The following is a 124,466-nucleotide window of genomic DNA, read 5'->3' as shown; positions in this document are numbered from 1 at the left end:
TTTCCAGTTTTATAGATTTTGCGTATCAATCTTCACACGACGACGAACACATCTTTGGAAAATTTGGGGATTTTATTTTTTGTTCTTCTACTGCACATGTGATGTTGCCCCTAGATTTTCCTACATCTATATGGTGGCCTGATTACTAAACTACTATATGCATACGACATAACTATCCCACTAGATGAAGAAATCATAAAACTAGATAAATTTAATAACATTAATAGCAACTGATCCGAACTCCACCTGTACCTGAACTAAAAACACTTATACCATCTTTATCTTCTGGTTCCACCTGTAGTCCTCCTCCTACTAGTCCCTTTGAGGTGAGACCTCTAATGGATCTAATACCATCTTTATCTTCTGGTTTCGTAATAGTCCGATTGGATCATATTGAGCTTAGTCAAGATCAAATTTTGATTGAGATGCAGTAGATTCATCAATGTCTTGACACTTTTGATACATATTTTTATTTTTTATTTAGATATTCTGGATTACCACTACTTGAGCAGCTTGTGTATCTCTCCTTTTTGTTAATGACAAAAAGGCAAGAAGTAGTTTTTACTTTTTGATAACGTGGTAACTATGTATGATGTTTTAACTTATGATGATGATGATGATGTTATTTGATTATGCATATGATTTGTGTAATGATTATTTTGATATATGATTTGTGTAAATTATTATTATTATGATGTTTTAATTAAAATTATGCATATGACTTTTGCAATGATTATTATTGAAAGTCACTAAGATTGTTTCGACTTAAAATTATGCATATGACTTTTAAAAGTTACTAAGATTTATTATTAAAATTATTTCAACTTAAATTTAAAGACTAGTACTAAAAAGTTATTATTTTTTGAATTTAAAGTTCATTATATTTCAAAATGACATATAAACAAGGGGAGCCTGGTTAAAATCCATCATTAATTGATTGTCATAATAAAAAATAGAGAAATTATTAAATATCATATTTTGATGATAAAATCAATTAATGAGTTTATAGACTAATCTGCTTTTGAGATAAGTGATGTAGGAAACACATCGATCAAGGACTCGAACTATTAAGGAAAAATTATCGAAATAGGAGATTAGATATTGTGTCAAGAAAAGTATTATCTTGGAAATTGGACGTCGAGCCGAAAGATTAGTCGACGCGTCGAAAAATGGACTTCGTGTTATAAGTTTATGCATCATGTCAGAAGGATTGAGTATTATGCCAAAAGATCGGGTATCGTGAGAAAGTCGACATGTCGATAGATAAAGCGATATATCGAAGGAAAGGACGATGCGCTAGATATTCGAACGAAGTGTTGAAAGATCAGATGATATGTCAAAATGATGTATAATGTGTTGAAAGCTTCGTAATTATGCCAAATATGTAGTTGGACTGTTAAAGTTTTGATCGAAATTTTTATGAGTCAAATTGTGTTGGTATTAAGTCGAAACCATACCAACTTGTTGAGAAAGCCAAATTAAACTCGTTAGTAGGTTAAAATAGTTGTATGGAGCGTGGTAGTACTATCAGGCTCAAACGGGAGTATTATTTAAGTCAATCGACAAGTATAAATATACTTGTCAACACTGTTAGTGGTATCATTCACAATTCAAAATTTACGATACTGTTCAAAAGTCTGAAATTACGGTGCAACGACATGAATGATAATATTTCAGATATTTTCCCAAAACACCCATTACATTGCCACTCCCATCGTACCGAGTCAACGGAAACCAAACATATCAGGCATCTAACCTGGTACGGTCTATTACAAGGTTTTGGATTCCTCTATTTAAGCCCTTTACAGTGTCGTGACAACGTACTACACGTGTTGTACAGCCCCATCAATTAATTCGGTACACCAATATTTTACCGATCCACAATTTCCTTCTCCTGTGACTTGAGAACGATGGCCTCGCAGGTGGGTCCCGTTGCTATATGCAATCACAGGGCGTGTAGGTGATCGGGTAGCCGCCGAGGGTACTGTTGCTCTCGAAGTACTACACGGTGGTACTGCGTGGATGAGTTGGGAAAGGGCGTTAGTACGCAGTACACACTCCTATTGCCACTCACATGGTTTGCGGGTCATGGTGATGACTTCCGCTACAGGCTGCTACGATTCCGAGCACAAATCAATTGCAAGACGCAAGTGCTCCGTGATTCCCCGTGAAGCAGTACATATAAGCAGCGCAGGGGCGGGAGGTTGATACCGAGGACCTGGATCGAAGGCATCATTGAGTGCAGCGTTGATGAGAATCCAGTTTCCCTGATGATTAGGAACATGGGGGCTTTCACCAACGCTGCATCCAATAATGCCTTCGACGTCTTGGAAGAAGATCGAAGCAGACATGGATGATGCTGCTCATGCAACGAGGAGGAGGTAGTGACAGGCTCCCGCTTCCTACCTCTCTGGTTACTACGACTAGATCTTTGCTTCCCGTTCCTCTTGCTGCTCTAGTTAGTCATTTGCTCCTCAAGCAAATGCTTTTGTTCTTGTTGCTTCGAGGCCTCCTGTTTATGCTCCTTATTATTCCATCATCTACTGATATGGGTTATACTCGAATACATTTGGCCGAGTTGTCCTATGCAAGTAGAGGGACATGAGCTACCTGCGGATCTGGTCTTTGAATTGGTTTGCTTACACGAGCAGTCTTCCGGAGCAGATGAATAAATTTCGTAATCTTCGGCAGAGTTGAGGTACGGATTCCCAATCACCTCCCACTGTGATATCAGCTCTTCTTGTTCAGCTTCTGTTCGAATGGGAACAAGGTTCGACAGATTCATCTTCCAAACTCTCACCTAGAAAACATGTCGATGCTATCGTAATTCTCTCGATCTAGATTTGTAGAGATTTATGGTTGGATGGTGCTGGAGGAGGAGATTATGATGTAAATTGAATCTGATACTAAATACTGAAATGAATAGAGAGAGTGATAAAATTATAACACAAAAGAATAAGCATAAAGAAAGTCTCTGATGGGCACATGAGGGTTATACATTGTCCATAGATAGATATATTCAAATTTAATATTTTTAATATGAATCTCTTTTCTCCAAGAACTAATACATTTTATATAAAATTTTCTCTAAAAATTAATAGTTAATTTGATTCATTCTCTCCAAGTACATTTAATGTACTTCACCTGTTAGATACAATGATGCCAGTCAGGAGGTGCTAAAAGTATGGTGATTTGTTGATGGTGTTTTAGGTTTCGGCATTGAGATTGTGCTTTTGCAATTCAGATCTTTACTAGTTAAGCTAATTGATACCTTCATTTATTGTCAACTTTAGATTTTAATACTTTCATCAATAATTAATATATTAATTGAGGACCCAAGCCATGGCTTCATATCTTTAGTTATTATTTTACGAAAATATGTGAGAATTCGAAAATTCTAATAATTTATCAGCCACCTACTATTTTTCACTGTCGCAATATGTATAAATCTCTTATTACTATGAATCGCCACCAATAGGAGGGAATCGTGAAGGATAACACTTTGGTTGAATTTATAATCTAAGTGTAACTATTTGACAATGAGTATGCATTACTTACAAACAATTATATTTCTTTCTCAAATAAGCTAAATATTTGAACTACTAAGAAAAAGAAACCGAGATAGAAATAATAATAAATCTAATTTTTCAAAAATACCTACATGACCTTCAACTTTGAATCCAGACTTAAGCCCTCTAGGCTTAAATTGTTTTAGATTTGGATGCCCTCTAGGCTTGAATAATTTAGATTTGGATGATACTGTGTGTATTTATAGGTGTAGAAAGGAGATATTATTTCATCTCATCTAATATTTTTTATTTAAATTAATTAAAATACTATCTAATGAAAACTTACTTACAATTTTATCTTATATATAAGATAAAACTTTTAATTTTTTTTAAAAGATAATACCTTAGAATTTCACGAATCAGTTGCATGATCAAGAACTCCCAAGTTACCATCATTGCTGCTGACTGCTCCATGGAAATGATAGGGCCCTAAGCAAGTTATGTGCATGACTTTCTTGGAGGCTCTCAAATAAGCACACTTTTTTCCCTAAAAATATATAATTACTTACTCAAATGACTGCAAAAGCTTAAGGGCCAATCCTTTCTGCCAAAGGATGGTGAGCGAGCGTGTGTATTTGTTATCTTCAATATTAATTATAGGTTGTCAGTTGATAGTCATCAGAGAGCTAATGTAAAGGATAATAGAACATTCATCTAACATGAGAGAGGGTTGGGCTGGTGGTCAACACCTTCTCGATCATTACCCATACGTCATGCTATAGGAGCTCGGACAGATCGACCTGTGTTGTTGGGAGTTATACGGGTTGATCGTCGATGTGAATGTGTTGTAGGAGGTACAGATGACCTTTACTGCCATGGTTCTCTCCCACCAGCTCCATTGGTATAAAAATCAATCTTGGGCACCTGAAGGAGGATCGATCTCAGAAAATCTCATCTAACATAAATCCAATTCTCTTCGACTAACTTAAGCTTCGAAGGGATCGAGTTGAGAATCTCATTTGATATTGACCTATCACGCAGGGCCCGATGGAGATCGAATCTACTCTAGCCTCATCTTGAGATAATCTCGAAATCGCCCTCGCTAACTCTAGTCTAGTCTCAACTACACTATCTCTTCCCCGTGAAGACTCACTTGGACGATCTCATGCCCTCGGGATAAGACCCGAGTCATCACATCAAATTATTAACACCTTGATGCATGTGTAATCTTAAAATAAAAAAAATCAAAATTAATGACTCAAATTGCAAACGTATACAATTAACTATTTATACGATGGAGGAAAGTTTGTGTTATGGTGACGATTTTGATAGAGTTAGATTCTTTAGCTCTCATACCATTTATTAATCATCACCGGAGCCTCCAGACATTTTAAAAATGTTATTCAAAATATTTTGAATGTCTTGATTTTATTTGAGAAATTTAAAGTGATACATATATTTAGGAAGGAGAACATACATTTAGGTTAGGAAGGAGAACATATATTTATTAGTAAATTATGCTAAGATTCATAAGATGGATGACTTTGAGGGAGGATCTCCTGATTTTGCTATTTTGCTGCCTCGGGCAATGATTATAATCACTTTCTAAAATAATGTATCTTCTATTTGAAAAAAAAAATCAAAACAGTGAAAAATATCCATGATCTAAATTGATCAAGGAGGTTGAGCTATATATATCTTGTCTAAGGGCTTCAACCAAAAGCTAGACATTAGGTTCCTTATGAATCTTGTCAATTCCTTGTTGAACAGTCAATCCATGATAGTCTTGGCTTTGCAATACCGCACAGTGCAGTTTCCATTAAAGAAGTAAAACAAGCACCTCATGATAGAAGTACAAAAACTTATGAGTACATGATAAGATTAATTTAAATAAATTAAGATTAGATAAAATAAAATATAAAAATTAAAATTAAAATAAATAGATGAGGATGAAATAATTTATTGGCATATGATAGATTTTTTTTATTGCTTAAAAAATTTTATACTTTTTTCTTTTGACTAATATAAATAAATACTTTTGAATAACACTACATATTGGAAGTATCTATAGTTTTTTCTACTATTTTCTTCTCTTTCTTCTTAGAGTCCTATAGAAAACTAATAAGTATGGTGTCAGAGCCTGTTTTGAAAAAGATCAATAGAAATACATCGATTAAGAAAGAAGGGATGACCAGTAAATCTAGAAAAAAAAAGAAGAACATGGTAAACATTATAAGGGTTTATAATCAACTTATTCCTATCTTAAAAGGTGAAAATTATTAATTTTGGACCATTAAAATGAAAATTCTATTTATTTCACAAGGATTATAGAATTTGATAAAGAATGATTTTGTTGAGTATGATGTACAGGATCATAATATTACCAAAAATTAAAAAAATATAATAAATAGGAATATATAGAAAGATGCAAAAACCCTCTACATGCTACAATAAACAATAGACAAGTCCCCTTTTTTTTTAATAATGATAGTATCAACATCAATATAAGCTTAAAAAATATTTAAAAATATGTTTAAAAGCGTAAAACTTCTAAACCTTCAAATTTTTCGACATGAATTAAAAACTCTTATAATGAAAGATTCTAAATTTATAGTTGGTTTTTTCTCAAAGTCTTTTCTATTGTAAATTGAGATCTTATGGTGAAAATATAAAAGATCAAACTATAGTAGAAAATATTTTACAAAGTTTATCTTTGAAATTTGATATGATTCTTATTACTATAAAAGAAGTTAAAGATACAAGTATATTATTCATTAATGAGTTAATGGGCTCTCTTTTAATTCATAAACAAAAAGTGAATAGATCTTTAGATGAAACTTCAAAATATACTCTTTAAATAAAGATAAATCAAAATAAGGATAAAAAAATTTTAAAAATTAAATCTCAAGAAAGAGATCAAAATGATAAAGGTGGTAGACAATCTAGTGCTCAAGGTAAGGGACGAGACTGATCAAATGAGAGATAGGGGAACTCTAATGAAAGTAAAAATAAACTCATAAATATTTTTATTAAAAAAATAGACATATTGAAAATGATTATTGGTTAAAAAATAAAAATTTAAATGTTTCTCTTTGCTTTCATTGTAAAAAAAAAATGACCATCTTGAAAAATATTATTAGAATAAAAATCAAGTAAATTACCATAAAGAAAATAATAGTGAAAAAAAGGATGAAAAATATATTTTTTTATAGTATCTGATGAAGAATATTCTTGATCTGTTTAGTTTTTGGATAATGGATACAATAATCATATGATAAAAGACAAAAAATTTATTTCAAATACTTAATAATTCAATCAAATCTATAATACAGATGAAAATGGTAATAAGGTTCACGTGAAAAGAAAAGGAGTTAACGTGAACACTAAATCTAATAAAAAAATTTATTAATGATGTAATGTTTATTCCTAGTTTAAAACAAAATCTTATTAATATAAGTCAGCTTATGAGAAAATGATATTATACTATTTTTATGATGAAAAATATTTAATTTATAATAAGAAAATTGATAAATTGATAGCAACTATGAGGATGATAAAAAATAAAGTATTTTTTATTATTTTTAAATTTCTCCTTATATGCACTCACTACCGATTAAGTGATATTATGACTTGAATCAAGCACCTGAGAGCATGGTATAGCCAAATTCACAAATACTTTCTTCAATATAATTTTCAAAAAAATTGAATTGAACCAACTTTATATATAAGAGCCCAATGTATTAAAAAAAATTTATTTGTTTATATGTGGATAATATAATTTATATTGAAAATTCATGGGATATGCTTGTTAAATTAAAAAAAATACAATGTTAGAATTTGAAATGACTGATCTAGGGCTTTTACATTATTTCTTAGGAATGAAAATGATTCAAGATGCAAATGAAATTTTTTTGTGCCAAGAAAAATATGCTAAATATTTGTTAAAAAATGTTAATATGACAATTTGTAAGCCAATGAATACAAATAATAAACTTATGTTAGATGATGGAGTTAAAAAAAAGAGATGAGTAATAATATAGAAGTTTAATTAGAGGGTTAATTAAACTCACACGTTCAAGGTCGGATATTATGTTTATAGTTGGTTTATTATCCAAATTCATGCATAGCCCTAGCAAGTATCATTTTGGAGCAGCTAAAAGAGTTCTTAGATACATCAAGGGAACTCTCAATTATGACAACATCTATTACGATCAAGTAAAAGATTTTAAGTTGTATTTTTATATTGATAGTGATTAGGCTAGTTGTGTAGATGATAGAAAAAATACTTTATGATATGTGCTAAGGGCTTAGGTGTGATTTCTTAGACAATAGAAAAAAAAAAAGAATGTGTTACTCAGATTATGTTACGATTATAAGTACAGCATATCAAATAGTTTAACTTCGAAGAATTCTAGTAGATCTCTAACAAAAACAAGGTGGATTAACTAAAATCTATTATGATAATAAATCTACTATTACAATGACGAAAAATCTTACCTTCCATAAGCATACTAAACACATCAAAGTTCGATATTATTTCATTCGTGAACTAGTTAATAAAGGAGAAATTTAGATAAACTATTGTAGCACCGAAGATCAGCTAGTTGATATCCTTACAAAAACTTTGATGAAAGTAAAATTTTATTTTATTTTCTGATATAACTTCAAGTTACAATTATTTTGAATTAAGAGATGTAATAAGGTTAATTTAAATCAATTAGGATTAGATGAAATAAAATATAAAAAAAATTAGATTAAAATAAATAGATGAGGGTGAAAAGATTTATTGGGATATAATAATTTTTTTCATCGCTTAAAAAAATTTATACTTTATCTTTTGATTAATATAAATAGATGCTTTTAAATGAATCCTAGTTCTTTCTATTATTTTCTTTCTCTTCTCCTCGTGAAGTGAACCAACTTTGAAAATACTCAATAGTTTCTTCTATTATTTTTCTTCTTCTTCCTGAAGTTACCTAGAAAATCGATCTCGTCTCATTTTGAAGTTATAAACTATATACGGAGGGGCTTCACGATCTCTCCTTATGTACATTTTACATTTTGCTTGCAGGACTCAGGTGCTACAGTGTGAATTGGTGCAGCCAATTTGAACGTATCAGTCCGCAGGACTCTTTAAGCCGTAGTTCTGACTTTGCTCCTCTTATTGTAAAATGTCCTGTAATTAACAAACAGTTATACAAGTCTCTTCTTATTAAAAAGTAAACAACTCATCATCCTCATATTGCTTGACATTACTTCCAATAAATATCTTGTTTATGTTAAAAATATAAGGAGGTTTTTTTTGTTTGCGTGAATAAAATATTCATTTCACTACATCTTATATTTTCTTCTTTCATATCTCTCTATGTATAAAGTATTTGAGCCTTCCAATACAGCATCAGAATTATTTTCCAATTGCATCACCGCTATCACATTTTGATATGTTGTCAGAGCCATTGTTTTCAGGTTCAAATTTATTTTTATTAAAAAATATTTACGTGTAAAAAAATTAAAAATTAATCTTACATTGATAAACATTAAGAGTCGGATAATATATATTTGAGTCTAACCCATAATTTAATAGCTTAATTTTTTAGATTAAATTAATATTTAACTCAATATATATTAATCTTTTTTTTATCACGATGTGAAAATAAAATAAAGTTTGACTCGCTATTGTTAGTTTGGTCACTGAGGTGAAAATAAAATGGAGAAAGGAGATCTTTTCAATAGGAACTGATTACAAACACATTTAACAATGACCCACTGAATGGCTCTACAAAGGATAATAAAAAAAAAAGAAAAAAAGAAAGAAAGAAAGAAGTGAAAACATGACTTTCATTCACATTTTGTACACATTCTTCTTCTTCTACTTCTTTTCCTTCCGCACGATCTGTATGATCTTCGTCTCTCTCTTCGTAATTGGCTCTTGATCTCCTCTTGTTCCTCTTTCACACATCTGCCTTTTCTACATGTAGTCACTTACATCCAACAGATCCGGAATTTGAAAATCGTAGATATCCATGCAGGAGCTGTCCCTTTCGTCCTCGGTGTTGCTGTTCATGTATGTCGATGGGGGGGAGCTGATCATATTGTCTGAACTTGAAGCAGGTGTTGATAAGATAGATGCCAGATTGTAGTTCTGGCTGTTGTTCCCACTAATGCAGAAGCTATCCGAGACCAAACCGGGAATAGAAGCCTCCAAGTTGTTATTGTCAACCCCCGTCACGTTCATGAGATGAGTGTCTGAGATGACAATGTCATGCCACAAGTTGGTGTCAGCAGCTTCCTGGAATTGGCCTCCATCCGGGAATGGAGCGTTTAGCAATGTTTGATTCTGAAGCTGTTGGTTTTGGAAGAGCTCCAAATGCTGTTGAGCTTGTGCATCATGCGGCAAGTACTGTTGCCCTTGGATGCTTTGGGTAACAAGGCTTGAGCTTTGACACTGAGATGCCAAGAGGTTTGTGGCTATCCTCATGAGCTCGGTCTTGATCAGAGGATGAAGACCAAGTAATCCACACAGGTTCAGTAGTGTAGGATTACACAAGGAGGCGTTCAAAAGAGAGGTGTGGGTGACGGGATCAATCCCCATTCTGATAAGCCTTTTCTTGATGTGACTGTTCCAGTAGTTCTTGATCTCGTTGTCGGTTCTTCCGGGCAGCCGAGCAGCGATCGCCGACCACCTAATGAGTTGATGAAATCACAAAGTCTTAATGACTAGAGCGATGTTTTGGTTGAGGACAAGTAGAAAAAGATAGATTGCAGTAGATATTACTTGTTCCCCAATATGCTATGTAATTGAATTATCGTCTCCTCCTCTTCGAATGAGAACCTTCCCCTTTTAATGTCGGGCCTTAGATAGTTCGTCCATCTGAGCCTGCAGCTCTTCCCACACCTCGCAAGACCTATATATTCACAAAACTTCATGTGGATTAGTTAAACCATTCATATTCACGCACAAAAGTAATATTTACATGAGAGAGAGAGAGAGAGAGAGAGAGAGAGAGAGAGAGAGAGAGAGAGCGTCGATTACCAGCATTCTTCGGAAGAGTTCGCCAGCTCCCATGTCCATGCTTCTGTATGTAGTCGATGAGCTTCTGGTCCTCTTCAGGTGTCCATGGCCCCTTCTTCAACCCACTCTTATCACAGCAAGGTGTTCGTCCCATGCCGTAGATGCACAGATTACCCTCTCAATTCGAACAACTCGATCGGCGTTGCCAACTTATGTTGATGGAGCAGATGGCAGGTTAAGTAGAAGACCGAACCAGTTCGAATAGGAACACTGACATCTCCTATGATTTATACAGAGATGAGGGACTAAGAGCCATTACCATCATAAACAAAGTCGAGAGGATTCGGCGCCGTCCTCTGTGTCACAGTGGCGACGTGTCTCCCTTTTTATATATATTTTAAAGCTGTTTCTAGGCTCTCAGTATGGACGGAGATCCATGCATGCATGGAAGACGGAGCTTCCCCTCATCCTTTCTCCAATCATTCTGGTGTTTTGACCCGGTGGTGATCCACGTAGCCCGGTGATGCAAAGGTTGATGGATACGTTGCATTTGGCGTGCTATTTTTATTTGCATGACTCAATCTGCCTCGTTCATCACCACAACCCTCATGAATCGTGTCGTCTCCACATGAAAACCAGTCATCTCTGTCAAATGGATCCATGGCCTCAGATGACCGTCCTATCCTACATATACATAATAAAAATATATCATATTGTTCAACGCCGTTGAAAAGTGCATGCAGTGAGTCCCGTCCACTACATTATCAATTGGTGGTCAAACATACATATAAATAAATCACATGCTCGGCATGCATAACTAAGTTTGATGGGGGAGAGCAGACGAAGTGCTCTTTTTCCTCTCTCTCTCTCTCTTTGGAGATGTTCCTTTTCAACGCTTATTTACTTTTAGAAACATGCACGAAAAAGATAATATTTTCTCGAAGAGTGACATAAGGGTGGGTGAAGAAGTTGCTAAATCAGCTAAGCAACACCATGAAAACGAGGACAAGACTTTTTGCAGGCGAGAGACGGGGATGACTTGGAGTGCATTTTGGTAGAACTCGAAACAAAAAGATTACTGCTTGCGGGAATGCGTGTTAAATGGATTTGGTAGTCAATCGTAAAGCGTTTTGAAGGCACAAAGCTCGATCGAAAGGAACATGTCCCGGGTGTTGTGGTTGAAGCCTTTTCTTGTAAGAAACCTCTTGCATTCATCATCGTTGTATGATGAAGGTTCTTTTCAAATGTGTACCTATCAGGATCACATCAAATCTAATCATTCAATACCTATCATCTGCATAAGATAAATATTTACTGTCATTTTCAGAATGACATATTATATACAATTGATTTCTACTCGATTATATTACGCATGAGTATGCTATTGAGTACGCAATCGAGTGACAAGTAATTTTGTTCACAGCTTATCTGGAATGATGCTGTTCTATGATAAATCAAAGACGACTCTAATTGTGATGGACGTTCGAAGTAAGTCATGTGGTGGAAATAATACGAAACCGTGTTGGCCATATCATATTGTCTATGGATTGGCTCTACATAATTGGACTTATATGTATACACACACATACGATGAGATCACAGCAATCTATCGTAGAGCTGTTTTCTGTGGTCAGAAGGCGGCCACTGCTTGCTGTGCAGTTGAAGTTTCAGGAGGAGTTGCCATTTCACAACACTGTAGGTTCGCCAAACAGGACTCCTACTTTGGTGGCCAACCAAGTTGCCTGACGCCTGCCTGCGGGGCTTCCACGTCCACTCCTTTTGTATTTTTATTCTCTCGAGCATCAGCTTGTTGTTGACACTCGATGGTCTTCTTGGCCTTGTGGAAGGCACACAGTGAGAACAAATTGCAGGTAATTGTTTGGATACCTTAATTTAAATTATATTTACTTACAGGAAAATCGAAACACAATCAACTTTTTCGGAGAAAGATTTTGCTCCGTTGACCAAGAATTTAAGTTTAGAAAGAATATTATTTTTTATGAGAATATATTCTATAAATTAATTATGCTGGATGTAAGTTTTCTTCAAAATTTATATGGGAGGACTTTGGATTGGGTTTGGGTGAGTTCTCTTTCTTTTATCTTATTATTCTCACATTTTTTTTTTACATAAGTAAGAGTATTAAATCATATAAATCTAGGATAATTACATATAATCCCCTATAGTTAACTATGATTAGCATCTCGGTTTATATATTTTAAAAAATAATATTGGAATATCTTTACTTACAAAGGTGAAATATTTAATCCAAATTCTTTTTACATCGTTAATTTTGTCGGCGGAAAAAATCACACGTATTGTCACATACATAAAAAAATCACAAATTGAAAAGATAAAAAAATATAATTTTATTATTTTTTAAATTATTAATTTTATATAAACTTTACTGATTTTCTCTTCTCCTCTTTCTAAATTACTTATCTACAGCCTGTCATACCTTCCTGTTCGCCACTCACCCGTTAGTGAACAACGGGTACATCGCGATAGCACTCTTGCATAGGAGAGTTACAAAGTAGCACTTTTGCAAAAGTGGAGACACATTTGGCATACAAAAGCAATAAACTTCTCTAACGATGTTGAAGTCATCATCAGTTAGGGCGGGGATGACGGGACTACGAGTGAGCATGTTGGAAAGAGAGGTAGTAAGCGAGCAGGTGCAGTTGGTAGGGTTGGAACGGGTGAGCGGTCGACGAGTAGGTGCGGTGGGCGAGCAAGAAGGCACAGCAAGTTGCGACCGAGCAATTTGGAAAGATAATGAAATTACGTTTATATCATTTTATTCAATTTCTTTTACATGTGCGAATTTTTTTTACGAAATAAATAAATTGAGGTTAAATGTTTTACCTTTGTAAGTGTAGGAACCTCAATGCCACATTTTAAAGTATGTGGATCGAAATGCTAATCATAGTTAACTATAAGGGATAATATGTAATTACCCCCATAAATCTTATACATGTAATTTATATCTTTTTTTATTAATTATTTATATTATTATTTTAATACCATTGTCTTATTACCCCTACAAAATAGTATCAAATCTCAAGCAATGTGGTGTGTGTTAGCACGTGTGAAGTTATGCATCCGTCCGTTTGTACGTTGGTGCGTATATATGCATGTCCGTATGTGTTTGTGTTTGCATGCTCTCATGGATGCGCACGTGTGCATGTGCATGCGTGTGCGTGTCTGCATGCTAAAATGCAAATTTTAGATGACATGAATATTCCTTTTGTAAGCCAAACGTGAATCAAAATAACCAATTATTGGGCTTGCAAATATAATTCCTCGAAACTCAGAATTGTAATAACCAATATGGAACAAATCTAACACTAATTGGGCTTGCAAAATCTTCGATAATGTGAGTGATGGATCCCAACATTCGATCAACGACACACCTCGGATGACATATAGGCGTCTTCGTGTTCGTATTGTTTAACTATATTCAAATCATGTTTGGCATTTCAACGAGAACCAATCTTAACCAATGTATGGGGATTCCAACTTTTCATGACCTTCCCTTCTGATTCCACTCGACAACCTGTCTATCTTGCCCTTGTAAATTTTTCCTCAATAATTGACGTGAGAGTAAATTGGTAATATTGCATATTTAGCATCCAAAACTCTATTATGAGTTTAATATGTCTATATTTTTATTTAAGATTTAGAGAAATCATAAACTTCTTAAAGTAATATATAAGACCCAATTATTTTTCAAAATAACAAATATTAGAATACATATTTACAATTAAACATACAGCTAATGACACGTAGAATGAATGTTATATAATAAAATAACTGCTATGATCATACCATATTCCTGTCATAAGATTAAGAATCATATTTAAATATTGTAGATAATATATTTATCCTGATATCCACAAAAACAATTTTAGTTTGTTAACAAATCTAAATACTTAATTATTATTGATATAGTTCAAATCATAGTCACATTAACCAAACTTAATAGTATAAAGAATAAACTAATGGTTTGAACAATTCTTAGACCTCATTACTTAGAAACTAATGGTTTTACAAATAGAGGCAAAATATAACATTTAGCACTCATAGTAACAGAATATTTCTCAATGTAAGAAAAGGTTTCGTAAAGCAACAAATACTTCAAATTGCTTATAAATTATATAATATATATATATATTATTAATTTAAAAATAAACGGTTGAATCTCGGGTTTTGATGATGAAATCAATTGATGAAGTTATGATTTAATGTGCGTTTGAGTAACACAGGACTAACTTCGATCATGAAAAGATAACAGGCCAAAGTGGAACATGTTAGAAGATTGGACATTAAGCTAGAAGACTTGATTGATGTGCCAGAAGAACTTCATGCCATGAGTTCAAGCATCGGGCCAATGGATCGAATATTACGCCAAAAGAGATTGAATGTTACGAAAGGTCAACATGCTGATTGGGCAATACGTCGACGGAGAGGATGATGCGCTGAAGGATCAAACGAAGCGTCGGATGATCCAATGGCATGTCGTATAACATATGGTTCACACTTGTAATCATGTGTATCTAGATCAAAATAGTCTAGGTCTAATTGAGTTAGTTTTGGGTGTAATTATGCTAATGCAATTAGGAGCCCCATTGGGCTTGATTTGGAGCTGAGTTGGGCTCATTGAGTGGCTCATTCAGTGACCTGGAGCCAAGTTAGGCGATGGCACCACTAGGGCTGGCGGTGAAACTATTTGAGGCTCGGCCTCCCAAGTAGTGTATGGGCAATGGTACCGCCTAATGTCAGACGGTGGTATTGCCCTGACAGGTGGTGATACCGCTAAAGCCCTATCTTCAAGGTTGTCAGGTGATCGTACTGCTCAAACTGGCGATAATACTGCCAATGGTTAGGGGTGCAGGTAGTAGTACCTTCAATACCCTTGAAACTAGGGATGTGATACTTTTTGGCTCCATTTTCTAAGCCATGTGGGGTCTATAAATACCTCACTCTTTCATGTTTGAGGTAGTAAGAAATTAAATAGAAAGGGGAAAGAATACTTGAGTGAAAGAGTATTGTAATCTCTTTTAAAGTTTAGAGTCTCTTCTTTCTAAAATTAGATGTCTTTGTAAGGGAAGAGTAAGGTCTAGTATAAAAGAGAAGTAGTAAAGGTTCTCACTTAAGTTTGTCAAAAGGAGAAAGAGTTGTAAGAGAATAGTTGATCTTCGTCTATTGAAAGAAGATCGATAGTGAACGTCGGTGGCCTAAACGAGGAATTGTGAGTGGACGTTGGTCGAGACAACCGAACCACTATAAAGTTGGTTTGCATTTATTTTATGTTTTTCATTCTTATTACAAACTGATTTACTTGTTCACTATGCTTACGAACACTTTCAAGTTAAACATATTTCCGATACCGACTTTTATCAAACGAAAAATTTTCAACTGAAAATTTTATATAGCTTGTATTTGACTAGATGATGCATCTTATACTTGTATTTGACTATATAGCTTCAATATAAATAAGGGTGATTTTCCTTAAAAAAACCTTTCTTTATGTTTTCAAAAGACATTCTTGTCGATGCAAATAATATCCAAAACAATCGCTTATCAACCCTAATGATAATTTTCTTGCTAATTTTGGATCATTACAATATTTTCATTTAACTCATCTATAGTGTTTTTTAATAGCATTACAGTGTTTTTATTAAGGTACCGAAAACACTATAAAGTTATTAAAAAATACTAACTGTTTGGTTGAAGTTAGAAATCCATTCGAATCATTTACAATATTTAAAAATAGGCTTTAGGGTTTATAGTATTTTTTTATGATGGCCAAAACACTATAACAAGTCAATTTTTTATCTCTATTTGAACAATGTTATTTTTAAACTATTATAAATATCTATTTAAATCTTAATATAACATATTAAATATTTCTAGCGTACTTTAGTTTTATTTGACTTACCTATAATATTTTTATTGAGGTATTAAAAATATTATAAAAATATAAAAATATCATAAATAACATCATATTATATCTCTTTATTTGTCATTGTTCATGTATTATTATGATACCAAATTTATATCATTTCTATTGTTTCTAGGTATACTTTATATTATTTTTATTGTGATGATCAAAATACCATAATAAACCAAAACATTGTAATTAGTGACAAAAGCATCATGGGTTAATGAAGGGTATTTTAGATATTATTCGAACAGAAAAATCATTTGAAAAAATAAAAATAGGAAATATCTTTGAAAATAATAAAAAAAGAAAGAATTTTTCAAGAAGATCGCCATATAAATAAATAATCCAAACACGAAGTAAGGGAGCCTAAAGGGTGAGTTCGCGCACGTGTTTGTTTTCTAAGAAGTGAGAGAACTCCTGAAACATTTCGCGGGTGATTCACCTCTCCTGCAGAACTTCCTGTCTTTCGTCCGGCCCCACTCCACTTTGTCGTGTATCTTTCTGATGGGTAGACGACAAAGCCTGACTTGTCTGATTAGCCCTAAGCGAAGTGAGGATTTCCTGTTTGAACCCAGACATGAACCAGAAATCCCCGCCCACAAAACAACAGGGCTGGCGGTTGAGGCCACATTTCTGAGCGAGAAATTGCGAACCCTGCTTCGAGACACCCAGCGTGGCCTCGTTTAGCTTTGAGGCTGCCACGCTATGACACAGCTTAAAGCATTCGGCGCTACCACAGTCAAGCTTTAAAAGCTGTCTCGCATACGGCTCCCAAAACAAGGGTACAATAATTCAGTGAGTAGGAACCGATGAATCGGTCGATTTAATTCTATTCGAATCCAAACTCGATTGAAATCTTAGGTATTTCAAACTAGGCTGGATATTCATCAAGCGGATCTGATTACCCAAAAAAATTCCGATCTTATTTCATTTAAAATTCAATGATATAATAAAGCAGAACGAGTTTCTTCAATTTGCTTCTTAATTGGGTTTAGCATAGCTTTGAAGGACAGCAATACCTTCGGATATAGCAAACGCAAGCATTTACACACCGCTACTACAAGCTTTCTTGTTCATCTAACGAGCTCAGGCACAAGTACTGCAGAAGGAACAACTTACCGACGAAGCTTGGATCATACGGTGCAGCCACAGCAGAGGAAGAAGAAGCACAGCATGGTCACCAAGGCGACCGACTCGAACGCCGTGACCAGGGACCAGAGGACGTCGTCCACCACCGAGAAGTCGAGGCCCGGCCACCGGAGTCCTGCCCACCGCCAACTCGGGATGAGACCCGAGAAGTCCAAGAAGCTGCCGGTGAGGTTGGCGAGCCCAAGTTCCGGCCATCGGAACATGGATAAGGGAGCCGACAGCAGAGTCCTCCCCATCCGTCCTCCGCCCCCAATCTGCTCAGCTGCCCGTCTCGGCGACACAGTCAATGCTATATGTTGGGCGCGACGTGGGTGGAGGAGGAACTTTTGGTGCCCTAAATAATGTTGGGAGTAGCTGGGTCCCACCTTGACTTTTATACCACGATATTTTTCTTCATGAGCAAGGTTCTCACAAGTCACCAGTCAAGTCACACACACACACACACAATATAAATATATATATATATATATATATATATATAGGAAAAATATTTATTTCAATAAAAACTCGACATGGATTTAATCTAATAAATTAATCATTAAGTAAGATTAATATTAGATTAAGCAATAATGATTGAGTAGATGATCCCTCACTCCTTCCATCGAGATTGGAGGGCGATGTGGTAGATGATCACGCATCATATCAGTTTCCAATAGGATTTGTTAGGTAATTTTAATACGAATTTTAAATATGTCAAACTATTTGACACATTTAAATTTGATTATTAACATGGCATGACTAAATTAATCCGACATGGTTCATTTTCATTTTCAAATGTCATTTTCTAAAATAAAAAAAAGGAGAATATATGAAATATGGTTCGAGAGTCACAATTTAGTTGATGGATATATCTCCTAAAGTAAGAACAAGTATACATCACTCTTGGATTCATTCACTAGGGTGTACTTACAAAATATCCTTGGTGATCAATTTAATATTTATTTATTATGGACGTAAAAGATCATAAGAAGCATAAGCTATCTGTCTTAGTTTAGGAGGTTCGAGATTAGAACGTACTTAAGAGAAATCTTTTCTTGTTAATGTCCCTCAATAATATTTATGGGTATTGACAGTCATATGGTTATGGTATCCAATAAATTAAAAGGTCATCTTATGGCCGCTACGTGTACCCTAAGCCATTTAGATACGTTAGTTCATATGGGGTTCGTCGATTGGCTTCTTTGCCATTTGATGGGTTCTTCATGTCATTTCTTATGTGAAAACAGGGATAGATTCGTAGCCTACACAGAATCCAAATTAGTCCCAATCGACAATGAATTCCATTTCTAACAATCCCCAATCCTTTTTTCCTTTGCTTTGAAGCTATTAAACACAGAGGCAAAGAAACAACCAAGGCTGACAAAGTTAAGACCTAAGACGCTGGGAATGGCCAGTAAAAGTAAAACCTACATGGATTTCCTCATGAGTGCAATCTTCGATTTGTCTTAATTGATCAAAATAATGGAAATGATGAGACATCAAACAGGTCCTCATTGATACACCATTTATTACAATTCAATCCGATAAAATAACTCTGCTCAGTTTCTCTCCAAATTGAGGTATGTGACCAATTCAACTAATATTTTCAATATGCCTCTATATGTTTAATGTGGAGTCAACCTATGTTAAGACCAATATCGTGTGGAGTTACCAACATGATATCTTTAACGCTCAACTTAGATTTTCAAAATGAATTAAATACATGTGAGAATGAGAATAATCATACCACGATAACTGTGTCCAATTTGCTTTTTATATTTGTTCCCCTATCTATTAGGTATGGCTATTATCGAAGGCTTTTATCTTCTTCTACGTATCGAGATGGATTAAAAATAAATATTTTTCTATCATGTGTATGTTAGATTATATGATCATATTTAATTAGATAGGATGTGTTATAGTTTTGATTGATATCTAATATTGATCATTGACCAATATGAATGAAGTCTATTTATGATAGAAATCCTTAGAAGATAACATTGATGGAAGTGACTCTCATAATTACTTATCATAGATAAAATCTTCTAGAAACTCAATATGATAATATACGATAATAAACATAAGATTATATATCTACTTTCATCTCCCTCTAGTCCATATTCTATTGCTCATAGTGATTCTTTGAAAGATTGGAAGGTTACTATCAGACTATGTTAATGGGCTTCCATAGATGGCTTACTATCCATGACAATCCAATGTAGGATTAAAAGATATGTCGTCAATGCTATCATGGATGGAAACTTGTTACTGATGGTGATGCAACAAGTGGTCGATGGCCTATTATGGTCCTTGGCTTTGTTAGGATACAATGTCACTATTGCATGTGATGAAGACATCGTTGTTGTTGTCTATAGGAGCTCGGGCAAAGCGCGATGGACTATTATAGTCATTGGCCCTATTATGAGCCGCAATGTTGCTACGTGCAATGGTGCTATGATGGGAAACAACTTACTTTGGTTGTTGGTCGAGCTGGTGTGTGATGGCCTTGCTGTGGGTGATTGCTATTGTCGGTAGTAGCTTGGGCATCATGGAAGTGAGTCATAGTGAAATGGAGAAAGCTTCATGGTGGTGAGGCACGATGTGCATCTCGATCACATGTATTGTCGCGACTGGTGCTATTAGATTCACCGTCAATCATGTAGCTTTCATGTGATGTTGGTTGTGGTGAGGGTTTGACGGATAGCGATGTTGCATTATTGATTGCAGAAAAAAACTGCATCGCATGATTGGGAGACAATGGTGATCCATAGGTTATGCTATGTCGGCATTAAGGGCATAGCCACACCGTGGTGAAGAGGTCATATATCGTGAAGATAACATAATGGAAGGAGCCCATGGAGAGTCGATCATGCACAATGGAGGCCATCGCTTCATAGCATGGTAAGTGGTAGACATGCTATGCACTATAGTGATCGTAGGTAGTGCATGGCGATGGGATACACCAGGGGCAACGGTGGTGCTACTCCAGGTGACAAGCGACGATGGTAGATGGTGGTGGAAATGCCACCGTGAGATGCGTTGTCGATGAGGACTTGCACGGCTAGGTATTGGTGTAAGCATATTGTGATGCGACCAATTTAGGGTGAAGGTTTTAGGGCATCCGCCCTACTAAAGGTCAATTTTGCCTTTATAAAAGCTATTAATTCCCATCGATATCCCTTGGCAACTTTTTTATCCTTCAAATTTTCATCGAAAACTATTAATTATTTCTGACTTATGCCCTTAGTTATAAAATTCATATTTTATCCTCATGAAATTGATTATTTTTGGTCGATATAAAAAATTATGAAATAAGATTTATTTCTCACATAAAGTTATGATTTACATTTTATCATGATTATAGTCATCAAATGAGTCTTCTTTTATACTAATTAATATTTAATAATTATTATAATTAATAATATATTAATAAAAAAAAATATTTTGGAAGATTTAGACTTCATTGATTTTGATGTTTGTTTTGATTGCATTAAAAGAAACCAAACTAAGCGTATAAGGAAAAATACCATAAGAAATAAAGTTTTTAAGATTATTCATACTGATATCTATAGATTACTCTATATTTTTCATCTTAGTGAAGAAAGATATTTCATCACATTTATTGATAACTGGTCAAGATATGACTATATATATCTAATATATAAAAAGTCTCATGTTATTAACATTTTTGATATATATACAAATAAAATTAAGAAATAATTAGATTGTTAAAGTTAAAATTGTCAGATTTGATATGAGTGATGAATTTTATGATAGGTATGATAAGTTAAGTTAAAATTCTAGTTCTTTTACTAAATTTTTAGAAAGATGATGTATTTATGCTTAGTATACCTTACTAACTGTATTGTAGTAGAATAATATTGCTAAAATATGAAACAATAATCTTATGGATATGATTATGAGTATAATGAGCTATTTCTCTATATTTTAGTCGATGTTAGGTAAAGCTCTTATGATAGCTATATATATATATCATGAATATGGTTCTTATAAGTCAGTTTATCAACTCTATTTGAGTTATGAACTGGTACGAAACATAGTTTGAGATATTTACATATTCAAAATTATCATATAAAGATAAGAGTATTTAATCCATATAAAAAAAATTGGATCCAAGAATTATTTTTATATATTTAATTAGTTATCTCAAAAAATTTAAGAGATATAGATTTTATTAGCCTAATTATTCGTACGAGATAATAGAATTTAGTAATGTAATATTTTTAAAAAATAATAAAATCAGTGGAGTGAAAAATCTTAAAAAATTTATTTTGATATAAAAGAAATAAGTTAATGCTCTATTATGATTTTCTATTTGAGAGGTTTTTGTTTCTCAAAATACTAAACAAATTGATAAGAATAAATAATAAAATAAATATTGATAAACTCCTATATAATGTTGATCTTGTAGAACAACCACAATCAATAGTCTTAAGAAGATTTCAAAGGAAAATGAGATCTATCATTTCTAATAATCAAAAGAGACCCTTTATTATTCTCATAAACCATATAAAGTAGTAATTTTAAAAGGTGATATGATATAACGAAAGAAGAATTAAAATTTATGGACCAAAATAATATCTAGAAACTCATTGTATTGTCCAATAACTATAGAATAGTCGATTGTAAATAGTTCTTTAAAATAAAATATGATTTAAGAGATAATATTGAATAATATAAAACTAAATCTATGGTCATAGGTTTTCTCATCAAGAATACATTAACTATAACAAGATATTCTTTATAATTTTTAAAAAGAACTCATCGAGAATCATTATGATATTAGTAGCTCATGATAACTTTGAGATATATAATGTGAAAATAGTTTTTTTTTAATAGAGATCTAGATGAGAAAATCTATATAGAACAATCAAAATGATTGAGAGAGAGAGAGAGAGAAGGAAAATGAAAATTAGGCTTACAAAAATAAAAAAATATTTATGATTATAAACAAGCTTTCAAATAATGATATATAAAGTTTCATGACATCATTTTTTTTAGATTTAAAAAATATTATTAATCAATGTGTATATCTAAAGGTTAGTGAGTACAAGTTTATTGCATTAGTCATATATGTGGATGATATTTTTTTTACCAACAATGATCTTGATTTATTTAATAAAATTAAGATATTTTTCACTAAGAATTTTAAGATGATTGATATGAATGAGATAGCTTACATTATTAGCATTAAGATATTCAGATATAAATTACAAAGATTATTAGTATTATATCAAAAAGGATATATTGATTAAGTTTTAGAGATATTTAGTTTATAGCTTTATTCATACACCTATTACTAGAGATAAAAATTTTAATCAAGACTAGTGGTATAAGAATGACTTAAAAATGAATCAAGTGATTGATATTCCTTATATATACATAATTATAAGTCTATTATATACTCAAACCTATACGAGACTATATAATAATTTTATAGTTAGAATACTATATAAATACTAAAGTAACTTAAGAATGAAACATTAAAAAACTGTAAAGAAAGTGATGAGATTTTTGTACAGGATAAAAGTTTACGTTCTTATATATAATAGATCAGTTCAACTTGAAGTGATGGGATATTCAGATATTACTATTATAAATTACTTTGATAGTAGAAAGTTCATTTCAAAATTCATATTTATGTTAGCCAGAAGGATATTTTTTTAAAAAAGATATAAAATAATTATTTATTATATCATCAATAATGGATGTTGAATCTGTGACTTATTTTGAGGTCACAAATCAAACATTATAATTGTAAAATTTTATTTTAAGATTTGGTGTGATTGACTCAATTATCAAGCGACTGAAGATATTTTGTTATAACACAATAGTTTTTTTTTTTTTTCTAAGAATGATATTTTAGTGGTTTCAAGCATATCGAGATAAAATACTTAGTAGTTAGAGAAAGAGTCCAAAAATAACAAATATTAATTGGATACTTGAGTACCACTTTGATAATTGCTTATCTATTAATTAAAGTTTCATAGTCTAAAGTATTTAAAGAATATAGCTTCTAAGTTACTCATAAAAGATATGGTGATACATATTTAAGTAGATACTATTATTGATAATTTTGCTTGCCTAATTAATTAAAGTTATTTTTTTTTCTGTTATCCTATTTATATTTATGCATAAGCATATTATAGTTGAATGGAATAATAAAATTATTTTAATAAAATAAATTACAAAGTTTATCATAGACTATATTAGGAAAGATTAATAGTATTACAGAATATAGAAAAATGTATGACATTGATGACATACAATTGTTATGACTCACATTAAAAATTAAACTTAATAAAATATTTTTATACTCATTGAACTTATTGATTTGTCTTAAAATACATGATCATATATAAAATACTTTTTAAAATTTTTAGAATCTAATCAAAAAATATTTTTAAATAAAACATTATTTATTTATTTTTATTTTAAATTATTTTTATATCTTACCAATTAATAATAGACCAAGTATAAAAAAATCAGAATATGTGGTCCTATTTAATTGGATAAGATATATTATAGTTTTAAATGGATTTTGATTATAGCCATCGACAAATAGGACCGAAGTTCACTTATTACAGGATTTCTCATGATATAACCTTAACGGAGGGACACTCATATTTGCATATCCTACACTCTGCTATTGTCTATTAATAGATAGGAACTCCCAGAGACTCAATACGATAATATACAATAACATACACGAGATTATAGATCTATTCCATCTCCGTTTAGTCTCTATTCCATCGTTCATAGTGATCATGTGAAATATAGGAAAAGAGGATAAGGTGAACCTAGTTCATTTTATAAATCAGTATTTCTACGTCCTACTTATTGAACCACGAAGGCATTCTATAATTTAAATAAAGATATTGTGAATGATATAAAAAAAATATGTACATCTAATTTTTAATATTAAATTTTAAATATATGCATCTTTAATATTTAATTTTAAATTTATTCATTAAATTTATTTTACATTATAGTATAATTATAATTTTAGCTTATAATATCATCAAATCAACTTTAGACATGCAGAGCCAAAATGGATCATCACCTCGATTGATGAGAGCTTAAGATGCACAAGTATCTACTTTCACTGCATCAAGATGATTCAGCAACTCCAAACCCAATCTGCAAATGATTTGACTTTAAAGTCCCACTCTGCTGTGAATTTAATTCCAATGATAAAACTTGGCAGGAAGAATCTTCCAAGCGGCAGACGTCCAAGCGACAAAGGAGGAACAATCACAATCAACTACTTAATTCTCGCAGACACCACGAGGCAGAAGTTCCAGCACGGTCCTTTCTTGACTTCAGGGCCCACCTCAAGTTCTCATGTGATCAAAAGTACTCGTTTTTCACTTTTGTTTCCTGTTGTTTACTACATCTTTTAGTTTTGTGAATTTAGAGGTGCTAAGAAATTATTATGATCTGGTGAGGAGCTATTATTGATCAGTTTACATTGCAACAGTATGCATCAAGTGCGCGAACATGGCAGTCCAGTCTTGGGACCATTCTGACACTGCAGAGCATGGCAACAAATATGGCCTTGTCCACGGTGTCATGAAGAATATAATATAGCTGGCCATCGAGAGACCGTGAAGAAGTGATAAGATGCCCAACCCAAGTTGGAACGGAACACACTAGCAATCAGTTCTATCTCACAGATACTGCACAATAATTTTCCTTGTCGACAAAGGCTAATCATAAGCACTACTCTTCTCATCAAACCAATTACAGATCACTTGCATCACCAAAGAAAGCTGCTCCGAGTCATCATAATGTAAGGAAGAGAAAGCGATTGCAGGAAGAAAAGAAAAGAAAAAGGAAAATAAAGCTGATGTTTAGACTTTGGTCAGGATGAACAAATGATTGATTTTATGAGCTCCAGATTCTTGTCAATATACTCCGAAATCTGTTACCGGATAGCTTCTTAACAATCTTTTTTGCATCTGTTACATCAGTCTCCGCGAGTTTTTGCAGATATTTCATGCACCCAGAAGCAATGATCTTTCGTCGAACACCATCGTTGTCTGTCAGGGACAACACTGCGGAGAGCAGAAACTTTTTTGCCACTGGTTTCTCCTCTTCGGGATTGAGGAGCTGCAGAATTCGATTCACGTTTTGGTCCTCTTGGATGAATCTTCTCCGGTTTCTTTGGATGGACATCATGCCGCAGAGCGCCTCGGCTGCCACCTCCCGCACCTGAAACGATTTAGCCTCCAGTAATTTCACGAGTTCCGGCATGAATCCGGCGTCGCCCATCACTTTCTTGCTCCTCTCGGACAGCCCGCAGAGGCGAGACACTGCGTTGAGTGCTGATTCCTGTATGCATATCTCACCGTTTCTCAGGAGGAGGAGAACACGGTCGAGGAAGCCAGAGCTCAGCAGCTGATTCATGGAACTCGGAGATGAGAAACACAGGCTCTCGATAGCCCTGAGGGCAACCTGTCTCGCCTTGGATGTGTGAGCAGAACTTGGATCGAGGACCTGAACGAGCGACCCAACCACTTCTTGGTTCACCACCTCGTGCTTCATGTCATCATCAGAAGCCAGAATCGTTAGGAACTCGATTGCTTTGATCTTGGACGATTCTTCCTTCGATCCTGAGAGCTTCACGAAGACGGAGACCGCCCCTTCTTCCACCATGAACCTCTTGATCTCGTCAACACTGCTAAGGCTCTTCAGTATGTCGCAGGCTGACCGAATCAGCTCTCCGCTGCTGTGGGCATCGCTGCATATCTTTAGCAGCGTCGAGACTCCACCTTGAGCGGAAACTGACCATGCGTTCTCGGAGTTCTCCGTCAGCTTCTTCAGAGCTCGAGCTGCTCTCGCTCTTGCGAGTTGGCTACCCGTAGTCTCCAAAACTCGAATCAGCTGCGCAATGACTCCGGCCACGACGAGAGCTCCTCTGTAGGATTCGAACCCTGCGATTACAGAGATTCCCTCGGCTGCCTCCTCTTGAACGCCTGTCTCACCTTGTTCAAGGAGTTTCACGAGGAGACTGACACCATCGGACATCTCTACCGCCATGATCCTCGCATACTTCTCGTCCTCATGAAGGACATCGTTAAGGGCGCACAATGCCCGAATTCTCATCTGTGAATCACTAATCTTCAGCCTCGAAATAAGATCTCTCAAATAGATCTTCATGTCCTCCCTGCTTGCGCCCACTTCTGGTTTCGACAGGATGATAGCTAGGGAGTGCGCCACAGCCCCAGAAACATACATGTCAGACAGGATTGTGAATTGAACCTCGACCTTGGAGCTCAATATCTCAAGATCGCTCTTCAGGAGCAGCTTCCCGCCGCCGTAAGACTCATCACTGGACTTGTTTGCGAGAACCCGCGCCTCCTTCAAAGTCGAAGTCACGGCTTCCAGTAGCTCCATAAGCTCCGAATTGTTGGTGGAATCGCCGCGGTCAGCTGCTGCCAACAAGCCAGAGTGGAGCTGGTCGAGCTTGCCGCGGATCAGTTGCCATTTCAGAGGGAAGGATCTGACGCAGTATGTGGAGGAAATCAACGCAGTGATGAGCTCCGATGCTCGTCCGAGCGATATCTCTTCAGACTGAGGTGGATTGTGGCCGCAACCTTCGCTCTCTTCGCTCATCTCTGAATCCATGAATTCTGGGACATACTTTCGCAACTCAGTTGTTGAGGAATTGAAGGGAGATTTGGTTTGAGGACTCGAAGACTAAGAAGAACTTTGGTTTCCACTGTGAACTCTTTTTATTTCTTGGGTGCTCATCCATCTACTCCCATCAAACACTTTTGTGCCACACAATATTCCACAAGGTACTGAATGAATATTAAAATCGTTAATGTTCCTTTCACTAACTAGAGGAATTGATGACAAGGTAGTTTGGTCCTCTGGAAGATTGAGGGTAGTTTGGCCTGTTGGAGATTCTGCAAAAGAGTGGAAACCAATGATGATATGTTTGCTGGAAACATTGGAATGAAAGTTAAGTGCTTACTGTATTTGATGATGATGCTAAGTGGCTATCATAGAGTGGAACAGAAGGGATGATATCTATGAGGAATCAAGCATAAGCATTTGGATAAGAATAAAGTTTATTCTGGAAATGATAGGACATATTAATGGATGGGAGCTCATTTTTTAATGAGCTTTTTCTTTTCCTTTTGTGAGGAATAAAGTATCTAGGGTATCTTTAGACTCAATCATAAAATAATTTTCTCCTGATGAAAACATCTCCTTGCTCACCAGTTCCAATGAAAATGTTTAGACACCAGCAGGATTGCAATATAATGATGTACTGAAGGTGTTTAGGTACCTTTTTTGTTTGTTTGTTTTGTTTTATTTCTTGTCATTTCTTGTCCTCTATTCCCTTTTCTGCTGTTTTTATTTCCATCTTTTTATTTTTCATTTTCTTCTATATTTTTTATACCTTTGCATTCTTTTCTTTCTCTTCTAAAATGGAATTTATGTGATTGATGTAGTAAAATATCTTAGAGTGGATCTTGATAAAATGTTATGATTCTTCTTCTATGATTTATCAAAAATATTATCTTTAAATATGAAGATAAAATTATATATGATGGCCTTATCCCACATTGATACAACTCTTGTGCACTGATCTGATCAGATAGATATTATTGGTGAAAATATATTTTGATTTTATGGTTGAATTATTTGTACCTTGCATGATTCATGCAGGTAGACATCTTGCTTTTTGATAGGTGTCTTTAGCTAGCTTTGGCTGTATTAGTGCTCCATATGTGAGAATAATTTAAATATAAAAAATATTTTATTATTTAATTAATTTAAATCCAATCCTAAAGTCTTTTATATACTTTCTCATATATATTCTGAATTTTTTTTTCTCATACCAAACTGATATCTTGTTATATGTAAGACATTTAAAGTGTAATCAACCCTTAATGCATAATGATTTATTTTTCTTCAAGGAGAATTCTTTAGGTTTTAAATTAACTTGACATGGAAGTAAACATTTTTTTCATTAAAAATTAAAAAAGAAATATTTATCAAGCCCAAGAATTCCATATGATGAGTTTATCACAAAGCAACCTAAAAAAATAAAAATAAATAAGAAATCCCATAACCATCCAACACATATCTATCATCTGCCATTGATCCGCCTAGAGATCCAAGATGATGGATTGTATGGTGATGAGCGATTAAGTTCTTTGCCTGTGGAGAAAGACCCTACATATGTGCCACCATTATTACTTTGAAGGACCGTCCTTTCTTGTGGCCTGCTGGTCCAAAGTTCAGAGAGAAAAAGGCGATAGAGAGAGAATCATGGCTGTTGAGTTACTGTGATTCTGTGAAGAAAGAGGACCAGCTCTGTTCATGGACCACTTCTCTCTTCCTCGGGTGACAATAATGTGACATTTCCAACATCCTCAGCAACTGGGCAGTCATTGCCCTGCTCATGTGAAGCCCTTTCTTTGTTTGGATTCATTAACCTGAGCCCGTGATATCACATCTCAAAGCAGAGACCGACTTCTCCGCATGCCTTTAAGCATGGAGGATAAAGCAGAGAGATAGAAAGAAGAACTGCACGATCAGCACCAGAAGAAAGCACAGAAAGGCTGTATTATTCCACCAAAACAAAGAGGGAAACCTTTTGGGGGAGGAACTCAAGTTAAGTATGCATAATTATAATATCATCAAAGCAATGATTTCTGCGAGAACTGCCAAGAAGGCTCAAAGTGAATCGATATTTCTATTCAATGGTGCCCATTTTTAAGGTACTCTCTTCCAAGAGGAAGCTTGGATTCATCTGCTAAATTAACCTATATAATGATGGCAAAGGCTGTCTCAATTATCCTAACAATCATCAAGAGTTCATCTTTTGGCTGGCTTTGAAACCTATTTAGCCTTCAATATATTCATGCTTTACACACATGGAATTATAATACTTGGGATACCCAATCATTGATCGCTAAAGCAAGAACAGGCTTTTGCTAAAGTAATGCGATTAAGAATCTGACAGAGTAGTTATGATCTGTTTACAGATATAATGATCCATAGCAACAGATGAATTCCATCATTGCATCCTAATGGATAAATGTGAGATTAAGACAATAACCACAAGAGATTACAATTTACAATTTTATTCTAAAATTATTATTTCATAAATAAAATATAAATATCTCTTTCTTCTCCCATTTTCATCTCGTGCAAAGATAATATCAAGGGAGCAATGAGTAAAGTTGGGGCTAACGGAGAGTGAGATGAGGGACAATGATAGACAACAATGAGTGCGAGCTAAGGGGTGACAATCGACGATTGGAAAGCAAGTTAGGGGTAATGATCGGTAACGAGTGCTAAGTTAAGGGCGGCGATAAGCGACAAGCACGAGCTAAGGGGTGGGTTGGGGGGCAACAAGTAGTATTACGGAGATTGCATGTGAGGAAGGGAAAAAAAAGAATAAAAGGTTAAAATCAAAATTGGAGTGGTTATAAATGATAAAATATTATTATTAAGGATATTACTATTTAAAATCTTTTTTTAATATCTTAAAAATTATCTTTTCATAAATGGATATAAATACCCTCATCTTCTTCTTCCTCCTCCTCCTCTTCTTCTTCTTTCTCTTCCTCTTTATTAAAGGACAGTATCCAGGAGATGATAAGTTAGAGTGTAATTTTGAGGAGTGTAAGATAGGGGGCAATAAATGGGGTGGTGACAGGAAACGTTGAGGAGTGTCGATAGTATTGGAAAATCTTATCAGAGAAGAACAAAAAACAAAAAACCATATTCCCAAAGAAAAACATCTTGTCACCATAAAACGATTGGTATATAAAAAATTGTAAAATCGAAAAACTCTACATATCATGTAAGATATATTACCTAGGGAAATTATATATCCATGAAAGTTCCTAGATATATAGGAGATGATGAAGGAGGTCACGTGTCCTTCTCTTTAGTGATGATCTATATGGCGGATATAGCGATGACACTCCTCAAATTGTAGCACGATCTTCCTCTCCACGAGTATCATAAGATTGCATTACCTTCAAGAAGGGGCCGACCCTTCTTGTTGTCCACATGCCCCAAACAAGGGTTGTTGATTGAGGAGGAGAGGAAAGAGAGGAGAATGAGAGGGGCGGCCACAAAGATCTCTAACATATGAGCATTGTAGTCCCTTCTTATTTATAGAGGTGCATGACAACTTAACTCTAATAGATCATACTCTATTAGGTATTAGATCTCTATCTAATTACCTAACCCTCTTAAATTAGTGGATCTCTATCCAATATTCTCTTACTAGCTCTTATTGGATATCATCCGTTGGATTCAATAATATATGAGCTTATTAGATATCCAATAAAACAAGAGTTCCGTAGATATCTTATATCTACACCTCTACTCATCGTAACATCTACCATATGTGTGTGACTCTCTAGGCTCAATACCAAGTTGGCTGTGAGTCATACCTATCAGAATTTTTTCTAACTCAGTGAATTATTATCTCCATAATAATTCACTTGACACATCGACTATGGATATACTAGGCCACTACATCATAATCCCTAGATGATACAAGAGGATCCAATCCATTGAAAATGTCTACCCTTAGTTACCATGTATCTATAATTCCTTATCCATATAATATCTCATAGACCGTATACTGGGCATAGTGCTATCAAGCACATACGAAATCTATTCGAGTCTCGCTCTAATCAGATTCTTTCGGAGAACTCCTTTCTCTCTCGATCTGAATGACTATGGCCAGGGATTTACTTAAGCGAAAACACATAGGATATTTTTCTCATGACACCGAGAGTAGATTATCCTCTATCGATACTCAATTGCCCTCATAAGGTTGGCGAACACTCTCGATGACCAGTTGTGCTAGATCTAGAACTTCCAGACCTATAAGTTTGGTATCAAAGAGTGGAGTACTCATATAGGGTATCATTAATGTCTCAAGTCTAAGGACCAAACATACAATTGAGACCATGGAATTACTATCCAACGATGAGGTATTATTAATTATATAGTATTCCGTGAGCAGATCAATTAGTGAACTTATTCTCTAATGAGCACTCGTACTATATCCTTAGTGTCCCCACACAAGCAGCTATAAGACCAGCCGCCTCTATTATTTGGATGGGTATACAACACACTAATATGTCCGGTTATCTCGATGTCTCTCTAGAGTAACCTATGACTAGGATTATTTAAGGTCTGTGTTTAAAGATAAATTTATCTCATTATCGTGATATCATCACGATCTGATTCTCATTATACAGATCCGTGGACATCACAATATATGCAACATACAACATAAAATAAGAAAATATCAATAATAATAAAAATAATAAACAAAGAGATTGTGTAGCATGTCACATGTGCCATCATTCACGTGATTGGTTTGCAGGGCACATATGATTAGCAATCTCCCACTTGGCCTAAAGCTAATCACTTACGTGCTTGATCACCATTAGTCCCTTGTGACGCTTAAAGATAATATAAGACAATAACTTTGTTAATGGATCTACGATGTTATCTTCAAATGAAATTCTTTCCACTACTACATCACCACAAGCTATGATCTCTTTAATCAGGTGGAACCTCCTTAGAATATGCTTGGACTTCTAATGAGACTTGGGTTCCTTCACTTGAGCAATCACCTCATTATTATTGTAATATAAAAAAATTGGCTCATCGCTACCTAGCACGACTCCTAGATATCTGATGAACTTCTTCATCCAAACTCTGTCTGTTGTTGTTTCTGCGCAATAGTGTACTCCGCCTTTGTGGTCGAGTCAACAATAGTATCTTACTTGGAATTCTTCCAGCATACTACTATTATCGACATCAGACTAGAAACTCGAGTCTGTGTAGCCCTCACTCTGAGACCACTTCCTCCATATACTAGTAAAATATTCTTAGTCTTTTTTAAGCACTTAAAAATACACTTTACTATCTTTCAATGTTCCAAACTTGGATCTGCTTGATATATGCTCGTAACACTTAGAGCATGCGTTATATCAGACCTGGTATATAATATAGCATAAATGATAGATCCTATCGCTAAGACATAGGGTAGCCTATCCATGTTTGCCCTTTCTTTAGGAGTCTTTGGGAATATACTCTTAGAAAGTGATTTCATGCCTCATCAATATGAGACATCTCTTAGAATTTTTCATGTCAAACCTTTTTACAATAATATCTATGTATCTGGACTAGGAAAAGCCAAGTATCTTTTGAATCTATCTCTATAAATCCGAATCCCCAAGACATAGGATATTTCCCTTAAGTTCTTCATTGAGAAATATCTAGATAGCCAAGCATTTACTATGAAAAGTATTCGTACATCATTCCTAATGATCAAGATGTCATCCATATATAGCACCACGAAGGTGATAGCACTCTCACTTACTTTTTTGTATACACAAGGCTCATCTTCATTCTTAACAAAATCATAAGATCTAATCGTCTCATCATATGTTATGTTCTAACTTTAGAAAGTTTATTTTAGTCCATATAAAGATCTAAGTAATCTACACACCTTATTTGGACTCTCCTTAGACACGAATCCCTTAGGTTGTATCATATATGCTTCCTCCTCGAGGTTGCTATTGAAGAATATGATTTTCACGTCCATTTGTCAAATCTTATAGTCATAGTGTGCTACAATTGCTAACAGAATTCAGATGAAGTTCAACATAACTACGGGTGAGAATGTTTCATTATAGTCAACTCCTTGTCTTTGAGGATACTCTGTAGCCACTAGTCTTGCTTTATAGGTCTTCACCTTTCCATCTACTTTAATCTTCTTCTTGAAGATCTACTTTTAACCAATGGGTATGATACCCTCAGGTGCTTCAATTAGATTCCAAACCATATTGGAATGCATAAAATCCATCTCAAAATTCATAGCTTATTACCACTTCCCGAAGTCTATACTCGTAATAGCCTTTTCGTAAGTTTGAGGATCATTATCCTCGACATTCTTTCCTTTGATATGTCCCACATATCTCTTTGGAGGATGAGATACTATGTCGGACTTATGGAAAGTTGGAACTTGTGTGCTAGGTACATAAACATACTCGGGTTACGGAATGGTGCTTGAGCTAGGTCCTCCAACCTTATTCAACTCTATCACACTCCCACTGTTTCCACCAATAATATGTTCATTCTCAAGAAATATCACTCTCTTGGCTACAAAAACCTTTTGGTCCTCGAGATGATAGAAATAATACATACAAGTTTTTTTGGGGTATCCCATGAATTTGTATTGTTCCGTCCTTGATTCCAACTTGTCGATGTTGTGTCTTCCTAACATGGGCAGTGCAGTCTCAAATCTTAACAACATTAAGATCGGGTTTCTTCCCTTTCTATATTTCATATGGTATAGATACTACCGACTTAGTTGAAACTCTATTCAGAAGGTAAGATATGGACTCCAGGGTATATCCCCATAATAAGATGGGTAGGTCAGCGAAACTTATCATGGACCACACCAGCATGTGATTTCTCCTTTCCGATATATCATTGAGCTGAGGTGTATAAAGAGGGGTACATTGTGATAGGATTCCTTTGTTTTTGAGGAATTGAGTGAACTTTGTACTCAAGTATTCACCTTCTTGATCTGATTGAAGAGTCTTGAGACTCTTTCAAGTCTAGTTTTCTACCTCATTCTTATATTTTATGAATTTTTCAAAGGCTTCGGACTTATACTTCATTAAGTACATGTGTCCATACCTAGAGAAATCATCAGTGAAAGTGATAAAATAGGAGTAACCTCCTATGGCTTGAGTTGACATAGGACTATATACATCACTATATGTGAGTTCCAACAACTCAGTGGCTTTCTCTCCGGTTCCATTAAATGGAGAATTGGTCAATTTTCTACGAAGGCAATGCTCGCAAGTTATATATGACTTATAGTCGAATGGATCTATGTATCCATCCTTGAGCAACTTTTGGATTCTTCCTTCATGTATATGACATAGCCTACAATATCATAGGTATGCATTATTCACCTCATCTTGTTTTCTCTTAGACACACATATATTCATGATATATGGAGCAATATCTAGCATAAATAAATCATTATGCAATATTCATCTAGTGATGATCTTATCATCCAATATTATTGAATAACTATTGTTCCCAAAAACTAATTTATATCCATTAACTGTCAAACATAAAATGAAAATAATATTTTTGATAATAGAAGGAATGAAATAACATGCATCCAATGCAATTGCAGCTCAATTAGGCAAATGTAGGGTGACCTCGCCAATAGTTACTGTAACAACTTTTGCTCCATTGCCCATCTTCAGATCTATCTCACCTCTCGCCAATCTCCTAGGATTTACCAGAACTTACAATGAATTATAGATGTGCTAAATACTATCAGTATCCAATACCTATGTGTTATCATAAAAATATGATAAATAGAGACTGATCATGAATGTACCTGAAGCTTCTTCAAGCTTCTATTTTTCCTTCTCTGTAATGTACTCTTTGTAATTTCTCTTTCAGTGCTCGTCTTTACCATAGTGGGGAAGTACTGACATTTGTCTTTTGTCGGATCCTTCTTAGCAAACTTTACTTTGCCCGATTTGCCCTTTCCCTTCTTAAGGAACTTCTCTGTATTCATTTTTTTTCTAGACTCACCAGAATAGAGAACTGGCTTCTCTTTCTTGATTGTACTCTCAGCCTCCCTTAATATATTGAGGAGCGCAAGGAGAGTCACCTCAAGCTTGTTCATACTGAAATTCATAATGAATTGAGAAAAAGAATCTAGTAGGGACTGAAGCACAAGATCCACACAGAAGTTATCCTCTAGGATCATTCATAAACCCGTGAGCTTCTCTATCCACTCAATCATCTTAAGGATATGGTTCTGAACCAATGTCCCCTTAGTTATCTTGGCACGGAAGAGACTCTTTGATATCTCATATCACTGAGTCCTTTTATGTTCCTCAAATAATTTACGGAGATATAGGAGAATGAATCTAACATCCATCTTTTCATGTTGTCTCTACAACTCGAGAGTCATGGAGCCCAACATGTGACACTGAGCAAGAGTGGAGTCGTATAAATACTTCACGTAGCGAGTGATCTTATCATTACTTGCCCCTTCCTCGGGCGTGAGCATCATTGTATCAAGGACATATACGATTTTCTCTACTGTGAGAATGATTCTCAAGTTGCGGAGCCAATCCGTATAGTTTGGACCAGTGAGGTAGTTGACATCAAGTATGTCACGTAAGAGATTTGCAAGCGACATGTTTCTGATAAACAAAGATATAATAACAAAAAATAATATATATATTTTACAAAAATAAACAATCAAGATATGAACTTTTATCTTAACCTGCTCCTATTATTTTCTCACGAAACACACAACTTCATTTCGTATGTGAATCAGAGATCCCCGACGGATCTCTAGTGAGGATCAGGATGTAATTAGCATTTTAGTATAACTTTGAGGGACTCGACTAATCCCATTAAGCCTGGAAAGGTAGACAACTCTTGTCAATCACAACTCATTGTGATTCCCATCCTGTTTGGCTTTTGAACTATGATGGCCTCGATCAACCATGATATTTGGTTAAGTCATCACCATCATTATAAGATGAGTCTAATTCGATGCTATGCCCTCGAGGGACTCAACTAAGCATACTATGTCCTTAGGTCACTTGTGACATCTCTTTATCGTAGACAAGATCTTGAATCAAAATATATGTGAGTCTCGAGGGACTCGACCAACTCAATCTACGTTAGGAATTGATTTCTCCCTATAACGATGTAAGGCTACGTGAGTCAATCTAATTGTCTCACACTTACTGACTTAATATTATTGTGAGAAGGGATTTTTGATTTGGTCTCCTAATATAACGTGTCACACGCACACAATATATATATATATATATATATATATATATATATATATATATATATATATATATATATATATATATATATATATATATATATATATATATATATATATATATTCATCACATATAAATATATATACGTATCTAGTAGATGTATAAGCAATCATATATCACATATGAGCAATCACATCGGATAATCATGGACCATAACATAATGTGATCAGGTCTAAGCTAGTAGGCCCAATCACCCACATCACAATCTATTTGTACATTGACGTATCTCCATTCCCTGTGATTGTCAATCTTGTCTGCATCAGTTTTGTCGGCATCTTGGCGCATCTCTATGTGTCATGATCATCCGTTTCGATCTCGTGGATTCCGTTGTTACCTCCATGCTCCCGTCGCATCTTCTCGTGTGATTATAATATAATCACAGGCACGTAGGCCCAATAAAAAAAAAAAATAAAGGCTCGCAGGACTCAATAATAATAATAATCACATCACATACATCACATCACATGTTTGATGATCATCTATCTATATCATACATCATATGTACACATCGTCATATAGGACTACTAGATAATAATAATAATAATAATAATAATAATAATAATAATAATAATAATAATAATAATAATAATTAAACTAATTAATTAATTATATATAATATTTTTGGGAACCCTACCATAGGGTGCCCCTTATATGGTAGGAAGCCCCTTATGTTGTTAGGAAACTCTACCCATTAGGGAGGTGCCTACGGCTAGGGCAACCTTGGGTGACCAAGAAAGCTTGGCCCCAAGGTGTCCCTTGCGACCAGGACTCCTAGCCGCAAGTTACCATGGGCGGCCAGGAAATCCGGGTCACTAAGCTGCCCCTTACGGATAGGAATCCCTGGTCATAGGGTCACCTCCTACAATCAGGAAACCCTAGCGACCATGACTCCTTGGTCGTATGGGGTGTTATTGTTTGGCCAAGAACAGCATGGCTGCTCTCAATCTACTATAGGTGGCCAGGCCGAGAGCCTCTTCTAAGGCTCTTGGCCAAGGCTACAAGCAATCTTTGGTCAATCCATAGGGCAACAATAGTTACTATCACTTTCTCCCTCTTTTGCATCAATAATTTTAATGTCAAAATGCCTCTCTATAGCACCTCTCAATAGCGAGAAAAGGTGTTGTCCAAATATGAAAACTATGACAAAATTCACAACAATAATGCATAAAATTATTCTACGTGATCAACACACTTAATTCAAAAATAATTATTGCACGAACCAACCTGGCTCTGATACTACTATTGAAAAATCTGATTAGAGCATCACATACATAGGGGAAGAATAGAAAATAAAAAACTAGATTCCTAAAGAAAAATATCTTATCATCATACAACGATTGGTGCATAAAAAACTGTAAAATCAAAAAATTTACATGTATCATATGAGATGTGTTACTTAGGGAGATTATATATCCTTAAAGGATCCCAAATCTATAGGAGAGAATAAATGAGGTCACATGTCCTCCTCTCTAGTGGTGATCCACACAGTGGATGCAGCAACGACGCTCCTTAAATCGCAGCACGATCTTCCTCTCCATACGCACCACAAGATTACATTATCTTCAAGAAGAGGTCGACCCTTCTTCTTATCCACATGCCCGAAATAAGGGTTGTCGGCCGAGGAGGAGAGGAGTAGGAGGGGCGGCCATAGAGATCTCTAGCCTATTAGCATTATGGTCCCTTCCTATTTATAGAGGTGCGTGCTAACTTAACCATAATGGATTCTGTCATATTGGGTATTGGATCTTTATTCAATTACCCAAGCCTCTTAGATTAGTAGATCTCTATTCATTAATCTCTTAGTAACTCTTATTAGATCTCATCCATAGGAACTAATAATATAGGGGCTTGTTAGATATCTAATAAAACATGGGTTTCATAGATATCTCATATTTGTACCTTTACTCATCGTAATATTTACCATATGTGTGTGACCCTCTAGGCCTAATACTGAGTTGGCTGTGAGTTGTACCTGTCAAAACTCCTTCTGACTCAATGAATTATTATCTCAATAATAATTCACTCAGCTTATCGACTACGGACGTACTATGTCACTACACCATAGTTCCCAAACGATACAATAAGATTCAATCCATTGGACTTGTTTACCATCAGTTACTGTATATCTATAATCTCTTATCTATCTAATATCCCAAAGACTGTATATCAGGCATGGTATTGTCAAACCTATACGAAATCTATTTGAGTCTCGCTCGAATCGGATTCTCTTAGAGAACTCCTTTCTCAACCCCAATGACCCTAGCTAGGGATTTACCTAAGCGAGAACGTATAAGATATTCCTCTCATGACACTAAGAGTAGATGATCATCTTTTAACACTCATTTGTCCTCGTAAGATTGACTACCACTCCCGATGACCGATTGTGCTAGATCTAAAACTTCCAAGTCTATAAATATGGTATCAAAGAGTAGAGTACTCATACAGGACATCCTTGATGTCTCAAGTTTAAGGACCAAACATATAATTGAGACCACAAAACTACTGTCTGACAATGAGGTATTATTAATCATCCAGTATTTCGTGAGCGGATCAATTAGTGAACTCATTTTCCACTGAGCACTTGCACTATATCCCTTATATCTCTATACGAGTAGTTATGAGATTAGTCGCCTCCATCATATGGACGAGTATATAACACACTAGTCTATCCGATTATCTCAATATCTCTCTCGAGTAACATATAACTGGGATTATTTAAGGTCTGTGTTTAAAGATGAATCGATCTCATTATCGTGAGAAAATATTAATAATAATCATGGACATCATAGTAAATGTTATATGTAATATAAAATAAAAAAATTAATAATAATAATAAGCAAAGAGATTGTGTAGCGTGACATATGTTATCTTAGCATCTATGACTAACAGATAGTGACAAAATGCTTAGACGACGATTGTAGATGATGTAAAGAAAGAAAAATAAAATAAAATCAAAATTAAAAGGATTATAAATAATATAATATTAATTTATTAATTTTTTAAGAGATTATGAATAGTAAAGAAAATTATCAATTTTTATAGTAAAAATAAAGTTTTAATAGTAAACTCCTTTTATTAATTTCTTAAAAGAGTATCCTGATGCTACGTCTCATAGTACTTCCGATGAAACCTTCCAAAGTAAATGTTTCAAATGTTGCAACTTAATTCTGACCAGTTGACACGTAGAGAGATATGAGATTGCTACCTTCTACAAATACGTAAAACAACGTCGTATAATAAAAGCATGAAACATTTTTTGTTTCCGGAATTTCACACAACTTAAGTTACAACTCGAAAATGTGACGCACATCTAGAGGCACGCCACTCCTGTCCACGTCCTTCGGTTGCGTCTTAAGTCTGCTCGTGAAGTAGCTAACGGTCTTGATATAATCGGATTTGTGTACTTACCCTCCGATCTCAAATCTCAACCGTGCATTGTGTAAGGTGAGATGGACAGAGAGGACCCACCTCGAGCAGGTGCGGCCCACCGACAATTCAACGGCTGATATGGATGGGAGGGATGGGCGGTGTATGTGGCAAAATTGGATCGGGAAATGAAACCGTACGAACGAAAGCGGCAGCCTTACTCATGTGATGTGTCTTTTCGCCTACTTATCACAGTTTATTTCCCTTACAAATTTTAATATTAGTAAATTCATTCATAAAATCAATATACAAAATATAAAAATATTCAAGATTAAGGATAAGAAAAATATATGTAGTTCGAAATTAAAAACAAATACATAGAGCAGTTAATTTAGAAGGGAAGATGACGTGTAAATGTACTTTTTACCATTTTTTAATTAATACGTTAGTACTCCGAAAAAGTAAAAAGTAAACACACAAAAGATGACGTGAAAGCGTTTCACGTCGCTTTCGTGCGTTCTGTTACCCGGAGGGGAAACCTTCCGTTCCGGATGGTCCCCACACAGTACCTTTTAAAAACTACGAATTGAGTGACGACCTACCGATCAAGCCTACACGGACTCTCCCCACACTCGCCACGTCACCTTATACCCCTCCAATTGTCGTGGCGCTAGTCGTCCAAAAGCACTCCGGAATGCTCTTCTTCGGCTCGCCCTAACTCTCGCTTCTTTTACCGCTCCACTAATTACTAATTGCTGCCACCCTGCAATCCTGTTACCCGATCTCCCCTATTTTAACCCCATTCGTTCTCTTCTCTTCCCCATTCCCCTGGCCTGCCTTCCACCAGATCCTATTACGTCCCTCCCCTCCGGTTTTCCTAGCCAGGTTTCTTTCTCTCACTCGCTCTGTGCGCTGATCACTGGTTTTTGTTTGTTTTATTCTTTCATTCATTGGATCATTTTGCCTTCGACACTGGGACTTCCATGTGAGATGGCAATCTACTCCGTCAAAGGAATCAGAATTGTTAAATCATGTGGAGATTATAGTAAGTGGATCTTTCTGTTGTCAATGGGGGGTGGGAAATGGGAGTAAGGGTACTAAAGGAACTACCTTGTGAGTGATACATCAATATAAGTTAGGATTTGATGAGCGATGTTCAATATAGGACACTGTTGTGAAGTCATATTTACCCTAGGTTTTGCCTGGTGAGCCATCACGTCGCCTTCCACTCAGTTGATGGATGCGATATACGTAGTTCTTGATCATGGTAAGCTTCGCTGTGAGCAAGCTAGTACCTTAGGGAAAGCAATATATGATTGAACGGTAAAATGTTTCTGAATGGATACCCAGGAATTTTGTTGGTGAAACAAAATGCAAAAATTAGTAACGGGATGTCCGGAATCTAAAACCCAAAAACAATTGCTAGTAATCATCAAATATATTTCTGGAATTTTACATGACCACTTTACATGTTTGATCATGACACCACCAGTATTAAAAGTATTATTATAGAGACTCATAGCAGATCAGAAGATAAGTTGGTTTGAAATGGGATTTGGAGATCAATGTCAAGAGTCAAGACTACAGGCTTGCTGGCCAGCAAATGCGCACCTCAAAAATTTTCATTGCTTTTGTGAGGCTACCATTTTGCATGTTCTCTGTCAAACAAAGCATGGGCTTGCATTTATATCCGACAGGATCCTTCTACAGTCGTTGCTGAAAGCTGCATGCCCAGGTTGAGTTCCTACTGTCTTACTGGTCACAAGGTTACCTACTTTGTTTGCAGAAGGTATGAATATAACGAGGGTGGTTACTGTGCCAACAACTTTCCAGCCCTTTGTTAAAACTTTTGCATCTGATTCATGTGCATGAGGTTAAGATCATAGCACAAATCCTCCTTTTGTAAGGCTCCCATGATACTTGAACACTAACTGAATTAACAACTGGTTGATACTTTTAACAGTTTTTTTATTCCTTAATTGTTTGTGGATTTTCTTTTCCATGATTCCTGATGGTCTTGCACTGGTGTAAAATGTACTGAATTTTAATTTTTTTAAAAAAATCAACTAAGAGGCAACTCCTCCTCAATACCCAGATTATAAAGAGTTGTCCAGCTTTTTCTTCAGTTGTATCTGCATCTAAGTTTTGGAAAAAAATGTGCATGCAAACTAATAATGATCTCAGGAATTTGAGATTAGAATGTGGGTATCTGACATGTCTTCTTGTGTGTTTGACCTAGTTATCTTGCATAAACTTTTGCATGAATATTGTGGATCATACCTTTGAAACTGTTGAATGGTCATTTAAATTGTTTTACAAGATTACCAACTGTAGAGTAAGGGAATTTAGTCACTATTTTTTATACTTATGGCTGAAGAAGCTTGTTATATTACAATTTTGATGTCCATGGAAGAACTGGTGTACTCATATCTCTTTTATCTGGACTTGTGCAGATTGCTTATTCCAGTTTGGTTTAGTCTACATAATATTACACTGATATAATTGTGATATCAGTCATGAAACACATGCATCTTATTGTGGAGTATCAGCAGTTGCTGAACAATCTTATGGTGGCCTCTGTAATTTGAGGACAATTGAGTCTATGCATGTTACACTGAGTAAGCAGGAGATCTGTCAATAAGATATGGGATGTGAATGGTGAATCTTTGAACTGAAACCAGAAACAGATGGAGTCTTGTGGGCCTTTCATTTTGGGGAACCCCCCGAGACATCACCCGCTGACTCCATTGAGGGCATTTAGAGGTGTATTGTGTTTAGTAATACTTCTCTTGACTGCTTTTATGATGGTTGTTTATTGCGCCCCTGTGACCACTATCTTGCTGCGGCTCTTCAGCGTTCATTACAGCAGGAAAGCAACTTCTCTTTTCTTTGCTACATGGTTATCCCTGTGGCCCTTTCTGTTTGAGAAAATCAACAAGACCAAGGTGATTTTTTCTGGTGAAACTTTGCCCATGAGAGAGCGAGTTCTGCTTTTTGCTAACCACAGAACTGAAGTTGACTGGATGTACATATGGGATCTTGCATGGAGGAAGGGTCGCTTGGGATATTTGAAATATATCCTCAAGGGCAGCTTGATGAAATTACCGATATTTGGTTGGGCATTTCAGATTTTGGAGTTCATTGCAGTGGAGAGAAAATGGGAAATTGATGAATCAATTATGCGTAAGAAGCTTTCAAGTTTTGAAGATCCTCAAGATCCTCTTTGGCTTGTTATTTTTCCCGAGGGAACCGACTTCAAGTAACATTCGTTTATCTTTCACCTAATATCCTTTTAGATTTTGGAAATGTGTGAAGCATCAATATTTTCTTGCTCTTAGAAGTATCACTTGTCTTGGTACATACCAGACATTTTTATAATTGATTTACCTTGTGTGGTATTTTAACTGCAATTAGTCACTGTGAAAAAGATCTTGCTACCGGTTTTTTACTACATTTGTTCTAGTATTGAACATGAAAAGGGCTTTAAAGCTGGTAATAATAATGCCTCCGTTGGTGTCCCAGTGAGAAGAAGTGCATCAAAAGTCAACAGTTTGCAGCTGAAAATGGTTTGCCGATTCTCAGAAATCTGCTTATTCCGAAAACAAAGGGGTTCTTTGCATGTTTGGAAGTTTTAAGAAACTCCTTGGATGCAGGTAGGTTGTCTTTACGTATCTATCCTGAGCTTTAAAAAAGACCTTCGATTCAGGTAGGTTGCCTTTGTATTTCTATTATCAGTCTTTCTTTATTTACTATGTTACGCTGGAGGCATTTAATTTATTCGATTATGTCCTCAAAAGTATAACTTCTATAGTTTATTGAGTATAGAATGTTGCTAAAATCCTGACAATTCAGCAACACAGAGGCAGCACCAACTCATATATATTTGATTTGTAACATAGGAAAATGAGGGAAGTCATTTCCAAGATTATCTATCAACTAAATTTCAATTTTATTTTATCGAATTAAGATGAATTACAGTCAGCTCCTTAAGTAAACTAACTTATGTAAATCACCCTTTTTAGTTGTTCCAAGCAATCATTTACCTGAATTACTTAAAGTTGCCATGAATTATGGAAATGCTACAAAATGCAACGTGGAAAGGTCACTATGAATCTCAGTTTCAAGCATGGATGTTTCACCCCTTTCTTATGATGTAAGTCTCCTTATCAAACTGTTCTTCGAGAAGACATTCTTATGTCGATCAAACTTTGTTGTCCCTACCATTTTTTGTACTGGAGGTTGAGTTCTACTTTATTTATTTATACTTGTTTTCCTCTAATTATTCTTGAGCTGGAATTTTGTTACTGTTAATGAACTCTTGTGGGCCTTTTACCTTTCGATCACAGAAAATCACAGAAAAAAAGAAGTATTTGCAACTTTATAGTGGCAACCAACATGTCACAATCTTGCTTTCAACTGCATCTGATTCTTCCTGTGTTTATTCATTCATTACATGTAGATTTTGTACAATTTGCAATGTTACCTTGGCTACAAGTACTCCTGTTCAGCTGTGTTGTAGATACTGTCTTCTGCTTCTGTGGTCCTTCCTTTGTTCATATGTTCATGATATTTCTTGTTGATTTTATGCAGTTTATGATGTCACTATTGGCTACAAGCATCGCTGCCCAACTCTTATTGATAATATCTTTGGTGTGGATCCTTCTGAAGTCCATATTCATGCCCAACGGATTCTTCTCTGTGAGATCCCAACATCTGAAAATGAGGCAGCTAAGTGGCTGATAGCGAGGTTCAGGGTCAAGGATGAACTCCTAGCTGATTTTACCACTCTTGGATATTTTCCTAATCCAGGAACCGAAGGAGATCTTTCTACATTGGCCTGCCTAGCAAAATGCTCCTTGGTAATGGTTCTAACTGGCACTTTCATGTACTTGACGCTTTTCTCATCTATTTGGTTCAAGATTTATGTAGCATTCAGCTGTGCTTCTCTTTCGTTTGCAACCTACTTCAACGTACTACCCTCACCGCTACATGATTGTACCAAGGCATTGTTCTACGGCAAGATGAAAACTATGTAGATTTTGTCATGTAAGCCTTATGATTTATCTTATTCGACTGCAGAATATTAATGGTATTACTTTAGGCTGCTAACTTCTATTTCCTTTTGCCAATGCTATTATGACTTGTGCTTCATATTTTTCTCATTGTTGTTATAGATTTTTTTATTGACAGCTTATTAATGATGCTGTAGAATATTTCAGAAGATTCCTGAACTTTGTCTTTGCTTATGAGAAGAGTAGTGAATCAAACAGTTAAATTTACATTAGCCATCTTGATCACCAAAAATAATCATGTATGACAGAGTAGGTCTAATGGCAATTTTTTTTTTTACTGATATACCTGCAGTCACAAACTAAACATGAAAGGACCGCTGAATAAATTGAATTTATAGGTTTAGGATCATTAGTTGCCTTTCCGGTAGTTCTATGATATCTTTTCGATTGGCAATAGATGTTACCTAATTTATGGATGATCAAGGATTACAAAGTTGGAAATTAGAAGGGCCTTCTAACTAGTTAGTAAGACCAGTCGACCAGCTGAAAACCTATTTGGACTTTATTATTGGTCCTTTACTTCATAAGATAATTTGCTATTAGTAGTAATGTTATATATATATATATATATATATATATATATATATATATTATATATATATATATATTATATATATTATATATATATATATATATATATATATATAATATTGACTTTATTATTGGTCCTTTACTTAATAAAGTAACTTGCTATAAGTTGTAAACCTAATGATTCAATTTTCTGACGCAACAGAAGTTTTCAGATACGAATTCTATACCTTAATGCTAAGCTCTAAAATGAAATGATACATTCCGTACCTTAATTTATAAGATGATACTGGTGGAAAGATTACTTAGTTATTCTCTCATATCAACAGAAATTCTTCTTTTTTCTTTCTCAGTCTCTTGGGTTCAATGTGGTAAAAAAGAAGATGAAAACCATTAATCTTAAGATCAATAATTACAAAGATGGCAAGCATGCGCATGAGATTTCTTGAGATTTGTAACATATATTTTTAAGTAGTGAATACAGGATTAATCAACCTTCAAAATTCATGTGATGAAGTTTAGAATCCTAAACCTAATATGAATGCAGCAGCTATTGCATTATAATGTAAAATGCAACAGCACATCCTCTCAGTTTCATACAGCAAAACACATCCTCTCAGTTTCATACGTCCCCAAGTTTAAAAGGACTACTAGGATTGGAGTAGAAGCGGCCACGGAGTTTGGTATTGGGGGCTCCTCCTCTAACGGCGGTCGCGGTTGATCATCTCCATGTAATGCTTCATCGACTCCTGCCGCTGCAGCCGCATCTCCTCATTAAACTTCTTGATGAACGCCTCCACCCGCCGGTTCAGCTCGTCCTGCCCCAGAGACGCCTCCCTCCTCAGCCTCCCGCCCGACGATCCCCCGCTCTTGGGCGACGCCGCCGCCCCCCTCTCGTTGAAAGTCTCCGACTTTCGCATCACCGCCGCCTTCGCCGCCGCCTCCTCCTCGCCACCGCTGCCGCGGGTGTCCCACGTATCGGACTTCTTGAGGTGGCGTGCGAGCGGCACGGCCCGGCCCTCCGTGATGGTCCGCCATGTGGTCTCCAGCGTCTCGTTCCGCCTCGGCCGCCTTGCCACACCGAGCGCCTTCCCTGAAATTACCATTTTGTTCTCTGAGCCTCATCATCTTTCCGTAACCATAGGATATCGTCACCGCTCACTCGCTCACCGCCACTTTTCGGTGAAAAAAATTTGAATCTAATGTACGAATATCCTGAAGGGGAGGTGCGAGTAACTACCTTCAGGGCTGGGCTTGACGGCCTTCCGGTGGCTGAACCGGGTGGAAACCAGCGGTTTCTCCGCCGCGGCGACCGAATACTCCGTCGGAATCTCCTCCATAGGTCCCCTACTCCGCCGCTTCGGTGACCAGCTGGACCTCGATATCACGAATTCCTCCTCCACCTCTTCGTCCTCGGCTTCCGCCTTCGCCCTGCCGTAGACCTCCGCGGCAGGCGCATCGTCCGCGAGCTTCGCATCGTACTCCACCGGGTCCTGAACAACCGCCACGGGGTCCATCGTCGCGAGGTGCGGCAGCGGCGCGAGGTCCGCGGTGGACGTCGAGGGCTGCTTCTGGAAGCGGGAAGAGGCGGCGATGGAGATGATGATGCCGTTGATGACAAGGTAGAGGTAGGGCGGTCGGAGCCAGGCGAGAGCAGAATCGTATGCCCGGGGGACCTCGGCGGCCAGGAACCAGACGACAGGCGGGCCTGCCAGGCGGATCGCCATGGCCGCCGTCACCACTCCGGCTGAGGCGATCGCCACCTTAAGTGCCATCGAGACCCACGCGCCACCACCGCCATTCCTGCTCCGGGAACCCATCCCTGCTGGTAAGCGATTGCAGCCGTCTCCCTCTCTCTCTCTCTCTCTCTCTCTCTCTCTCGCGTCGAAGCTTCAAAGGGAAATAGAGCAAACAGGAGGAGCTGGGGTTTCACTTTTAAAAAGATCAAGAGGTCGTATGAGCGTGATGGGTAGTGATGGACGGCGATGATGGAACACGGGCCGTCGGATGAGGGGTCGTCCTTGTCGCCGAGCCTGCCCCCAAAAGGACAAATAAAACAACTCCAAACGGCAAATCTCGAGGGTGTGATATTACAGGTAGTGGACGACCAGGATTTGCTGATCAAAGTATTGCATTTGATTGACACTAGGAGGATGTTGGGATTCGTTGGATTGGATTTCTTTTCATAAATGAAAGAGGATAAATATATTTAATAAGCACTGAAATGCGGAGGGCAGTGCGACTCCAACGGTCAAAAATTGGACCGTTATCTACGGAGTGGGGAAGGTGGGGCGGCAGGTGTTGCGACCTTTTCTAAGAATAGCAGCCTGCCACCACATGTACATTATTATAGTCCTCATTCTCATCCAACAAGCCCGTCACATCACTCATATATATATATATATATTCCAAATCCGATTCATGATGTATTCTAAATTGATTTAAGGGGATCAAGTAGGCTGCTTCATATCTAAAAGAAATCGACATTTTACCATCCAGGAAGCCGTCCGCAAATGTCGCAATATTTACATAGTTGGTCGATCTGGCTGGCAAGTACACGTCCATGGAAACGAAGTCAGTGACTTGTCATCACTTGTCAATCCCATGGTTCTTATTGCAGGAGTGATTCGAGATTATATTTGCACTCATCGAGTACGACATAAACAAGATGGACGGAGTTGAAGACCACCGTACCGAGGATCGACCGACCATGTTAGGAGAATTCCCGTTAGGTGCACACGCTTCTTCACGAAAGCATCCATCGCCATCCACAACTGTGAATCTTTCACGTCCCTCGACAGTGACAACTCTCGCTTCAAGGATATCTAAACACTATTCGGGATGGTCATTGTGCTCAGCGACAACCGGTTGTGTTCTGTGTAAAATAATGATTTTATTGGCCGTAAATTTACGTCATAATTTGACTGATTTCTCATAATAAATAACAGGACAGAATTGATGCACAGCAAGCATACTAAGTTCATTGAAAGCCCAGGATGTTGTCCCTTGATCTCAGATCATCAACAACAAGGTTTATGGATGTTGTATGCCCCGTTAGATGGATCACACCTACCCCTTTCTTGACATTTTGTCGATCGGTGCAAGTGTAAGTGCACATGAAGAACGGAGCCTTTCTGATGATGCTGAGATCTTTACGTTCTTCTTGCGCACGTTACACATGAATTCTCTACGGTCTTTCTCTCTTTTAGAAAGTTCATGAATTCTATCCATCATAATAAATTCTCTTTGCGCCACCGCCAGAAGAATGGCTGATCGCCGCGTGTGGCGAGGAGCTTCAGAATCAATATAACTATGCGATGGGTAGAGAAACTGTGAGATGCGCGTGCACAGGGCCTCTGTTTGATGCCAATGAGACCCGATGCTCGATCTCATCCTCACTCACGCCTCCTCTACTTGAAGCCATGGTGATGGATCGAATCTGACCCGATTCGAGATGGGATCTGATCCGACCCGAACGCGGGCCACAAAAGGCAACTCTTGTATCCTAATTGAACTGGAGAGTTCTTATCCACTTCTGTGATCGACCCATTCTCGATTAGCGCCATTGTTAGAGACATGATTCCTTTATTTCTCTTTTGAACCCTCGCAACCAAGGTTTTGAGGATACTGAAGAAAGGAGAATCTATGAAATCATTATCCGGTTCAGAAAGTATCGAGTGCAGATTTCAACTATGGATGGCAATCTGAGCGCATACATACATATCTTGCATAGGATTAGAAAAGTACATGCAAAGCATCGGTTTTTAGTAGCAACAGCAGAAAAGGGTCTTGGATTTAATGTTCGCTTAGAATGGCCCATAGGCTGAAGCGAAACTAATTAGACCCCAATCTGCAGTAACTGAAGGGTATTGGATTCAATGACCTATGGGCTGAAGCGAAACTAATCAGGCCCAAAGTGCGATGCCCGATTCGATGACTCCGTAAAGACGAATACGAGCCTTCCAGACGTCGCAGGGCGGGCATACCGACTCGGGGAAATTGAGCGCAACTCAGCTTCTATAAATATCCGTGCCGTCCAACCTTCGCCGTGGCCGTTCCACTATCCATCGATAGCGCGGTTCCCATGAAATCGAAGCCCTGTGGGTGGAGGAGCCTTTGGGAGGACGCTTCAACATCGACGGAGGAAGCGACTGCGTGTTAGCCGGAGAAGACGACCTCGCCCAAAGGTATGTAGGTGGCGTTTCGGCCATCTCAACCGCTGTTAGCGTCTTTTTGTTCGGCTTTGGTGCAGAAAAGAATAAACCAAAAAATAACGGAGTAAAAAGGTAGAGAAGGGACGCATCCTCTAGTTGGTCGCCGGCGGAAGCTGGCCGCGAGCGCGGTCGACGGTCAGGGAGGAGGTCGGGTGCCGGGGTGGTACATGGTGGTGGCGTAGGTCGGTCGGGGATGGGTTGCTTGGGAGGAAAGAAAAGAATAGCGGACTCGGGTCGGATTTTATTGGATCCGCTTGCTAATAGTTTTCGGATCCTTTCTAATTTTCCAACCGATCCGATTATGGTTGGTCCGCTCCAGTGTGAAGGAGAATTTTGGATCAGATGTTCTCATTCCAATCGACGGTTCGGATTGAGAATTGGAGGGTTCTATTTTTCTATAATGGAACCAATTGATGTCATATATCCATGACTGTCTATTGTATGTATTCAAATGAGGCACTAGATTTTCTTTGGTGTGCGTGTTGTTTGTGTTCTCTTTTTATGATTTGAATAACTATTACTGAATACGCTGAGTTCTCTTCATTGTTATGATATCTGACGACTAATTGATTTTTTTGTGTTACCATGTCTTATTGCTCTACATCTGTCATGTTTATATCAAAGAATTACACTGACCATTGAGAAGTGGATCAGACAATGCGTACAAAATGACAACAACGCATATGAAACTGGCAAAAAATCAGTACTTGTTGATTAATTAGTATATTAGATCAATATGTTATAGATATAGATATTGAGATGTGATTAGTGTTTATTTATATGTTAGATCTATTCTTCTCTCACTTTAAAATGTCTTTCTAGTTAGACTATGGTCATTGGGCATAAGTGCGAGCCATTGGTTATCAACTTATGGTCACTGGGAACAACTATGTCCCATGGTGAGGAAGGACTAATTGGATATTGACTCATGATCTCCATGTAGAATCATGAGTTTGGTGTTTACCAAGTGTTTTTGTTTATATATGACTATATCTGTTTTATTCTTTTACTAAATGTTGATCATTGGATGTGCTTTTTTGTCTTTTCTAATATTTTTTTTCAAATTCTTATCATGAATGTTATTTTCCAATGATTCCTTGCTAAGTTATTATGATTTTGTAGTATTGGTCACTGAAAATGACATGATTGTAAGATCATGTATCCTAGAATTATCTTACATGATATGTAATATGTTTTTGGTTAAGAGGTGGCAAAAACTCATCCTTGTTTCTGGGGCATCATGTGGTGTTCTCATGGATTGTAATGTCCTTAACTTATCCATGATCCTAGTAAATTCAACCCTCTAGCTTTACACCTTTTAGCTTCTCTTTTCCTTCTAGAAAAGATTTTTGCTAAAATCAACATCTCAAGTGCAATTGTTCATGATAGGATTATTCTTTTAAATTTGATGGTTCTGTTTGACTTGTGCCTGGGGATTTCAATTGCACTTTGACAATTCAGGCAACTCTAAAGGGCAACACGTTTCAGTTTATTTTTTTTGGTTAAAAAGCTTTTTAGCTGTCAATGATTCTGTCAAAAATATAAGCAATCTAATACATATCAAAATAAAAGCACAAGTGGAACTATATTGATGCAAAGTTCCTGTTCAAATTTCTAAATTGTGGTCTTATGATCTTTTTATTCTTGATGATGCCTAACATTGTCATGAGTTCATGTTTTATCGATTTACAACCAGATATGTCTGTATATGTATATGTACATATACAGCTAATGTAAAATCTGTGTATGCTGTGTAGCAAAATACAGATATATCTTCACCTAATGCAAAATCATATACATATACAGCTAATGTGAAATCTGTATATGCTATGTACTTGTGTAGCAAAATACAGATATACCTTCACCTAATGCAAAATCAATATGATTATGACATCTTAATTTGAACTAAAAGTATGATGTCAGTCCTGTATATGTTGTGTTGCAAATCACCTGGTGTCATGAGTTGATTAGGAATAAGTAGATCTCTTGTTTCATATCAGTACAACAAGTGCAATTCTGTCCAGAACTCTAATTTATTTTTATAGTTTTCTTTAACCTATTTCTTTGTAGGTTCCTGGAACAATATGATTCTAAACGGAATCACTGCTTCTCGGTGCCTAGACATAAAATTCAGACCTTGCTATTTGAAGCATTGTTCTTCTCTCAGATATGCCCCTCTTTGTGTTTCTGCAACATCTCCTAAATTTAGAAGCCTTTCTATAGCTGATGAAGGAAGGAATGTTCTTCCTTTTAGCGGTATGTTAATATTCTTGTTATATTTAGATATTTCTTTTTGCTTACACGAAACTTTTATGAATTTGACTGGCATATACTAGAAAGTTTTTTTTTTCAAAGAATATGTGCAAATTTTAAACAGACTTTAAAGTTAGCTTGGCTTAGGATCAAAAGATCATACTTTATTCTGTTAACCATTAAGTACTAGAAGTGGACGATTTTTAGTAAGTTCTTGGGTTCCAAATGAAGCTGCAGAAGTTTTTTATTTTTATTTTTATTTTGATATATACCACAATTAATTTTAAATATTTTCCGGACTTTTTATGGTAATTCCCTCTTGTTGCTGGTTCTACATTTAATTTTAGTTTTATATATGTCAATATGCCAGTACTCCAAATGTTGTTATGCTGTTTGCTTTGCTAGAGTTAGGAATAATAATATCACCACTAGGTTGTCAACACAGTTTTTCATATATCGAGTGACCTTCATTTATGGCAAAAGTGATCGAGGAATGGTTCAAGCTGACTAAGGCTTTTGATTATTGGAAAACCCTCAAGGTTGGGGATTACCAGCAGCACAGTCTTCTTTAATTTTCCTGGCAGATTTTTAACTGAACCAACATTTGTGCCTTTTGTTTGGCTATACATTCTGGGATTACCAAAGGTCTGTCCAAGCTAAGACTTCCAAATTCAGGCAGCATTTTTGCCTAGGGGTAGTGTTTCAGGGATCTCATTCCTGATTAAAGGTTCAAAAATGGTTTTGGAGTGTCCACAAATTGAACCTTATGGATTGAACTAACAAGCTATTTTTGCCTAGCTTAAGTATTAAAACTGATCAGTGAAGTGCCTCTCGAAATAAACCACAGAATAGATAGAATTTGTAGTGGATTGACAGAAATCACTTCCATTGAATTTTTAATGGTATTTTTCAGTTTATTCATTTTGTTCTGTCGAAATGGTAACAGGTTCTCTGCAATTATCTCGGTCATCTAGCTCCTTCCTATGCTGGGAACATCATGGTAATGCACTTAGGATGCCTTTGTTGGCCAGAAGTAATAAGGTGAGGTGCAGAAGCCCAGTAATCTCTGGAGCATCAAAGAGTTACTTCACTTACCCTCCGATGACCAGTAAGCCCAAATGGTGGTGGAGGACCCTAGCCTGCACTCCGTATCTCCTGCCTCTTCACTTGATGTGGATGCATGCCGACTCAGCATACCATCTCCACCCACTCCTGCAGGATTGGGACTTTCTAGTGAACCCCTTCCTCGATACGATAGCATTAATGCCAAGCTGGATCCTGATGGTTCTCATGTTTTCTGCCTATTATTTTGTAGTGAGGAGAAAAGAATGGCCTCATTTCCTGCGTTTTCACATCATCATGGCTATGCTCCTGGAGAACGCATACCAGGCAATAGCAATTGCATGCACTTGGTTCCCGAAGACTCTCTACCGTGGCGAGCTGGGGATGCATTTCTGGCTTGCTGTTACGTTCGTGCAGTTGTATACGGTGGTGGAATGTATGAGATGTGCACTCTGCGGCAAGTATGCAGATGTCCCTTTCGTCTCTGATACAGCATATATTCATTCGGATCCAAAGATTTTCTAGGGTTTTCTATTTTGTTTGTTTTGTCTGAATTAGTTAACAATGTGTGTATGGCTTGTAAGAAAAGACTCCTAGTATCACACAGTTCTGTTATGCTGTGACATTTTACGGATAAGTTTTCGTTCAATCTAGGTTTTTGTTCTCTATTGATACTTCCATCAAATAAAGTGATTACTGGACAATTGAGAATTATGGAAGTGCTGGTAATGTTGTCCATGTTGTGTAGACTGCAAGGTTTTGATGCCCTTTCCTTTCCATATTAATGTCTTGCTGGCTGTACCATCTGTTGTTTACCTGTGCTCACTAATCAAGTTTTCTTTTTCTTGCACCCACTGATCTTGATCTACCCAGTCCACTGAACCAGTTGATTTATTAGTCTCCTTTAAGTTAGGTTCGTGGTTTATAAACTGGATTGTCTTGATCAAAGATTTTGGTATACTTGAGAGCTTTAGCTGTTCTTTCCTGAGTAGGTGATCCTTTGAAAGAACATCTCCCTAGGATTTGCAGCAAATTAATTTAGATGGCAATATGTTCATTCCTGGCAAGATAATGATCAATTAACTTGGTTAACTTAAATCATTAATCCAAAATATTTAATCCCAATCCGATATTTAAAGATTCATATTCTTTAATCTAACTCAATTATCCTTCCGCATCCGATCTAGCACTTTACTGAAATTTCAATTCTCCAATTGTATACATTTGTAGCTTGTGCAACAGACCTGCACGTATATGTGAACCCATAGCTATATATGTGGTGTGAAGAATTATAGAATTTGTGAGGAAGAGGAGCGATTTTATTTATTGAGGAGATTCATTTTATGTCTACTTCTATCATGATTTTTTATCATACGTTATGATTCTATTATAATCTTTTATCATGTCCTCGTAAGAATGTGCTTCCGTCAAAAATGTCAATCTTGAAACGATATAATTGAAATGTTGACATTATTGACATGATATAATTGAAATGTTCTACCTGCTAGTGGTTTTGTAAGGAAGTTTATTAGTTGGTTTGAAGTATGAATGTGATAAATATGTTATTAATATTTAACTACTTGATCTTTAATAAAGTAAAAATTGATGATAATGTGTTTCATACGTGAGTGGAACATCGAATAGACCCATAAATAGGTGGCATCGACATTATTGTAGTATATTATAGAAGTGGGTTGAGAGGTGATGCCAAATTCATGTAATAGATTGGTGACCTAATTGAGTTCTACAATGATGATGGTAATAACTTGATATTCAACTTCAGTAGATCTTATAATTATATTCTATTTCTTGGAACTCCAACTGATTATATTTATTCCAAGAAAGACAATGTAGGCTGACGTAGACATTTTTTCATCAATGTTGCTTGCCCAATCAACATGAGTGAATGCATGAAGATGAAGTGATGAGTGTTTACGAAGAAGAAGTCTATGATTAAAAGTCCATTTGAGATATCGTAGGATACAATTTAGTACAGATTAATGTATAATGAAGGGTTGATGTATAAATTATGATAATTTATTAACTGCAAATGAGATGTCTTAACATGTAAGAGATAAATACTATAAAGAACTAAATACTTATTAGTACTATGTGGGATCCGTAGTAGGGTTGTCATCATATAATTTGAGTGATTCAGTAGTCGAGAGTGGAGTGACAACTTCTTTGACATTCTGTATATTCATCTTTTGATAATAAATCTTGAATGTACTTTTTTTTTTAATGGGAAAAGTCCAAAAAATGTGAATATTGCTTCTACTATTAGAAAATAACTCAACGTTCATAGATCCTTAATAAAAAATTAATTTATCAATTGCTTAAGGAATTACTTTATCTTTATGGGATTATTACCGGTGATGATAATATTATCTACATAAACCAGTAGATATATAGTACTTTTCTTTTATTGTTATAGAAATAAAGAGGTGTCAGATTTAGAGTTGACAAAACTAACTGATGCCAAAAATAAGCTAAGTTCGGTATACTAGGCTCTTGGAGCTTGTCGAAGTCCATAAATAGTTTTTTGTAGCTTACCAATATGGCTTAGATATTGAGGATAGATAAAGCCAGGAAGTTACTACATAAAAACATTTTTAGTTAAGGTTCCCTATAAGAATGTATTGTTAATATCTAGTTGGTGTATATACTAACCTTTAATGATAACCAAACTTAGGATGAGTTGGATTATTATCAGTTTTACAATATAACTAAATGTTTCTACGAAATCAATACTTGACCGTTAGTGAAACATTTTGGCCACTAGACGTATTTTATATATGATAATGGATCTATATAAGTTTCACTTAATTCAAAAGATCCATTTACACCTGATGATATTTTATATATAATGAAATAGTACAAGGGTTCATGTGGTATTATGGAGTAGGGCATTTATATTCTTCACATATGGCTTTGTGCCAATGTGGAGAGTTTTAGGCTTGGGTGATGGTTATGGGTTCAATAAGTTTATGTGGAGAGCTTATGGTAGCATGAAGTTCAAGGATTGAGAAGATTTCATTTTTGGAGCATGTTGTCATGTAATATTTAAGCTTGATGGTATTATTGGGTCATGTTAGAAGTATGAGAATTGGTGGAGTTATTGACACGTACCTAATCTGGTTAATACACTTCAATGTCACTTGGCCAAGAAGAGGACAAAGATATCATTTGTGGTGATGAGAGTGTTTCTTCATCGAACATTACAATGATACACTTCAATGTCACTAGGCCAAGGAGAGGACAAAGATATCATTTGTGGTGATGAGATTGTTGCTTCATCGAACATTGCAGTGTGAGTTAGTGGAGAAGTAGATAGACTAGTTGTAGAGAGGGTGAGGTGCTGCTGAACTAGAGTGAAAAGAGAGTCAGGTCTAGAGGAGAATTGCTAGTTGATATACTGATGTAGCGATTTCGTGATCTTAGTTGTGCATCTGACCCTTAAACTTGAGATACCAAGGATGTTGTATGAGTAGTCTACTCTTTGATATCGAACTTATAAGTTTGAAGGTTTTAAATCTAACACAACCGGTCATCGAGGGTGATAGCCAACCTTACGAGAGCAATTAAGTGTCGATAGAGGATCATCTACTCTCAGTGTTATGAGAGAAATATCTTGTGTGTTCTTGCTAAGTAAATCTCTTTCGATTAAAGCAAGACTTGAGTAGATTTAGTATGGGCCTAACAGCACCATACCCGATATATGGTCTTTGTGATATTAGATGGATGAGGGATTATAAATACATGATAATTGAGGGCAAATAGGTCCAATGGATTAGATCCCTCTGTATCGTTTGGGGACTATGGCGTAGTGGCCTAGTATATCCAAAGTCGATGAATTGAGTGAATTATCACAAGATGATAATTCATTGAATTAGAAGGAGTTCTGACAAGTGTAACTCATGACCAGCTCAGTAGTGGGCCGAGAGGGTCACACATATGATGAATGACGCGATGAATAAAAGATTAGATATATGATATCCAATAAGCTCCTATTTTATTAGATCTATTGGGTGAGACTTAATAAAAGCTTCGAGTAGATAATTGGATAAAGATTCAATTTTCATTAAGTTATAGATAATTGAATAGAGATCTAGTATCTAATATACTAGGAAAATTGGATAGAGATCCAATACCCAATGGGGCAGGATCCATTAGGGTTAGCAATATGACCTCTCTATAAAAAGGGATATGGGACTAAAAGGGTTATAAAGCTGGACCCTTTAGCCACCATCTCTTTAACTCCTCCCCCTACTCCTTCCCCCTTGTCGTGTTGGTAGTGGTGCACGAAAGCGAGGAAAGAATGCATCACGAGAGAAGGTGTGTCATTACTTTATCCATTATGTGGATCACTACTAGAGATGAGAACACGATATCTCCTTCATCCATGGATTAGAATCTGCAGATCATGGATATACGAGTTCCCTTATGTGAGATTTTCTCATGTCTTACGTAGTTTTCGAATTTGAGAAGTTTTTCACTTCCAATCGTCGCACACGATTTGATATAAATCTATTTTTTGGGATATTGATTTCTATTTTATTTTTTCACTACGCATGTAATACTCTCCCGGGTTTCCCAACATACTTGAGGCCAATTGGATGTAGTAGTAAGCTTGAGTCGACCAACAAACTTTTACTATGTGTCCAATTTTATCATAGAGCTGGTAGATGACTTTATGTTCATTGTTGGTGTTGGGATGTCAAAACTATTCATAGTTATAGTTGAAGTTATTTTTTGAATTGTCTAGATTAAAGTTGTCACCATGGTTGTGGGGCTGATAGTATGATAAAGGATGATGACTATGTATTACAGAGGCATATTGTTCAATCCTTTGTTGAAGCTCATATCACTTTGATTGATCTTTTTTTTGGATTTTTGATTGAATTAAGATGTGATTGTTGGTCCTATCATCCTTTTTTCTCATTTTAGATATGTTTTATAATCAATCAACCTATCATATAATTCGTCAAATGATATTGGTGATTCTCGTGCTCAAGCTATTATTGTTAGTTTCTTATATTCGCCTCCTAGGCTATTAAAAATATGGACAATGACTTCTTTATCACTCAAAGGATGACCTATTAAAGCTAAGTCATCAACAATAGTACTTCTCTTTTATATTATTTTTATCTGAGTAGATAAAAGACTTAGCATGCGAATGCGAGAACAATTGACGATGATAGTTTGTAACTTTAACCATGCTTCTGCTATAGTACTGTATGAAGAGATCAGTGGTGCTATGGATCTAGCAATTGAGGCTTGAATTACTTGTAGAATAAGACAATCATATCATAGTCATAACCTATAATTAGGATTTATTGTTAGGCTGGGTTCTCTTGATATTTGGATCTTTTCTATTGGACAATTGAGAAAATCGTTCATATAGCACAATAGATTATATTTAAATAAGAGATTAGAGAATTATGATTACTAACATGTATAGTTACTAAATAATTTGAAGGAGATTAGAGTTATTGTATTGATTGATATGTCTTATATGTTGAGATAAACTATTATTTCATTTCATGGGGTAACAATAATTGGGACACCAGATGAGAAAGAGAATATGATGTAAAGTTCATAACCAATTGATGACATGACAGTCGATAGACAGTAGAGATTTGATCTGATTTGTTGGAAGGGATCAGAGGAAGGACTTGAACCAGTGAAGGAGAGGTCTGTGCTAGTGATGACTGAGCCTTCGCCACTCGCCTCGTTTGTAGATGTGCGATAGGGGCAAATCACCTACTGTGATGTGAGAGGTAGTTTTGGCGATGCTACAGAGATGTCCGTCGAAGGAGAGCTTGCGTGAGTGGTTTCTCTTCCTTGGTTATAGATTTGATCACCGAGCTTGGCTATAGATCTGATCATCAATCAAAAGGAAGGGTTGCTATCCGAGGAGGAGTCGGAGGAGGCACCGGTGAGGACGATGGTGCTAAGGAGGAAGTCGTCTGTGAGGACACTGATGATGGAGATTACGAAAGGAGAAAGTGGGGCTGGAGTTATCACTGGCGAGGAGAATCGCTGCTGTTCCTTATCAATGAAGGAGAGGAGTTATTATCGTTGAACAACTAGGAAGGAAAAATTTTATTGGAGGTAAAAAAAAGTTCTGATACCATAAAAATTTATAGAACTTGTTATGAAAACAAATAATTTTATTCATTAAGATGATGCATATTCATACAAGATTTTAAGAAGAGATTTTCCTCAATCATAAATGCAAATTACTCACTCAAATCAGTAATTGATCCTCAAATTATATTGAGAATGTAAGAAATATAAAGATGTCATTTCACGTCTATATCTATTTCTATAATGATCTTTTATCAGATGTCATTCCATATCTGTTTTTACATAAATGTAGCCTATGAACTCCAAAAAAATCTATTATCTTCCCTGTTTTTAGTTTCATGAAAGAAAGGGTGAATAAAGGATGCAACGACAGAAGGATCTGCAACATATTTGTTCAAAATATGAGCACATACTACATCTGTTCTATTCAAAGAGTTATATTATAATCTCAACTTCCAGAAGACAAAATGGGAACGAAGCACAAAAGCAACGAAATAATATAAGATGGGGACTTATGTATCTTTGCTTTTGGAACATCATTACTCGTTCTTCTTGTCAGATATGGACTTTCTTGCATCAACTCCTGTATAAGGAGCAACATTATAAGCATACTGCTGGAGGACAGAGAAAACCACCATTTCCAAAAGCACCAAGACATTTTGTATGGCTTCCTCGATATGCTCTACATCCAGCCAGAAATGATGTGATCGAATAACTCCTGCCGTAGCTAACACATCGAGTGCAACTCCCTGCAGCAAATCCAGATTGAGATGTGAAATTGCCATCTCTATACCTAAAGAAACACTAAAATCTGGCACTATATCGTAAAGGTCTCTAACAAGGATTAACGAGAAACATATGATGTATCTAACCATGTTTACTACTACGATGGAATTTTCAACCACCAGAAGCTGACATTGGAAAATTTTACTCTTAAAACATGATAATTATGTAACATTTGATTCATCATAAAACTGAAAATAGAAATGAGAACTGGAATTAGGATCCACTGAGATCAAAACTGAAATAGAGAATCCAACTTAAGCCCAATAGGGGTGCCAGTAATTATATTTACTTTATTAGCAATTTATGTATTTAATCATATTCTCATTCATGTTGTTATTTATCATTGTGTTATTCTTAATTTATCTAAACAAATTTTAATTAAATTGCATCACTAGTTCACCAAAATTTGCTGTACTTTATCGACGATATTTTTACTGAATATGATGTGAACTATTATTAGAGTGCAATGATATGTAATTCGTGAACTATCATCAATAATTTAAAAAATACCACAGAACATTTTATTAGTAATTTAAATTACTTAAAATCATACAATCAGAATTATGACTAAATATTATTTTAAACACTTAATGTTTAATTATGTGATCATCAATACAGTATGACATTAATACGACCAATGACATAATATAAACTATAACAATAAATATCATACATGAGTAAACATAGTGATATTCAAATATGAAAAATATGTATAAACAGAACCAAATATAAATAATAGACTTAATTGTAATTATGACTGATAGGAAGAATAGGAAGAAGAATAAACGGTAGCAATACCAGGTAGATAGGGTAGTACATTTCATTATCGGTCTACTAACCACCTGGTAAGCTTGATATAGTAAGATCATTGAATGGTAAGCCTGGTTTCAAACTAAACTAAACAAAATCATCTGGTCCATGTACTGATAAGTCACCAGACCAATTAATATCAGTCCATACTGACCAATACAGCTGAAATTTAATTCCATAGTTGAGATCAATATTATAGCTTTACAAAGTTAAGGAACATCAACCTTAGATGCCATGAGAGCCATGATATGGAACCAGAATGTAAACTAAAAACGAAAACCAGATGTTTTCCGAATAAATCAGATGATTCACACATTATTTAGTAACAAAGTTCTGCATGCTGACGTAGCTATCAAATTAAAGGACTAGACAAAAGAATGACAGAAAAAAGTACCTGCCAGAAGCAAAAAAAGACTATTCCTTTGATGCACATGAATTTCGTTAGAGGCTTATGTGGTGCCAGTTCCTTAGCAAACACATGGTAGAAAATCACCAACGCATACAATGCCATGGAAACTGAAATGTTCAGTATGATGGTGAAAGTCCAGCTGATCCAAGTGGTGTACAGCCCAAGAAGTTGTAATGCAATCATTAGAATGGAGCAGATAGGCCGAATTACAACAAATTGCCATGTCCAGTACTTTAGAAGCATCAATGTATGGTGCTCTAACCGGATAGTGTGAGGCTGCATTTCCAAACAAGCACATCAACCATTTTGTTGCTTCGAAAGCATAAACTTAATATAATTCTGGTACAGACAATAAGCAGTTGTCATAACAGTCCCATTACCACAAGTCAGATGCTTACAGTTATTGTCATTGAGTATGCATTTGAAACCATATACTTCCAGCATGCAAGATACAGTTGTCATGAAGTAAAATTTGAAGCCAGAAAGGATAACAAGAAAATTGTCACTAGCAGTGCAGTCGACACTTTTTATCGATAAACATAGTTATTTTGCCTTAAATAAAAATCAATTTAGTTGCTAAGCATTATTAGAGTCGAAGCCTAGTGCACCCATTCAATAAACAATGTAGTTATTTTGCCTCAAAGAATAATCAATGCAGTTACTGAGCATTAAATTAGGGAAGGCATAGTGCACAAAGTTCCTGTTAGGTATCTTGAGAGGGTGACAACTATGCAGCCTTTTCCCCACATACGAATTTTCTAACTAGCAAATTTTTGCAATACTAGAAAATTTTCTAACACAACCAGAATTAGTAGATAATCTCAGAGAAAGATCAGGAGGTTCTGTGTTTTTTTAAGGATCAGGAGGTTCTTATTACATTAAAGTAGCAGACTGGTCATAACCACCCCTAGATGTAGCCAGTAATAATTAGTTCCATCCCAGTTGTTCACTCTTTGTATCTAACATGCTTAAGTACTGTAAGAATACATTTCATCTCAGTTTTAATCAGGTTTTTCAGTATCTCAATTTGATCCATTGCAAACTACATATTTTACTGAAACTTGTTTAATAACTATTTCTTAATTTTATACAAGGAAAATTAAAGTCTTTCCTCTTTGGTGACTGCTTTCATTGGAATCGAAATCCTTAACCAACAGTAAGGCAAAAAGCAACTAGTATGGAAACAATCCGGGTTACATGTTGATACATGAATAGTGATAAAATAACATTATGGTTTTTTTTATAAATCATACCAGAAAAAGAGATACAGGGAAAGAATGATGGATCTCCCTTCCTTTAATTTCGTCTGGCACAATGTTCTTACTGAGAGAAATGTTCAAGTAACTATACATCAAAGCCATGAACTTGGCAATCACCTGCAATAAGACCACAACTTGTGTTATGAGTTTTGCTGGAAAAAAAAAATTCCATGACAATGAACATGAAAGTAAATTTCTGGGTTTAAGCATAGGGACTTACGAGAGCTTCATAACATTCCTTAATAGAGTCCAGAAAAGTGAAAAAGGCTTTGCTGCCCTGAATATCTACCAAACCAACGAAGGAGTCTATAGCATACAAAGGAGCCATAAGGATAATAACTATTATAGCCTTCTGTTCCTTTGGATTTTTCCAATAGAAAAGATGTTGCGATAGTAACTGTATGGTGAAATGCATGGTCAGAATCACACAGCATGCTGCCCCTAGTAAAGTGAGTGTTCCAGGGTCCATCTTCGTCAGATCCATTTGTGGAAACATTGCTTCTGGAGATAGAACACGACCAGGAAATTATTATTTAGGCCTGCTACTTTCATGAAGATAAAAGCAACACAACTCTTGCAATGCCGAACAACTAATTACTTATGGAGTTCTATCATAACGTAGTAGCAGTAGCTACAGCAATGTCAAATTGGAATTATATCCACAAGTAGAACCCTACCAACTAGAACTAGAACTAACAAAAACAACCAAAAAGGGATGTGAAGAACTGAACAGAAAACGTGCCAGAAGGAGGATAATTCCAAACAAAATAAGCTCATATAACTGCAGAAAAAAATGGTTTTATAAGTTCATAGTTTTTCAACATTTCTGAGCATGAATGACTGTACAAATAAATGAGTTCTTCCCGATGTCTGCTAAAAGCTACTATATTTATTTCAACAGATTTCATAAACATTTTTCTGAGCATTGATGAAAGCTATGCACTCGAGGTTGTATGTGAATCGCAGCTATTTGCGACAACACACTATAATTCCAACATACACAAGAGTGTTCTTTCACATGGTTTACAACCAAGTCTTCGTCTTCATCTTTTTCTTCCTCATATAGCCCAAATCCCTTTTGTTAAAAGGTAATTTTATCACACTATTTGTGTTGCAATCAAACTCAAACCAGAATGTCAGAAGAACCATACATGTGATTTGATCTTATATATAAGTCTGCATCCACCACAGACATGGATAATGCTTCATTCAATTATCAAATAACTTGCCCACACTGTGTAAACTCTCATCCCAAACAACTCTCAACTCGGTGCACATCATGTTGACTGGCATATACAATTTCTTCAGGAAAACTGTGGTGCCTGCGGTTTGCAACCTCACCATCAAGTATCAATGAGATTTCAAGAGCCATACCCCCAGCGTCTTGAAATCAGCAGCAGGAAAAAATATAAAAAAACAAATATTGGTCAAGTTTTCAACATCTGTTCTGTTTCTCACAGCAATTTGGAGATGTCTGTTTTCTTTTAAGCTCTGAAAATGTTTTTAGATAATACTGACCGTAAAAGAACAAAAAAGCTCTCAGCTTTTTCTGTGTTCTCGAAGCTGTTAATGAATGGGGACTCACTCTACTGTCGACCCCCACGGCAGCAATGGGCAAAGCGGAACTAGGTTGGGACGATATGCGGTGCGCTCAAATGTGCGATGTGCCTCGGATGAGGCCCTCTGTCCCGGCTCCTCTGAAGAGCGGCGACCACCATTGTCAGTCACTTCCCGAGATGTACACTCGGCCACACGCCTACAGCGCTTCTCTCATCGAGTGGAGGGGCCCGCCCGTGCTCCACCCACAAGCTCTCCTCCAAGGGGATGCGACGCAGCTGCGCCACCGATGAAGTGCAAGATTGGACAGCTTCACCGACTATAACGCCCTAATCCGTGCCAATTCGATTACCTCTCTCTCGAAATGATGGATTTGAAATATAATTCCGATTCTTAAAATCACAAGCAATTGATTCCCTCACGCAATTTTGAAGTGGAATCGATTCCTTAACGGGTACCAATTCAACTCAGCGCAGCAAGCTCACTAGAGAATTCTAGACTTTCTCAAGATACCGATTCTTTTCAAGGACTGATGATTGTTTCGACAGATATAATGGAATAAAAGTGATCATCCAATTCACAATCGTCCACAACATCGAAGAAGAATCGATCTGAGATAACATTAAAACGAAACCGATTGAGAAATCCAACACAAGCGACGCTCAGGCGGAAAGATACGACCGAGGAGAAACGAAGAGAAAGAAAGAGAGATCGGAGAGAGTCAACGAGGACTTACCCCGTATAGATGGATCTCGCTTCTTCCAGTGAGAGGAAGACACAGACCAAATGCTAAAGGGATTGGGGTTTCCGTTGTCACACTATTTGACAACTAATGTCCTATATATAAAGGGATTGGGTCTCCATTACCACTATTTTACCGTAATGCCTAATGCACATGAAATGTCATATATGTCCCCCCCACCCCCCACAAACACACCTAATTGCAAATTTAAGCTTCTAGATTTCAAAAAATTAAATTGTCCCTCTTTTGTTAATTATTAGTATTTAATAATTTGCTTCCATTTTTTACTTTTCAAATATGCTCCTTTGAACTTTATAGGAGTCAATATGGAGTTTTGTTTTTCTATTATTTTTTTTTTCTTCTTTCATATGCTTTCCCCAAGTGGGGGAGACTTATAAAAGGTTACAAAATGCTTTGTAGAGATCTGCTATTTAATAATCTTTCATATTCACACACACACACACAATATTTATATCATCACAATCAGATTAAATCAATATTGCCTGTTGACTAACTAAATGAATTCCACATACATTATATAGTAAATTAAACATGGAATGCTCGTACTACCTACAAGATAAAATTTTCAGCCCTTTATGTCCACATAGGCTGTATGTGTACAAATTATATTCTTAATTTAAAAGAATATTTGGTTATTTTGATTATAAGATATATATTTAATTCTAATTATTATTTTACTATATCTTTGGCATATGAGTTCTTGGGAATAAGAGACACTTACTACAATTTGTACCCACAAACATACATATTCACTAAATCGAGATTGTCCAATTGACATTTATTATTAAAGTTTGCTGTTACTTTTTAAGTATTTTGATATTCTATTTGGTCTCGTCCTTTTATTTTGATAGATTTGTTTGAGTTGACTTTTCTTTTACAAAAGATAAATTATAAATGTAGGATTCGAGATCACGATTTTACTAGAGTTTGATATATAATTGTACAATGATACACACACTAACAATTATATGAGAGAGACCAAATGCAACCGAGATATTAGAGTGAAGAAACGGATTGAGGTTTCCTTTATTACTACTTTACTATAATGACTAATGCTTTATTAGCTTTTTCATCACAAAATTTTTACTATTTATATTTTTAAATCAAACATAAATATTTTTTTTCTTCTTTCTTTGACAATCTCATTAGACCTCATGGTGTCACTCTCTCGAAACAATAATACATTAAGGCGTTGTGAAAAATAAAAAGAATAATATTAATAATCGAGGGATTGTAAATTATAAATTATATTTTTAAGAGGTTGTTAATAGCAAGAAAAAAAAAAGGACTGCAAATACCAAGCTTCTATAGAAAATAACATTCATATCCCTAGAAAGACACCTAATTACAAATTTATGCTTCTAGATTTCAGAAATTAAATTGTCCTTCCTATGGTTAATTGTTAGTATTTGATAATTTGCGTGCATTTGACCTTTTCAAATATACTTTTAACTTATAAGAGTCAATATGGAATTTTGTTTTATGTTATTTTTATTTTTTTCTTTCATATGTTTCCTCCATGTGGGGGAGACTTATGGAAGGCTACAAAAAGGCATGGAAATAATCTAGAAGGCCTCTTATTTAATAATCATTCACACTCACGGACAAATTAAAAAAAAAAATATTTTGACGGCAAATCTTAAAGGGGATTGGCATGGGAAGAAAAACTAAGGATTTTTATATCATAGTAAAAATCTATTTGTTAAATTTCATCACAATCAGATCAAATCAATATTGAGTGTTCATTAACTAAGTGAATTCCACCTACATCATATAGCAAATCGTACCAAAAAGATTAGGATGTTGACATGGAATACTCGTCGTCCCCATAAGATAAAATTTTCAGCCTCTGCATAGGATGCATGTGTTCTAAAAGCGAGGTTTAATCAACAATGATGCAATTTAATTGTGGTGTACAATTTATATCTTAATTTAAAAGAACATTTGGTCCTTTTATTATAAAATATATTTAATTCTAATTATTATTTTACTATATTTTTGTATGAGTTCTTGGGAATAGGAGAAACTTACTACATTTATCCCACAAGGTGTGCACCAAATCTAAATAGTCTAATTCACAATTATAGAAATAGGTAATGGAACACCTTAGGTCAGAATTGTCTAAGTTGGTAAAGACTAAAATTGACTTATAAGAATATGATAATTTCAGTTTCAATAATTTGATCAATCGTTTGGCTCAAATCAGAATTATAAATCCATTAGCTTATCAAACTTGAATTGTAATATTTAATATTAAAATCGAGCTAATATTTGAATATAATGAGGAAGCTAAAAAGAACTACCCGTGGATGGAATCAGAGCATAGGTTATTAAAGTTTTTATTAGCTTCTTTACTTTCATATTGTCTCTCCATTTTGATAGAACTGATAAAATTAATTTTTTTAAGAATAAACTAAGAAGACAGGATTTGAGATTGGAATCTTGTAAGATATCTAACTATTAAGATATCTATATAAATAATACACTAACTATTAAGATATCTACATAGAGACTTAATAATTTGATACTGAATACAAGAGTTTAACATTTTGATAAATCCTTCATTTATGTTTTTATAATTAGATAATTATGTACTAACCGTTAGAATATCTCTGACTATTAATACCGAAAACAAGAGTTCATTTTTATAAATCCTCAATATATAAATTTTTTTCTTAAAGGAAAGTAGAAAACCATATTTATCAAAGTTTTGAGACAGGTGATTTGAAGTCCAAGCCTCATCTTTCTTAACATTTCTAAGTAATGCTCAAAACATTGATATAAAAGATGGTTTTGGGGGAAAAAAAGGGAGAAAAATGTTTATATGTAGTATAATGGCAAACAAAATTGGAAGATTTTTTAATAGGATGCCTATCATAAGGTGCCATAAACTAAAATTCATGATATATTTAATTGTTTGCTAAATATCGCAACGTTTTTGCTTTCATTATTTCTACTTGTTAATATCCGACGTAAAGTCGCTATAAATTGTAATATAAATATAACATATATGTAAATGTAAATCAAAATTTTTAGAATATCTTTATTCTCTTCGATTATTTTAATCCCATATACTATCCCTCTCCTTACCAGCTTTGTCTTTCTTTTTTCTTTTTCTTTTTTTTCTACTATACAACTGAATCAAATATTATTATGTTATATGTGTGGAAGAGAAACAAATATTATGACGATTACATCTGGAATAAAATTAGATATTTGACACTTACATTGGAGAGACGTTTCATTATTAATATGCTAATAGTTGACTAATAAATGTTAATACAATAATTCATTTATTAGTTTCTTAGAATTTTAGGGATAAGTACTAAACTTAGGCTATATGGCTTATGGCTACCTAAATGTTATCAAGTTTGAGTAAGATGACACACATGAAAGAGATGATATATCCTAACACACTCTTTTGAGGTACTAATCCAAAAGATATTAACGACAATTATTATTTCAATTTGGACTACTACATATTAGCCATGATAACATAGTCTTGCAAGGATTAGTGTGTTAAATTTGGATGGGTATTTCCAAATGACAATGATTTATTTATAAACTATATTGTCTGGATAAGTACATTAATGTTAAACGAGGGCTATGGCAGCCTAGCCTAGCTTAGCTTGTGAGCAAAATGACAAACAAATGAAGCAAGCTATCCTAAAGCATTGTTATTGGAAAATAATATTATAATGATTAATACATCTTTATTGAAATAAAGTTAGAGATTTGACGTTCACATTGACATTGTTGCATAGAGTAAAAGTCGAAGTGCAAAACTGCCTAATATATTGATGTTAGTCAAAGTTTCAACATCATTGCACTAATAGTCGACTAATAGATATTAATCCCAATATACCTGAAAGTTGTTGGGTTGCTTATGAGCAAATAGTAATTTAATATTAGAACATGAATCTTCGCATCTTCCGATCATGAATTGATTCGAATCGGAATCAAACTGAAACGGCATTGTTAGGCAGTTTGATTCTGATTTGATTTTGAATCGATCGAAAATAAATAAATATTAAGTATTAATAAAAAAAAATAAAATAAAAAAAATAACGATTCGATTTTGGAATCGGAATCGCTCCCTTTTGTATGGAAGCACAATCGTTGATTTCCTGTGTTGATCGAGACGAGCGATAGATCGGACGGCACTCGCATGGCAAGTCGTCGGACCCACCGCATTGCTTCCTTCAAGAAAGAGGACTTTGCCTTTGAAGCATCATCGGGGTTGGAGATGCGATGTTGTGCCGATGGGCAATGTTTAAAGCGGTGCCATCCTTCATGGATGCTTTTTTCTCCAAATGACATGCATGGATGCCAATCTGGCCCCGAGAAAGCATTTTTGGGAGTCCTAAAAGCTTGCAGTGCTGACGATGCAACTCCGGATTTTGAATCGTAGCCTACAATCGAACGCGAGTTGGTGCGTCCAACTCCCATCGGCTCTTCATGTTACTCTTTTTGGCACACTCTTACATGCCAAAACTGTATATGGTCTTATTATAATGGAAAAATACTTGGCACATGAAACTAAGTGTGTGCTGTGGTGTGCAAGTTAACTAAGATTCTTTTTTTGGCCTATTTACAGGAGAGGAGAGGAGATGCACCATCACATGTCTGATGTATTATAATATTAATGGTATTTGTCGATCCGATAGTATATGCATGTTCAGTATGAGACTTATATCGCAGTAATCTCTCGTGTAAGTGTCAACCAAAATATCGTATTCACTTGCATTGAAAAATCGCAGTTCAATTTGACTTGTCAAAGTACAATTAGTTCCACCGAATCGTCTTCACCTTCTACTTCAATCTTGGTGGCTCGCAGTCAAAATCACATCGGGTGTTCCACACGGGCAGGTAGGCTATGTCGACCGACGCCGAAGATGTTATTATTCCACCAAATCGAGGCACTCACTTAACACGTATGATCGTTGAACTTTCCAAGCGATCGAACGTGCGGTAGTAATCGTGAAGTCGAGCAAAGCCATTCAGCACGGCTGGTCAACCCACGCAACGGCAGAGTTGGGATGGCCGACCTGATCGAATGAGCCACATGAAAGATGATCCTTCTCTTTCCTCTTCGTATGAAAGATTATTGGACCACATTCAGACATGTCCACATTTATGCATCCATGCCTGAAAACGAAAGGTTGCGACACCAATGCGTGGATGGATGCTCTGCACACATCATATCTTACTTTCCTCGTTTGTTTTTGTTGCAGGAAATAATTATTTGAAAAATGGCCTCATGATGTTTCTTGTCATGCTATAACATTCTTTTTAACAATGAATGATCGATCGATGTCCCCCATCTAATCTTTACCAACGGCTCCTTTTTCTCTAAAGCATAGGGTGAAGAGACATATGCTTACTAATCCAATTGGCCTTTATGAAAAGCGTCAAGCATTGGAATGGAGAACACAGGATGTAATAGTGGAGAGGAGAGGGGGAGGAGTAACATGAGGGTGCTGCTGCTCCGATATGGGCCATGGGGTGCATGCACTTCGAAGGAATAAAGCCAACCACTTCTACTGTGGCTCAAAATCCAAGTGTGATACTTGGGGGAAAGGCACCAGCAACATATGGAAATGGTAGGGAGGAAAAGTACATCGCTTTGTTCAGCTCTTTTACTTTTTGATTTCATTCCCTTCCCTTCCCTTCTCTTCTCACTTTCTTTTTCTTCTCCCTCTTCTCTCGCAAACACTTGGTCGATGCGGGAAATGAAAAATCTGATATATATAACACAGACACGGTATTCTTGTTCATGTCATGTCATGCACGACCCGCAGCGCGGCGGTGAATGCTGATGCCGATGCCAGCTCACTGCAGGCCTCTTTTGGGATTCCCAAAGTATCCCCCTCTGCGCCAGTCCTCTTTGGTATTAAACACCTCTCTCTCTACATCGCCCGTTCAATCTCCTCCGTATTTGTCACTCTGTGGGCAGCCCTTGATGAAGATGATGGTGGGGTTTGGCTCTGCGGATTGAGGAACCGGTCAGGGAGAGGAGAGAGAGGAGTTTGGGCCCCTAATGGGAAAGCTATGAGGCTATATTGCCCTGAGAGGAGAGGAGAGGCGGGCGAACCGCATCCCTTTTCCCATCGGTTTATTAGGTGAGAGGCGTGCGCGATGCGGTTTCTTTCGATGGATCATTGTGGCGTCTCGCGTGTTGCCGTGCCGCAGTAGCTCTCCGGTGCAGAAAGGTGGCGCCTTGGGTACTCTTTCTGCCTCTTTTTCTGTGAGCTGCTGCTGTCGACGAGGTTTGCAGGTCGCCTGTGCGTCTTCTTTGACTTTTCGACGTCGGTATTGTCTTGGAATCTTAGATCTCCCGCTGAATACCCTTAAAAATCGTCTTTTTGATCTTTGGTAAACTTCTTCTCGTCTCTGATTGCGTTTGGGTGATTCTTTTGTTTATTTTTCGCAAGTTTGAAAGCGCCTCGAGGCCGTATCGGTCCGCCTCTCGCTTTCTTCTCGCGGCTTTAGCATTAAAAGAGGGATCTTTGGCGAGCTTCGGGTGAGTCTTTTCGACAGAGGGAGAGAGATGGCCAGTGGTCAGGGAAAAGATGTTGCCTTTTTATTCGCAGACGAGGAATTAAGCGGGATGACTGGGTTGAAGAGAGGCGCCGACTTTGTCGAGGTGATGTGCGGGTGCACGAGTCACCGGTACGGGGACGCTGTCGGGCGGCTTAGGGTTTTCGCCTCCGGTGATCTTGAGATCAACTGTGAGTGCACGCCGGGCTGCGACGAAGGTGAGTTGGATCATTTGATGCCACGGGTTTTGATCGGTTTTGATGCTTCGTAAATGTTGTCTTGAAGATTGAAATACTGAGCAAGATTTCATGCTTTTGCCTCTGATGATGTCGGGCTTTCTTAGAGAAAAGGAGGATGTGATCTTCATGACACATGTTTGATTCTGGACTGCCCTTGTTATCTCGCAATAAGATTATCCATGTTTGCATTATTCAAATAGTTTTTTCTATGCTACATGCAAGCTATCTATGGTCTTGTTCATGTAGACTTATCCACATTTGCATGCAAGCCAAGGAGTTCTTTTAGGACTTTGACACCTTTATTTTTGTGCCTGTTTCAGAGGTTCTGGTTGAGTGTGTGGTTATCTTCAGATCTATTACCTCCACAATGTGATCACTGTTTCCTGTCATCCTGTGCTTGCTGGTTTTACATCGCCGGTCCTAGTCTCCAGTTTTAGAGTTTTGCTTCCCATGTTCTGAATGTTTTCTTGTCATGTTAGATGATAATTTAGTGATCACATGAATGATCATTGATGATGTGTATTTTGTTTAATCTACCCTCTAGACGATCCTCTGCGTTATCTTTAGCTTCAGCTTTAATCAAGGTTTGGTTGTTATCTTGGGCTTATGTTCATCAATGTTTTTCTTGGAATAATTATCTGAATTGTCTTCGTCTTACCGCCCACCTTTGGTTTTTCTTTAATAAGAAGTTGAGGTGCTGACATATACTAGTCTCTGTTCTTTTAAGATTTCATGGGGATGGTGTAATGTCATATATTTTAGTGGGAAGAGTAAAATTTTTGAGCTAGCTCCTTTTTTGTTTTGTTAGTGATGTTAGTAGCATATTCTCATTGTTGTTACTATATCTATTCAAACATTTCACAAGAAAAGAACAAAACATTCTACAAAAATTGTATATATAGTTCGATGCCTTCAGAAACCTTTCTTTCAGTAGCATAGCATGTTAATAAACAAATGATCGGATCAAGATTCATGAATACACTGGATGGTGCATTGTACTTTTGTTATAATTAGCTTTACCAAATTTACATTTTCCTGGTCTTTCACTTGGTTCTCAGCTTTGATCTTCGAAAAATTTTCTGCATGATATTCTTTTGCATTGCTAAAAGCCTGAAAAACAACAATTCTGTTTGTAGTTCAAATAAGTAATTTGATTTCATACAGAAAAGTTTGTTTGATCCCTTTTGACCATAATAAATAGAATGTCATGAGCTTTGCCTCAACTGGCTACATAGTTCAAAATCTCAACGTGCTAATATCTGCATGTATATGAGTGAAATTAGGGGTGGAAATGGATTGGATATGAAATGGACAGTGATAATACCATATCTGTGCATTTTTAATCATGGGATATGAATCTGGATACAGATATTAAAAGAATACAACATTTTGATAATATTTGTCTCAAACAGATATAAATATGAACTGTACATAACTATATATGACAAATAAAAACTCATATTGGATTTTAGGCAAATATAGTTGTGAGTACCATTTGAATGCAGGATAATAGGAAATGAAGAGTTGTGAAACTTGAATAAAATGTTCATCATATTTCTTATATTGGAAAATTTTAAAGCAAATGTGAAAACAAAAGAATCACGAGAGAACATACACAGAAAAAACAATGAAGTAGCTTATTTTCTTAGTTGAACATAAATAAAGTTAGCATTTTTTATATATATTCAGACATTTGGACCAACCATTTCCATAACCATATCCTAAAGATTTTGAATAATTGGATCAGTATATAGATACGTGCTACATTATGGTTACACATTCATATTACCAAACCAGACTCCTCCCAGACTAGGAAATGGATGCGGACCAATATTATCTGATGTATTTTTCACCACTACATGAAAGATCTGTAGTTGTAAAAACTTAATAGTTCAACAGGAGGTATTTATGTTCCTTTTTTTAGTTTTCCTTTTTAATTGCTGGTAGTTCAGAAGGGATGCCCAGATGGCAAATTATCAATGTTTTAAGGCTCTTGCAGGATAGGAGTACAATAAAAGGTGTCCACTCTTCCTACGGAGGATCAAATTCTTGTAATTAATGAATTTTCTTATGAGTATGCTTAAGCATGCAAAAGAAGTTATCCTCAACATGCCAAACAATGGTTTTGTGAATATGTAGATAGAGGTTTCCCATTGTTTCTCGTGAGGAGAATATGTACCTATGGTTACATCAAGACTCGTTAGTTGGAGAATGTGTATATTAGAATCCATCAGACTTTAGTGGAGTTTCATAGATTGAAATCTCAATCCGGTATCAATATCAATTGATGGTCAGACTGGTGTATTAGAGGCCTTGATCAGCATACTAACACATGGTATCGGTACCATCAGGACTAGAGATCCAGCGAGAAGAGAGGAATAGGAAAGAGAGATAAGAGGGGAGGAGGTGACAACACATATCAGTAGGGGGAGAGAGCGGAGCAACATGGATAAGAAAGAGGCAGTGACACGGATGAGGAGGTGGAAGGATAGAGACATTTAAAGTAGCAATTCATTTAATGTGAGATAGCTGTCACATTTAAAACATAAAAAAAGATCTGATACTGGTACTGAATGGTAGGCTTACTGCTCTGTACAACTTGATGCTGGCTATTAAGCTGGGTTCCATACTGGCAAAACTCCAAGATTTAATTCTGTGGATGCCTTCTGGAACTTTAATGAACTTAGTCATAAACATCAAATAAAACATTAATATGCGCACAATTTATGTGTCTCAAGTGGCTATCAACTTTGTGCACTATGTATGATTTATGTGTGACAGTTGCACAAACTGATGCTACTGTTCAACTACCTGTTTACTGAATGTTCATGGTTGTAATCAGATAAGCTAACACCAGCTGCTTTTGAGAAACATTCTGGGAGGGAGACTGCAAGGAAGTGGAAAAACAATGTGTGGATCATGGTCAAAGGAGACAAAGTTCCACTTTCAAAGACTGTGCTGCTTAAATACTACAACCAGGTATCTAAAGCTGCTAATGGGTCTCATAAAGGTCCCAATGGTCGGCCATGTCACCGTGATGAATTTGTCTGCTGCAAAAAATGCAACAAAGAGCGTAGGTTTCGCTTGCGTAGTAAAGAAGAATGCCGCAATTATCATGATTCTGTGAGAGATCCAAATTGGAAGTGTTCTGACTTGACATTTGACAGGTAATATTCTTATTATTTTGAATGCATTTGGTCACTTTCTTTTTGATGTATTTAATTTGTGGGAGAGAAAGTAGACTGTTTAAGTTGGGCACTGAAAGAATCAATTGACTAAAGTAAAGCCTGGTTTGATTTTGAATGCTAAACTGACTATGTATTAGTAATGCATATGTGAATCAAATTTTTTAATACATATCCTATTTATCATGCAAGTGTTTCAACATTCTATTCTTCAGGATGCCTAGACTTGATATGACCACTCTGCACATTTGATTTCATATTTTACTTAAGAAGCTCTATGCTTTTAGTAAGCCAAGTTGAATTTTCTTTTGGTTTTGTTCTTTTGTGATTGATTTCAGCATTTAGTCATCGAGTCATTTTCTAAAATATTCTATTTATTGTTCTTTATTTCTTCCTGAAAAATACAGAAACATCAAGACTAACTATATCTCGATTCTTTTAAGTAAAATTATATAACAATCTGTATTTAAACTATCGAGGAAGATTTGGATTTCTCTTTTTCTTTTCTAAAATAATGTTTGATGTAAAGTAACATTAACCTTGATGGTTTTCAGCTACCCTGCTCATACCTGTAAGGAAAACCTCTGTTTATGGATGGGCTTTTGCAGAATAGTCCATGATGAAATATTATGCTCTCTGCATAAGCTTTTGGGTATCCCTACACTACCAATCTCTACCTTCGACATCATTCTGCCACATCTTTTTTCTGTAGCTGATATATGGTTTGAAACAAGTAACAATCTGCTAAAATGAACAAACGACAAGCTGTCAACAAACAACTAAAACATTTTTATGGATAACTATTGGTCTGATGACCGCCAATAAGCTGTAGGTAAGTTCCCTCTTTATTTGTTTCTTATTACCTTTTCTTTTAAACCTTACCATGCCATTTGCATCCTCATGTCAAGTGTGTTAGCATAGCATCATTGGCAAGTATTTTCTAAGGAGCCAGTTTGCATGCAAGTATGCCATGACAAATAAAATCCTTAGTTTGTGCTCTCTTTTAGATGTGTGGAAGTACTTATTGGTTGAGGTTGAATTGGTTTATATGTATTGCTGTTTTGACTTTGACAGTCAGTAGTTAAATACATGAATGTACTAATGAAGATTTTGAAAGATAATTATCTATATAATCTAGGAAACTGAAGTCTTGAACTTTTAACAGGTTGCATTTATCATGCGTTGAAGGAATATCTGAATTGTATGTGACCTAATTTAATAAATCAAAATTAGCTTTGGTGGAAAAGGATTATAATTGCAATCTAGCATTTCAGACATCATTGCAAGTAAAACACACTCTATGCAATGCATGAAATAATCACATTTTGGTGCAAAATTAGTTGAAATCCTGTTGTAGGTATCTATTTTAATTACTAATGTGACAATATCTAAATATGACAATTTAAAATCCATGTATAGTTTGTTTTATCACCATTGGAATTGCTGATACAGTTGCATACAGCAGATATATCACTTTGAGTTTTCAACCAGAGTATCATTTTTCTTAATAATAAAAAGATTCTGTGGGACTAGCGATGCTACAGGATACCTCTTAGGCCCTTGAAGAGGTCTTCTTTTGGTGTTGATTATAGACTAATAAAGAATGAAAAAGATAGAATCTTGACTTCTGGAATTGCTTTGCTGATTTTATTTCATGGAATACATGCTTATAATAAATTCAGATGATGCAGTATCCTTATTGTTAAAAATTACACTTGATGAATAATATATATTGGTCTCAATTCAGAACTTGAGATTAGGTCCAAGGCGTGTGAATGGTGATGATTCCCACAAATTCTTTAGTATGCATTTGGGTAAAGGTTTAGATTATCATAGCCTGTCATCCTGAGTGCTACTTTGTAGCCTTTGCTGCATCATTCAATCTAATATCGTGTTGTTTGAAAGTTTAGTTCCATGGACAGATCGGTATGGATTTGGCAGTCAACACTGGCATACTAATACATGGTATGCTGGTTTGAATTGTAGTACAAGGAGAAGGGCCTGTGTGAATGGTAAGCTCGGTTCGATAGGCTTATCATCAAGCAGTGACCAATATGCTGGACCCAAACCACCTGGAATGGGGTGGTCCACATGCTAGTTCAGGCTCAAACCGGTAAATACCATTCTGTATTTATCGATCTGGTTGAAGTTAAGAACCATGGTTTAAGCTTCCCTCCTGATGTGCATTGCTTCCCAGTTAAGCAATGCTTGCTATCTTACTATCTGAAGTATTGGTTTCCAGGTGTTAGTTTTGTTTATTTTAATCAGATCATATGGCCATCAGGTTTAGTTAGATGTCCTTCCATAGTTTTCTTTAAGTGGCATATCTATCTCCAGTTTACTAGTAATATCAATAAATTATCTCCACTGGAATGTAGCTTGCTGAGGCAATTTCTCTAGAAGGAGGTCAAATAAGTCAGAGAATTTTTTGGCATAGCTAATATATCCTCGCCAAATACAAGATTTGTTCAAATTTCTCTTGCCTAGTATGAACTTTGGAGACACCTTTGTGTAATTACAGGGAAAGAAGTGTGGTTAGATTTATATATCCAAACAAGTTGGTCTGAAATATTCGGATTTGAGGTACTCTTAAATGACATTATTAGGAGAAATACGACAATATTATTTCTTTGCTTCTCATTGTTTAGGAATGTTTTGCAATGTGATGACTTTTCCCTTTTCTCTTTGCATTTTTGTCTCTTTTTTGAGTTTATTGAAACCATATTTTCATGTCATGCATCAGCGTCACCTGCGATGACGAAGAGGAGCGAGCAAGTCGTAAAGTCTTAAGGGGTTGTTCACGATCTCCATCCTGCAGAGGATGCACGACATGCGTATGTTTTGGATGTGAAATTTGCCGTTTCTCAGATTGTAGCTGTCAGACCTGCGTTGATTTCACTTGCAACTCTAAAAGCTAACTTTGTCGGAGCAAGCATTATTCATCCTGCATGGATCATTGCGACGTGCTATCGAGGCACCATTAAGAGATATTTTGGGTTCAATTCTTCTCATGCAGACTGGAGTCTTCAGTCACAAGGTTCAATTTTCTTTAATTTTGGTGACTGTATTCCTCAAATTCCAGGCACTGGGGAGAGATCTTTTGCCAATCCCACCATTGGGCTGTCTTTTGCTTTTACCTCCACCCTCATTGAAAACTTTGGGTATAGACGAAAGTGGTGGAAGCCATGCATAAATCATTTGGAGAACTGCTAAAAGCATCTATATTATATTCTTATGATTAAGCTTTTCCCTGAGGATATTAATCTCAAGCATTCGTATTCTTTATTTGCTTAAGCATGCCATATTTTATAAATCTCCACGAGCTTATTAGTGTGAGATTGTAAGCTGCTTTTTGTGCCTGATGGTTCTCCAGTATTCTGTAATTTCTTCCTTCCATGTGAGGTGATTGTAGATGTGTAGGTGATCTCGATTTGTTTAGATTGCATAGGTTTACCAGCATTTTGTTAGTACATCCAGATTGAAGTGATTATAGCGGTGGAATTGATCGACTCCATTCCATCGTCATACAGCAGAGTGATTTCATTTGTTATACAAGCTAACAAGAAGCTGAAATGAAACCATTGTTGACATCTCATTTTGCTTGCTGTTGAGTCGAAGACTGCATGTTGCTGGAGAATTCTTAGCATCAGTATCCGAAGAGAGATCATGTCGGGAAGCCAAGCGCACCATGCCATTGATTGCTTGATCGTGTTGTTATCTGTTCATCTGTTCACGTTTGTTCATCCATTCTTCAAATCCCACTGCACGGATTACAACACTCTCGCGCTCCGACCATTCTGCATCTCTATTAGTTCTTAGCTTCATATACCTCTCCTGTCTCGGTTTCTCCATCAAACATGACTAAGCTTTCGACAAAGTCTTATCTCATAACCGACGAGCCATTACCTATACGCACTGTACTCGAATCACTGTAATCTCATCGCTATCATCGAGCATTAAGGGAATACAGTTAAATGGCAGTGCATGCTTTCAACGAGAACTTTCATCTCTGTCCTCCTGCAGCTCTTCGGATTTTAGCTGATGGCCATTGGTCGTCACCTGCAGAACCAACATTTACTCTGTTTACCGTGCAACATTTTGATGTAGGATTTGGACAGCTCTAATCAAAAGACCAATTAGAGCGTTCCTGTCTCTTTTCTTCATTGGATGTGGAAGATGCAATGAGAGTTTAGTGGAGGGAGGTGAACATACGGAAAGGTGAATGGATCTCCTCAAAACTCAGTAAACGTGAAAGCCGCTGGAATCCATCAAGGAGGATTTATTGGAGGTTGTTGGTTGCTCCATGAGACTCGGGCTCATCCTTAACTCTTCTTCCCTCCAAGGCAACATTTTTAGTAGTTTTTTTAGCTGGGGCAAATTGTAGTATCATTTGCCTGTTCTTTTCCCCAAAGCCTAGTTTCCTCTTATCTCTCTTCTTATATTTAATCCTTCTCCTGTATGGAGTGCAACAACAAGTTCATGCTATCCTTCTGTGCTATCATTTCCTGATCAACTTTCTAACATAAGCTGCAGATCTTGAAAGAAAAGGAAGAAAGTGATGGCTACAATGAAGCTGGGTTCCAAGGCAGAAGCATTTCAGCTTGAAGGCCAAACATGGCAAGCATCCTTCCATCTCACACTGTCAATAGATCGTTGTGATTCATGCATAATGGTGTTGCTTTGCTGCACTGTCCCATTTCTAGTAAATAGTTCGAGGATCAACTCATTTACATTGTTTTGTTCTTCTTCCTTTCTTCGTTTTTTTTTTGTTAATTCTTTGAGAGGAATTCTTTCATATGATGGATTTCTTTCATGTTGATAGAAAAGCCTATCAGTTGGATCTCTTGGTAGTGTATATAAATATATACATTTGCTAGACAAATAACGAACATCATCCATGGAAACTTGAATGTGAGTTTTTCCATCGTCAAAGAAGCCTTGAGAGTAAGTTGGTGAAACTGATGAGCTCCATATACTTTTTTTGCCTTTGCAGGAGATGTTTGACTGAGCTTGCAAGTGATGTTGTCATTGAAGTAGGAGAGATGTCTTTCCATCTTCATAAGGTATGTTGTTTAGCTTCATTTTTGCCCTCTGTACTCCAATTGATGTCATTTCCATGGACATTTGTATGCAACCATGTGCAGATAATAACATAAAACTTCGAGTATGGTAAAGAAGAAGACTTCCAATAATCTAATCTATTACTGGTGTTGTTAATCCCAAAAGAAAACTCCAATATATATATATATATATCATAAATATAAAATTATACAAAATAATTGATATGAATATAATATAGGTCTATTAATTATTATGATTTTTTAAGAATTATTAATATTTTGTTGCGAACTATTTTTGAAACATTTATTATGACCAGTTTGATCAGTGCTACAAGCCGAATTTATTGGATTCATCGCGGGGAGCTTCAGGAACAAATTTGTCATTCATTCTTTTTTAATCGTTTTATGGGAACTTTTCTTCTCTCTTCATTATCGAGGAAGGAAAAAGAATCTAGTCTTTTCTTCTACAGTCTGAGATGTGTTGCTGGTTTTGCCATTCGATGTATTCAATCAGAGGCCTAATACATTTCGTTATTGACTTGCAGTTCCCACTGCTCAATAGGAGCGGTCTTTTGGGAAGAATGATAAGTGAATTCCGCAGTGAGGATGGAAAAGCTTGTGTTCTTCGTCTCCATGACATCCCTGGTGGTGCCAAGGCTTTCGAGCTGGCGGCCAAATTTTGCTACGACATCAAGATAGAGCTGAATGCCACCAACGTTGTGCCTGTGCGATGTGCCGCGGAGCACCTCCTCATGACCGAGGATTATGTAGGAGGCAACCTTATCACGCGGACAGACAACTTCCTGGGCGAAGTACTTAGTAGCTGGAAGGACACAATCAAAGCCCTTGAGGCATGCGAGAGCGTTCTTCCTCATGCAGAAGGCCTCCATATCGTCTCCAGATGCATCAACTCTCTGGCATCTAAAGCTTGTTCTGATCCGAGTCTTTCGGCTTGGCCTGTGGGTGGACACGCCGCCACCAAAAGCTCACAAGGTAGCAGTAGTTGTAGCAGTAGCAGAACTCCCTGGAACGGAATAGTAGTCGCCAGAGAGGCACCGAGGTCAGCGCTTGCTGATTGGTGGTATATGGACGCAACGTTCCTCGGTCTGCCACTGTTCAAAAGACTCATCTTGGCCATGGAGGCCAAAGGAATGAAGCCGGAAAACGTTGCTGAAGCCCTCATTTATTCTGCAAAGAGGTCCTTACCAGGACTGAGTGGGGGCAGTACTGCTGCTCGCATCACGCCTGGTACATCGATTTCAGCAGCATCAGAAAGCGAGCAAAGGGTCTTCCTTGAAGAGATTGTTGACCTGCTACCCATGAACAAGGGTGTGATCTCGACCAGGTTCCTTCTCCGATTGCTTCGCACTGCCATGATCTTACGTGCGAGTCCTTCCTGTAGGGAGAATTTGGAGAGGAGAACAGGAGCCCAAGTGGAGGAAGCTGCACTGGAGGATCTCCTAATACCAAGCTTGGACCCTTCGGTGGAAACTCTTTACGACGTAGACTGTGTCCAGCGAATCCTCGGCCACTTCATGCAGCTAAACCAGTCGACTGTGACTTCTCCAGCCATAGTCGACGAGGGGCAATCGATAACCTCCTCTTCATCACCGGCACCCATGACTATGGTGGCAAGACTTGTGGATGTCTATCTTGCAGAAGTTGCAGCTGATGTTAATTTGAAGCTTCACAAGTTCCTCTCACTGGCTTCCGTCGTTTCGGATTACGCCAGGCCTTTGGATGATGGTATCTACAGAGCTATTGACGTTTATCTCAAGGTAACATATCCTTTTCTGATCATGTTTTCGCTCTGTATACTGTTCTGCTGAAACCCTTCCTAGTTTTTGAATGACTGTAGAAGTAATATTATCTATAGATGTATCCATGCACGAGAGGCATCGCGAGACTTGTGTTTAGAATTTGATCTTTGCTGCTTGAAGCAGTACAATGGTTGATTCTCTGTTGAGATCAGAGTGCAAGAACTACAGATCAAAACTACCTTCAACATCAGTTTAATTTGCTAAATGAAGTTAATATTTGATTGAATCCTTTTAAGATGGAACACATTCTTCTCTTAAAAGGAAAAGTATTAGTTGACATTTCTTTCTACACATTCTGACCCCATTAGGATACAACACATTCACAGAGCCAGGCTAGTTGGAGATGAATAAGCAGGCCAAACTTGAATCATTCAGGTTTGCATAACACTTCTTTGATCAAGAAAACAATCTTGATGACTTTTGGTTTCTATTGCAGTCACATCCATGGCTCACAGAATCCGAGAGGGAGCAGATCTGCCAACTCATTAACTGCCAGAAGCTCTCCTTGGAAGCCTGCACTCATGCAGCCCAGAACGAGAGGCTTCCCCTCAGACTGGTCGTCCAAGTTCTGTTCTTTGAGCAGCTCCACCTACGAACCTCGATTGCAGGTTGGTTCTTCGTCTCCGATAGGGTGGAGAGCTCCCAGGCTCCTCATGCCAACCTCGCTCTCCAGAAGAGCAGCAATGTCGCGATTCAAGCAGATATCAGCGAGGAACAGGAGAACGACGATCACCATATGGATGTCGATGACATGAGGTCGCAAGTTCTGGAGCTCGAGAAGGAATGTTTGAGCATGAAGCAAGAGATCGAGAAGCTCGGAAAGCCAAGGAGTTCATGGAACATTTTCACCCGGAAATGTGGGTTTGGGGTCAAGTCGCAATCTGTGGCGGGTGGCAAATAACTTCAGATAGATTCACCGGCCTGACACTGCAGGTGATATTGCCTACCGTTGTCGAAACTTCTTTTTATTTCTTTCACTGATACCGTGCAATCGTAGTCTTTTTTATTGCTATTCTCTGAGCATGTTCTCTTTTGCTGCTGACATTTTACCACCTATAAACTCCCTCGGCTCTATCTTTACATGTCCTGAATTGTACTGGAGAACAGTCCTGCTTGATTTTATCGTTCTCGAGTAGGAAACTAAGATCTGCACTCTTGTTTGATACCTTTCCCGATCTATCCTTTCTGTGTCCTTATGATTAGCTTTATAGGTGGGTAAATTGGTGACTCCGTCCACCTACCTGTGTAATGCACTGCACCAAGTTTATCTCTGTTCATGCAACCAGACCATGAGTAAGCTATACAAAGATTGTAGTTTGACATTGGCCAATTATGTCATCAATTGAAATTAGGACCCATAAAAGACAAGTTTGTGGCTTCCCAATTTTGATAAAGGATCTTTTAGATGCAGTTGCATGGGATGCAAAACTAATTTATGTAAATAGGGGTCAATCAGAAAGGCATCATGCGAATATCTACAAACTATTTTCGATAGCACATCGACCACCGTAACAGGAACAGTCACTGCTGTGGTTGGAAGAAATCAGATGGTTAACACAATCAAGAAGAGGCTTCAAAGAAGCCATAGCAGATACAAACTTCCCCAGTAAATTTTTGGAAAAAGGACAGTGTACTCTAATTAGTGCTCATGCAAGGTAGATGCCTGACAATAATCTGAAGACATGAATGACCAAGAAGAAATCAAGCATGCAAAGCATCAGCTTGATCAAGAGCATTTCTTGCCTTCCAATCAGACAGTGGCCATTGAAACCAAGTGATTCTAAACACAATAATCATATTGCCGCCCTCATAGCACCACGTGCTGCCTCCCGCTTCATTTCTGCAGCCTTTCCGCTCCCTCGGAAGTACATATATACTTTCTGCACAGGATTACAACAAAAGTAAAAATGTGTGAAACATTGTATTCAACAAGAACTGTCCTTTTACAAATTCAAATTTTACTGGATCTCATAAGGCATTCTGATTTCTCATTTGGAAACCAAGGTATTTTTATTCAAAATACTCTATGACTATATTTTATTTAGTATACAAATGATAAGCAAGATTACTGATGACCTCAAACCTTATATAAACATACTTTAATCAATGAAGTAAACACAATTAACTTTAAAAGGAAAGACAACAGAAATTGTCAATTGCCAGACCTGCATGACCCAAACGCTGAGCAGTGCCTCGAGGCAGAACAAGCCAAACCCAACGAAATAGAAAATCTGCAAGTGCAAAAAACAATCTAGCGTCAGATAACACCATAATAGGATATTGACTGAGCAGTGAGAGTGATATATCGTATAACCTTGAATATATTTTTATCACTTCTCTGTTACAATTTTAGTAAGGAGATATAAATGTTCCCCATCAAATCAGACTAGTTATTTCTTGAAAATAAAGTGCTTGCTTGGAGCATCATACTGAATAAAAAAATCTAATTAAAGCAGATGTTTAGCTGCTATGTTACAATAGATGACCATTGAGTAGTGCAGGCATGTGTTCTGGAATGTAGTATGTGGCTAGCATATGTGGAAATATTATGACATTCATCAGTTACATCTATACTCGTTTCTTATAACTTATCACTTGAGTTCTTAAATGAGTATAAAATCATCCTATAATTTTTTATTAGGTCCAAGCATATGTTCAGTCACTAACAATCTAGAGTTGATTGTATTACTCTTAATCTCCATATTAAAGTTAACTTGAATACCTTAATTGAATTGTATATGCAGCTGCATATGCTCCCACATACCATGTATATGCAACGTGGCACTGTGGCCACTTTATCAAGTTGACATGTATAATATTTCTTGCATTACAATTGCAACTTAGGACCTTTAGTCTATACTTCCAAGTGCAACCAAACAACCTGCAGGTTGAACTCCAGAATAGTTACAATTTAGGATCTATTATTTCAAATAATTGCTCCCCTGCAGACCTTTTTTTTTGGCTAGCCCATCTGTGTAAACTAACAATTTAGACTGCTACTGGGGAGACTCGCACAATGTTTTGACTTGGTCAGGCCCAACATGGGCAAAAAATATATGCCCAATCAAAATTCGTTTGACTTAGGTAAAAGCTTCTCTAGCCTGGCCCTGCCCAAATGAAATCAGATTATGCATGTTTAGGTTCATAATGTACACCAATTTATTGTGAGAATTCTTGGGTCTGAACCATGTCATTATACTTTAATATTTTGAATACACGTATGCTATACTTTTGTGCTTAATAATTAGTTTTTGGCTGCCTCAGGCCAAACCTGGCTAGAGATGATGGTAAAGTTGACTCCATCCAGAGCATCTCCTGTATTACATACAACAACCACATATCTCTCCAGTTTCCAGTGTCCCCTCCAACCACCCACCTTGACCATTGTGATCCTTTTCTTCATCCTTCCTTTCGTGCCGCACAACTGCTGTTACCCATCTCAATAACCACAGTATTTTCTTCCATCTTCCCACAATCTTCATTCACCACCAAACACTAGATGAGTGAAACAGCAATTGTGAACAAAGGCAACAAAACAAAACACACAGCAAACTGCAGTTGCAAATGCAAGCAACCAAACAATCAAGAGAATTTTTAAATGCAACACTTCCAATTACATTGAATTTATAGCAGCAGGTATGATGGAAATCAAACTACATTTCGAAGATGTGGAAAAAAAAAAAGGGCCGAACTGAATCACTTTGGATTGATAGTGAACTCGGGTTCAGGTTCAATTGATGTTTTAGGATTGTCATGTGACAATATTCTACATAATTAGCATCTTATTTTCTAGATTGACAATAAAGTAGAAGAAGTAAATAAATAAGAGAGAATATTGCAAGAATCATCATTTTGCAAGAAAGGAAAAGCATTATGCACAAAGAAGGAAGATAATTCTTCAGAATCGTCATCTTGCAAAAGACGGAAGAACATCATACATAAAGAAGTAAGATTATTTTACGAGAATATTTTGGAATCTCATCTTATCAAAAAATGACCCAATACAATGTACTGAATCATCTTGATATGAATTTTATTTTCTTCCTTATTTGTAACTTCCTTTTCTTCCTGTATTTATGGCCTATATAAAGAGGCCAAAGTATTGTAATGGGATCATTAGTATTGGAATGAATATTAGTTTTGTTTTCTCATAAATTGTGTGAGTGGTGCGAGACCACAACTTCCTCCCGATCAAAGTCGGAGGACATGGAGTGAGTCCAAAATTATTCCCTACATTCCTCTCCTCTCCCATACTCAACCATCTTGCAACGAACACCCACAAACCAATCTCTCAACATCCGAATTCAACCAAAAGGATGTCAAAGCACTCCTCGATGATCTTAGTATGTGACTGAACTTCCGCTTTGTTATTTATTGTTTAAATTAATTATTCTATAAATCAGGTTTCTCTCACCTTCTCTCGTGGTTTCCTTTGGAAAGAGACAATATGCTAAGAAAGTTGGAACTTCAAAGGTCCTAGATCCAACTCAGGATGATGATAACTCAAATCATACTAAGACAGATCAAGAGTTAGACTAAGAGCAAAATCATATTTAAAAAAATACCAATCCTAGAAATCACTTAAAACATTTTGAGTATAAGCCCGAAAGAGCATATGAAAGGCCTCATGCTCCACCACTTGCATCATCATGACACATGTACAACTTGGATATGCACGAGAACCACCAAAATCACCTTGGTCATGGTAGACACAATTTTAGGGAGGTTAATGATGACATTAGAAAAATGGTCAAAGTAGAAGCACCCTGCTTCAATGGCAGGTTGGACGCAAGGGTTTTTATTGATTGGTTGTCTGATATGGATGACTACTTCAATTAGTATGATATGTCAAAAGGTCTTCGAGTATGCTTTGCAAAAATGAAATTCATAGGTAAAGCCAAACTCCACTAGACCAATATTGAAAAACGAATTCAACGTTTAGGCCAAACTCCAATAGAATATTAGGATGAAATGAAAGAAAAACTAAAAGAAAAATATATCCTTATATTCTACCAAGAACATTTAATGGATCAACTCCAAACCTTGCATCAAAACAATATGTATGTATTTGAATATATTAATAAGTTTGATGAATTGATGGTTAGATGTGACATTCAAGAGACTAAAGCTTGAAATTAGGAAAGAGTTAATCTTATATGTTATTAACTCTCTGGAACATATATATAATATAGCAGTATCTTAAGGTTCATGTCCCTAGGACGTTCAGTTCCCAAGTTGGAGAGTTTGCCATACATAGGGTCAATGAAAATGATAAGCCTTCTAAAATTTCCAATACAGCCTCCACTCAAAATCGATTTAGTGATCCAACCATTAGACATCCCTAAGACAATAAAGGAAAGATTGTTATCAAACTTTTAAGACAAAGCGACACCTCAACTCGTTGCTTTAATTACCACAAGACAGGACACTTTGCACATCAATGCCCATCAAGAGCCCTTCACATAGGAAATGACTTTGAAAAAAATAAAATACTCGAAAATAAATTAGCTCACATCCCTGAAGAAGTCAATTAAGCTAATGAAAATAACGATGAAACCCTTGCTGTCTTGAGACGTATCTTAACCACACCCAAGGTAGAGGAGGATTGGAGACAAACCAATATTTTTCATACCCACATTAAAGTGGGCGACAAGAGTTGTAAGATAATCATTGATGGGGATAGTAGTGCAAATGTCGTATCCATAGGAACCCTTGAAAGAATGAAACCGAAATTTGAAACACACCGTCAACCCTATAAGGTAGCAAGGGTAAATAAAGTCACCATCCTTGGTAAACAGTGTTGTCTAGTTCCCATTAAGTTTGCAACTTATCAGGGATAGGTTTGGTGTGATGTCCTTCTTATGGAAGTTGCCCATATCCTTTTAGGACGATCATGGCTCTTTGACATGGATGTGAGCCATTTTTGTCATGCCAACACTTATATGTTTAAACATGAGGGAAAGAAAATTATGTTAAACCCATGTAAGCCAATTGAGGTTAATAAAAGCTCAAAAATGCTATAAAAGGATAAACCCTTACATGTATTAAACAAAAAATCTTTTGAATATGAAAACCAACAAGAGAGGATAATTTATGCTCTTATGACCAAAAGGAAGTATAAAGGTCATTGCTTGAAGCGGCCCAAGACCATCCCAAGGAAGTTGACAAGGCTCTTAAAAGAATTTAAACATCTCACCCATGAGGAATTGCCTAATGAATTTCCCTCTTTTAGAGACATTCAAGATACTATTGACTTAGTCCCAAAGTCAACTCTTCCAAACTTGCCACATTATAGTATGAACCCCTTAGAACATACTGAACTAAAAAGACAAGTGGATAAACTCCTACGGAAAGGTTTTATTAGAGAAAGCTTAAGTCCTTGTGCTGCCCCTGCACTATTCACACCTAAAAAGGATAGTTGGGTGTTAGACATTCGAGCCATCAATAAAATCACAATTAAGCATAGGTTTCCCATACCTAGACTTGATTACATGTTAGTTATGATGGTGGAATCAAAATACTTCTCCAAAATTGATCTAAGGAGTGGTTATCATCATATTTGTATTCGTTAAGGAGATGAGTGAAAAATGACCTTTAACAAAGGATGGTTTGTATGAATGGTTAGTGGTGTAGGACAGAGTAGGGAAGTAGAGGAAGAGAGGCGAAGAGGAAGAAAGAGTAGTGTCAAATAAGAGAGGAGAGTAAGAGACTAAAGAAGATGCAGTTCTTTTTATTTAAATATAAATTATTTGCTCCATTGACAATCTCCACTATTTATTGGGGTTTAGGAGCCTTGGTATAATCAATGAAGGCAATGATTCCTAATAGTAATCTCCTAGGGAATTAGTATGACTTCTAGAAATCTAAAATGTGACTTCTAGTATACCTAAATAGTAAATGAGTGCACTTAATACAATAGGAGCCCTTAGAAAGACCAAAAAACTTATCAATTTTTAACGCAACTCTTAGAATTTCTAGACCAACTAATTGATGACTTTTAGTTGATTTCTTTGTCTAGAATAGACTTTTCTGAAATCCATTGTAAAGCTAGATGGTTCTCCATCATTCTCCCCTGGTGGAAAAGAACTCAACCTCGAAGAGTGATATATAAGGTACTAATCCAATAGGTCGTGTGCAAAGTCACGTAACTTCTCCAAAGTATCCACAGTGGCATCAATAGTTGGATGATCATACCTCTTGATAAGAAAGTGTGGAATAATGCTAGTAGCAGTTGTAATAGGCTATCATCAAGAATGGCCTCTATGTCATCACTATGTTGTGCGAGAATTGGTCCTTTAGGAGGATTGTCACCTATAGGAACATTGATAGATAAAAAAGGAGGCTCAAAAATACCATGATATGAAGTTAAATCCTCCATATTGAAAACTAGACTAATATTTAAGTCAAAAAGGCAAATCGAGCATATATGCATTAGAACCCAATTTTTGGATAATAGGGAAAGGACCAATAGCTCGGGCATGCAACTTTTTTTTTAGTTTTAGGGAATCACTCATGACAAATGCAAGCCAAGACATAATTACCAACTTGAAACTCTTGATTTTTATGATGTTCATTGGTAGAAAGTTTGTAACTTTCATTATTTATGATAATTTTACGTCATATTTCAGCATGTAAATCATGAATATGTTGAAAGAAAGTGTTGGTTGGTTCTGATGCACGATAATCAAGTGAAAGAGGTGCAAAGTCAATGAGTGTGCAAGGAGTATAGTTGAGGAAAACTTCAAATAGGCTTTTTTCGATCAAACGATTGATTGAGTTATTGTATGCAAACTCTGTCGTGGGTAACGTTAAGTTCCAATTTCTTGGTTTCACCCCAACTAATCATCTAAAAGAAGATTTCTCAAGGAACAGTTAACAACCTCAGTTTGTCCATTTGTTTGGGGTAAAAGGTTGAAGAGAATTTTAATATTGTGCTAAATAATTTTCATAAAGTTTTTCAAAAGTAGATAACATATTTCACATCCCTATCAAGCACAATGGTCGAGGGCAAGCTATGTAATTTAATCACTTCTCGAAAAAACACTTCAGCAATATGTGAGGCGTCGTTGGTCTTGTTACATGGGATAAAGTGGGCTATCTTTTTAAAATCGATCAACAACTAAAATAGAATCATGGCCACAGGCTATTTTGAATAGTCCAAGGACAATTTAAACTTACATCTTGCTATGGTGAACATGGAATGGGTAATGGGGTGTCTAGGTTAGAATTGTGTTTGCAAGTTTTGATAATTTGATAAATTTGACACTGTGACACTACTCAAGCAACATCTCACTTTAAGGACGGTCAATAAAATCTATCCTTAGCAAATGCAATGGTTTTGTCTTGGCCTAGGTGACCTATTAATCCACACGCGTGTATTTCCCAGATAAGAAAGTCTTGAAGGGAGAATCGAGAAACACACAATCCAGTAGATCAAAAAAGATAACTATCCCTAAGAATGAAGTCCATATGTTTATGATGGTTTCCATCTTGAACTTCTCAATATATATGACTAAAGTTTGAATATTGAGTATACTTTTCTTTTACTCTCGCTTGGATCTATGACCTTGAGACTCATGGTAGACAGGATTGTAGAAATTCAATTAAGGGCGTTAATATTTTTATTTTAAGCGTTAGAACAATGCTCAATTACAAAAGAGTATTTGTTGAGAACCTTGACCAATTTGGCATATTAGGCATTTAACTTCTTTGGGGCATTCAAGTACCTTAAGGTCTGATGGTCAGACAACAAAACAAACTCTTGTAGTAGAAGGTAATATCGCTAATACCTAAGATGTTACAAAATCGCATAGAATTCTTTATCGTATGTAGAATAATTTTGTTTTGCATCATTAAGTTTTTCATTGAAAAAGACAATAGGCTGACCCTTTTGACTTAAAATTCCTCATATCCATATATTAGAGGTATCACAAGTGACCTCAAAGGGTTTACTAAAGTCAGTAAAGGCTTTAGTAGCAGGTAACGTCCAAGAAAACTCACCTTACTTCAGGCAATCAGTAATAGGTATCATGAAGGACCTAAACTCTCTAATGAATCTCTTATAGAAAAAGACTAGTCCATGGAAACTTCGAATCTCACAAAGGGTTTTAGGCTCAGGCTGATCTAAATGACGTAGATCTTTTCTTAATTAGTGGTAACACCTTGGTCAGAAATGATGAAGCCTAGGAATAGGACATGGATTTGAATGAAAGAACACTTTTTCATATTAACATAGAGCTTAGCAACTCGAAGGGTAGTAAGAACCTATCAAGGATGTTCTAAATGATTCTCTCTAGTCTTGTTAAAGATTAAGATATCGTCAAAGTAGACTATAATAAATTTTCTTATGTAGAGTTATAAAACTTGATTCATGAAACGTATGGAAGTACTTGGGGTATTCGATAGACTAACGGGTAAGACTAGCCATTTGTATAGGCCATCTTGAGTTATGAATATTGTTTTTCATTCATCACCAGGTCTAATACAAATTTGGTGGTATCCGCTTCTTAAGTCAAGTTTCGAAAGCTAACTAGATCCAATGAGAAGGTCTAGCATATCCTCAAGTTAAGGAATCTAGAAGCGATATTTGATTCTTATTTATTAATCGCTTGGCTATCGACACATCCTCCAAGACCCATCTTTCTTAGCGGTTAACAAAGCAGGGACAATGCAAAGACTGAGGTTGTGTTGCACAAAGCCTTAGCAAAAAGTTCTTTAACTTGTTTGTTTAACTCGGCTCTCTCCTTAAGATTCATTTTATAATATAAGAGATTAGGGAGCTATGATTTTAGGATAAGGTCAATGACATGTTGAATTTATCGTAAGGATGATAGCTCATTAGGTAATTATGAGGGTATGGCATCAAAAAATTCTTTTAATAAGGATTTAACTTTAGGAGTTAGGTCAGAAATAGTACAAGGGCTAGAAATTTCTCTAGCATTAATAACCACATAAAATTTGTTGTTTAGGCTCTCTATTTTAAAAAATTTAGGATCCAATAAATGAAGTCCCTTGGTGGTAGGGGCTTGTTGTCACGGACTTAGCTGGTTTTGCCAAAGTTGTGCGGCACCCTTGCATGTCCGTATATAAAGATTAGTCTCCCCGAAACCTCCTATAGTCCCTTCGAACCTACAAAAGAGAAAACGGGTTAGAGAAAGCGCCTCACTCGGGATTCATAAGCAAACATTTCAGAAAACACTTCATAACCAATGTAAATTATAAACAGACTTCACAAGCTCTAAATGGTCGCACAACAAAGGATCCAAAATGGTCCACTACAAATCAAAATCTCCTACAAGTGTCCACATGACACAACCTTTATTTACAAGCCTAAAATAGCCACCAGACCCAACTAAATTGGGGTTGTTAAGCCTTCGACCATCCCTCTACATGCTATACAAAGCATGAACAAACCAAAAGACACAGACATACATGAGCATTACATTAAACACATTGTTTACAGTTTTGTCCGTGACATTCTCCCTCACTTATTCCTTCGACATCCTCGTCGAAGCTTACCGACACTACAACTCCTTGCCTTTACTGAGTCTTCAATCTTCCGCTCTAACTATAATGTGCCTCTTGGCTCTCAGCTGCTCTCCGCTGCTGTTGTTGAGTAGTCGAACTTTTGATCCGCCATGCTACTTTAACTCGTCAATGACTCTGACTCTGGTGTATGATTGACTGAGTTGTGTTGATCCCTGTTGGTTCCTGCGGATCCTTCAGATAAAGGAAGAGACCATCCTTACTATGCGCCAATCTCTCAAATGCCTCATGCTGCCTGAATTGGGTGGATGCTTATTGGAACTTTAACGAGTATCGCCTCACAAACTTTTGAAGTTTTAGATCCTTCCTCCACAAAATTTGCCCATCGACTCTTCTTTCACTTAGTTGTCACTTCCAAGTAGATTCGCATCACTTCCACTTTCGATTGGCATTCTGTTGGGAAATGAAGTGGATAATCTACTCTCAGTAGCACTGATCACCATTGGTGAGGATTTGACAATTATTGTCTTCCATTTGGTTTCTTCGAAGGGTCTTTGAACATGTGCAGAGCTCCTCTGCTAGATAAATAAGAGAATTGAGGTATTCGATTTCGCCCATTCTCTTAAAAGTTGAGAAGGCAAAGGTTACTTGACTTCGCCCGCCTCCTCGAGGGTTGTACTCCATGCATCGAGTTGGTTACTGGTCTTCATCTGATCTTTGCTCACACTTCTGAAGCACTTGAAGTATTTGCACTCCTTGCATTGAGTTAGTTACTGTGATTCACCTTCTCAATGCCATCAAACTTTTGGAATGCAGGAAGTTTTCACCCCAACTTAGAGTAAGTCTCTAATAGTTTTGGTCACCTCTGGGATTGTACCGTCTTCTCTATCAACCCTGCCGCTTACTCCACTGAGTAGCAATGATACAACACCGCATACTGCCTACTTTGTTCCTTGGTCTTGCACTCTTGCATTGACCCGAAGTCCTTCACTTTCGGCTATCTTGATGAGAAGCTCGTTGACACCGGTCTTACGAAGTTTCCTGGCCTCTGCCCTTCAGCCTTGTTCCGGTACTTGGAGTTTGCCTCTGCATTCTCCACCTCCTCGACCCCCTTTGACGACCAAGCGCTCTCCCCCCCATGAGAGCAGGGGATCGATGACTCCACGGAAGTCCTGCCTTTGTGATACCATGGCATTGTCATGCCCATAGCCCTACTATCCGTCGCCTCGCATCTGCGTCCCTTTCTTCATAATCGGTAGATTTGCCTCTGTGGTACTATGACACTCCTCCGAGTCCACCTCCATTCTAACCGATGCTTGATTTTTGGGTAGCTAAGTCCCTTTAGACTCGTCGTCGCTTCCTCGCCCCTTTCGACCCTCTACTTCAACACCTCTGTGTTCTTCAAGCAGTTCCCCTTGGTCGATAAAAAGACAGACTGCAACTCCCATGCATGGTCTCTGCCATTATGTTGCAGGGTTTACACCGATTCTGTTCTCCTTAGCTTCTTTGGTAATAACGTTCGCTTACTCGGCCTTATCCTCTAACTTGCCGGGCTCCCTTAAGCGAATATGAGGTCTGAAGTAGTCTAACTCTCCAGCCGCTCCAATCATACCTCTGCATGATCAAATCCCTCCCATGGAACTCACTGGTACCTGCATTCGAACTTTTCCCTCGTTAGTACACAGCCCCCCATATGCTGATGACCAAGGCTTTCATCCGATGCAAAATTCGATGCACGCACGGAAGACCCGCCTCTACGGTACCATGACCTTCACTCCTTGAATTTATAGCCCTTTTTGTCGTCGCGTTGTTCACCGAAGTAGAGCTCCCAATAGCTCCCGATCATACTTCCATATGATATAGTCCCTCACGAGACTATATTCATGTATATTGCATTGCCATGAACTGTTCCACCACGATTCGCTGCACCATGTCGCCTCCTGGTGACATCTCCATTGCATTCTAATTCTTGTGGGATGAACTCGGATTATGATCCCTCCATGCGTGGCCTCTGCCAACACATTGCAAGGCCTCTTCCACTTTCAATTGTGTTTACTCCTTTGGCAATCGACCTTTGTCCACCCGCTCTTGGGTCACACATAGACAAAGCACCGCTCTAAGACAGTCCATTGCCTAGTAGCTCCCGAAGTCCACCGACTTTGCTGAAATTGGTGCACCATTGTCTGGATCCTGGGCCTCTACCCCTACCAACACAATCTCTGCTGCGCACAACTCCCTTCATGTCAATTTAAATAGCAGCACTATAGCATATTCTTCAAGAGTACCCTCATCCGCATCCTCTTGCCCCGTGCCAAGGCCTTCTGAACCCAACTTCACCTCCGCAAGTTGAGTCGCCTCAGTTCCTCCGTCAAATGCTTCTATGAGGTATGATACATGTGCCTCGAAGCTCCCTTTGTCTTTGGCACCATGCAAGATGAGCCCGCTCCATCATAATGAAGGACCCATGGAACGACATGATCCCGCTCTTGCCTCTACAAGAGTTCATGTCCTTGACCTCTGTCCAAGGAAAGCTCTGTGCCTTCGCTCTATGTTCCATCTTCTATACTGGCTCCCTTCATGCGGCTTAGGTACTTCGCCAAGTTACACCCAAGTTGCTTCGCTCCTCATTTTGCATTGAGTTGATGGTAGCCCTCGCGCCCACCATTCCACGAGTCAGCCCTTCGTTGAGTCTGATCTCCATATCGATTCCAAGTGTGTTTTCATTTGTATTGCCTTGGATCGCTCCCCCACTTGATTCCGCAATGCATTCCCTAATACATTATCTCAAGCGAGATCATGCGACGACTCCTCGCCACTCGCTCGATCCGTTGAGCTTTATGAAGTTATTTTGAGGTACTCCTCCTCAACATGTGCGGTCCATTGCACATGGTTCTCCCTCTATAGAGCCAAAACTTATCACTCCTGGATATCTGTCCTGTTGGAGCAACTTCTCTCATCGCTTCCTTCACTTTGAAAGTTTCAGAGACCCCATCCCCTTGGACTACTCCGCCTTGCTGAACAAACTGTGCTTCGTTCTGCCTCTCGCAAACGCATTTGCTAGATTGTGACTCCACGTCAATACAACCCATTACTGCACCCCTTAAGGCCTAGCAACATGCTGAACTTGCTGCATACTTCAGCCTACTATAGACGTATCCTTCTCATGCTGAAGAGAAAGTTTCAATGCTCCATGGCACCGAGTTTCGGTCGCCTTGGGATGGCCACGAACATTCTATCGTTCGCATAGAAGCCTTTGCATGAGTATCAAATTCTTCAAGTTAGCAATTGCCCTCACCTTTGTGAGCTTTGCATAACTCTTTCGATCGTTGAACAACCCATTCCACCTTACACGGTCTCATCTTTTATCAAGCGCCTCGCTTGCCTTGAGCACCATCAAGTATGGTTGTTAATGTTGAGCCATAACTCAAACTCAGCCATCTCAACCTTTGTGCGCTACGCATTCTTCCCAGCTTGCTTGTCCTCATGGTGCCTCTTGCGCGAAGGGTTAGTCATTCCTCTAAATGTCAATCTCATATGCCCGCTCCTTTGAGTGACTCCTTTTCCCTGCATCTCCATGTTCGCTTTCCCCCAAATAGTCGTGCGTGCTGGCTGCCCTCAACGCAACCCCGCTAGGTCCCCCATGTTGGCATGCCAAGTGTTTCTATGAGTGCTTGTCCCGCTCTAATACCATATGTCACGGACTTAGCTGGTTTTGCCTAAGTCGTGCGACACCCTTGCATATCCGTATACAAAGGTCAGCCTCCCTGAAACCTTCCATGGTCTCTTAGGACCTACAAAAGAGAAAACGAGTTAGAGAAAGCGCCTCACTCGGGATCCACAAGCAAACATTTCAGAAAACACTTCATAACCAATGCAAATTACAAACAAACTTCACAAGCTCTAAACGGTCGCACAACAAAGGATCCAAAATAGTCCACTATAGACAGAAATCTCTCATAAGTGTCCACATGACACAACCTTTATTTACAAGCCTAAAATGGCCACCAAACCTCTCTACATGCTGTGCAAAGTATAAACAAACCAAAAGACACGAGCATACATGAGCATTACATTAAACACCTTGTTTATAGTTTTGTTCGTGACATTGTGGAAGAGACTTGGGAGTTCCTAATTTATCCTTTTATGATGATTTGTTGGTCGTAGGATGATGCATTTGTATAGAAAGGCATGTGTTTGCTCTTCTATGATTGATAACATCAATGTCATATAACCAAGGCTAACTTAAAAGAATGTGGGCAATGTTTAGTGGTAGGACATCACAGCAAGTCTTGTCTTGGTAATTGTCCATTTTGATTAGCACTAGGCATCTCTCGGTCATAGGTAGAGTGGTTTTGTGAATGTAGGTTACTTTGAATACGGTCGAATGTGACTACTTTAAGGTTTAGTCTCTTGATCACATTACTTTTGGTAGATTGGAAAATAGTTCTATTATCGAGAGACTAAGAAGATGCTCGATGAATTGGATAAAGTTTGATGTACTTTTCAATCTCAAGGGCTTATCAGGAAACTTTCTCCACAGTGTTGAGGAAACTAAGAGAGACTTTCTGTTAGATGTCAAATCTCAACACATTAACAAATCTTCGGACAGTGATGATTTGATCATCTTTTATTTCACACCTAATTAAAAGTTCCACAAATCGGGCCAAATACTTTGTTACACTTGAATTTAACTGTTTAAGGTTTAACAATTGTTCAACCAGTTGGCTTCGAAAGTAGGTTAAATATTTTTCTTTTTTGTTTCATAACTTTCCATTGAGTGATAGGAGGCTCTTAATGACATTCTAGACTACATTGGACATATTGCCAATATTTCATAACGAACTTTACTAGTTTTATTTTTGCAAATCATACACGTTCAATATCAATCATTCCATACTACTCAAAGCAATTTTCCATGCTATCTAACCAGTCAACAAATACATTTCAATCAAACCTATCATCAAAGTCTGACATATCCACTTTGACTTTTCTAATTATTTCTCCTAGATTATCAGCAAACCAAACTTGTTGGACCATAGGTTTACGAATTTCTAGTAGGTTCCCTGAAATCATTATGATTGTGAATAGATGCCCTATAGGTGAACCTAGAATTTATTTGAATTGGGATTTGGGGAGTAGGTAAAATTTCTTGATTTAAAGCTATGGTTTGTGGAGGATAGATATGTTGCCTAACTGACTCATTAATCTCCTCATTCATGGGTCATTTATAAGGTGTTGGAGAGCTCTTACGACTTGGGTCATTTGATCATATGATTGGTTCAACATTGTGCCATAATTTGCTAGCTCGGTCCTAAGGGTATCTACCTCACTCTATTGATTTAGGGATTCATTGAGATTGATTTGGTTTGCACCTCGCCAAGTTATGATTCTAATGTTGTCAACAAATTTCCTTTTGATAATAAGGTTGTTAATTGTTGCAATGCATAAGATAGAATTGCAATGCTTATAAAATGGTTTTCTCACTTTTTTTTTTACTTTTGTTTTATTTTTTTAGATAATTTTCAAGGATTCAAATTTTAGTGGTATTGTAGTTGTAGCTAAAGGGGAGCGAGAGGGTGATAAATAGAAAAAAAGGAGAAAATGAGGGGATAAGAGATGATAACCATGATCTAATAAAATATATGATTTTTCTTTCTAACAAAAAATATTAGTAAAGTTTTCAAAATTTACCTGGTACTGAGAGTTATGTGGTCCACCAATTTTGCAGAGACAGTCGTCTCAAAGTCCAACTCCACACGCAAGGGGTTGATGTTTAAGGTGCAAGGATCATTGAGTGTTGATCAAAGCTTTTGCTACTAGTTAAAACCTAATGGGGCATAGGGCAGGTTTATTGATGGCTTTGATACCAAAACTGGTGTAGATCAGAGCAAGGAAGTAGAGAGGAAGAGAGCGGAAGAGAAAGAAAGAGAAGTGTGAGATAAGAGGAGAGTAATAGACTATAGAGTTTGCAATTCTTTTTATTTAAATATGAAGTGTTTGATCCATTGATAAGCTCCACTATTTATAGGGGCTTAGGAGCCTTGATACAATCAATGAAGGTAATGATTCCCAAGAGTAATCCCCTAGGGAGTTAATATGCCTTTTAGGAATCCAAAATATGATTTCTTGGATGCCTAAATAGTAAATGAGTGCACTTAATACAAAAGTACACTAAATATAAAAAGACTCCCCGGAAAGATCAAAAGACTTTTCAATTTTCAATACAACTCTTAGAATTTCTAGACCAACTAATTGATAATTTTTTAATGATTTCATTACATAGAATAATTTTTTCTGAAATCCTTTGTAAATTTAAATGATTCTCCATCAGTTAGTCATGCCTTTTGATTTTTCAAATGCACCTAGCACATTTATGAGGGTTATGACACGATTACTTTGTCCTTTCATTGGCCATTTTCTTGTCGTCTATTTTGATGACATTCTCATCTATAGTAAAGCCAAGGATGAACATCTCCTTCACCTTCACCTACTTCTTAAGGCCATTTATAAGGAAAAACTTTATATTAATTTAAAGTCTACAATCACATGCCATTTTTCTTGGCTTTCTTGTCTTCTTTGAGGGAGTTGCGGTTGACCCTGAAAAGGTTAAGGCTATCGAAGATTGGCCTACCCCTATAAGCATTCATGAAGTTAGGAGTTTTCATGGCCTAGCTACCTTTTATCATAGGTTCATTCAGTCCTTTAGCACCATCATAACCCCTATTACAAACTGTGTGAAGAAGGGTAAATTTAAATAGACCACAGCAGCCTTTGACGAGATAAAAGAAAGAATGACACAAGCACCTGTTTTACAACTTCCAGATTTCTCGAAAACCTTTGAGGTTTCTTGTGATGTCTCAGGAGTAGGAATAGGTGGTGCGTTAAGTCAAGGACATCCTATATCATGTTTTAGCGAAAAATTAAATAAAGTCCAATAAAAATATTCCACCTATGATAAGGAGTTTTATGTGGTTGTCCAAGCCTTGAGGTATTAGCACATTACTTGTCGCCAAATGAATTCATCCTATATTCAGATCACCAAGTCCTATGATACATTCAATCACAAAGAAAATTAGGGTTGCGACATATTAAATGGGTTGAGTTCCTCCAAGAATATACATTTGTCCTTAAGTACCAACCAGGGATTGAAAACAAAGCTGCCGATGCACTTAGTCGAATGACACTTGTCTTATACTCTATGACCAGTGTAGTGACTGGATTTGAATATATACGAGATGAGTATATGTCTTGTCCAGATTTTGTAAAGACCTATAAAACATTATTAGAAGAATCAAGATTAGACAACACACAGTTTACCATCCATGACGGATTCTTATTTAAGGATGTTTGTTTGTGTATGCCCAATGGTTCTCTTAGAGACTTCATTGTTTGGGAAATACATATTGGAGGAGTTGTAGGACATTTTGATCGAGATAAAAACATTGTCACGGTTGAGGATAGATTCTTTTGGTCTAGCCTCAAGAGATATGTGGCTCGCATCATATCTCAATGTTGTACCTATCAATTGGCTAAAGGAAGAAGATATAACACAGGACTTTATACACCTTTTCCTGTAGCTCATACCCCTTAGAAGGACCTTAGTATGGATTTTGTCATTGGGTTAACACAAACCATCAGAGATCATGATTTCATTTTTTTTTTGGTGGATCGATTTAGCAAAGATGACACACTTTTTACCATGTAAGAAAACTACTAATACTTCACATGTAGCCAGGTTGTTCATGAAAGAACTTAGGTTGCATGGTCTACCAAAAGACCATTGTTTCTGATAGGGATGTGAAATTCACAAGTTGTTTTTAGAAAATCTTATCGAAAATCTTGAACACAAATTACAATTCTCTTTCACATATCACCCATAAACCGATGGGCAAATTGAAGTAGTTAACAGGAGTCTACGTAACCTTTTGCGTTGTCTTGTTGGTGATCATGTGTCCACATGGGACTTAGTATTCCCTTTTGCTGAGTTTGCATATAATAGTTCTGTCAACAGTTCTACTGGTCTTACCCCTTTTGAGGTTGTCAATGGACATCAACCTCGAAAGCCTATTGATCTATTCTTATCCTCCATAAGCTAGACCTAGTGAACTTGCTGAATCCTTTGCTAAACAGCTCCAAGACCTATATACCGAAATTCATAGAACGATTAATTTAAGCAATGAATTATACAAGTCTATTGTAGATGTTCATCATAGGTCACAATAATTCAAGGAGGGAGACATGGTAACGACGAGAGTTCGACCCAAGAGATATCCATGAGGAACCCTGAAAAAGTTTCATGCCAAAAACTCTGGTCCTTACAAAATCATACGAAATATCAGCTCCAAAACCTAGGAACTTGACCTTTCACCAGATCTTGGTATTACACGAGTTATCAATATTAAAGATTTAGAAATACTCTGGACTTAACTAAACATATAACATTTTACAGATCTCAATAACAGCAAAACATCCATGTAGCCGACCCCAAATAGTTAGGACTTACGGCTTTGTTATTGTTGTTGTATCAATATTGAAGATTTCACACCATACAAGGAACTACAAGATAATACTCCACCTTACTTCCTTATCACCTTCTACCTTATCACCTCCACAACCTATAATGTTTTTCTCACCTATACCCACTTATAAGAGGAGAAAAGAGGAAATATAGGATATTCTGGACAACCAACAAGTCTCCACTCGTAACGAGAGATATAAGAGATTCCTTGTCAAATAAAAAGGACAATGAGACTCAGATTGCACATAGATCACGAAAGAAGAACTCCAAATCAACCCTGAACTCTATGATCAGTATTGCCTCATCAATTCTTCGGAGATGAATGCTTTCAAGTCAGGAAGAGTTGATGGAAATCAAACTATATTTCGAAAACGTGTAAAGAAAAAGTGTCAAACCAAATCACCTTGGATTGATAGTGAACTCGGGTTCGGGTTCAATTGATGTTTCAAGATTGCCACGTGGTAACATCCTACACAATTATCATCTTATTTTCTAGATTAATAATAAAGTAGAAGAAGGAAATAAATAAGAGAGAATATTGCAAGAATCATCATCTTGCAAGAAATGAAGAGCATTATGCACAAAGAAGGAAGATAATTCTATAGAATCATACTCTTGCATAAAAAGGAAGAACATCATGCACATAGAAGGAAAATTATTTCACGAGAATATTTTAGAATCCTCTATCTTCTCAAAAGATGATCCAATACAATGTACTGAATCATCTTGATATGATTTTTATTTTATTTCTTATTTGTAACTTCCTTTTCTTTTTGTATTTGTGGCCTATATAAGGAGGCCAAAGTATTGTATTAGGATCATTAATATTGGAATGCATATTAGTTTTGTTTTCCCACAAATTATGTGAGTGGTGCGAAGCAACAACTTCACCCCGATCAAGTCAGAGGACTTGGAGCGAGTCCAAGATTATCCCCCTGCATTCCTCTCCTTTCCCATCCTTAACCATCTTGCAACGAAGACCCACAAACCAATCTCTCAATTCTCAACATCCGAAGTCAACCAAAAGGGTGTCAAAGCGCTCCTCTTTGATTATCTTGGTATGTGATTGAACTTTCGCTTTGTGTTTTGTTGCTTAAATTACTTATTCTATAAATCAGGTTTCTCTCACCTTCTCTCTCTGTTTTAGCCTTTTATTTATTTATTGCCCACCCAACCATCTTTATCTTCATATTAAGCATCCCTTTAGGGATGTCCTACGTCAAGGTACCTCTATTTTCAGGTAACCAAATAGGCCCTTAATACTTGGGTTGAATCTAGATATCTCTATCCAGTTATGCCCAAGTACCTCTACTAGATTTTAATTGAACTCCATAACATAACAAGCTTATTCAATCAGCAATATTCAGACAGCAATATTTCAGCACAAATGTTCATGTCTATAAAGTAATTTCAAGAATCTAGAGCAAGATTATAACACATTTTTCCAAGTAACCTATAACTCACCCCAACCAAAACCTTACTGCTGATAAGATCCACTGCTGGCAGAATACCTCTGCAACAGGAAACATGTAAAAGAAACCAATTAGCAGACAACAATATTTAAGTTTATTTGTTTGGCATAGGAAATAAGTTTTATTGTCAGCATTCAATGAAACAATAACAAGTGGATCTATTTTTTCATATGTACTGATTCTTCCTATTGTCTACAGAACTAAGACAAATAAACACATTTTATTGATAAGCTTAGACTATAACTTTAAATTACTATAATAACAATAAATTACATAAGTGCTTCTAGAGATACTAGGCAGCCCAGATAGAGAAAACAATCTAAATTTATTTTACACAAACCAATGGAACCCAACACATGTCCAACAAAGTGATAATAATATTGAATGTTACTACTAAGTGGGAAGAAGTCACAAGTATCCTATTAAGAGGTAAGTCTTTTCCACTAACCTCTGCAAACAAATGCTAATATGATGTTATACAACCCTACCCACCAATACTGATGTCATGCTAGCTAAAAATTCTCTTCTACTGGAACCATTTTGTGGAGGCTATAACTCCCCCATTTGTGAAACTTCAAGTGACATAGAAGGCCTTAGATTTATGCACAAACTACCATCTAATGACTCCAAAAATATCACAAGTCTCCATTAATTTCTCCTACAATTCAAGCAGTCTTGCAACAAATTCATTAGAATTACAAGCTAACACTCTTATAAGAATTGAAGAAGATAAAATTGAATATGCATTCTTTGAAGTCGTATCATAAACATGATCTCTCAAGCAATGTTTGAAAGTTCAAAAGTTGATATTCCAACATACTAATCCTCATTTATTTTCTCAAAGTAAAAGAAATCAAATTTACATTTGTATATCAGATTTAAAAAATGTATCAAACGAAGTTAGCTGTAGCCTACCTCCATCAGAATTTATTGCTTTCACTATTTACCATCTATTAAACATAAAAAGAAAAACTTACGTTAAAGATTTTCCCTTGAAAATAATTGGAGGAGCGACAGCAGAATATATGACAAAAATAATGTGAAGCTGCAATGTAGATAACAGAGTCACTTGGAGAATATTTATTTGCCATAGAACATTACCTTAAGCATAGATATAAACCACCAAAGCACATACCAAGTAAAACAGGAAAAACCATCCAAAATTCAAAGCACTCTCAGTCCTATAAAACATCACAGTGCCATGGAAAATATAATGTCATAAACTTAATAATAAGTTTGTATCTGGCAGATTCTAAGGTCACAGATCTTCATAAACAGATTGCAACAAGAGTCTGTACCTCATGGCACGATAAAGAGGCCGATACCACAAAAAATATGCACCTGGGACACCAGAGATGAAGTAGATGATTGCAAGGAACCAGATCTTGACACCTAGAAATAAGAAGAAAGTAAAATAAGTTTCAGTTCTGGTATGATGAAATTGACATCCAAGAAAGATCCTTCGAATACCTTCCCCTTTAATCCATGCTGTTGTAACTGCTATGACATTCCAAAAGAGGCATGCTGTCAAGCCTGCCAAAAACCCAAGAGAAACAATATTATATTTTGTTTCACAAACACCTATAGTTCAATAGTTATTCTACTAGAATTATGCATTCCATATAGATCTTGCAAATTATACATGATGATTCATAAAACTATTTGACTAAGAATGTATACCGAAAATGTTACACCATTCTGTATATATGATGTAAAAAGCTAATTTTGGTTTCACCTTTTTAGGATTCATATTACCTATCAGCAGAAGAAACTGCTTCTTAACCCAAAAATGAACTACATGCAGCATAATGCATATACATTTCACATCCATGAATTATGCATAACTGTCTTTGTAAAAAGATGTAAATGCATCATGCACCGTGATGTTAAAAGTAGACCAAAATAAAATGACAGTCCAGAGAGTTACTGTCATGATAGTAAAATAAACTTTCATATAGTGGAACACTAACTAATATGATCCTCTCTTGTGTCCTTAATTTTGTTACAACACTAATAAAGATACAAAATTAACATGTTTTGAGCAAGGAAAACAAGAAGGCATCGAGAACCTTAAACATCAGAGGGGAACATCGACAATGATAAGAAATAAGAGTCTGAACATACCTAACAATGAAGCAAATGCAAGATACTGCAATCTTTGCAAGTGGATGGGTATCTCACTTGCAATATCATGATGAATAATAGGAAAAAAAGGTGGCCAATTTTTCTCATCCATAACAACGCCAGCTGTAGAGAGGAAATACACATGAGGGAATCAGATTAATAGCAAATAAAAATAAACTTGTCTTTTTCTTAAAAGAGCAAGTTTACTTTCTTAAAGTTCAATGTTAAAAGAAGTATTAACAATTTGTTTTAAGAAAACAAAGAGAAGTCACCTTGTGCTGCAGCCTGTTCTTTACGTTTCAGTTCCTGTTTACCCCACAAATAAACAAAAACAAACAGAAAGCACATATCAACAAATAAAATAAAAAAAACATTCAGATCAACAGTAAACACTAAAAGTAAACATTTGCATGTAATTTCATGCATATGTTGTTTACATTGCTAAATCATTAGTTAATCTATATTTTTGTATTTAAATCAGTTATATTTTTGTAAAATAGAGCTTGCAAATCCAATTGCACATCTAGCCACATATTGCAAAAGCATTATGTCATCACCAATCACCTACCCCAAGTCCATTTTTTTTAAATCTTGTACACAATAGATCTTATAAATATAGCAAAAGCTTATAAAGCAAATAAAGTTAGTTTTGTTGTAAAGCATGCCACATAGTGTTCAATATGCTTGAGAACCAAGATCTTGTGTTATGGTTGGCTCACAAATGAAGCATACACACGAAATTTACAGAAAAGAATATACCATATCTCCTGTTATTTAGTCTCAACTATCTGAAAAACTTTGGCACAGGAAAAGCAAAAAATGAAATTCCAAGGCTAAGAAATGACTTAGGTGGTTTATGAGCACTCAACTCAAGGGCATACCTTTTCCCTCTTATCTAATTCAGCCTCCTTGGCTTGTAATTCTCTTTCCTTTTTCTTCAAATCCTGCATTAAACAGATAAAACATAAACTCTGGAAATATCAGTACCCACACTGCATATGATGCAACCAAAGTTACTCAGTTGAGATAATTGGTTAGAGAATGATGCTATCACTAATCCAAATTTTGCACAAGAAAAATAAGGTTCATTAATTGATTGTGTTCCTTAGATGCCAGTTCTGAAAATAGCTGTTCAGAAGTCCCTGAAACATATATAATGGCAGGTCTGCTGGTATAAGACCCAAACCAATAAAGAATAGTATGATTGCTGTAGCAACAGAAAACAGAGAGCAAGGAAGGCAGAAAAGAGGTGAGATAGAAAAAAAAAAAAAGGCAAAGTAAAAAAGAGTGAAAGAGAAGAAATCATAGCAATAAGGATAAGCCCTCTAAACTGGTCAGATCTCTCATGATCCTTATAATTCAGGTCATATTGGGCCAACCTAAAAGGAATGCAAATCAGACATATTGTTTTATGATTCCCACTCAGGTGTCCTTCCTTCTAAGATTATTTTGAGTCGTGTTAAGGATTCATTTTATTTTTTAAGGAATAAATCTTCCATACAGAAAAATCATGATTTCAGCAGTCATTACTTAAATAGGACTCTTAATCAAGTCTAGTGACAGACCTTAAAATCATAAAAGAACAACAGAATATTCAAAATAATTGGAAACAAGATCTTAAGACTAATGCTATGTAGAACTAGACCAATAACCTCGAGTCAACCTTGGTTGTATCACTGTAAGGATAGGTTTATGAAGTACACGTACTGCTGAACTTAGTGGACCTCCTCCATAATTTGATCCAGCTACTTTTCCACGTCTTCCAGTTTCCTGCCATAAATAATGTATGATACTGAAGGCATATCAGATACAATAGAACAAACTAAAAGTAAAAAACACTTATCTTCAAAGAAACAAATGGGACACTAAGCTAGATATTAATTAATAAATTCTCCCATAAGAAAATAAACTTGCTTCTAGAATTAGGTATTTTTTCTGTTTAAAATTAACAATCTTAAAAGAATGCTTGAATTTTTATGGCCATTATCATGCGGAGAAAATTAGAAGTTCCATCTTTCGGTAGAATGGCATCCAACGATATGCATTAAGCAACTTGCAATTGTCATTGAAAGCATGGTCATAACTAAAAAAATGAAATAAGAATATGGGTCAATACTGCATAGACAAACAAGCGGTGCAACACTTAGTGAACTGATGAAGAAGAAAAAGCTACAACTATTACAAACAAGGTTTTAAATGTCGGTTAGACTGGTACATACCAACCGGTAAATACGGGTCTGACTAAGGACCAATGTTGGAATACATAGCTCAGTCCCGGTTGATATTCAATTTTTATTTATTTTCATCGGTACCAAGGGGTATAAGGTGTCAAAACCAATATCAGACCGAGATTTTTAAACTTTTATTCTTATATGATTGATTCACAATGCAAGCTAATTTCCAGAAATTATAATGTGAAACTATCACTCATGAATATAGTTAGGAACTCCCAGAGATTAATGCCAATGAGCAAGTACGCTAGAAGACACACATTAAGAGCCATCAGTATGCATCTTATAATCACCAGACAATTGTGAAGATGAGGATAATGATGCTAAATATTTAAGCAGTATGAACTCTAGCCGAACAGCTATATTTTTGCTGCCAACCAGAGACCAGCAACCGAACATCTGCATTACATGTTGAGTTTCAGCCTAGCTTTACATTGTTAAAGGGCAATATTTTTGACAAATGGCAGCTGCCAGACTCAATTTAAAACAACATTCCGAAAGAAAATTCAACACAAGAACGTAAGAACAGGGGTACCTCGACTAGTAACTCAAAACATCATTTAATGGTCAAAACAAATTCATCATAAGTTTTCAATTAGTGCAACTGAAGAAGACTGTCCAGCAACGAACCATATACCAGAATTCCTCATAGCTAAGCATCAACTAGTTTTGGGCAATATCAAGATCATAAAATTTACTAAAAGTCGCTGAAACAAAAGTATAATATACTGAATAATTCCTTAATGACTTTGATTTGTGGTATTGACATCAAATCATGTCATGTGAAGATGAAAAAGTGACCGAAGAAGCAAGGTTCCCGAACTACCATATGTCCCAAATTTTGTCCTAGTCCAAATGATACCCAAGATCTACTTTTTGGGTTTCATCATAGTAATACGAATACTTACGGGTCAATTAAGCTTGGGCCAGCCAAATGTGCTTTTAGGGTAGAATAAGACCAGGGTGGTCTAGGACTGATCGCACGCAAGTTTGGCAGGGCATATCCCAATTCTATGCAAATATTTTAGAAGTCAATATTGCTGGAATTCAGTCAGAGCCTTCAGAATCCAAGTCCATAAAGAGAAGGTTGCGACAACCTGGCTAGGTTTTGCGAGGTCAGAATACAGTACAAAACAATGCTGAGTAAGCCCTCATTTTAGTACCCATTGAAACCTACAAAAGAAGTAGTCTTTCAGAACCCGAATGACACGGCCGAAATCAGAAGCAGCAAGCAATCGTCCAAACTTAGAAGGGAAGAAAGCAATAGGTAACAATCTGGCGCCATAATTTAGAAGATGAACCAAATTAACCAGGCCTACTACATTCGTTGATCACTAGAAAGCCCCGAGTAAAAAATAAGTGGAATGGGAACAGGAAAATGGGGAGATCGGCCAACTCACCGCGAAGGGATTAACGTCTTCTTCCTGGAAGGGATCGCTGTCATAACGCCCCGCCATCAGATCCTAACAGTAGAGAGAGCGGGGGGGAGTCGAACGGTGACTGGGGCGGAAGAAGGGCAACTTTTGTTGGGTGTAATCCTTCTTCGGTTAATTCGCACGGGTTCCATTTCCTCGTTCTTCTCGAATCAAATCTCAGCCATTCATTGATGGGTACGGAAACGGTGATATCAAGCGCAAAGGTACAAAATGCGGCACGTTGCCTGCGATTAAGGTTGCATTTCAATTGTAAATGCAGTTTGTGCCTTCGCATCCAGATCAGCGTACAAAGTTCTCAGTCATGATCGCTCTAAAGACCAGCATACCTTGAAGACTGCACTGCGCACCGGAGGCCTTCTTTGCCCTGCCGGTCGGTTAATTCCAGCAATTAGGCGGAGCTGTCCATCATCATTCATCGTCTCCGCTCCAGATATGTTATGCCTGCTTGCAAGAGACCTGTTGTACGCATCGTCTGCATTATTACTGAGCCCACTTATACACGGGCCATTATCTATCTGTGCTCCTGAGTGATCCTGTGGGTGGGTGGGTAGGCGTGGGGCTAAGGATGGATGACACTGGATATAATACTTAAAGTTGTGCCAATAACTTCCGATAAAATACTTGTTTTTCTCGAGGACGAACAATTTTTAGTGGATGTATAGCCAACTTCATTGCAGAAGTTGGGCATGCATCCACCGGCGAACCGCTCCATCTTCTAAATTCTTCTGCTTATAAACTCACTAAGCCAGCCAGCCATATGTGTGTACAAGAATATGGGTTCATCTCCAGCAAAGGTTCTGGCCGTGTGCCTCTTTCTCCTCCTCTCTCTCCTGATCTCCCTCGACTTCCACGCATCTGGTATATATTACGTTACGATCGTGCTGTGCTACATATGTGTGAGCGTTCGAGCTAATCCTTGTGCTGTGCTACTGCAGGTGATCCGGACGAATGGACGAGTGGGAGGAAGCTGGGCGAAAGACAGCCGAAGACGGGACCGCCGTCTCCGATCAAGAACCAAGGACGCAGCTCGTATTGGTCTCCTGGGGGTGTCGGTGACAGGCCACGGCCGGCGCCTGATCATCCTGGCTCTTCAGCTGTGCCGACGCCTCCTATCCAGACTTAGTCGAATCTAATATGTGATGCAAACTCCAGCTACTCTTTGTTTCTGTTATTTGTAGACGTAAATGAATGCATGTGTGCGAAGCGAAGTTGAGTCTGTGTGTGTCTGATGGAAGCGGACGGGTGTATTAGCAGTTGTTTCATTGTAGAAGTAATCAAAGAAGTGCTTTGTGCTATGTGTAAGACAATTTATGGAGGACTCGTTGGAAGGCGGACAGAGTAGTGTGAGAAACTCTTAGTATTAGAGAGAGAAAGTTTCCCTTCATTGGCCGATGGGGGGATCCCCTCGTGGAGAAACAAAGAGTAGCTGGGGCTGAATGAGGCCAATGAAGGGATAAGATTACTTGGAGTATTAGAAGGGCCAGTGAAGGGCCAATGAAAATACTAAGGATAAGATTACTTGGAGTATTAGAAGGGCCAATGAAAAACAAAGAGTAATTAGAAGGGCCAATGAAGGGCCGATGGGGGGATCCCCTCGTGGAGAAACAAAGAAAGTTTCCTATGTAATTAGAAGGGCCTATCTTCTTCCAGCTCCGAAATTCAAAATCATTCCTTCGACACAGCCTTTATCTTCTGAAACCACTGTGCTGTCTGTAGAATCTCCGGCAACCGGGAAGGCGGCCCTTTGCCTTACAAAGCAGGTGCATCGAGCGGTGAGCGGACATCTTCAACAGTTGGGTTCATTGGCTTTTTGATGACAACCCCACCGGTCAACGCTGGTCCGGTTCTTCCTGTGCAAGCAACCTCCTTTGGTAATGGTAAAAAGGTTTCATGGGTGTCCTTGCTTACTGGGCATCTGCACGAGGAAGATGTTGGCTCTTTTTTTGAGATCGATGTTTTTAACTAGATTAAACGTTCCTCTGATCGGTGTAAGCCATAGGTTCTGAGTCTTGATGGTCGTTCCTTGGGGGGTCCTCCGCAACTGCAGGTTCCGAGAGAATATGTAGCGAAGATATGGAGGATTGCTTCCCCACTTATGATGGATATGCAAAATAGTTTCTTCTTATTTCGATTTCAATTCGAAGATGAACTGACTTCTGTTTTTACTTTTAGACCGTGGACCTTGAGAGGCCAGTTCCTTCATTTGTTTCCATGGCACCCCAACTTCAATCGTTTGATTGAAACCTTAAAATCTTCACCGATGTGGATTTAGCTTCTCAATTTGCCTTTCGAATGCTGAAATAGGGATTGTCTTACTGGTATCATGTATGTACTTGGTTGGGGATCCTGATTCCGATTTTTTTTAAATGCTTTCATATAAGAACATCTCTTATGTGTGCTTTCATAGTGGCTACGTTGGACGTAAATTGATCGATTGTCCATCTAAGTTGAAGAATAGATCTAGTGGTGCCCCAACGTGGTATGACATCCCTAGGAATAGGGGTACCCCTTAAGGAACTAACAAACTATTAGCCCTTGAAAAAGATGGTCGACCGTCAGTGAAATTAGAGGTTTATGGATCTTGGATCGAGGTACAGAGATAAGAATTTGCCAAAACATGTGAATCCAAGGCAGTCTGAAGATACAGAGATAGGAATTTGTCGCTCAACATTAATGTCGACGTTGGTTATCTCATGTGGAAAACATGTGAATATTTTATGGCCTAAAGATATTACTACTAGTATCTGATAAGGGTGTTAATGACTTATAAGCTACGAATAGTTTGGAGGCACTTGTTACTATACTCGAGTCTACCTTAGTTGTAAATTTGGGTACGAGTTCAATGCGATTAGAGGTGCTTAAGTATGATCTTGAGACTCCTATTGTGGAGGCATGCACAAGTCTAACAAGATGTGGTAGAGTCAACTCTACACCGGTTGAACCTGCGATGGGGACAACCGTGAATCCAAGGCGATCTGACATAACCGGTTCAACTGTTAGGACTAATGAATTGAATGAGGACATTAGGACCCCTTTGAGTGTCATCTCTTCTTTAGAAATACTTCTTGTTCCTATAGTGGTGATGGAGACTTCTTTGCAAGCGAACGGTGTGGACATTTTTAGCGATATGGAAGCTGCGACCCAGCATATTTTTGACAACATGCCTCCCCCTTCTTTTCCTACTACTTCTCTAGTGGTTAATGTGAAGGAAGGACCTTCTTCTTCTACTCCTATCTAGGAAAGTGTGGAGATAGCCGAAAGTGAAAACTCGGGTTAATGCCTTGGTAGTATGGTTGAGACCTTCATGTGGGCAAAGTTATGGTCTGTGATCCCCCCAATAAGAGGTATCTTCTCTCAATCTTGTTCTCTCTATTGGAAAGTCTTTACACTTTTTTTTTCCTATTTCTTATGAATATTATCATTTAGAATTATCGAGGATTATAAAGAAGACTTATTATTGACTACGTTCTATACAATGTTCGTGTTTATCATATTTATCTTCTATTTTTGTAGGAGACGCACTCGGAGGAGCAGGTGCAATGCCTGGCTAGATGCTTGGGATGTTCCTAAGCGATTGAACTATTTCCAGTGATAAGGGCTTCGGGTGGTATAGCATTATTATGGAACTCCTCCATTATTAGAATTCAGGAGTTATCTATCCATTCTCAAGTTTTACAAATTATAGTTCAATTTGGAAATTCTCATCCTTGTTTTTTTTTTTTTTTGAGATAAAAACTAACATTTCTATTCTCAACCATAATATTCTATAGGATTTTTTTCATTGATCAATTTGAATAGCTTTTCGTGGCTTGTGTTGGGGGATTGTAATTATATATTGGATGCTAAGAATAAATTAAGTGGCTTTTCTTTTACATTATGTTTTACGGTTCAACATTTCAATCAATTTCCTTTTTGTTCGCTTTATCTGATTTGGGTTTTATAGGTCCTAGATTTACTTGGTATAATAACCATAGGGATAGCGCTCGTATCCTTGTTTATTTAGATAAGGGGTTTGTCAATCATAAATGGTTTAGGTTTTTTGGTAGATTTATCATCAAGCACCTCCCTAGAGTTATCTTGGATAATTATCCTTTATTTTTAAATATGATAGGTCGTCTCAAGCCTCCCTCTTTATTTAAGTTCCACCGGTTTAAATATGGTGAGATTAAGGATATAGTTTAAAGTATTTGGGACTCAGGGGTTCCTTCCCAATCCCCAATTGATGGGTTCTCCTATCTTTATAAACTTAGGGGGTCTCTTTCTTTTTGGAACAAAAATTACTTGGATAAGATTAATGATACAATTGCCGAGATTGCTCTCTTAAAAGGTAGAGAGGTTGAGGTGGGGATGAATGAGGCTAAGGATGTATAGTTGTCCTATCTCTACTGGAAGAGTGTTGTGCTTCGTCTAAGTGGATCACAAAAGGAGATTCTAATATTAGAATTATCAAGCTCTAGTCTCTATTTATAGGATGAATAATTTTATATATTACATCTTTTCTGGATCTTCTGTCATCATTGATGCTATGCTTGTTAGAAATGAATTTGTTTCTTTTTACTTGAACCTCTTCAGGAATGAACCATACTCCTTTGATGCATCAGTTTCCAATTTAACCCACTTGGGGCCCCATTTGAGGAGGATATGAATCATTTGACTTAGCCTTTTAGCAAATGTGAGATTTGAGATGCTCTTGTTTCGTTAGGATTGAGGAAATCCCAAGGTTCGGATGGGTTTATGATGAGTTCTATCACTTTTATTAGGATATTATATTATTCTTTTGTTCAAACCTTTTAATCTTTTTATGATTTTGCTATCCTTCTTGAACAAAGAATTTTATTATTTTTATTCCTAAAATGAAAAACCTAGAGATATCAAGAACTTTTGACCTATTTATTTGTGTAATTTTAATTATCATATCCTTACTAAAGTCTTGGCCAATTGTATAAAGTTTTATTTGGATTTTCTCATTTCTTGTGAATAGTCTACATTTATCCTTGGGTACTCTATTCATGATAATATTATGATTGCTTAGGATATTTCTCATTTTTTGTTCAGTTCTAGAGGTATAAACTTCTTTATTATCCATAAGCTAGATACTAAAAATGTTTATGATAAGATCTCTTGGATGACTATTCTTCACATCATGCAATTGGCCCGTTTTCCATAGAAATTTATCTCTTGGGTTCATAGTTACATTTTATCTTCTTCTTTTGCATATCTAGTCAATAGTTAACCAACCCATTTCTTCAAGGGTGATAGGAGAATTCGTCGTGTGGACTGATTTCGTCTTATTTATAAATTCTTGTATCCTAGCTCCTATCCTTTTTAATTCAACATGCTTATGATAAAAGCTTGATCACCCCTTTCTCTTTTTAGAGGACATATAAGGTTTCTTATTTGATTTATGCTAGTGATATCTTGTCGTGCTATTGTGTCAATCCTCGCTCTTATCATACTTTTCTTGATATCCTTAAGCTTTTTAAATTGGTAGTAAATTTGAAGTTTTATGTCTCTAAATATGATATTTTCTTCCCTAGAAAGGTCAGGAGGGATGTGTGTGATTGCTTCAGGGTTAAAGAGTGGAAGTTTTCGTTCAAATATCTAGATATCTAGATATGTCTTGTCTGGGAATATAGATAAGTTATACTCCTCCTTTGGAGAGAAGCTGGCTACGAGGATTTGTCGAGTGGAATTGTCTCTTGGCCTATGTGATGATTGTTGGTTATGGAAGTCAAATATTAACAAGATTATTTCTACGAAAGCTGCTTACAGGTTCCTTGCTCCTTCTAGTAGTGGGTCTGTAGCTCAAGGGGATAGGTGGCGTTGCTTATGGAAGCTATTGCTACTCCCTCAGATTAAAAATGTTTTATTGAAAGCTTTTGCACCGTTGCTTCCCTTTGTAGATAGACTTGCTTGAATGAATGGGGCTCGGCAACCATTTTCTTTATTGCTTATGTGGTTTGGAACGTGTGTTTTTGGACCATTAGTTCATTTTCAGCATCTTGTGGTGGTGGTCGGACTATAGGTCAGCTTCCTTTTGATGGTTGATTGGGGCTTTGGTGGATGGATCTGTGAGGATTTATAGATTGGATGTGATTTGTGGAGGTTATATGTGGCTATGGTGGCCACGGGTTTATGGTGGCTGTGGCGATGCAGTGTGATCTTTGTGAGGTGGCAATGGTGTTAGCTATCGGATTTACTCGTGTGATCATTTGTTGATTTTCATTAATATTTTACAAAAGGTAATCAGCTATTATTCCATGCGTCATCTGCAATATTACGCATAGTATTTAGGCTCCCGTGGAATGTTTTGATGCATGTGTTTTTGTCGTGTATTTAGGAAGAAGATGAGGCAGTCAACTGGTTGGCTAAAAGTCAATCATCTTTTTTATTTTTTTGTGTGGAGAGGAAAGTGGCCCTCTCAATTATAGGTTTTATTTTGCTTCGATGTTAGGGGCGTTTTGTACTCCACTTTGACGTACGTAGTAATAGATATGTATAAAAAAAAGAAGATAATTAATGCATCATTAGACGTTAGTTTTATGCATTGGGCTTGCAAGCAGAATTACCACCTCAACTAAGTGATGAGGGAAAAAAAAGCAAAGAAAATAAAAGAAACTCTAATCATTTGAGTGATGTGATTGGGTCACCATGCTTGCTATGCTTAAAAACGAAAGAAAATATTAATATCCAAGCCTAAATGTATAAATTGTATGTTTTGTTTATTTTTTAGAACAGTTTATCGATAAAATATTAAATGTTGAATTTCTTTGCTTTACAAAATCGCTATTAAAAGAATTTTAGATATTTTACCTAAAAAATCTCATTATAAACTTTTATCGAATGATACCTCCATTTTCACTTGACAAAATATCTTTAGACATTTGCTTAAATTACTTAATCATAGATGATATTAAAAATATCTCTAATGTTGATAACTAATTATGATAAAATTTTAAAAAAAATAAAAAAAAGGCACCAATCATCTTAAATCAAGTCCTAATGATTCTATCAAATTTTGACTTGGTCTAGTGAAAGTTGATCAAGTTACACTCAAAATCGAGCTAAGTTATACTCGATTATCATACTAGTTCAAAAAATCTTAAATTTTAATAGATTAATTATCATAAAATATTTAAAAATAAAAATATATAAATTATTTTAAAATCATATTTTAGTGATTCAATGAAAGTTTAGATCGATTTAGTAAAAATTTACTAAATTATACCACAAATTGAATTGAGTAACACTCCATCATATAATCTATTCAAAAAACTCTAATTTTGATAATTAATTATTATAAAAATAAAAAAAAGACTAATTGTCTTAGAATCATTACTAGTTAGTTTAGTGGAAGTTTGAGTCGATTCCATGAAAGTTATCTAAAAATGGGTGAGTTATCTAAAAATTATAATATATTTAAACAATCTTTCACTATATTATAAAATCAGATCGATTTTATGTAACATGGTTGATTCATATGGGTGAGTTATCTAAAAATCGATTGGGTTATTCAGTTTTTTTATTTTTAACATATCCAATCTAATAATTGAATCATATTGATCAATAATCTAATTTTTAATTTTTTTGGGTCCGATTATTTGATTCGGTCCGATTCTAATCAATATGTGTAGTATCAATAAATATTGATTGGCAGATAGTAGTGACGAATTCGAAGTTGAGAACTTGTAATATCCCAAATCTTTTTCTAGCATGGAAGAAACGTTCTTGTAACTTATCGGATTTCTATGTCCATTAATTTGTTATTTCAAGTTCATTCGATTTTTTAATATATCCAAATCTGATAATTGAATCATATTGATTAATGATCTAATTTTTAATTTTTTAGATTTGATTAGTTGATTCGATTCCAATAAATATGTGTCATATCGATAAATATTGATCGGTAGATAATAGTGACCAATTCAAAGTTGAAAACTTATACTATTCTAAGTCTTTTCTAACTTGAACATAGATTTGCTACGAAAGGAACACTGTTGTAACTTGTCGGGCTTTTATATCCATTAGTTTGTTGTTCTCACTTGGACTAACCTAAGAGTTGATAGGGAGACCTACACAACTGGACGTGGCATAAAATGGTTCCACCAATCCCACAAGGATTGCTCCTTCATCTTGGCCATTTCTCGGATATGTTTTATTGCGACTCCGAATTCCTAGTTGAGACATTGCCAGGCTTCATGAAATATTTGGTTCAAGAAAGCTGGAGGTTGTGTTGTACGGGAGCGCATGAGTTGAGACGTGAACATTAATCAATTCAACGTCTCACACATCCAAGCATGGCATGCACAGCGAGCCAGCAGTGTGTTTGCAGACAAATGGAATGTTTTTTGCTCTATTGGGGCATCGACCCGGACGAAGCGTACGCTGACCATTTTGCCCATTATCTGAGATCTCGGAAATGGAGTATCTGATGGGAAAGAGTACTCGTTGGACCAGAATTAAAATACTGCACCTTTATTTTTTTGTGTAGATCAGTCTTTTGGGCGAAGTAAGTATGTTTGAAGAACTAAAGATTTCCGTGAGAGAAATCTTAAGTTCACGTTCTATGTCGAACAAAATGAGAGAGACTGACTGCTGAGTGTGTGGTTGCAAGGCCAGCTGCGGAGAAATGGTGGACCACAATCAAATAAATCATCGTTACATTTAGTTTAGTTCGATGTTCTTATTTTAAAAGAAAAAACGTTATGTCATATTATAATTTCGGAATGAATTAATTTTTTGGCCGTCTCTAATTTGATGTTGGTCAATATTATTAGCTTCTTATGCTTTTCTAGGGACACCTAACGAGGGTAATAATGGCGATAAGACTCGGGTTGACGTCAGCTGCCCCAGATGACGCCTCGGTTGACATAACACCACCTGGTCAAATAGACCGGAACATTGACTGAGGCACATTAAACATCCTGCTCAGGCTCGGTCCTTCACGCCACGCCAACACCAGTGTCAGACGCTACCAGGAGTACGAGCCTGCCCCCTGCAAGCGGGTACATCAGGAAACAGTAAGCTTCCCTATAAATACCCTCGCATTCTAAACGGGAAAAAGGAGGGGGAGGAGACAACTTAGCTAAAGAAACCCCCTTTACCATCCACTGACTTGATCGTCGGAGGGGTCGGGCCGAGCTCCCTGACCCGACCTTTGTGCAGGTGCGAAGCCGAAGGTCCTCACTGAATGCACAGGCGAGGAGTTCTTGCCCGGAGGAAACGGCGACCTCGTCCCGATCGGACCACCGTAATCGGCCACCTCAGTAGTCTCGAGGAACGTCCCAGGGAGATCCCCGTCATCCGGACCCGAACCAAGCCGCGTCGGTCCCGAGGCCACGGCTTAAGGTTGTTTACACTAACATTTTGGCACTAGAAGGAGGGCCGGAATGTCGAGGGATCACCCGATTGGCCCGGACGAACCTGCGACTGAGGGGTCACATCTGATTGGAGCTTCGGGGGAACATCCCCCGCATGGAGATCTTCGTGATGAACACCCCGCCACGACTTTAGAGCGTTATTGGCAGATATTCAACGACCCGGGCTTGTCGCCACCCGACGATGCCCCTGCCGACCCGTCGCCCGTGTCGTTCGAAGCCTTTCTGGGCCTTGCCCATCAAGTCCGAGCTCTGACGGGTATGGTGCAAACCATTATCCCGCTCGTTTCTCATCCGGCACACCCGCCTGCGATCCAACCACTGCGGCAATAGGAGCCGCCCGTTCGGGCCCACATGCCACTTTCGGATTTCCCTACTTCGCCTCGGGTCCTATCGGCCCCACTAGGGGATCGAGTGACGGCAAATCCGAGAGGCCACCCGAAACCCGAGGCATTATCTTCGGATTCAACGGACTCCCTGCAAGCCCAGCTACGCTTTATTAATCAATGGCTCGATGAAGTACAGAAGGAGATTCGCAAGTCAAAGGGAGAACTCGGGGTGGACCCACACAAGGGTCTCCGTTCATGCCCGAGATACAAGATCAAACGGTTCCCCCGAACTTTCGGCTCCCCTCTTTGGACGCATATGACGGCTCCACCAACCCAACGGACCACGTAGCCACTTTCCGTGCCCAAATGGCACTATACGGAACCTCCGACGCTTTGATGTGCAGGGCATTTTGTTAGGATCAAGAGCACTAAGAGGGGGGGAGTGAATTAGTGCAGCGGAAATTTTTCAGCGATTAAAGCCGAAAGCTGCGTTCGTTTGATAGAAAACGATTTCGACGTAAAAGCTGATTCTAATATTACTTTAACTTAAGATTAAGCGAGATGACGTTAAAGTATATCTACAAAGGCAGTTTGCAGTTTATGATGAAAATTAGAATGCAAGCGCAAACTGAAATGCGACGTTCGTACGATAAAACCAGTTTATGTCTAAATGTCAATTTTGAAGATATCGAACTTCGAGATATGTTTTATAAATGCGCAGAAGGCAGTTTGCAGTTATGATTGAAATCAAAACGTAAACGTAAACTGAAATGTAATGATCGTACGAAAAAGCTGATTTCGTTTAGACGCAGATTCAGAAAGCTCTGAACTTAGAAACTCGTTCGTAAAAGCGCAGAAGGCAGTAGCTATTTAGGAGGTTTGCAGTAAAGATAAAAATGCTCAAAGTAAATGCAAACCGAGATTTAGAGTGGTTCGGTCAATCTTGACCTACTCCACTTTTGGCTTCCTCCACCGATGAGGTCACCGACGTCAACTAGAGGCCTTCCTTCAATAGGCGAAGGCCAACCACCCTTTTACAGTTTCACTCCTTTTGACGGTCTTAGGAGACAACCCTTACAGAATTTTCTCTCCTCTCTTTACAACTCAGAACTTGGAAGAAAAGAGGGAGAAGAACTTTTGGCCTTTACAACAATTTTGAGCTCTAAGAATCACAGAAAAAGATCAAGATTTCGGTGTATGTCTGTGCTCTTTCAGTGCTGAATGGGTGGGGTATTTATAGGCCCCAACCCAGTTCAAATTTGGAGCTCAAAACTGTCAATTCCGGGATCAGGCGGTTGCACCTCCTGACTGGAGCGGTTGCACCGCCTGGCAGAGCTCGAAGACTGAGCCTCTGGGCGGTGCCACCTCCTGTCAGGGGCGGTTGCACCTCCTGCTAGAGCTCGAAGACTGAGCTCAGGCGGTTGCACCTCCTGACTGAGGCGGTTGCACCGCCTGCCAGAGCTCGAAGACTGAGCTCAGGCGGTGCCACCTCTTGTCAGGGGCGGTTGCACCGCCCAGTCTCGCTCGGAGACTGAGCCCAGGCGGTGCTACCTCCTGGCTGGGGCGGTTGCACCGCCCAGTCTCGCTCGGAGACTGCCTCTTGGGCGGTGCTACCTCCTACCCTGGCGGTGCTACCTCCTAGCACTATTTCAGGTCCGAATAGGTTGATTCATTCGGCCCAATTTGGGTCTTTCAGGGGCCCGATTGCCCCAAGATTAAGTTAATGGGATCACCTCCCATTTCTAACTTAATCATTGTGCTAACTACGATTATTTCCTAAGACATTTACTACAACTTGCTCTGGTACGTCAATCGCTTCTTCCAGCGAGCTTCCGACGAACTTCCGTCGATCATCCGATGAACCCTCGGTGATGCTCCTGCGGACTTCCAGCAAACTCCTGGACTTGCGACGATCCACTTGGCGAGTTCCGACGAGCTTCTTTGGCAAGCTCCTGGACTTCTCGGATTTGTTCCCGCAGAACCTCCAACGACCGTCCGAACTTCCGTAGAACTCTCGAACTCCCAACGTTATCATTGTCTTGACTCGTGCGCAACTCCTGCTGCATGTCTTTCTTCCATCGTAGTTAATCCTGCACACTCAAAACAAAAACTTCGATCGAGACAATTAATCCTAAGCAATTAACCAAGTTGTCCGGCATGTCATTGGTCCATCGACGCTTCGTCCGATTCTTCGGCGCATCGTCCTTTCCTGCAGCCTATTGCCCAATCGGCCAGTTGACTCCGCAACTCCGATATCCTTGGCACAATACCCGCTCTTCTTGGCCCGATGCCCGAGTCCACGGCCCGAAGCCTTCTGTCGATACGTCGACCGATCCACCGGCCCGACGTCCAATCTTCTGACATGTTCCTCCGGCACAACATGATTTTCCTGCTTTAATTGTCTCATCCTGATCGAGGCATCCTGCATCACTCAAAACGCAGATTAAGTCATAAACATATATCAAGTAGTTTCATCATCAAAATATGAGATTCAACACGTTTCCCACGACTCTGAGGGGGCCAGGCCGCACATGGTACAACGGTCTGAAGACTGGGATGATCGCCTCCTTTGATCAGCTCGTCGAAGACTTCGAGCTTAACTTCTTGGCCTACGCCCGGTCGAAGTCGTCCGTTGCACTGCTCCTCGGACTCAACCAAAGGGAGGACGAGCCCCTCTCCCATTTTGTGAATCGCTTTACAACACAAATCCGGGGGTTGCCGGACGCTCATCCCTCTCTATTAGTGCAGGCGTTTATGACAGGCCTGCGACCTTCCAGATTCTTCTGGTCCCTCGTGAAGCAACCCTCCACCACAGTACCAGATATGCTACAACGGGCTAACTAGTACATTGCGACGGAGGCCTGGGTGGTCGTGAGGAGGAGCAACTTTTGGCAGCGGGCTCCATAGAAGAAGTCAAACACCCGCGGTGGCTATCCGATGTAGTCCTCGTTAAAGGAATCTAGGCCCTGCCTCAGTCTCTTCCGACCGAAGGCTCAGTATCCACCTGACTGCCTCCAGGTTCGCGGTTAGCTCCGGCCTAACCCCCTTCTAGATCTACACAGCTCGGCCGTAGACTGCCCGAGTCCACCTCAGCGTGGCCTGCCCGCGTGAGCCGTGTCCCTCGGTCGTAGTTTGCCCGAGACCACCTCTGCGGGCCAGCCTGCCTACGTCGTGCTCCTCGGTTGCAGTCTGCCCGAGATCGCCTCTGCGCGGCCAGCCCACCTGCGTCGTGCTCCTCGGCCGCATGTTGCCCGAGACCACGCTTGCGTGGCCTGCCCGCTTGTGCTGTGCTCCTCGGCTGCATGTCACCCGAGACCACGCCTGCGCGGCCAGCCCGCCTGCGTCGTGCTCCTCGGTCGTATATTGCCCGAGACCACACCTGCATGGCCTGCCCGCTTGTGTTGTGCTCCTCGGCCGCATGTTGCCCGAGACCACACCTACGCGGCCAGCCCACCTGCGCCGTGCTCCTCGGCTCCATGCTCCCCGAGACCACACCTGCGCGACCAGCCCGCCTGCGTTATGCTCCTCGGCTCCATTCTCCCCGAGACCACAACCTCTGCTCAGCCTGCTCTACTGAGTGTACTCCTCGGCCGCATACTACCCGGGGTCACCGCTGCACATCCAACCCTTCTTAGTTGCTAAACTCCACGATTCCCACACCCCTGGCAACGGACCGGCAAAACGCTCGGCTGGGACAGTTTCTCAAAGCCGAAGCAATGCCTCAGACCCCCCTTTTACAGGAACCGATGCATATCTTCCTACGGGGGGGGGGGGGGGGCGAATATGATGAGGGTAATAATGGCGATAAGACTTGGGTTGACATCAGTTGCCCCAGATGACGCCTCGGTTGACCTGACACCACCTGGTCAAATGGACCGGAACGCCGACCGAGGCACATTAAACATCCTGCTCAGGCTCGGTCCTTCACGCCACACTAACACCAGTGTCAGACGCTACCAAGAGTACGAGCCTGCCCCCTGCAAGCGGGCACATCAGGAAACAGTAAGCTTCCCTATAAATACCCTTGCATTCTAAACGGGAAAAAGGAGGGGGAGGAGACAACTTAGCTAAAGAAACCCCCTTTACCATCCACTAACTTAATCGTTGGAAGGGTTGGGCCGAGCTCCCCGACCTGACCTTTGTGTAGGTGCGAAGCCGAAGGTCCCCACTGGACGCGCAGGCGAGGAGTTCTTGCCCGGAGGAAACGGCGACCCCGTCCCGATCGGACCACCGTAATCGGTCACCTAAGCAGTCTCGAGGAACATCCCAGGGAGATCCCCATCATCCGGACCCGAACCAAGCCGCGTCGGTCCCGAGACCACGACTTAAGGTTGTTTACACTAACAACACCATTGGACATGGTCAATCAATAAGTTGTCACACACAAGGCGGAAAAGAGAGAGAGAGAAAACAAATTTATTCTTGATTAAAGATTGTAAACGATTCTCTCTATAAAAATAAAACTTATCAATCAATAATATAATTATTTTTTAAATCAAGTCAGATTATTATCTTTTTTCAAAAAGAACATACTATATATCTAATTTGATATGATTGCAATCTTTATTACAGTCATATTATTTCTTTTTATTCTTTTATTGGATCTATGAAAGGGAGTTAGAACATTATAATGAATCAAAAAATGAATAAATGAATTCATGTTTTTCTCACATTATGTGTGAGTGGTGTGAGTTCACAGATTGTTTTTTATGATTATATTGTCCGGGGCTTCGTCCTGCAAGTATTCTCTTCGAGCTACGTTAGTTATTGAACTTTTTATTATTATTATTTTTATTATTTCTCTCTATTGAGTTTTTTTAATCATAAAAAAAAGAAACTCGCTACTACTCGTCTTATGTCATCAATTGAAATAAAAACAAATGATGGATTCTACTTGTTTTCTCCCTACAAATGATTGTTAAAAAATAACAAAGTTCTATCTTGTATTGGAATATTTTTTGTCTTTCTTATTCCCTCATTCTGAGACTCAGAGGATACCTGACCCGCTACATGACATGGTGGGGTAACTCTTCGAGAAAAGTTGGTGACATGAAGCCATCGCCCTTCTTGCATACAAAGAATGATATGAACTAGTAGAGAGGTACAGCAGCGTGTTCCACGCTTGAGAAACCAGCAGCCTGTGCTCGTTTCTCACGTATCTCGACCTGTTGCAAAGCTCTACTTCCATTTGTCTACAGGTGACATGAACTGAAAATGACATCAAATCAATCTATGGCCAATCATCATACATCAACACAAAGATGCACAGTGATCCAACAGGGTGTTTGGCAGAGATGTACAGCCACACAAAGTTCACCGATAACAGATGATATAAACGTGCATCAACTGCTCGATCGATGTTTTGTGCGGTGAGCTGCTTCTATAAATAGAGCCTCCTTGAACTCCTCAGCTCGAACACGTACCGATCCATTCGCTGTTTAGGAGATGGATGAGTCGATCTCTTACCTTGTTGAAAGGATTAAGCAGGAGATGTTCTCCCCCTCAGCTGACATGCTCTCCTTCCTGCCACCGTCGCCCTACGAAACTGCATGGGTCGCCATGGTTGCCGGTCCTCAGTCTCCTCATCGTCCCATGTTTCCGCAGTGCCTAGAGTGGATAATCCGCCACCAGAGAGAGGAAGGGTACTGGGGGGAGCTCGGCAACCCCATGGACTCTCTCACCTCCACCCTCGCTTGTGTTGTTGCACTCAATGCATGGGACACTGGCCATGCTAATATCGAGAAAGGTAAAACTGGCACACCCAACCATCTTCACCCTCCTTCGATATCTACATATTTTTTCAGTGGTTTGGTTTATAAAGCTTTGCATAGTAATATTTATTTGAATAAACTCAAGTTATTATCATTACACAAACTCAAGTTATTTTGCAGTATATTCATATAAACTGATTCTCCAAAATGATAGAGTTGATATTGGAACCCCGAACTTCTACTCTGGGGAGCCATTGAGAGAATGGAACAATATCGGCAGAGTTTGGAGTATAAAGAAAATACAACATGGACATAATTATATATAGATACACTTTTGCAATTTTAATTGGTTATAAAAGATCAGGAAGACAAATCAAATGCAAACAATTAATTCTGTAGCTATAATTATAAACACTCTAAATGAACATTGCCTTTATTTGCCCAGCGAACCGTTTATGCTTGCTTGGATAATAAAACCTAGTGGCAATCTAGCTGAGTACAAGTACCGAACTGTCATTTTATTTCTTGCAAACAAAAGTCAAACTACAGTATTGCACTATATGCATCAGAAAGCAAAGTCTGATTCAAAGAAAGGACAAGCCCTAACTTACAAGTCAAACTACCACTATATGCATGTGGTAGATCTTTAAGGATTTGCTATGGTTCAGCTGGGTTGCAAGGGATGTTCATTGTGAATCAAACTATTGCTAGCCACCATGATATATTTGGTGGAAGAAGAACTACGTCGAGTCTAGAGTATGCTCCTACTGGTTTACCATGATCGTCCTCTGTTGTCTCACCTGCAAGATATATTTCCTTCCTAAGATGCACATGATCTTCACATCTCTGATCTTGGATTAGCATGTACCTCTTGACATAAGCTTCCATTTTTATTAGGATTAGGATTTCTTCGTGCAAACATGGTGAAACTTCTGATGGAGCATCGCGGTGGCATCCCTCAGTGGTTCTCTATTGTCTTCCCTGGCATGCTTGAGCTGGCACTGGCCAAAGGCCTACCTGTTCTTCCCGACGGCGGCAGCATGCCAGCAGTGAACAACGTCTTCAACAGAAGAGAAACCATATTGACAATGTAAGGGTCGGTCATAGGAGTATACATTAGCCGCGCAAGGCTGGGACTGTGTTTTCTTGCTCATACACAGTGAATTCTACTTTGATACGGCAGGGAAAAATCTTCAGGCAACGATCGCCACCCCCCGCTAACGTCGTTCCTTGAGGCCC

At 37.4% G+C, this 124,466-nt stretch overlaps 10 protein-coding genes and 2 long non-coding RNA genes across 24 annotated transcripts in view; 6 read left to right on the top strand and 6 right to left on the bottom strand.

Annotated features, from left to right (window-relative positions):
* Positions 1 to 9,366: 9,366 nt before the first annotated feature.
* Positions 9,367 to 10,767, bottom strand: LOC135612417 (transcription factor MYB102-like). Its single transcript, XM_065108696.1, has 3 exons — positions 10,543 to 10,767; positions 10,285 to 10,414; positions 9,367 to 10,192 (listed from the first exon to the last, which is right to left on the bottom strand). The coding sequence occupies exons 1-3, from the start codon at positions 10,673 to 10,675 to the stop codon at positions 9,478 to 9,480; spliced, it is 978 nt and encodes a 325-aa protein (XP_064964768.1). The 5' UTR covers positions 10,676 to 10,767; the 3' UTR covers positions 9,367 to 9,477.
* A 14,527-nt stretch (positions 10,768 to 25,294) lies between these two features.
* On the bottom strand, positions 25,295 to 27,544 carry LOC103970537 (vacuolar protein 8-like). Its single transcript, XM_009384346.3, has one exon. The coding sequence runs from the start codon at positions 27,245 to 27,247 to the stop codon at positions 25,505 to 25,507; it is 1,743 nt and encodes a 580-aa protein (XP_009382621.2). The 5' UTR covers positions 27,248 to 27,544; the 3' UTR covers positions 25,295 to 25,504.
* A 13,073-nt stretch (positions 27,545 to 40,617) lies between these two features.
* Positions 40,618 to 45,006, top strand: LOC135597280 (probable 1-acyl-sn-glycerol-3-phosphate acyltransferase 4). Its single transcript, XM_065090032.1, has 4 exons — positions 40,618 to 40,782; positions 42,351 to 43,156; positions 43,420 to 43,550; positions 44,488 to 45,006. The coding sequence occupies exons 2-4, from the start codon at positions 42,585 to 42,587 to the stop codon at positions 44,931 to 44,933; spliced, it is 1,149 nt and encodes a 382-aa protein (XP_064946104.1). The 5' UTR covers positions 40,618 to 40,782; positions 42,351 to 42,584; the 3' UTR covers positions 44,934 to 45,006.
* A 1,029-nt stretch (positions 45,007 to 46,035) lies between these two features.
* LOC135612415 (uncharacterized) lies at positions 46,036 to 47,405 on the bottom strand. Its single transcript, XM_065108692.1, has 2 exons — positions 46,738 to 47,405; positions 46,036 to 46,590 (listed from the first exon to the last, which is right to left on the bottom strand). Exons 1-2 carry the CDS (start codon positions 47,315 to 47,317, stop codon positions 46,199 to 46,201), a joined length of 972 nt encoding a protein of 323 aa, XP_064964764.1. The 5' UTR covers positions 47,318 to 47,405; the 3' UTR covers positions 46,036 to 46,198.
* Positions 47,406 to 49,453: 2,048 nt separating this feature from the next.
* Positions 49,454 to 53,740, top strand: LOC135580855 (protein TIC 20-I, chloroplastic-like). 2 transcript variants are annotated; one of them, XM_065090023.1, is made up of 3 exons: positions 49,454 to 49,684; positions 51,757 to 51,967; positions 52,911 to 53,740. In XM_065090023.1, the coding sequence occupies exons 2-3, from the start codon at positions 51,796 to 51,798 to the stop codon at positions 53,549 to 53,551; spliced, it is 813 nt and encodes a 270-aa protein (XP_064946095.1). In that variant the 5' UTR covers positions 49,454 to 49,684; positions 51,757 to 51,795; the 3' UTR covers positions 53,552 to 53,740. The 2 variants fall into 2 exon arrangements, with proteins under 2 accessions (XP_064946095.1, XP_064946091.1); XM_065090019.1 differs by having other exon boundaries at positions 49,456 to 49,684; positions 51,782 to 51,967.
* A 5,738-nt stretch (positions 53,741 to 59,478) lies between these two features.
* Positions 59,479 to 64,764, bottom strand: LOC103970498 (uncharacterized). 3 transcript variants are annotated; one of them, XM_009384292.3, is made up of 5 exons: positions 64,674 to 64,764; positions 62,601 to 62,881; positions 62,375 to 62,497; positions 61,107 to 61,397; positions 59,479 to 59,865 (listed from the first exon to the last, which is right to left on the bottom strand). In XM_009384292.3, the coding sequence occupies exons 2-5, from the start codon at positions 62,874 to 62,876 to the stop codon at positions 59,656 to 59,658; spliced, it is 900 nt and encodes a 299-aa protein (XP_009382567.1). In that variant the 5' UTR covers positions 62,877 to 62,881; positions 64,674 to 64,764; the 3' UTR covers positions 59,479 to 59,655. The 3 variants fall into 3 exon arrangements, with proteins under 3 accessions (XP_009382567.1, XP_064946078.1, XP_064946084.1); XM_065090006.1 differs by lacking the exon at positions 64,674 to 64,764 and adding an exon at positions 63,899 to 64,536; XM_065090012.1 differs by lacking the exon at positions 64,674 to 64,764 and adding an exon at positions 63,966 to 64,536.
* Positions 64,765 to 70,163: 5,399 nt separating this feature from the next.
* LOC135597266 (protein ULTRAPETALA 1-like) lies at positions 70,164 to 77,927 on the top strand. 3 transcript variants are annotated; one of them, XM_065089985.1, is made up of 4 exons: positions 70,509 to 71,008; positions 71,135 to 71,458; positions 74,322 to 74,646; positions 77,408 to 77,927. In XM_065089985.1, the coding sequence occupies exons 2-4, from the start codon at positions 71,251 to 71,253 to the stop codon at positions 77,580 to 77,582; spliced, it is 708 nt and encodes a 235-aa protein (XP_064946057.1). In that variant the 5' UTR covers positions 70,509 to 71,008; positions 71,135 to 71,250; the 3' UTR covers positions 77,583 to 77,927. The 3 variants fall into 3 exon arrangements, with proteins under 3 accessions (XP_064946064.1, XP_064946057.1, XP_064946050.1); XM_065089978.1 differs by having other exon boundaries at positions 70,629 to 71,012; XM_065089992.1 differs by lacking the exons at positions 70,509 to 71,008; positions 71,135 to 71,458 and adding an exon at positions 70,164 to 70,303.
* Positions 77,928 to 79,222: 1,295 nt separating this feature from the next.
* Positions 79,223 to 82,563, top strand: LOC103970903 (BTB/POZ domain-containing protein At5g03250-like). The gene is made up of 4 exons (XM_009384822.3): positions 79,223 to 79,281; positions 79,658 to 79,727; positions 80,270 to 81,502; positions 81,981 to 82,563. Exons 1-4 carry the CDS (start codon positions 79,223 to 79,225, stop codon positions 82,443 to 82,445), a joined length of 1,827 nt encoding a protein of 608 aa, XP_009383097.2. The 3' UTR covers positions 82,446 to 82,563.
* Positions 82,564 to 83,016: 453 nt separating this feature from the next.
* LOC135597240 (secretory carrier-associated membrane protein 1-like) lies at positions 83,017 to 108,275 on the bottom strand. 7 transcript variants are annotated; one of them, XM_065089938.1, is made up of 14 exons: positions 108,137 to 108,275; positions 107,775 to 108,034; positions 105,851 to 105,913; positions 105,025 to 105,087; positions 104,416 to 104,449; positions 104,144 to 104,266; positions 103,490 to 103,552; positions 103,318 to 103,411; positions 103,155 to 103,200; positions 102,997 to 103,064; positions 102,012 to 102,060; positions 84,921 to 85,020; positions 83,710 to 83,775; positions 83,017 to 83,424 (listed from the first exon to the last, which is right to left on the bottom strand). In XM_065089938.1, the coding sequence occupies exons 2-14, from the start codon at positions 107,829 to 107,831 to the stop codon at positions 83,246 to 83,248; spliced, it is 1,005 nt and encodes a 334-aa protein (XP_064946010.1). In that variant the 5' UTR covers positions 107,832 to 108,034; positions 108,137 to 108,275; the 3' UTR covers positions 83,017 to 83,245. The 7 variants fall into 7 exon arrangements, 5 of the variants coding, with proteins under 5 accessions (XP_064946010.1, XP_064946025.1, XP_064946017.1 ...); XR_010481161.1 differs by having other exon boundaries at positions 83,353 to 83,424; positions 84,816 to 85,020; XM_065089953.1 differs by lacking the exon at positions 84,921 to 85,020.
* Positions 108,276 to 108,389: 114 nt separating this feature from the next.
* Positions 108,390 to 109,105, top strand: LOC135597259 (uncharacterized). Its single transcript, XR_010481165.1, has 2 exons — positions 108,390 to 108,668; positions 108,746 to 109,105. It is a non-coding gene; the product is annotated as an uncharacterized LOC135597259 (long non-coding RNA).
* Positions 109,106 to 122,955: 13,850 nt separating this feature from the next.
* The window catches only part of LOC135612402 (S-linalool synthase-like), a 5,871-nt gene continuing 4,360 nt past the window's right edge, over positions 122,956 to 124,466 (top strand). Inside the window, exons 1-3 of one of the 2 annotated variants that reach the window (XM_065108675.1) lie at positions 122,956 to 123,262; positions 124,125 to 124,317; positions 124,411 to 124,466. The exon at positions 124,411 to 124,466 is cut by the window's right edge and continues 368 nt beyond it. The gene's annotated coding sequence lies outside the window, so the exon portion shown is untranslated. Of the gene's footprint in view, positions 123,263 to 124,124 lie in introns of both variants that reach the window. The other variant, XM_065108671.1, reaches the window with a different exon arrangement.
* LOC135612407 (uncharacterized) lies at positions 123,721 to 124,232 on the bottom strand. The gene is made up of 2 exons (XR_010486959.1): positions 124,096 to 124,232; positions 123,721 to 124,027 (listed from the first exon to the last, which is right to left on the bottom strand). It is a non-coding gene; the product is annotated as an uncharacterized LOC135612407 (long non-coding RNA).

Source organism: Musa acuminata, chromosome BXJ1-2, assembly GCF_036884655.1.
Source record: "Musa acuminata AAA Group cultivar baxijiao chromosome BXJ1-2, Cavendish_Baxijiao_AAA, whole genome shotgun sequence".
Classification (NCBI taxonomy): Eukaryota; Viridiplantae; Streptophyta; class Magnoliopsida; order Zingiberales; family Musaceae; genus Musa; species Musa acuminata.
Note: the sequence above shows the minus strand (reverse complement) of the source record. Positions and strands in the feature narration are given on the sequence as shown.

Excerpts from the sequence above, each read along its gene's own strand:
- LOC135597266 (XM_065089985.1), top strand. The coding sequence starts at position 71,251 with ATGGCCAGTGGTCAGGGAAAAGATGTTGCCTTTTTATTCGCAGACGAG. Across the intron at positions 71,459-74,321 it reads CACGCCGGGCTGCGACGAAG|ATAAGCTAACACCAGCTGCT; the intron begins GTGAGTTGGATC and ends GGTTGTAATCAG. Across the intron at positions 74,647-77,407 it reads TCTGACTTGACATTTGACAG|CGTCACCTGCGATGACGAAG; the intron begins GTAATATTCTTA and ends GTCATGCATCAG.
- LOC135597280 (XM_065090032.1), top strand. The coding sequence starts at position 42,585 with ATGGAGTCTTGTGGGCCTTTCATTTTGGGGAACCCCCCGAGACATCAC. Across the intron at positions 43,157-43,419 it reads CCCGAGGGAACCGACTTCAA|TGAGAAGAAGTGCATCAAAA; the intron begins GTAACATTCGTT and ends TTGGTGTCCCAG. Across the intron at positions 43,551-44,487 it reads AAGAAACTCCTTGGATGCAG|TTTATGATGTCACTATTGGC; the intron begins GTAGGTTGTCTT and ends GATTTTATGCAG.
- LOC103970537 (XM_009384346.3), bottom strand. The coding sequence starts at position 27,247 with ATGGATTCAGAGATGAGCGAAGAGAGCGAAGGTTGCGGCCACAATCCA.
- LOC103970498 (XM_009384292.3), bottom strand. The coding sequence starts at position 62,876 with ATGTTTCCACAAATGGATCTGACGAAGATGGACCCTGGAACACTCACT. Across the intron at positions 62,498-62,600 it reads AGGAATGTTATGAAGCTCTC|GTGATTGCCAAGTTCATGGC; the intron begins GTAAGTCCCTAT and ends GTCTTATTGCAG. Across the intron at positions 59,866-61,106 it reads TCTTTTTTTGCTTCTGGCAG|GGAGTTGCACTCGATGTGTT; the intron begins GTACTTTTTTCT and ends GATTTGCTGCAG.
- LOC135612417 (XM_065108696.1), bottom strand. The coding sequence starts at position 10,675 with ATGGGACGAACACCTTGCTGTGATAAGAGTGGGTTGAAGAAGGGGCCA. Across the intron at positions 10,415-10,542 it reads AACTCTTCCGAAGAATGCTG|GTCTTGCGAGGTGTGGGAAG; the intron begins GTAATCGACGCT and ends GTGAATATATAG. Across the intron at positions 10,193-10,284 it reads CATAGCATATTGGGGAACAA|GTGGTCGGCGATCGCTGCTC; the intron begins GTAATATCTACT and ends TCAACTCATTAG.
- LOC103970903 (XM_009384822.3), top strand. The coding sequence starts at position 79,223 with ATGGCTACAATGAAGCTGGGTTCCAAGGCAGAAGCATTTCAGCTTGAA. Across the intron at positions 79,728-80,269 it reads TGTCTTTCCATCTTCATAAG|TTCCCACTGCTCAATAGGAG; the intron begins GTATGTTGTTTA and ends ATTGACTTGCAG. Across the intron at positions 81,503-81,980 it reads CTATTGACGTTTATCTCAAG|TCACATCCATGGCTCACAGA; the intron begins GTAACATATCCT and ends TTTCTATTGCAG.
- LOC135597240 (XM_065089938.1), bottom strand. The coding sequence starts at position 107,831 with ATGGCGGGGCGTTATGACAGCGATCCCTTCCAGGAAGAAGACGTTAAT. Across the intron at positions 102,061-102,996 it reads TTCAAGGGAAAATCTTTAAC|AGGTATTCTGCCAGCAGTGG; the intron begins GTAAGTTTTTCT and ends TTCCTGTTGCAG. Across the intron at positions 83,425-83,709 it reads TCAGCGTTTGGGTCATGCAG|AAAGTATATATGTACTTCCG; the intron begins GTCTGGCAATTG and ends AATCCTGTGCAG.
- LOC135580855 (XM_065090023.1), top strand. The coding sequence starts at position 51,796 with ATGATTCTAAACGGAATCACTGCTTCTCGGTGCCTAGACATAAAATTC. Across the intron at positions 51,968-52,910 it reads GAATGTTCTTCCTTTTAGCG|GTTCTCTGCAATTATCTCGG; the intron begins GTATGTTAATAT and ends AAATGGTAACAG.
- LOC135612415 (XM_065108692.1), bottom strand. The coding sequence starts at position 47,317 with ATGGGTTCCCGGAGCAGGAATGGCGGTGGTGGCGCGTGGGTCTCGATG. Across the intron at positions 46,591-46,737 it reads CGTCAAGCCCAGCCCTGAAG|GGAAGGCGCTCGGTGTGGCA; the intron begins GTAGTTACTCGC and ends TGGTAATTTCAG.